Source organism: Camellia sinensis, chromosome 3 (genome assembly GCF_055761805.1).
Source record: "Camellia sinensis isolate YWXY chromosome 3, ASM5576180v1, whole genome shotgun sequence".
In the NCBI taxonomy this organism is placed as follows: domain Eukaryota; kingdom Viridiplantae; phylum Streptophyta; class Magnoliopsida; order Ericales; family Theaceae; genus Camellia; species Camellia sinensis.
The window spans coordinates 69,889,263-70,033,441 of NC_138963.1; the positions used below are offsets into that span (position 1 = coordinate 69,889,263).

Genomic DNA, 144,179 nt, shown 5'->3' on the forward strand with positions numbered 1-144,179 from the left:
GTGCAATATATTAAAAAATCAATAGTCGAAATTGTTTAATTCATTAATATCTAACTCCATTCGGTTTATACATTTCGGATGTACAAAACCAAATGGGTTCAAATCGGTTGGTAGTTGTATTTCTACCGAAGTTATTAGGTTTGAATGTTGATTGCTGAATAAAACCAATTGGTTTGAAAAATCATTACCGAATAGGTTATTTCTGTTTCTATAATAACCATAAAATGGGCTGGTAAAAATTACTAACATCCGATAATGCAATGGAGCTCAATGTAGGTTTTCAATGAGTTGAAGAATTGTTAAAAATGTGCTGAAGGATTCCTAGATATGCCGGAGCTATGGGTGTGAGGTGTGTAAATGTGTTTTGTGTGTATAAATTATGGGTTAGGGGTTTATTTAGAGCATTTGGTGTATGAAATGAGAAAAATATAATTTAACTAAATTAATAAGTGTGTGAACTAAGAAATGATGTGCACAAAGTATAATGATGTGTGGAAATATAATTACCTCCCATCCTTTGGCCTCCATCCCTTCCCCTCTCTTTGATGATTTTTTTTCCTCTATGGAAGTGGCACCTTGAAACTCCTTACACCATTACCCATCTACCCCTTCAACTTTATTAATTATTTAAGAGAGTTGTAAATGTGATTTAGTGAGATTTAGGGTGAGATTTGTGGGCTTGGTGAAGAACACTATTATATTTTTGAGTTTGGTGGTTTGATCTCCATATTATTTCAAGAGTAATTTCATGTATTTCCATTTTGTTAGATTTCTATGATTGAAATGCTCATTTTGTTCTTTGTTTAAGGGAAGAAAAGCATGTTTAAAGATTATTTCATGGTATGAAAAAAATGTTTGTATTAAAATGGTTGTTTGCTTTCAAACCCTAAAAAGTATTTGTTTTCATGAGATTTGAAAACCAATGATATACATATTGTTATAAATTTATATATTATTAAAGAAAGTCAATTTTAAAATTTATATTTTATCTATAAATATATATATACTTTCGCACTCAAATGAAAAAAAATTGTTTAACTTTATAACAAAAATTCCTTTCATTTATAACTAATTTTACGGTTATGCACACTCAATATTCACTACACGTACCTGTAATTTATAACTACTTTATAATTTTTTACACACTATATACACTACACTCATAAACCTCTGATGATGATATGATAGATACTACATAGGGGTATAAATTCGGCCTAGCCCACCTGGGCTAGAGCCGGCTCGTCGACAAGCCTCAATGGCTCCCACTAAATTTTACGTCAAGTCGGCCCACATGGCAAAATTCGTGGCCAGGCCCTAGCCTAAGCCCACTCAAAATTGGGCCTCGGGCTGGGCTGCGAGCCTGGCGAGGTTTTTTTTTCTTTTTTGAGAAAAAAATGATAAATATATATTATTTATGAGGGAAAAAGGAAAATTATGCTATAGTTATGTCATTATCTTCTTTACTTATGACTAATTTTCCTCTTTAGTTATAACATTATTTTAGTTATGATTCATGAAATATTTGGTTATGCCTCATGTAGTGTTTAGTTATGACTTAAAAAGTATGAAATTATGCCATTTTCTTCTTTAGTTATAAGGTGCATACACAATCTTTCTCAAAAAAAAAGAAAAAAAGAAAAAGAAATGAAATAAATAATTTCATATATATCAAAATGAAACGATATATTATAATCATTGAATTGAAAAGATAACATTTAAAGAATAATTTTTATTTCAAAATGAAATAAAATATTACAAAAATTTATATCATTAAATCAAATAAATATATATTTTAGATAGATTATTAATGAAGATAGAGGCAATGCAAGATTGGGCACAACCTAAGAATGCCTTTAAAACCCGTAGTTTTCTGGGGATGACCGGGTATTATTAGAGATTTGTGAAGGATTTCTGCAAATTAACCTCACCTTTGACTAGGTTGACAAGGAAAGGAGTTAAATTTGTATGGAGTGAGACTTGTGAAAAGTCGTTCCAAGAGCTTAAGGTTAGACTCACCACTGCTCCAGTCTTGATTATTCTGGAGAGGGGTTTGAGTTATTCAGTATACTGTGATGCTTCACAAGAAGGTTTTGGTTGTGTATTGATGCAAGAGGAGAAAGTAGTAGCTTATGGCTCACAGCAGTTGAAAACGCACGAGAGGAACTACCCTGCTCACGACTTAGAGTTAGCAGCGGTGATTTTTGGCTTAAAGATTTTGAGGCACTATCTATATGGTGAGAAATTTGAGGTGTTTTCTGATCATAAGAGTCTGAAGTATCTGTTTACACAGAAGGACTTGAATTTGAGACAGAGAAGGTAGATAAAGTTCATAGAGGATTATGATTTTGAGTTGTGTTACCATCTGGGGAAGGCTAATGTTGTGGCTGAAGCCTTGAGTAGGAAGTTAATTAGCAGTGTAGCTTGTATCGCCATTTGGAAATGGGAAATGTTGGGTGCTCTTGGTGAGTTTGACTTGCGTCTGGGGGATTCTGTTGAGTCTGCAGCCTTATTTTCAGTAGTTGCACAACCTACACTTGTGAACCGAGTGTTAGAAGCGTAGAAAGGTGACCTTGAGGTAGAATCCCTTTGGGAGAAGATCTCCAGTGGGAAGGTAGAGAAGGGCTTGACTGTGTATCCCGACCTAAGTGTGAGACACCGTGACGGCTTGTTTGTGCCGGAGTCTTGCCAAGAGGAAGTACTCTGAGAGTTTCACCATTCACGCCTTGCGGTGCATCCGGGAGGCACAAAGATGTATCATGACCTGAGTCGCTAGTTTTGGTGGAGGGGTATGAAGAAGGATGTAGCCGTGTTTGTATCGAAATGCCTTACTTGTCAACAAGTGAAGGCTGAACATTAGAGGCCAGCGGGTTTGTTGCAACCTTTGTCTATAGCCGAGTGGAAGTGGGAGCATGTCACGATGGATTTTGTTGTGGGCCTTCCGAGGACTTAATGGGGTAGTGATGCCATTTGGGTAGTAGTGGACTGGTTGACCAAGTCTGCGCACTTTATACCTATGCACATGAGTGATTCGGTAGATTATCTAGTCGACCTGTATATTAGGGACATAGTGAGGTTGCACGGAGTCCCTGTGACGATTGTTTCAGATAGAGATCCACGTTTCACAGCTCAGTTGTAGCAGAGTTTGTAGAGTGCCTTAGGCACCAAATTAACCTTTAGCACTGCATACCATCCTTAGACTGAAGGCCAGTCCGAGTGTACTATTCAGATCCTTGAGGATATGCTTCGAGGTTGTGTCCTTGATTTTAAGGGGTCGTGGGAGAGACACTTACCCTTAGTGGAGTTTGTCTATAACAATTGTTTCTAGTCGAGTATCGGCATGGCACCATTTGAGGCCTTGTATGGTCGACCGTGTAGATCCCCAGTGTGTTGGGCCGTGGTGGGTGATGCACCTTTGTTGGGTCCTGAGTTGATTCGGGAAACGTTGGAGAAAGTTGCACTTATCCGTAAGAGGTTAGTTACAACCCAGAGTCGCCAGAAAAGTTACGCCAACCGTAGAAGGAGACCCTTATCATTTGAGGTGGGTGATCACGTCTTTTTGAAAATATCACCTAGATAGGGTTTGATGAGATTTGGTAAAAGTGAGAAGTAGTTTATTGGACCTTTTGAGATCCTTGAGCGGATTGGGGAGGTAGCTTACTGTTTGGCGTTGCCGCTACAACTTTTCGAAGTGCATGACGTGTTTCATATTAGTGTGCTTCGGAAGTATGAGCCGGATCCATCACACGTGTTGGATTGGTCCAACTTAGAGATAGATGAGGATGCCTCGTACGAGGAGAGACCAGTGAGAGTCCTGGATAAATGGGACCAAGTCTTGCGAGGCAAGACAATCCCCTTGGTCAAAGTATTGTGGAAACATCACCGGGTTGAGAAAGCAACTTGGGAGCGTGAATTGGAAATCCGTGAGAAATATCCGGACTTATTTATTGATGTTTGAGTATATGTTGAGATTTTAGTTTTGTTCATAAACTATAAAGACATTGTATATGTTTTGAATTATGAGAACATTGTATATGTTGGATATCTTTCGGAAACGCAAGCTTAATATGAACATTGTATATGTTGTTTAAGTCTTGGAAATGTGAACTTATCAAAAACATTGAATATGTTTTAGAAATATGAAATGTACGTATTGAAATTGTTTAAGACTACGAGAGATGCATATTGGTAATTATATGTTGAATTGTATATCATAAATTTGTTCATCATATGATGGGATTAAATGACCGGGAGGTGAGTCATGGTATTGTGAATTGATGTGTAATCATTTTGTAATCAACTAAACAAAGTAATGAAACATGATTTATAATTTTGGTGACAAAATTCTTTAAGGGGGAAAGATTATAGCGATCTTGATTTTGACCTGACTATTGTTGCATTCCGGACCCGGGTTTCATGGTTTGAATATTGTTATCCATGTCTTTTCTTCCTTCTATCCTTTGAGTTTGAGTATTGCAATGTTTTGGGCGTATTTGGGGCAGGTTGGTTGTTAGTTAGACTAGATTGTTGCTGTCTAGATTTTGGTCCCTTCACTCGAGCGAAGCTTCTTGCGCTCGAGTGAGGACATCCTTTTGTGTCTGATCGCTCGAGCAATAGCTCCTGCGCTCGAGCGAGATTTGTGATCTCCCAGTTTTTGGTTCAGACCTGCAAAAGTTTTGGGAGGGTGTAGTTGTTCGCTCGAGCGAGAACTCTTGCACTCGAGCGACGGGTTGTCATGTTGTTATTTGCTCGAGCAAGGACTCGTGCACTCGAGCGACTATCTTCTGTCTGCAAAACTTCTGGGGATTTGTATTCTACGCTCAAGCGACATCACTTGTTGTGTTTGGTCGCTCAAGCGACAACTCCTTCGCTCGAGCGAGCCTCGCGTATATCAGTTCGTAGCAGCATATTTTTATATCACTTTTTGATGCCTTTTCACTCCAAAACTCTAATCTGACTCTCTCTCTCTCTCTCTCTCTTTAAAATCCACACTCTCTCTACATTTTGACCAAGATTCTTTGATCTTTTCACCCTAGTGTCTTTGGAAGAAGGATAAAGCATCTTGAGAACTCCATTTTCATCCGATTGGAAGTTGATTTCGTCACTTTCGAAGTTTCTCCTCTTCTCCTTTGGGCTTCTACACTTGAGGTAGGAATATTCTACACCTTAATATGGTTTTTAACCTAAATATTTGTTGTTATGTATAAATGATGAGTTTTGGATGTGATTTAGGTAAAGTTAGGGTTTGGGTTCAAATTGAAAGAGGGTTTTCTATGTTGGGTTCTATAAGTGAACATGGGGTTTTAAATATGAGGTTACCATGGGTTAGAATGGTGAAATATAGCCTAGGGATTGATATTTGGAAAATAGAGAAATTTGCCCTAATTTATATTGAATAATTATTTTGTATAAATAATGGAATTGGTATGGAAAATGTGAAATTGGGAGGATATATGAATGAATGGTGCAGTTGGATTTGTTAAATCACTCACCTATGAAAATTTGATGAATTATCTGTTATAAAGATTGTATATCTGTTTAGAAATAACAGTATTGGGCCATCGGTGGAGGATGGTTATCATTGTTGTAGAAATTGCATAAGGATTAGGTAAATTCAATGTCAGTCAACATGTCCAGGTAAGCAACGAGTACTCGGGAGCAAGTAAGCTTTGGCTGCGTATAGCTTCACGGATTGACCACGAAATTGAACTAATTCTGCGAATGCATCATTCACTGGCAGTCCCAAAGTAGAACTCACTAGTTCAGCTGCCTCGTATCTTGTTAACTTAGGAAATGACAAAGCTCTGTCAGTGACTAGAATGCCAAGTATGGTCCGCACATCATCCAACGTGATAGCCATCTCACCATCTGGCATGTGAAATATATTAGTCTTTAGATGCCACCTTTCCACGAAGGCAGATATTATCACTTTATTGCCATGCTGATATGTGTGATCAACAAGGACACTAAGACTAGACTGCTCAACCAAATGCCTCCACCTAGCATTTTCGACTATTGGTGACATCCATGGCCACTCGTCAAGCTTTCGAGAACAATTCAAACATTTAAGAGGTCCCTATTCTTGTATTTTACATAAAACATATAAATAATTTGAAGCATATAGTACATATGATTAGTTTATTACTGAGAAATTCAAAAAATACATTTTTTTTCCAAACAGTGGCAGAAACATGGTTACGAAAGCTAATTAGCAAAGAAAGATCCTCTGGAGCACCCGAAACTGGTTTTGTGTTGTCATCATCTACACCAACATCGTCCTCTATGAGGTTAGCCTCTACACTAATATCATTATCGACATCGCCATCCTTCACACCAACATTATTGTCGACATAATCATTATTCACATCGACATGGTCATCCTCCTCCATAGGGACATTCACTTCCAATGCTTCAGGTTCTGTTTGCCTAGCACGTCTTCTGTTGGATGCCGTTGGCCTCTTATGTGAGACATCACTAACCATTTCTATTTAAAAAAAATAAAATAAATCCAATATCAACAAAAACTCAACAATATTAAATGATTGATGTAAACAATATCAACAAAGAAACCTGAATTTCATAGATAAAATGCAATTTAAAAAAAAAAAATGGATGTGCAAATGTATAGAAAAGAGAAAAAAAAATCTAATTATATGTATGCACTTTGCTTCCCTGGCCAAAATGTTGTCATCATTATTAGATCATTAAAAGTACACAAAAACAAGACAATAAATATATTTGATTCAGATACATATGACATATGTGCATGGATAGATGAGATTTGTGGTTAAAGAGTAACTGTACAATATTTTGCAAAGGAGAGCATTATTCATTCCATACAAATTAGTGTAACTACTCTTATCTTGTCACCAAGATTATGTATGAAAGGACTGAAAAACCAGCAAAAACAAATTAACTAACTCCAAGTTGCATAAATGTCCATAAACCAACTTCGCAAGCCATAAATTTGGTGTACATCAAAAGTTTTAATAGATTAGAAGCATGGTTAGTTTGAGCTGTCTTTTTTTTAAGTTCTTATATTATCACTCTAGATTGCCCATTTTCATATTTAGAGTTAAGAATCAAAGAACAAAGATGAGTCCTCTTCCTTCGGTCCAAGATTTTTTTGTTATTCATTGCTTAATCATCTGGCTTCATAGTTTTGTCATTCATGTTAAATATTCCATTAGTATTCATCATTTTCTTTTGATTATGTCAGAGGTAGTTTGCCGTTAATCTTCTGTTCATATGTTAGTTTTTGAACTCACTGCTACATCCTATGATAGGGATGCATTTTGCCTATATGATGAATTACTGGATAATTAATGACAATATTATTGTCCTGTTTTGCAACAACAATCCTTAAAATTCATAAAGAAGAGTTTGTGATTCAAAAATCTAGGATTTGAATTAATGTCCTTTCATTGATTCCTCCTAAAATTGCATTGATTTATCCTAAAGATTTCATTTTAGTTGGAATTTGCCTGAAATGGCTTCTGAAGTTCGTTTCTAAAGCCATAGCAGAAATACACAAAAAAGAGGTTCAGTTAGTAGGACAATTGCATTGTGGTTATGAGAGAGGAGGGTGTTCATATACAACTATATAATAAAAGCTAAAAGAACTAAAATAAATGCAAAAGACATGACATTAGTTTTCAATACGTATTGACTAATGAATTACTGATAAACAAATAAAAGAGATTAAGTGTTATGTGAATTAAAACATGAAACAAATCCAATGTAATTATACAAAACTTGGGAGGTTATTGTATTTTTTCTAAACTTTATGAGAGGTAAGTGTAATTTACCTAATTAAGAACTACCACCACCACTACAAACATCAGTAACTACATTTGGTTAAAGATGAGAAAATGATATATATATATATATATATAAACAGAGGACTATCAATAACATAAATATCTAGCAATTCCACTAGTATTTCAAAGCTGGATGCAAAGGCCATCTTCAATGCCAAGTTGTACTATTCAAGATTAAATGTTAACACCTTCTAAAAGCTACTTATGGTCTTAGGTAAAAAATTCCCAAATCAAAATACTTGATTTGGGAATAATTAGAAAAAAATTCTTCATATTTAGCATCACATAGAACTAAGATGACTCCTAATCCCAAAAAATACAAATGGGATTCCAATATATAGAAGAAGCAAACTTCAATGAGCAAATACTAGATGGATGTAAAGTGAGCATAAATTTTGAAATCACATAAAACCTTGAAGATTAGCTATTTCATGATAAATTGATAAGCAAATATTCCAACAAGTTCAACCAAAATCAACAGTTTACAAGTGTCATGCTTCCTTAAAAGTGGCAAAACGCTATTCACTCATGAATTGATTAGCCAATATACACGAGGACACAAAATAACCAAATATTCAAAAGAAGAAAAAAAAACCAACAAAACTGTGTTGGGAATGTATTATTCTTTGTTTATTTAGAAAAAATTATGATATAGATGATATACATACACATATAGATACATATATATGTCTGTCAATATAGAGAGAGAAAGAAGAGTTTTTCACTTACCTTTGGCGAATGAGAAGAATGAATTCAATTGTTTTGGCCAGTAACACAGACCACAACCCCGTTCGAACCCCTTCTCGTTGTCTGAACCACTCATTTGCTTTGCGTCTGAACCCCTCATCTTCCCTGATTTCTCTTTTCGTTTGCTGCTTCACTCTTTTCCCTCAAAAAATTTGTGTCATAAAGAGATGAAATAGTTAATTTGGGGTTACTTTTGGTAATATATTGGGGGTGTAATGAGAAGTACATTTTTTCTAGTGGTGTAATGAGATAGAAGGTGTAAAGAGGTAAAATAGTAGTGTAAGTAGAACCACTCATGAGAAATTAGTGAGGAGGGGCACAAATTAATGACAATATTACTTTTTTTCCCCCATAATAAATAACAATGAGATATTACTAAACTTAAATATTAAGAGTCCATTTGGATAAATGTGAATTTTAAATTAAAGAATTTGAGATTAAATTTTATACAAATATTGGGGAGTAACTATTTTAGATGGATTGAAAAATTAAAAAAGAAGATAAATTGAGATAGAAATGGTATATTTTAGTAGCGAAATTTTGTAAAACACACTGCAAAAAAAGTATCTATCATATGCCATAGTTATGATCTTTGTGGTCTTTAGTTATGACACATTCTAATGTTGGATATAACTTAGTTATAACTTCTTGTGATTGTTATTTTAGTTATGACTAAAAAGATCTTTGGTTATGCATCAAGTAATGGTTAGTTATGACTCATTCTGATATTAGTCATAACCTATTGTGATTATTTTATTTTATTTTATTTATTTATTGTTATGATTTAAGATGTGTTGCTTAGTTGTAATTTATATAATGGTCATTTTAATTATGAATGAAAATAATTTGGTTATGACACTTTATAATATCAATACCACAATGTCATAACTTGTATATGGTACATCCCTTTTGGAAATATATAATAGAATGACCCATTTTAGTAGGTTCCTTGTAATTAGAAAGAAAATTTATAATAGACAGGCACTATTACAATTTTAAGAATGGATACTATTATAATTTTATAGAAGATATATATGATATAATCTATACATAGAGGTACTAATATAATTATCAAAACTTCAAGGGCACATGCTCCTCGTCCCATGATGGCTTCATCCTTGATTTCAAATATATAAATTTCTTTGTCCTTATTATACATAAAAGGGAGTATATTTTGAACAAATTGGAGTGATAATAGTAATTATGTATAATAAGAACAAAAAAGAGAATGTATTTAAAGTAAAGTAAAATAAAAATAGCGACTCCCTTCTATTTTTAGTTTTTATTTTTTTGGTTTTTGTGTGTGGATATCAACCATCATGTTGGTGGTTGAACTTTTAGTTGACATTCTACGAGGTCTAAAAGGAACACAAATTATTGATCTAACTCTTTATTATATTCTTTATCTCATATTTATTCTATATTGTCCTATTACTAAAATTACTAATTACAAAAATATGGAACAAATGATTCTAAGCCATTTGAAGAGTACTTTATTGTCAAACAATTTGGAGTTCATAGGACACAAGATTCTTGTTTAAGAATGTTTCCAAAAGTGAAGTTTATATATAATTATATATGCAAACCACATATGGTGTGGGGGGTTTAAGTTTTAAAATCATTCACATTACTTTTCTGTGAAAAATCTATTAAAAAATTGTATTATTGTAAGACTGCTAGAGAAGTAATTATGCTTATTAGCACTAAAAATTCAAATAGGCAATGAAAACTTTCATAGAAGATGTAGGGATAAATTTTTAGGGATATTCAAAAAATTCAAATAGGCAATGAAAACTTTCATAGAAGATGTGGAGACATATTTTTAGGGTTGTTCATGTGGTGTAAATTGTTAGTTAAGGTGTCACATAGGGAATCTAGGGATGTCAAGATATAATGCAATCATATCAGAATCCAAGATATTCGGATAGAGGATAAGAGTTTTAGATGATGTTAGACTACTTATTTGGGTAAAATTTAACTCTTAAGAGAGTTGATTCTAATCTAAATAAGAGGAGTCTTGGATAAGTGATATCCTTGTAAAGGATAGAGTCCTATGAAGTGATACTTCTAGAGGATGAGGGCACTGCTAACCATAAAAGTAAGACACTCCTGTAGGTCTAAGGTATGCTTTTCTTGTGAAGTGTTTACTTGAGTTGATATCTTGTGAGATAAGTCACTAATTTGATCGTTGGAGTACCCCCGGGTGGATGAGTCACCGTGGTGTTTGTTGACTTCTTGTGTACAGGCGTTAGACTCTTTTATTCTTCTGTGTGCTCTACAGCTAAGTTCCTAGGATTTCGGTGAAGAGATCTAGTTTGGTTGCGAGGTCAAAAATCAACAAGCACAATTGGCGCCGTCTGTGGGAACTTAGTAAGAATAGATGACCAACATTGGACAAGGAGATTGAGTTGGAGACAATATAATCAATGAGAAGGTGACACGTCATAATGTTGGTATGACGATTGAATTTGTTTTGAGACTACAAATTTCGAATCTTAATGTTCTTGAATTAGCAAGTCACGATCTCGCCTAGTAGTACGAACTCGGTTGGGATTTTGAACTTGGATGAGAAAGAACATTTTAGTTCTTGGTTTTTGACGAGTGGACATATGCAAGTCCTTGTTTCATGAAGCCAACGAGTCAAGATCTCGGTTGGAGGAATTCCTTTCATTATGTTGTTTAGCCGAAATGTTAGGAGGTCAGATGATGTAAGTTTCATCATCTCAGGTTGTCGAGGTAATAGAACCTAAAGGGCAGTTGTGGGGACATATTTTTAGGGTTATTCATGTGATCTAGGTTGTTAGTTGAGGTGGCACATGGGGAATCTAGGGATGCCAAGATATGAATCATATCAGAATCTAAGATATTCGGATAGAAGACAAGAGTCCTAAATGATGTTAGACTACTTATTTGGGTAAGGTTGGACTTTTAAGAGAGTTGATCCTAATCTAAATAAGATGAGTCTTGGATAAGTAATATCCTTGTAAAGGATAGAGTCTTATAAAGTGATAGTTCTAGAGGATGAGGGCACAACTAACTATAAAAGTAAGATATCCGCGTAGGTCTAAAGTATGCTTTTTCTTATGAAATGTTTACTTGAGTTGATAACTTGTGAGATAAGTCACTGACTTGGTCAGAGTGCCCCTGAGTGGACAAGCCACCGTGGTGTTTGTTGTCTTTTTGTGTGCAGGTGTTGGCCTCTTCTATTCTTCTGTTTGCTCTATAGCTAAGTTCTTAGGATCTCAGGGAAAAGATCTAATTTAGTTGTGAAGTCAAAAATCAATACCCACAGAAGAATTCTATATGCCCCTAATTACTAACTTGTGAGGTTTTTTATTATGATTTATTAGGTATTAATTATGACTTGGTTATTTATATTATGGTATTATAGTTGTGATTCATTGTGATGTTGGTTATGACATTATTTTAGTTATGATTCAAAAAGTCTTTAGACCTTATATGGTGTTTAGTTATAACTTTTTATATTTATTACTGAATAAGAATTTAGTTATGACCACTACAACATATAAGAGTTTCATAGACCAATTTTTTTAGTCTCTAAAAGTGAAAATTTTGTTATAAAAGACATTTAGAAACCAATTTCTATCGTCATGGGAGTCGTCGCTAAAAGGTCGTCCCGAAAAGTCAAAAATAAGACTTTTAACTACAACATTTTGAAAATGTCACTAATAAATAGACTTTTCGGGACAAAATAATTTGGACTCAAATAGTTTATTTTTTGAGACAAAAAATTTAGTCCCAAAATAATAATAATTCATCACTAATGTCCAATTTTTGTTGTTAAAAATATAATAACGACACTTTTTGTAACAAAAATATTTGATTGCTAAAAAATAGTTTTGTTCCTAAATTTTGATTTCTAAAACCTTAATTTTTTGTAGTGGACATTTGTGATAAATAATGACATGGGTAAGCCCATAAAGGATATAGCCCACCAACTTAGGGCCCAATACATAATTCAAATACTAAAACCCAATGTTGCTGAAGCTCAACGTGGCATTAAGAACCAATGACATGTAAACACGTGGCAAGAGAAGGACAAGCCACATAAGCAGACAAAGACCCTGCAAAGTTATTGCACTGCACATCAGCCATTAATGGAGTTCCTTACAACATTTATTGCGATAACCCCTTCCCGTCAGGACAGAACGGCCTCACCATGAACAAGTTAAGCTAGAGCATAGACTTTCGGTCAAGGTGACAGGTTAGAAGGGACAACGAAATAATTAGCAGAGGATATAAGCAAGCATCAAAGACAAGAGAAAGGTTAAGCTTTTCTATCACTAATCTACCTCTGCATTCCATCTCTCTTTCTAACTTGCTCATTGGAGGGTTCGCTGGGGGACTCCCCGTTCCCCGTTGAACTCTTGTGCAGGTCTCTCTGTGGGCTTTGTACCGCGGGCACCAGTTTGGGAAGCGTGGATCAATCCGACCCGTTCCATCTGGAACATGCTGCATCATCAGTTGGCGCCGTCTGTGGGAATCCTTTTGCTCCGCGCGCCAGTTATGCTCATTGTCGCCGGAGACCCCTTCCCAATAACCCCTTCCTGCCACCCACCAAGGTGGATGGTCACAACTAGATCCATGGCTTCTCACCATAATGCTGCTGACCGCCAAGTCGACCCTCCCAATCCAAACAACCCACCGCAGTACTTCACAGAACTTACCAACAGCATCAACCGCTTAGCAGAGCAAAACAAAGCCCTGATCAATGCTTTGCTTCAAAGAGACCTTCCCATCCCTCCTCCTCCACCTCAAGATATCCCACCCAACCAAGAACGAGCCCCGAGCCATCCTATCCAACAGCCCTACCCACCCAACTTGGAAGGCTTGCGACCCCCTCCCCCAGATATGAACCAGCCACCCCGGGCTCCACATCCATCGGTCCAGGCACCCACTCCCGAGGGAGAGGCCAGTAGTGTCCAGCCTCTACTGCATTCCAGTGGTCACAACGTTCCTCTCTGGGATGCAGAACTCCGAGCCATGAAGCTCCAGCTCCAAGGAGTCATGCAGAACATACAGAGTAAACCATCTACCACAGCCAACTCACCGTTCGTTGCCTCCATCAGGGACAAACCCTTACCTCCTAAGTTCAAAATGTCCTCGCTCGACTCTTTCGACGGCACAACGGACCCGGTCGACCATTTGGAAACTTATAGGACCCTCATGGTCCTCCATGCATTCCCTGACGAGATCATGTGTCGGGCTTTCCCCGTAACACTTAAGGGGTCGGCTCGACTCTGGTTTAGTCAACTGCCAACAGACTTTGTCTCCACTTTCCAGCACTTCTGTGACTCTTTTCTCATCCATTTCATTGGTGCCCAGCGCCAGCGGCGTCCAGCAACCCAGCTCCTCAACATCTGTCAGACCGAGGGGGAGTCGCTGTGCAGCTTCGTCACCTACTTCAACACCGAAGCCTTACAGGTAGTGGAAAATGACGACAAGGTCATCCTCACGGCTTTCATGGCCGGTCTACGATCATCTGATTTACTTTTTTCCCTCTTCAAAAATCCCCCGACCTCCATGGCAACCCTACTTTCCAAAGCCCAAAAATACATGAACACCGAAGATTCCTTAGCTGTCCAACAAGATCCTAGAGCCAAAAACCCGACCCCCAGAGAGAAGAGAAAGGACTCCGAAACCAGAAACACCCAGTACACTCACCAAACACCTCAGTATACCGACTGACTAGCTCGAGCCGACCGGTCAACGCCAACCCAATCGCCCGGCCGGTTCGAACGATACACACCCCTCAATTCCCCTATGGAACAAGTCCTGAACCAGATCCAACGAGATTATCTCCTAAAATGGCCCCAACCATCACGGTCTCCTTCCAACCGGCGAGACCAGTCCAAATACTGCCGCTTTCATCAAGACCACGACCATAATACGGAGGAGTGTGTAAACCTCAAAGACCAGGTCGAGGGCTTCATACGTCAGGGACGTCTCAGTCGGTTCACGGCAGCCTGCCCTCAGCAAAGGCAAAGGACTGAACCTATCAGAAACAACCACCAGTGCACCCCTCCTCAACAACCTAACCAAGGTCATGATAGGCCTCTACAGCAACCACGGGCACAAGGCAACCCTGCCTCCCCTGTTGGAGAGATCAGAGTTATTGCTGGCGGGCTTGCTTATGGAGGACCATCCCACTCGGCTTAGCGTGCAGAACTTAGAAAAATAAGGCATGGCTCAGATAAAGAAGTTACCACATTGGACCGCCATTCCAAACAGCCCAAGCAGTGGATGGAGCCCATTACCTTTACGGAGGGTGACTGCACAGGAATCCGTTACCCCCATGACGACCCCCTCGTCATCTCTACCCTCTTCTCCAACTACAAAGTCAGACGAGTTCTCGTCGACAACGGCAGTTCTTCAGACATTATCTTCCTAAATGCCTTTCGCCAGCTCAAGGTCGGGGAAGAAAGTTTGTCCCTCTCCAAACCCCATTGGTCGGTTTTACTGGAGATCAGGTGACCTCCATGGGCTCCATCGATCTTTCCATCACAATCGGAGAGTACCCGCGGTAAACCACAAAGTTGCTCACTTTTCTCGCCGTCGACTGTCCCTCTGCTTACAACATTATGCCGCACCGCCCTAAATGCTTTCCAAGCTGTCACATCCACTTTCCATCTTGCTGTCAAATTCCCCACCGACCTTGGGGTCGGTACGGTGAGGGGAGAGCAGACCGTGGCCAGAGAATGTTACGTCGCTTCACTTAAAGAGGTCAAGCTAAAGGAGGCCATGATCATTGAAGGACTTGACGTTAGAGACGAGGACAAGCTAGTTAGAAGGGAACCAGTGGAAGAGCTTATCGAGGTCCTCATCGATCTCACCAACTCGACAAAAACAGCCAAGATCGGCAGCCAACTATCCCCTCAAGCCAAGGCCGATCTTACAACCCTCCTGACTGAACACAATGATGTGTTTGCCTGGACCCATTCCGACATACCGGGTATCGATCCTTCCTTCATCACTCATCGTTTGAGTATCGAACCCCATTTTCAACCCTTCCGCCAAAAATAACGCATCTTTCACCTAGAACGCAATGCTCTTATTGCCTCTGAGGTAGATAAGCTGCTAAGGCACAATTTGTCAAGAACGTGGACTACCCCAGGTGGCTGTCAAATGTGATCTTGATCCGTAAAAACAATATTAAATGACGACTCTGCGTCGATTACTCCGACCTCAATCGAGCTTGCCCCAAAGATAATTATCCCCTTCTTCGCATAGATCTGCTTATTGATGCCACGGCTGGTCATCAAATGCTCAGCTTCATGGATGCCTTCTCTGGGTACAACCAAATTCTGATGCACCTGTCTGACCATGAACACACCTCCTTCATCACCAACTGGGAAACCTACTATTATCGTGTCATGCCATTTGGGTTGAAAAATGCCGGGGCAACTTACCAACGGTTGGTCAACGCCGTCTTTCATCATCAGATAGGCCGAAACATGGAAGTATACGTCGAAGACATGCTAGTCAAGAGCAAACTCTCCACTGATCATCTGGCCGACCTGCGAGAGACCTTTGGCACCCTACGAAAGTACCAAATGAAGCTCAATCTGGAGAAATACGCCTTCGGCGTAAGATCTAGAAAATTCTTGGGTTTCATGGTCAGTCAGCGGGGCATCGAGGCTAACCCTGAAAAGATCAAGGCCTTGATAGAAATGCAGTCACCCAGAACGGTTAAGGAGGTTCAGAGGCTTACTAGCAGAGTCGCCGCCCTCAACCACATCATTTCCTGCGTGACGGACAAGTGTCTTCCTTTCTTCAAAGTTCTTTGGCAGGCTTTCGAGTGGACGACCGAATCCGAAGAGGCTTTCCAACAATTGAAGAAATGCATGGACAACCTCCCCTTACTCTCTCAGGAGCTCACGGGTGAGCCCCTTTTTCTCTATTTAGCCGTATTGGGCACCGCAGTCAGTGCGGCCCTCATCAGGGAGGACGGTTCAGTACAACGCCTAGTTTATTACATTAGCTGGGCTCTCAGGGGCGCAGAACAAAACTACTCATTGCTAGAAAAAATGTCATTGGCCTTGGTCACCGCCTCAAGACGACTCCGTCCTTACTTCCAAGCCCACTCCATAGTGGTCCTCACTGACCAACCTTTGAAGAAGATAATGCAACAACCAGAGCTGTCTGACAGACTTATGCAATGGTTAGTCGAGCTCAGCCAATTTGACATCTCCTACCGATCTCGAACGGCAATCAAAGGGCAGGCTATTGCCGACTTTATCTTGAAATTCACCAATCCCACTCCAACCACGCCCCTCCCGGTGCCCTCGCAATCCCACATTGAGGCAGAAGACCCCCACTCTTAGACCCTCAACGTCGACGGATCATCCCGCAAAGAAGGCAGTGGGGCTGGTCTCATCCTCACCGCCCCCGAGGGTGGCTATTTCAAGTGTGCTCTCCGTTTATTGTTCGACGCCAGCAATAATGAGACTGAATATGAGGCGTTGATAGCAGGTCTCTGCCTAGCCAGAGACATTGGTGTCAGCCATATCCAGGTGTTCAGCGATTCCCAGCTCATTGTCGGACAAATTACGAGGGAATTCGATGCCAAGGAAGACACAATGCGGGCTTACAGGGATATTGCACTCCCCCTTGCTCGCCTCTTCAACACTTTCCACATCAAGCACATCCCTCGGACGAAAAACTCCAAGGCAAATGAAATGGCTCAATTAGCTTCTATCGACCAGTCAGACCTCAGCCATGGTATCAACCTTGAATACCTAGCCCACCTTGCCATTTCCCCACAATAGCAGCAAGTCCACTTCCTCCAAAATGAACCTATTCCATGAGCGGCAGATATCCTGCTATTTTTGACAAATGGGGAATGGCCTGTCGACAAACACCAGGCCGCCAAAGTCAGGGCCCGGTCGTCTAACTACATTCTTATCAGCGGCCTCTTATATAAACGTGGCTTTTCACGCCTACACCTGAGATGCCTCAATCCTGCTCAAGCGACCTACGTGATGAGGGAAGTCCACGAGGGTGTATGTGGTAATCATTCGGGCGCCAGGTCACTAGCCCACAAAATACTTCGCACCGGTTACTTCTGGCCTACTCTCAATCAAGATGCCACTGAATTCGTGCTTAAATGTGATAAGTGCCAACGCTTTGCCAACATCCCTCATGCTCCTCCTACCGAACTGATCACACTTTGCAGTCCTTACCCATTCGCCAAATGGGGGATCAGCTGAGTCAGCCCATTGCCCATTGGCCGAGGCCAAACCAAATTCGCAATCGTCACCATTGATTACTTCACTAAATGGGTGGAGGCGGAACCCCTTGCTACAATTATCGAGCGGAACACAACCAGATTCATCTGGCAGTCGATCGTGTGCCGATTTGGCATCCCTCAAGCCATCGTCTCCGACAACAGCAAACAATTCGACAATGCCAAGTTCAGGAAATTCTGTGCAAAACTTCAAATCCAGCCATGTTTCTCTTCCCCAAGTCATCCCCAAGCCAATGGCCAAGTTGAGGTTACCAACCGTTCTCTTCTGAAGATCATCAAAACTAAGTTGGAAGCTGCTAAGGGACTTTGGGCTGAGGAATTACCAAATGTACTCTGAGCCTACCGCAGTACCGCCTGAACCCCCACTGGGGAGACCCCCTTTCGCTTAACATACGGCGCTAAGGCGGTTATCCCAGTGGAAATCGGTCTACCTACCCCGAGGGTTCTGCATCTGAGTCCAGAACTAAATGAAGAACTGTGTTGGGTAGACTTAGACTTAATTGAAAAGCTCCGAGAGACCACTACTGTTAGGCGAGCCTCAGATCAACAAAAAATGAGAACACACTACAACCGCAAAGTCCGACCAAGGGAGTTCACCATGGGGACCTTGTTTTGCGCGAAGCAACTCTTGCCCCCAAAAATTCGGTTGAGGGCAAGCTGGCAGCCAAGTGGGAGGGACCTTACGTTGTTAAGGCCAGACCTCGTCCGAGCACTTACCGACTTCAGGACATGTGTAGACACCCCATTTTTGACCGACCTTAAGACTCAGACGTCATCGATTGAGCGCTCGGTGATGACACATGTTGTGCTCGTTCTGAGGTTACGGAGTCTCGGCTGAGAGCTTTGTCTCCGAACTTCGGGACTCTTTTGTGCTTTGCCTCGGTTTGCGAACCAGGTTCTGTTTTCTATTCCCGAAGGAAGGGAGAGGTCTCGTAGACCATCTCTTAGTGGCCGTAGGCTACTTTTCATGGTCGTAGACCACTGTTCCTGTTTGGAGACCAGTTTTTGATTTTCGGAGCCGTCGGCCGTATGCCTCGGTTCGGGACCGCTTAACTTTCTCCGTTTGCTCCGATTTTTGGTACACACCTTGTTTCCTCTCTCTAGAGGGACACTGTGGCCCGGGAGACCACCTTTGTGGTCGCATTCCACTTTCGATGCTTAATAGTCAGTTTTCGGGGCCTCCGGCCGTGCGTTTTGGCCCCCGAACCCTCGTTTTGCATCCGTCTTGGTTCATTTTTGGCATGGATCCTATTTTCGTTGTTTGGAAGGTGGTACTAGGGTGGGAGACCACTTCCCCGGTCGGCCGATTTTCTTGTCAGGTAGCTGGTCTCCCTCACTTTTGGGCCATAATTGCTGGTCTCACACCACACCACTAGTTTGCACTCACTTGGGAGACCACCAATCAGGGCTACCGACCACTTTTTGCTCACTTGAACCTTTTGAACTGGTCGGCCGACCGGGGGGAGTGGTCTGCCGACCTCCTGAACTGGTCGGCCAGCTTCCCCCTTTTCTGTCACTGTGAGTGTGTGCCAGTTGGAAGGCACAGACTGCATCCTCCATACACGTGTATGGAGGATTAACAACCTTGTTTTGGCTTTTTAAAGAAGCTTGGCCCTTTGCTCTAAGCTTCCAAGAGAAGCTTGAACCTTTTTTAGCTTCTTGAAGAAGCTTGACCTTTTGGCTCTAGCTTCCTCAAGAAGCTTGACCCCTTTTGCTCTAGCTTCCTCAAGAAGCTTGGACCTTTGCACAAGTTTCTTGAGGAAGCTTGGACCTTTGTCCCTCTATAAGAGAGACCCTCTCCCTCATTGGCAAAGGTTCATAAAATTTGGTTAAGGCATATACATACACCCATCTCTATCTCTCTATTTCAAGCTCTAAAGTCCCTTGTTCTTGCACCTTTACATACCACCTCCTAGCCTAACCCCTCCACCATCACTCTAAGGTTCTTGGAGCTTGTTTTCAGAGGCTAAGGAGTTAAATTTTTTGGTCCAGAAGCTGCTGGAGTTCTTGGCTACAAGGGTAACACCCTATTCCCCCTTTTGGTCTTTATTTTGCTTCATATCTTAGCTCTATTTTCAATCATATTTGGGATTTGTCATGGATTAAAAAAAATTCTTATTTTGAGGTCCTTAACATGTTTGTTTAAGATTATTTTTCTGTTGGGGGTCATCTACCCCCTTTCATGCTTCATTTCATCTTGTTTTGAGCCATGCATTAAGGCCTTTGCTTTGATCTTTATTTGGCCTTTTGACCACTAAAATTTCAGTAGTTATTATGTTGTTTTGAGCACCAAAATCAGAGAGGGGTGACCCTCTCACCCCTTGTCTTGTTTACTAGCGTATTTGGCCTAACAAAGGAGCCCTTATTTGCATGCTTCCAAGCCATGTTTCAGGCCATTTTTGGTGGGTTTTAGGACCTGCATAGGCTCTGTCCAGAGCCCATTTTTTCGTTTTGGGTGTCCATCTTGCATGTGTAGAACAACCCTCTTTATAGCCTATCAAAGGAGCCTATCATTCTTGCATGCATAGACTATGTTTCAGTGGATTTTTGGGCTTTATTTGGCATGTCATACCTCTGACTTTTGCTGGTTTGGTGGCCTCTTGAATGCTTCATATACTTGTAGTGTAAACCCTCTTCACTAGCTTGTGTTGCATGCTATTTTGGCCTTTGATCCTAGCACTTTTTGGCCATGCCTTAAACTGATTTTGTGCATGTTTTGAACTTCTTTAGCTCTATATTTATGCCTCATAGTCGAATGATGCTTGCTATGCATGGTTGTAATTCAATACCCTTGCCTAGTTTTGAGTTTTGGAGCCTATTACATGCTTATGTTGAGGTGTTTCCATGTTTTGGGGCCATTGTGCATCATATTTCAGAGCTTACATGTATGTCATATTCCCATGTTTTCCACTCTTTAAATGCGTTTGAGAGTCGTGCTTGTATGCCTCGTTTTTGGACCATTGCATGAGCCCCATTTCTTTGCATTTTGAGCCATCATTTTAGACCATTTTCCCACTGTTTAGAACCTGCATAAGGACTGTTTGGGGCTGGTTTGGTCATTTGTGCATTGCTTTGCATACCTCTAGTGTAATGCACTTCACTAGTTTCGGTATCCGGGCCATCTAGTATGCATTGTGTGAGGTATTTGCATGATTTGGAGCCACTCTGTATGACATTTCAGAGCTGGAAAATGTGTGATTGTATGCCATATTTAATCCCTTGCCATGCCTTAGTAGAGTTGCACTTTGTGCCTTAGGTTTGGTCCCTCGCATCGTGCATGTTTGCATAAGTGTTGTTGCCTTAATTTCATCATGTATGGCCACTGATTTGAGTGTGGTTGAGGCCCATTCATTTTAGTTTAAGTCCATCTTGCATTGTGTATGCCATGTCCATGTTGTCGCATGCTTGATCGTCGCAGTGTGTATGCCTTGATTATGCCTTTGTGTATGTCCATCGTCATATGTGCGTTGTGTATGCCATATAGCATCATGTGCATTGAGTATGCCATTTGTAGTTCATAGCATTGCGTATGCTGGTTGCACTTTTACGTGTCATTCATTGCATGTTTGCATGTCTTGGTTGCGTTTCGTTTAGGATTGCATACTAGTTGTTGCATTGTGTTTGCATGCCATGCCATTCTAGTTGTTGCATAGTGTTTGGAGTAGGAGTTAGTCCAAACACGGGAAACGAGAAACGTTTCATACTCCGAGTGATGAAACGTGCCACAATTCCCAGTCGTTGACACTCTTGACCATCCATGATGGAGTTGTTGGTTTTAGTTGCTTATGTGTGCATTCATGTCCCATTGAGTCGTGCAATTCGATTCCTCGGCCATCATGCATCGGGATGCGTGATTGGTGGCCCAAGGATCGAGGCCTACACTCCTTAGAGCTTACGCTATGATAGGGAGAGTGGTCATGCACGCATGTGTTGCGAATACCTTGCTTTCTCTCTCTCTTGCCTTTGTTGCAGAAAATCCAGAAACTAGAGGCAGAAACTGGTCGGCCGACCAGCTTTTCTGGCAGGCCGACCACCCCTTTTGGTTTCTCCCACAGAAGGTGGTCGGCAGGTGGTCTCCCATGCCCATGAGCTGGTCGGCAGCCTTTCTACAGATTCCCAGGGTGGAGTTTCAGCCTTCTGGAGCTTTGTGCAAGTTTCTGAGATCAATTGCAAACAAAGGCGAGTCGAGGCATCGCGATGAATTTTTCGGCAAGGCGACTCGAGCATGCATGCATTCCTTGTCATTCAAGACCAAGCTGAGGTAGTCCATTTCATATGTTTTTCATGCTAACTTATTTATTCTAGTTAATTTGTTAATTAATTAGGGTTGTGTAATAATTAACTGTAATTCGTTATTCATTCGGTTGTGTATTATTTATTCGGACCCTCCAAGGAGGGCAATGTTGTAATAAGTGTGCGTGTGTGTGATGTATGTCTTCCAACCCCACGTCTTTCTCTCTTTTATTTACCAGCTTATGATGGTTAGTTTTAGGGCACATTTAAATTAGCATTCTTATGCTCGTATGTTTGCATCCATTCATCTGTTTTGCATGCACCGGGCTCGACGCATCATGCTAACTGCATTGTATTTCAATTTCAAGTTGAATACATGTATCGATTGTTGCATCTCATATGCCATCTTAGAATAGTCGAGCCTATCGTAGTTGCATTTTTACATGTGTTGCATTAGGCATTCTTAGTATAGTTAGGATTCATGCATGTTTTCTAATTAGTTTCTTTCTTTGGCTTGGAGTACTCAGTAAGTGTGTATGCTTTAGCATCCTTGCATGTGTGTGAGTGACTGCCATGATAGCATGTTTACCATGAGGCTATTTGCTTATGTGATATAACTACCTGAATGCCTGTGGGTGAAGGTTGGGTTACTTGAATTGGAATAATTCGTCGAAACCCGTGTTTTAGCCTACTTGCGAGTAGCAAACTTCAAACCATTTTCCAAAAAAACGGATATGCAATGCTTTGTTCCAAATTAGGCGATCTAGTCTATACTTGTATGCTGTGTGCATCACGTAGTAATTCTAGGCTAATAAATCGGAATAAGAGCACATATGTTTTCAAAAACAAAATATCATGTTTAGTAGTGGCCGATCTTTGATCGGGCGAGCGGGGGTGCTCATGAAATGACCTTTCCCAATCATACCCAAGTTCCCGAGCCAAGACAACTTTGGTGATGACGGACACGTGGCCTTAGGCACGAGTCAGGGTTTCCTAAATTCCCCCAAAACAAAATATTTAGGTGGCGGCTCTATATCTGGCAAAGCAGTTCATGTTTGGCACTTCTTTCTAAAAAATCTATTTTTCAAAACAATTTGTCGGATTTGGACTCTTTGGTGATTTATCAATCTCGTATTGCACTTTGCGAGATCAAATTAAGAACCGTGACATTTGAGACAGAACTGTAGTAAGCCCAAATGAACAAAACGGGATTCCCTCTCGGGACGTTCGGGGACGTCTACAACATGGAAGGTCGAGATCTTCCCCATCCATGGAACGCCGAGTACTTGAAGCGTTATTTTCAATAATGCCCCATTTTTGTATTGATCAATTGTTGTATGTTCTTTTTGACAATCTACACACTGGGATGTTTTTGTCCTTTTCTCACATGGTGTAAATTTGTGATCAATGGGCTACGCTTTAAATGACAACGATCTTATATCTTAGTTATCTGCGTGGTATTTCAACTAACACCCTGCTTGCAGCCTCAGTCAGACTGAGTTACTTAAAGCCTCAGTCAGACTGAGCATGAAGGGCTCAGCCAAACTGAGTTACTTGAAGCCTCAGGCAGATTGAGCACGAAGGGCTCAGCCAGACTGAGTTACTTAAAACCACAGCCAGACTGAGTTAAATGTGGCTCAAGCCAAACTGAGCACGAATAAAGAGTTCGGCCAAGGCCATTCTTGCAACTTCATGATTGTAGCATAGTTGTCATACTTAGTTAAAATCCAGGTCCATGCTTTTACACTTTAATACCTTTATATTTCAACGTTTTTATTGTTAACATTCTTTGCGTCATGGTTTTCTCACAAGTTAGATTGGCTCCCTATTTCTTAACTTTTACTACGATTTATACACAAACCTTATTTAAATGCCCATTCTCATTCTTTTCAGCTCTGCAAGAAATAAAGACAACAGCATGAAAAAGCATAACTCATTATTTTATTTACAAACTTACACATAAATTCACTACAGAAATTACACGACCAAAAAAAAAAAAAAACAACAACAACAAAAATTTTATTTACATCAATCATTCATCCTCGCTCGAGGCAAGGTCTTCTTCGTCAACCCCCTCGTCTAGGGGGGTCTGGGCCACATCGTCTTCATCTATTCTCACATTGTTGAAGTCCAAGTCTGGGAACAACTCTTCTGCTTTACGCTTACAAGTCTTCCAGCCGTTGTCCCAGAACTCAGCCATCTCATGCTTGTAGAAGTTAGACCGCTGGAAGCTCTGGATCACTTCCTCTTCACTCCTACTTCCAGCGGTCGCTCCCGACGAGCCAGTCCCCCTATCCCTCTCTCTCGCCAAGCTGCTGGCGATAGCGGCATCAATGGCCATCTGGAAGTCGGTGGACCCCTTGGACTGCTCTACTGCTGCAACACATAGGTCGGGGTACGCCGACCTCTCAGATGCCAACTTGGCCCTCTTCTCTTTCAAGGTCTTCTCCAACCCTGCCTTCTCAGCCACTGACTTAGCCCGTTCATTCGCCAGTGCCCTCTCCAACTCAGCAATCTTCTGATTGGCTTCTTCCTTTTCTTTGATCGACTGAGCGCACAGATCTTCATTACAGACCATGGCCTTATCTCACCTTTCGTTGGTGACGGTGCAAGCTTTCTGGGCCTCTTCTAGCTTCTTCTGCTCGCCAGTCAACTGGAACTCGAGCCATCTTGCGGCGTTCCCTCTCCAGCTCTAACTTGGCCGCGAGTAGCTCAGCATTAGCACGGTCTGCTAAATAGCCCTGCACCATCGCCAACACCTCCATCTTCTTGGCTTTTTGGGCCTCTTCCAACCCCCTAACATACGCACTCCATGCGGCTTTCCTCCAGCCCCCGGTCTCCCTCCTTAAACTTTCAAGCTGGGCCTCCACCTCCTCCAGCATTGCCTTCAGTGGCCTAACTTCGCCTTTTGCGCACGCCGCTTTGTTCAGTAAGGCTCCTACTAAGGCCGTCGCCTCCATCTGGGCTGAGCACAACCCCCTTAGTAATTCAGCCTCTGTGAAACTTGCCATCGAACGCACGGCTGCGTCCTCTACTACTCTCAAGAGCCGATCTGCAACAGTCCTGGCTTCACCTCCTTCTCCCTCCAGTCGCCCGGACACTGCTGGAGCGTGGTAAATGGCGATCTTCAACTTGGCCCTCCCTCCTTCTCCTTGAGGCACAGGACCCCCCTTGGGCTGTTGCTCTGTCCCTTGCTTAAGGTCAGTTGGCCCACCTTACACTTGTGTTTCGGGGCCCAAGGCACTCTCTATCCCCTTCACTGTTCCCCCCAACTCCGCTTCAGGGGTCCCCTCTGCCATCCCCTCATTCATCCTCTTCAAGGCTGGCCCCTCCTCCCTTTCCCTTACACTCTTCTTCTTCTTCAGCACAGCCTCCACCTCCTTTTTGCTCTTTTCCTTCAGAGGATCCACTGAAGGTGGTCGTGGCTCAAAACCGCTCTGGTCCTTCTCCCCCAACGGCTTGGGGAGCCGTCGGACTCGTTCCCTCACGATCGATTTGGGCGGGCGGCCTAACTTTGCCTCTTTATACTGATCGGCCTTGGTGAAGGTGGTTCTGTCCTCTGCCTCTTGCTTCCTTCTCCTCACTTCTAGTTCTGCCAGTGCAAAATCCTCACCGCTCGGCTGAGGGCCCAGCTTTGAGGAAAACAAGGCTGAGGGCTGAACGAGGTCGTCCCACTTGGCGCCCTCCTTCTCCCTCCATGCCTCACCTTTTTCACCCTCTCCTCTTCCACCGCCTCTAACCTTGGCTCAACCGACTTGGTTGGCACCTTCCACACCATGCGCACTCCTATCCCCCCGTTGGCGGACACATAGAACCACCACGGCCTCCACCCCTTCACTGACGACGGCAACCCCGCCACCAGACCCTTCCCTGCCGCCGCTTGTAAAGTGACCCAAGTCTCTTGCTGGCCTGAAGCCTTGTAACATGTAAAAAACGCGTCCACCGTCATTACAGCCCCCTCGTTTGCCCGCGGCCATGCGCTTGCACAGGCCAATACATTCTTCCACGCATTGGGCGTCAGTTGGCCCGGAGCCACCTCCAGGCGATTCAACACGTCCATTACTATCCGGGGAAGCAGCAACCTCAACCCCCTCTTTAATGCCTCTTCGTAAAAGGCAAACTCCCCCGGTCGAGCATCCGATGGCCTCTCCTTTGATGTCGGCAGTTTTAACTCTATTTCTGCGGGAATCTGATACTTCTCGCGTGTGTCCTCCAACTCCTCCGTGGTAAAGGTCGATTTGTCGGCCTTCGTGTGCCAGTGATCTGGCTCTACCTTCCTGATCGGCTTTGTAGCCGCTATCAGCATGGACGAGCGAGGTCGCCTCACCGGTTCCCCCTCACTCCCTACTCATTTTTCCGTCCTGTATTGCTCTGCCAGGTCCACCGCATCGTCGTCCTCCAACGCATCTAGTCTCATGGTGGGCACTTTCTCTTGAGCCATCTCTCTGGTATGCCTGCGTCTAGCTTCAGACGCTCGTACCAGGTAGTTCACAAAGTATTGCAAAGGTGTATCACTCGACACAAAAGTGTTTACTTCTGGAACGTTTTGATTTTTTACAAAAAGATAGGTAAAGCGGGTAACACCAAAAGCCCAAGGTTTGCCTGTATTCCAAGGGTCACGATTAAATTTCGCTAGTTTGAAAATTTTCAAAAATCTGCCAAAATCGCCTTTTCAACACCCTATGTCAACCTACCCCTTCGTTTCTTGCCCAACGACTAACCTCCCCTATTACAGGATTCCTCCACGAGTACGACAACGATCCACTGCCCCTTTCCCTTCCCTATCTATTCTACTTCGCTTCACCACGTGCCCCGCCGTCCCTCGAGCCCCGCGTACTGCCACTCACCCTTTGCGGTTGGCTCTCCTCACGGTCGGTCCCTCCCCTCAGTTACCCTTCGCGGTCGGCCCTCCTCACGGTCGGTCCCTCTCCTCGGTCACCCTTCGCGGTCGGCCCTCCTCACGGTCGATCCCTCCCATCGGTCACCCTTCGCGGTCGGCCCTCCTCACGGTCGGCCCTCCCCTCGGTCACCCTTCACAGTCGGCCCTCCTCCCAGTCGGTCCGTCCGCTCGGTCACCCCTCTGCTGTCGGGCCACCTTCTGGTCGATCTTCGCCCTGTCGATCTCTCACAGCTACTGTTTTCCTCTTTATTTCCTTCGTTGGACTAAAGCTAGACTTGGGAATAAGGGACAACTTACACGGGTAAACCCATAAAGCATATAGCCCACTAACTTAGGGCCAATACATAATTCAAATAGTAAAGCCCAACGTTGCTGGAGCTCAACGTGGCATTAAGAACCAATGACATGTAAACACGTGGCAAGAGAAAGACAAGCCACATAAGCAGACAAAGATCCTGCAAAGTTATTGCACTGCACATCAGCCATTAATGGAGTTCCTTACAGCATTTATTGCGATAACTCCCTCCCTGTCGGGACAGAACGGCCTCACCATGAACAAGGTAAGCTAGAGTATAGACTTTCGGCCAAGGTGATAGGTCGGAAGGGACAACGAAATGATTAGCAGAGGATATAAGCAGGCATCAAAGACAAGAGAAATGTTAAACTTTTCTATCACTAATCTACCTCTACATTCCATCTCTCTTTCTAACTTGCTCGTCGGAGGGTTCGCTTGGGGACTCCCCGTTTCCCGTTGAACTATTGTGCAAGTATCTTTGTGGGCTTGGTACCTCGGGCACCGGTTTGAGAAGGGTGGATCAATCCGACCCGTTCCATCTGGAACACGCTGCATCATCAAATAACATTACAAATGTCATAACACCCTTTTTTTAATCAGGGGAAAAAAAAATATTGATGGATCACAAAGTAAAGAATAATGCTATTCTTCTACAATTTTGATATAAATTTTTTTTTATCAAAATAAAATAATGATAATATGTTTGTAATTAAAAATTTCTTAAGGAAATGATAAGTGGACGACAATGTCACTGTTATAGTGGAGGACAATGAAGAGGACAATGAGGCAAAATTATCGATGTTATGGTGAGTGAACGACAATGAAGCAATTCAATTACAACAAAGAAGAAGTGAACATGGGCCACTAATGTCAATGTTATAGTGGTGGAGCGTCAATCTCCAATGATGATGTTTAGAATATTTCTTATTGACCTCAAAGTTTTAACGAAAAGTATATGACTGAATTTGGCTCAGAGAGCAATTAATTTTAATTTTGTGATATTAAAACATAAATGTTATGGATTTGTTAGTAAAATTTTTGTTAGACTAAAATTGATAGAGTTTTAATTAAAATTTCATTAAACAATATATGATTAAGCAATTGTGTTGAAGTTTTCTTCCTTGAAAGTTTAAGAACTTCCTTAGAGTAAAAATAATGGAAATACATATAAGAAAAAGAGAAAGAGAGAAGAATAAGATGATGATGTAAATGATTGAATGAACAATCAAATTACAATTAAAGTAAATTAGTTCTACTCCTATCTATGTTTGAACTACTCCTTTGTAAATTAGATCTACTCCTTGAATAGAAAAGAAATGAAAATTAAATATATTGATTTGTTGGTTCTCTTACAATAGAGTCATTAATGGCAATTTATAGAAAAAATCAAGGAAAAAACTTGCATCAACCACCACCAAAATAATTACTTTCAACTTCTTAAATCTTATATCTTCTTCCTTACAATGCCACGTGTCTTTCATTCCTTAATCTTCAAAACTTGTCTTAACTTCTTCTAACCTCCCAGATTTTCTTGTTTAATAATAATAATAATAATAATAATAATAATAATAATAATAAGGAATAGAAAATTAAAACCTAACCATAATCAATGGAAAATTTATTTATAGTGCAACCATGATCATATAAAAATATTTCAAAATTTATTTTGAATTGAGTTGTTTTGTAGATCTAAAATTAGTGTGATGTTAGTCTCATCTAAAATGATTATAATCCATAGATTTTTTTTTAAAGATACTTTTCTAAATATTTTTTCTGGATTCATAGTATTACTCATATTAAAAAGAGCATTGGCATATACAAATCAAAAAGTTATAGAGAATTTTCATATATAATAATATTTTTCAAGTTAAAATAAATATTCTATAAAAATGAGTTTATTTACAAGAATAACATTATCATATCATTTTTGTTTTTTTGTTTTTTTTTTGTATAATTTTTATGTATGAATAAACTTTTCATATTTAAACGAATAATGTTAGGAATTATGAAAAAAAATATTATGAAATGCATCATGAAGATTTTTTATCCTTTAATTAGTGTGTGGTGTTTTATTCTATATATAATTCAATGGTGAAGAATCTTTCATAATAATTTTCATGATATTTTTTTCATAATTCCTAACATTACTCTATTTAAACACCCTCTGTTTGGCACTTAATGAGTGCTCCAAATGTTTCCCCAAATCAATACAATGCCTTTATCAAAAGTTGTCACAATTCATTAAGAAAAATTATTAGATATTTTTGAAGTATTACGTATTTATATTCCTTCACAAATTATTATTTATTATATTTTTTTATATTTTCAATCACTCAATACTAAATCATAATATTTCACCTTTACTGCTAATCATAATATCAAAGAATATCATATAACCGTACTTCCAAAATACCTTCAATTAATTAACAATCTATATATATATATATAGTGACACAAAATATAAAATGTATTTTATAGATTTTATTAACCGTTGTTAACAAACTAAAACTAATATATCATTTGTAAAACTTCGTGTCGTAAAGAGTCTATACTATTTTAAATTTTAATAATTTACGCTTTCAATCTTTGTGATTTAATGTAAATTTTATTTTGATTTTTATTATTTTCAATTTAACCGTTTAATTTTTACACTCTTATTTTAGTTTTACTTTAGCCAATTCATTTAAATTGAAGGTTAGAATTAATAATGAAAGTGAAATTTAAATATGAAGTTATAATTGTTCAAATTGAAAAACACCACTTACGAAATTAGATGTACAAAATTAAAATTCAAAAGAAACTATAGAATACCCCAACATTGCAACAAAATTAAAAACATGAAGTTTAAATTATTTAAATTAAAATTATAAAAATTAAATTGACACTTCCCTTAAACTATAGGGACTAATAATGTAATTTGTTATAAAATATTAATTTTATTGAAATAAATGGATAGATTCACAATTTTATATGAAATCAATTCATTCTTAATGTATGATCTATAAATTTAAACCAATTAAATTTATATTTTTTGTACTCTCATTTGGCATAAGCTAAAATGAGGTTTTTTTTATAGCTAAAATAGTTATAAAAAGACAAAATAAATTAAAAAACTAATAAGATAAAATATTATATTCAAACGGTAATCATTTTCTTTTTTATTTTACAAAAGTCAAAAAAATTAAAAAATCTCAACTCAAACGAAATTTTTTAACCCAAAATTAAAATAATTAAAAAACTAAAAAACCAACCACACGTAGCTTCCTCTTTGGGTGTCAAGAAAATGAAAGAAGAGTCTTTCAACAGGGAAAGGGGATATGTGGAAGTGTAATGGAATCTTTTTAAAGTCTCCTTTGACAATCTTCTGTTTTAGTTAAAAAGTTAAAAAATTATTATAAATTGTCACATCATTCTATTTATTTTTTTACGTATATTTTCGTAGAAATTTAAAAAATTATTAAATAATTTGTTCCCACACTAGACCTAAATATGTGATCTATAAATTTAAACCAATTAAATTCTATTTTTTTGTGGTCCCATTGTCACTCTGGCTTCCTGTTTAGGTGTCAAGAAAATGAAAGAAAAGTCTTTCAACAGGTAAATGGGATTTTATGTGGAAGTGTAATGTAATCTTTGTATGATCTATAAATTTAATTAAATTATATTGTTTGTGTTCAAATAGTCACTCTGACTTCCTCTCCGGGTGTCAAAGAAAATGAAAGAAAAGTCTTCCAACACGGAAATGGGATTTTTAATCGTTAGTTTATTAAGTCCTGATTTGGTTATTATTTTGGGATTAAAAAAATATAAAATGATAAAATAAGTTAAATAAATTAATAAGATAAAATATAATATTTAATTCATAATTATTACATTTTTTTTTCCACAAAAATCAAAAAAATTAAAAAATCCAAACCAAACGAGATTAAAAAAGTCTCAGCACAAAAAAATTAACTATATTAATTCATGCGGACGAGGCTTAAATTTTTGACTTTTTTTTAAGTCATTTCCTCTTTTATTTTTATTTTTGTATGTTTTTCTTTAAAAATTAAATAATTAAATTTTAACTTACCTTTTAAAATAGGTCTTTGTTCAGTTGGTGAGGATGACAGGGACACCCTTACTTTTTTAAATATCTTTTTCCAAATATCTTCGTCTGGAAGCAACTAAAGAACAAAGAGACGTAGGGACTCAATTGAAAAATGTGTTGATTAATGGATGGATAGGAGAACAAAAAGGACAGAAAATCTCAGGCGTAGGGACCACTTAGAAGATGAATGGATAAGAGAACAAAGATGGGTGTTATTGGGTGTTCTTGAATTACATAATATTTTAAAATATTATAATTAATAGAGAATGTAAAATTTATAATTTTATATTAGATGATTAAAAAATATAAAAAAATATAGTGGGGTATTTTGAGAAGTTGATAAAAAGTTAATTTTTTAACTTTTTGATCTTTATTTAGCAAAAAAGTTGGCTTCTTTGACTAAGGTCAAGTTTGACTACAAAGAAAAAAGTGCACTTATTTCATCTTTTTATCTTTTTTGGGTCACATCAATCGACATCTCCTCTCTACTTTTTCTACACATAATACAAAAAAAGTCAAAAAATACATTTATTTAGTCTTCCCAAACTAGGCCTAAAACAGTTGACTTTTCTGGCTAAGAAAATTAGAAGCTAAAAAACTGACCTTTTTAATCTCTTCTCATAGTGCCCCAGTATATAATGATTAATTTTGAAGTATAAATATATAATGCTTTAGGAATATTGAATAATTTTTCAGAAAGATGATAAAAAATGCTAAGAGTAGGGATCCACTTGCAAAATTGTGTTCATGAATCCGTAAGAGAATGCAGTCCACAAGTTTCAGCCGGTACACCACCGGCTATTAGCAGTCAACTGTCAAGCCGTGTGTTGATAAACGTAACCATCCTTGTCATCAAGAGAAAAATTATGTGGTGATGTTGAGGCATACGGTGTTTCAATTTTATATTTATTGATTAAAATTGTAAACTTTAATATTTTTTATTAAAATTTTGAGAAATAATTTGTCAAGTATTCTTTTGTCTGATATTGTTAATCTTTTTTACTATTTTAGGATGTTCTAAAATATTAGTCCTATTTGAAAAGTCTTTTAGTAAAATGTTAACTTTTAGTAAAAAATATTTAATTTTTCAAAGTTACTATTTAAATAACTAAAAATATATTAAAAATTAAAAAGTGACACGAATTATTGAAATAAGAACTCTAAATTTGAAGGGTAAATAACAGGGCAGTTGAGCATTTAAAAAACAATTACAACTTAATGAAAAAGTTTATTCATTTTACTAATTAAAATACAATACTTCTTTTTTTTATGATTTTGTAATTTTTTTGCTGTCCCATTCTGCAGCTATTTTTTTAAATTTAAATTTAAATGTAATAATTACATATCTCCTAAAGAAGTTAGAATTTTCAAAATTGACTATCAAAATGGGATGGAGGGAGTAATAAATAGTCTAGAGTAATATTTTAATATCATTAAATAATAAGAAAATTACATTTAAGTAGAGCAATGGTAAAAAAAATTACATTTTATAATGGTGCAATTCTCCCATCGACATAGTGTAAATTTATTTTTATGTTTGGTGCAACTCTTCTTATATGTCAAAATTGTACTAAAAAAATTCTCATTTATACACTTAGGCCTATTTTGAGATGATAGCTAAAAAAGTAATTTTTTAATTTTTTTATTTTTTTTAAAAAAAATATTTGAAAAATATGAGAGATAATTTAATTCAAAATAAATAAAAAATTGACATTTAACTTTTTTTTAACTTTTTCCAAAAGAGCCCTTATTTATAATTTCTCCTTAAATAGTGTCAAAAGTTCTTAAAAAAGGAACTATCTTATGTTTCCACAAATGACTATAATTTGTTAGCTTCTTTGTCCGTACTTCTTTTGCAAATTCCTAGGATCATTCAGAGTGCTGAATTGGTGGTCGCCCATTATCGTATAGGATCTGGAGATCCTGTTGTGCCTAAAGGCACAGCAGCCTACTGTTCTCTTGTGAAGTATCATCTCGAATCTCTTTTGATAATGTGAACCGTTCATATTATAATGTAAGTTGAATAGATTATCCATGCAAAAAATTAAGTTGATTGGATGTCTACAGCCCTATAACCAAAGCACATTTGTTTTTATAAAACTTAACGGTTAACATAACTTTCATAAATATTTAAAAACAATTAAGACCTAATCATGAGATTATAAATATCTGATTTATTTAGTTTTTTACATTAATAACATTCTTGACAAGCTCTACAATATGAACAGTTTAGATTATCGAAAAACATTTGAAATGAACTCCCATAAAGAGGCACAATAGGCTATTATGCCTCGAAGGCACAACAACACCCCAAGTCCCGTCGTATAATACTCCATTGCTTGGCCTTTTTTATTTTTTGAAAAATTATAAATGCACCTTAAATTTATTTAAAATATAAATTATTTTTTATGATTTTAAAAATTATATTTCATCTCTCAAAATTTTAAATTTCATAATAAATAGTTCATTTTATTAATAAATTAAAAAGTTAATTAATAATTTTTAATGATATCATAAATTTATTTTAATTAATAATTTAAATAATTTTATTATTGTATAAAAAAACAATTATGAATTTTATTTTTTCAATTAATTCTGTTAATTAAAATTTTTTGACAATAAAATATTTATAATTTTTTAAACTATAGGAGACAATTCTTATTTTAAGCAAACTTTAGAGATATATTTATAATTTATCCTTTTTTATTGAAAGATAAATAAAAATATTATATTTTTTATCCCTATAGTTTGATTTTACTTTACTCTTTATAATTTCAGTTGAAGTAGTTTTTTTTTTTTTTTTTTTTTTTTAAAACTCAGTTTAAATAGTTTAGTCTATATACTTTAAAACTAGTTCAAATTTGATCAATTCATCTAAATTGAAAGTTTAAATTTAATAATTTTAAAACACTTATCAAATTTCTAACCTTTTAATAAGTCAAAATGATATTATTAAAAAAAGGAAATAAGACATCGAAGCAACGCAACTTTGGTATAATCGACGGGAACTCGTCCCTTGAACACATGGACAGAATTCCCAATGGAGCAACGTTTGACTCCGACGTCAACAGTCTTCGTATACATGAAAAATCAGGAGATGTGTTACGAAGGAGTTATTTAGTGAAAAAATTTATGATTTTTAAATATTACTATTTATTATTTCTTTAAAGTATTTTTTTTTTTTTCCTAATAATCATTAATGTGTAATTCTCCCTTTCTTATAAAACTCAACGTAAAATTGGTAAACCTCATTATTTCAATCAATAAATAATAAATTAGAATATGGTATAAATTTGTTCTTAAACATTTTAAAAAATTATCAAATATTTACATATAAATATTATATAAAATATTTGATAATTTATTTAATATCCCAAACGTGCTCTGCAATATTTCTGCGTGAGGGGTGTATTTGGAGAAGGTAGTTTTCTCAGATGAATGACTTACTTACCAGTACCAGTAATATCATCAAAATAAAAAAAATAATAATAATAATGCCAAGGCAAAAGAATAAGATATTAATCCCCACTTGCTCCCAAAACCACGTGTTATACATATAACCTATCCACACACACAGACACACAACACATCCTCTCCTCTCCTCTCCTCACCACAAACCAGCTGTTCTCTCTCTCTATTCCGAAGTTATGGCACGTCACGTGACCTAATAATGTTATAATGGGTGACAGGAATGAAATTTATGAATTTATATTGGATGATTGAAAAATATAAGAAGACTGGTGCCGCAATAATTTTTCCACTCTCTCCCTCTTTCTTCCTTCCAGCTCACTGCAGCTGTCCAGCTTGGCTACTCGTCAATTGCCACGCTCACGTATGCGCTTATTTTATCTATATAAAGTCACTCCACTTCCCATATTAAATAAACTCCACTTTGCTGCTTCAAATATATCTGATCCACACATTTTGTGCCCCAAAAGCAAATTTAACTGCTTCTCATCACTCCACTCCAACTCTCATCCAAACACTTGAAACTATCATACTACAACTACTAGTACATAACCACTGATATTATTGTAGTATATGGATTTCAACAAAGAAACGAATGTGATTTCTTACTATTCTGACCCACTTCCTAGTGAGTCAGTTTTCTCGTCCAAAGCCGTCGGGGAATGTTCATCGGCGTCAGATATCGGCAGCAGTGGTGCTCGGCCAGCTTCTGTATCTGACGGCAGCAGTGGTGCTCGGCCAGCTTCTATCTGTTCTGACGACGAGGTTTTGTTGGCTTCAAGACATCCGAAGAAGAAAGGAGGGAGGAAGAAAGTGAGGGAGACTCGGCACCCAGTGTACCGAGGTGTGAGGTGGAGGAACTCCCACACGTGGGTCTGCGAAGTGCGCGAGCCCAATAAGAAGACGAGGATATGGCTTGGTACATTTCCAACGGCGGAAATGGCTGCGAGAGCTCACGACGTTGCGGCCATTGCTTTGAGAGGTCGGACGGCATGTGTGAATTTCGCTGACTCGGTTTGGAGGCTGCCCATTCCGGCTTCATTGGATCCCAAGGATATTCAGAAAGCAGCAGCGGAGGGTGCAGAAGCGTTTCGGCCAGCGTTGGAGGAGGACAACGATGTCTCGGGTGACGTGGCAAAGCCAGATGAGGAGGAGGAGGCGTCGGCGAATGCAACGACAATGCCGGAGAAAATGTTTTACATGGACGAGGAGGCGGTTTTCGGGATGCCGGGACTGCTTGCAAGCATGGCAGAAGGGTTGATGCTACCTCCTCCACCACACTCTGGGGGTGGAGATGGTGATGACGTGGAAGTTGATGCTGACGTGTCACTCTGGAGCTACTCAATTTAATATCTAACTTTGTTTTGGTTTTTCACCGGTCAGAGTGTGAGATATTTTTTCAAACTAGATATTTCTTAAAACAGTACTATTAATTTTCTGCAAGTAGGGAAATTATAAGTATATGAAAAAAAATATAAAGAAATGGGGAAAAGACAAAAACAGAGAGAGAGAGAGAGAGATTCTTTATAAGGCTACTTTTAATTTTTTTGTTGCAAGTACGGAAATGGCAAGTATATTGGGAAACAAATCGAAAAAGACAAAAAAAAGATGTGTGCTCTGATATAGTAAGTATAATATCATCCACAGAGATCTATGAGCGCAGTGTGTAGTGTGTAAAAGTAGTAAATAAATAAAATAGATATTTGTTATCATAAAGTGGAAGTGGTGGTTAAACAAACTTTTCGTCAGCACGAATGCCCAATTGGTCAATGCTCCAGTTAGGTAGTTGTCTTTGTCAAGTGAAGCTTGTTATATACATGCATATATATATATATATATATATATAAATTTAAAAACTTTCTTTTTTTTTCTTTAATCATTGTAAGCTATAAGGATTTTAATTTCTCATTCAACTCCCAAATGATTATGTGTCTCAATATACTCAAATCGTCAAATAATATAATAAAAATATCCACACATAATTATATGATTAGAATAAAAGAGTTTGCATGCACTTATCACAATAGCTCCACGTAAAAATCTCAAAATACAAAACTAAGACTACATTGGGTCAAGAACTCAAAGACAAATTTAAACTCAAATGGTCTTGTAACCTTTGCAATAGAGCCAGCATTAAAGTCCCACTCGAAATTGATCAAATTCCTTCCAAGTACAACACTAGATGTTTTTGGAATAAGACACCTATAACAGTTAACTACATTCTAGAAAGATACAAATTGCATTTATCTTTTTAACATTGTGAAATGTCCGAGCAAAACTTACCTGTCCACAAGTACGTCCGTCAAGAGCATTTTTGTATTTTGAACAGTAATACTGTGTTTGGTTGGAGAATTTGAGAAAAGATTTGAAAAGAAAAATAAAAAAGATAAGTAAAATGTGAATAAAATATACCTATATTTCACTTAGTTTCATATCCTTTTTCTTTCTCTTTCCAAATCTTCCAACCAAACAAAGCATAGGAGAATCGGTATCGACTATAATTCATATTTATGGGTGGAAGTTTGAAGCATTACAAAAACATTATTCTAATAAATTTCATAACAGTGGTCTCCACACTGCAATGTTACTTACTTAGCCCATGAATTATAATATGAAAGCGTGAGGTTCAATTTTCATTTTCTGATGCTTCAGTGGTCTCCGCATTGCAATGTTACTTAGCCCATGATATGTAATATAGAAGTGTGAGGTTCAATTATCATTTTCTGATGCTTCTGCTGCAACCTCCCGTTCAAGAATCTGGCTAGCTTGTTCAAAAGACAAGTTTTTGCATGAATGTGGAAAGCTTTGCAACATTCTCTTCACGAATATGAGGTGCAACCTTCTCTCAGTAGCCAGAAGCATCCATCATCTTTGTTAGGCTGTCCCTTCGTCTGTAAAAATACAAACTCAATTATACCATCACATGAATAGAGATAGAGAAGACAAGCCTATGAAAGTAACATCTATGCTTCAAAATTGTAGTATTTCAACATATGGTATAATCAAACAATAAATCCCTTCAAAGTTCAAAATATGCCCCAACATTGACCAAATATGAGCTTGAGCCCCTCTAAAGCTCAATACATTCACATTCACGTTTTGGCAGACTGGAGTGAAAGGTGCAGGATGAATAATCATGTATTTGAAGAAAACAAAAGGTCAAGGTTAATCCAATCCAAAATTACATATGTAAAATAAGTTATGATGTATGTATATATACATACCAGTTTTTGCATGTAAATATATATATATGTATTATATTTTTTAAGCAAAATAAAAAATATCTTACATCTTTAGATCAAAATAATTTTCAAGTAAAATGAATAGGGAATATATATATATATATATATATATATTTCACAATTCAAACGCAAAAGATTTATATTTTTAGCTTTTTAATATCAAGAAAAAAAAAAAAAAAAAAAAAAAAAAAAAAAAAAAAGACCCAGAGAAAGTCATATAACAAATATAAATATAAATAAATGAATAAATAAAAAGAGAAGAAAATCAGAGAAAGAAATTTCCAAGTGTTGCATCCAATGTGGAAAAAGCAAGGGACAGGTTCCTCTCTAGTCTGCAATCAGAATACATAGCCAACAAAGTTTCTAAACCTGTTCCATGGGTGGATATAAATTTTTTGTTCCAACCATAACCACCCCAACAAACACACATATCCAACCCATTCTAACCCGCATATTATGCAGGTTAATTTGAGCAAGCCAATTACAACCCAATAAAAAAATTTGACTTGTTTGGGTGGGTTCAACAAAATTATTAATGCGCGGTTCAAGGGTACGGGTTAGCATTGCCACCTCTACTTAAGACTTGCATGGATTTTGCAAATAATGCAAGTTGGTTGGCATCCATTTCTCACAAGTGCCTCCACTATAAGAAAAACCACTTGTGTCGGCGTTTATATACCAACATTTTTTAAAGCGCCACACATAAAGCGTCATGTTTTTTGACAAAAATTGTATAGATGGACCTTCAGCAACATTTAGCAAAGCACCACATGTTAAGTTGATGTCAGTGCCCCATCACATTGACTAGAGCGAACACGTGGAGTTGGTGAGAGATGTACCCATTGGCCTTGTTGACATGTGGTTTAAGGCATTATAAAGTTTAAAAAAAAAAAAAAAAGAAGTCATATACTTAATAACGCCCTCCCCAAATCTCTAACAGAATTCTCTTTCAGCCCAGCACCTAGGGTTTTGCAGAGTGATTGAAAATGGCAAACGATCTCTTATCACCACCAAACAAACTTTCCTTCAAGTCCTCTCTCTCTCTCTCTCTCTCTCTCTCTCTCCATCAATCGTCACAATCACCACCGACTTCTACCACTTCTCTCCTGAGCGAATACTACACAATGCTGCATAATTCGCCAAATTTGACCATTAATTGGTCCAATTGAGGGAAAACCTTGCTTGATGGTTGTGATTTCGAGCTTGTGATGGAGACGTTGAGGGATCTATAGATGAGAGATAATCGATAGTTACATCAAAACCCTAGCCACGATTGCCGGGAGGTTTGATTTCAATTTCTTTTTTTTCTCAGTTACTTGAATTCTAAAATTTCCTATTGATGTAGAGCGGAAAGGAAAGAGAAGAAATTTATCCATAATATGTTCTTTGATATCTAGCTCGCCATAAAAGCTTTGCTTTGTACTGGAAAGCAAGGAAAATATGGAAATGATAGTGTGCCTTGTGGTACGAAAAATGTAGATTTGATTTCTGTAACATGAAGAATGGGTGCCTATTTACAATCGGGTATTCAGCTAAGAATGCCATACATTTGTATTGATGTAGACACCTTATCATTAAAAAAATGAAAATATTGATGGTTGAGAATTCCATCCAAACCTTTACTTATTCCTTGGATGACAAGAAGCTTCTTTATCATTTCTGTTTTTCTACAAAGTGTTTTACAAATTTTCACCACTACCGATTTTGTCTGATATTTTCCATTCCATCTTGTTTTCCAGTGTAAGCAAGGCAGGAAGGAAGCTGAATTGTAATATGACTCTTATAGTAGTTACTTTTCTATGGTGATTTGCTTTAGTTTGCCGTGTTGGAGATTTAAACAAGCCATTCAAAACAACCTTAAGGTGTGTTTTTATTTAATCATAGTGTAGAAGTTTTGCCTTTGCTCAAATTAGCTGAGAGATGTCTTTCCTATATTGGATTAGTTAAGAACTTTGTCAATCAATTAAACACCTTGCTATTTTAAGCATGTTCCATGCCTTGCACCACATTATACCAGTTCCTGCCACAAAAGAGGAGGTAATGCCTTTTGGAGCCATGATATTATTCTAATTGCATTGAAGTACATCATGTTCTATCAAATCAAGATGCCCGTTAAAAATTATCTTAGATAGGGTGGTTTTGACTTCAATGGGGGTGCTTGTGGGGTGCTGGAATGTTATTTCCATTAACTTAAGCTTGTGCTATCTATGTATGTAATTGCTTAATAATATACCGTGAATCACTATATTGCAAATCTACATGAAAAATCAGTATGAGGGTCTGTTTGGACCAAAAATAACCGCCCTATCAGATGATGCCATGTGACACTGGTCATGCAAATAAATGGATGTACATGGTAGGGTAAGTAAATTTCTAGATTTGAAAAGTTTGATAAAACTACCTCTACAGAATTTTTTCAAGAAAAACCACCCAATAGCAGGCTGCCACATGGCAGTAGACTGAGTTACAGTGGGTAACATTATCAAGCCAAGAGGCCATTAGTAATTATCCCTACCTTTTAGAGGCATGAGGCTAGTGATGGTAGAATCATTTCCCAAGTCAAATGAGATCCCTAAAACATAGGGATAGTTTCCCTATAATGTATATCCTAAGAAGCACGGATATTTGTACGAAGGAACCGTGACATCTCCAACATCCATGTGACACGACTCTTTGGACACTCCAAAAAGCGTGTCCTACACTTCTTCAACGTGTCTTCACTCAAAAATCAAATTCATAACATCGGACACTTTAACGACACTTCACGGACACTTTGAAGACACTTCTTAAACCCTCCATACGTCCTATATGATGATTTGGTGGTGTTCTGGCAGTGCCTAGGTTTCATGATTGAAACTTCTTCATCTTTGAATATACATCTCTACAGGTTTGACACATTTTAAGGCAGATGAAACTTCAGAGCTTCATTTTTTCATGACTTGTCACACAAGTAAACAACCAAATCCAAGGGTTTCAGGTATTTCTTTGATGGTTGAGTCTATTTTCCCTCACTGGTGCACTACATTTTTTTCTTTTTAATCAGAAGTGAACAGTTGAAAATGCAATTGAACACCTTGCTATTTTAATGGTCCAACTTAAGAACAAGAAAAAAAGAAAGACGGACAAATTATATCTGCAATATTTGTAATTTATCCTTGATTTCAGTCCAAAGCTAATTGAAAAATAAAAAATATATAAAATGCTTTTGATATGGGTGTGTATTATGAGTGCAGAAAATGCTTGTTTGCTTCTCATCCCTAGTTACTACTCGCATAATGTTGAATTGAGAATTCTCAGTGTCATATTGGACCCTTCATGCTGTTGGCGGATCAATTGAGCTTTAAATATTACATTAAGATGATATATATTGCAATGAGGTTTAACAGTCTGCCCTGCTTGAGCATGGTGTATAGATTTAGTTATTTCCCACTTCACGTCCTCATTTATGCATTAAGTTTCTGGCAGCTAATGCTTTCACATGTTCTCACCACCACTGTTTTATTCACCTATATATATACTGCTGTATTACATCAGATAGCTATTAGGTAGATATAACAAATCCTCTCGTCTTATCACCTTATCAACACTGTTTGAAATTCAAAATTCTGTTGGTTAACAAACTCTTTAGTTATTAGGGTAAATTACACTGTCACCCCCTAAGATTTCTGTTTAATACAGATTTATCCCACGTTTGAAAAATTACATTCCTCTTCCTGAGGTTTGTAATCTCATTACAAATTGCTCTTTAGATTGCTGATGTCATGCTCTAAAATTTTTTAAGGGACCATTTTGCTCTTTTTCCTACAATTTCTTCTTCCTATCATCATGACTACATTCTACAACTTTTCATCATTAAATTCTACCTGAAAATATTCTTATTGAGTGATGATATATAAACATTAATTTTATATAAAATTTTCAAACACGATGATATAACTTAATAGTGATCTTTCACTTTAAAACAAAACACCCATAAACATGATTTATATTTACCAAAATCACTATTACAACATTTTAATGATTTTTTTTGTATAAATTTTTATATATGAATTGAATATTTCATTTTTATTCCCACCACCATCATTTTTCTTTCTTGTCTATTCACCCACATTTATTATAGTATTACCAAAAATCGTCATTCACATTTATAACAATATTACTGAATCTTTGTATTTTTGGATTTTTTTTTTTTTTTTGAGTGTATTTGGTGAATTTAAAAAAATTACAAAATATTATACTTCTTAAGCATATCTAGTTTAAGTGTATATAAAAAATAAAAAAATTGTTTAAAATATTAAAAAAATTCAGTAAAAATAAAAAGACACGAAAAATACAAAAAATAATTTAATTTTTTGTGGGTTAAACTAAAGAAAATGATTATTATTTTTCTTGAAATGACATACCAAAATATCAGCATTATTTTATTATTTTATATGTATAAATAGGGTTGCAAATGAACCGAACTGTTCGTGAACAAGCTCAGCTCAGTTCGTTACTCGAGTTCGCATAAGCTCAGCTCGTTTATCTTTATTTAAATTATATAACAAATATATTATTTATATATTAAATATATATATATAATAGTATAAATACATTATTTATATATTAAATAATATAAATAATATTTTTTATTTAAATAATATTTTAAAAAAATTATTGTGCCGAGTCGAGCCGAGCTCAAGTTTCATTAATATTAATGAGCCGAGTCGAGCTCAACCTCAATAAACAAGCTCGATAAATAAACGAGCCGAACTCAAGCTCAACAAAGCTCGGCTCGATTCGATTTGTTTGCAGCCCTATGTATAAAGGCTAAAGGGCAAATATGTCATTTTAATTTGACAAGGGGCTAAGTGTAATTTTTCAAACGTGAAGGGAGATCTGTATTAAACAGAAACCTCAGAGGGGTGTCAATGTAATTTACCCTAGTTATTATGTGTATAGTCTCCACCTGATACTTTTGCTTTGGAAAACATACATTCTTGAATGCAGATTACTTTTTTCTTTCATATCAACTAATGTAAATTATTCAGTACATGATGTTTGTGGACCCAATTGTAATGTTTGGAGTAATTTCAAACATTTGAATTGCCATTGCATTTAATTTTTTAGTAATCTTCAATTATTTATTGGGGCCTTATTCGGAATTGTAACAGTTATGTTTTAGCTTGATTTCTTTTATTTTCTTTTGGGCAGAGTTTTGCTTTCCTTTAATATCTCATAAGTATTTGCTCTAAGCAGTTTTTCCCTTTACTATCAACATGTGTAGGTTAAAGAATGGTTATCCAAATGATAACCAATATACCACCTTAATGGCTTGACAGTGGTTACCATTATCCATGTTTGCCCTATTTTTTCATCATAAAAATCATAATTTACTATCTTTTTTTAAATATCCTTAACTCTGTTGGTCTTTGTTTTAAACTGTTGCTTTGGCCTTCACGGACTAACTCATGTTGGGAGTGGAGTCTTTGTTTAAAGAATGCTTTGAGTTTGTGAGCAAAATTTATTATTAGGAAGTCCTTTCAGGAAAGTTTGGCACCTTCTTTGCATCATTGTACTTGCTGCCAAATAGGGTGTCTTTTATGCGATTAGTGGTGGGTGTCCATGGCATCATGACCAAACCATTTAACATCATGTTTCTTGATGTATAATAATGTACTTTCTCAGGAAATAAATTAACATTTTTCGTGTGTTTGGAATTCTATGTTTGCTATGGCTGGGGTCCTTACAGAGGAGAGAGAACAAGGATCAAAAAGTGCAATAGTTTTCTCTGGCGGCCTATTGCCACAAGTTTTATTTGTTACTTTGAATGTTTACTAATTGTTTTTTAATTACTGTTTATAATGTGTTATTAGCCAAATTTGAACTTTTCTATTATATTTATGGCTTTTATTTTTTATTTATTTATTTATTTTTATTTTTTTAAATAAGGTTAGATTGTATGGTTTTGGCTGTGAATTTACTTTTGATGGTTGGTAAATTGCTGAAATTTTTATGTTGTTAGAATGCTACAATTTGGTTATGAGTAGAATTTAAATAAACAATTTGTTGAATGAATTTAAAATGCAAATTTGTTTTAGGAAATTTGTATGAATTTTAAGATTATTTGAAAACTAATGTAGTGATGTGTGTGGGATGCTGCCCCGGGGTAAACCCTTGGGCCCAACAGTTCACCCTCTCGTCTTGTTTACAAATGTGCAATGTGAACGAATTGAGGATCCAAGTTCAACAATAACATAGAAAACCCACTATTCTAACAAAACGCCAAACAAAAACCGTATCACTAGACCTGAAGTTGCCACCTAATCGTTTTGGAAAAACTAGAAACCCTGACTTCGAACAATATAGGCCCTGGCTTAGCTAGAAAACTAGTATGGAAGTTTAGGTATGAGAAGAAAATCATGAATTGAGCACCTCCAGCTCACCCGATCTATAGCGATCCCGGTTTCCCTTTTCTTTAATTGTTGTATCCGGACTTAGGTTCCGTGGAGTTGGTTGTTGTGTATAGCTTATTCACATCCTTTCTTACTTTGTATCTGAGTTATAGGATGTGTTGGGCAGGTTTGTTACAGGTTGGTTAAGGTTTAGAAACCAAAACTAGTTGCCTAGATTTTGACCTGTCCGCTCGAGCGGGAAGTTTGACGCTCGAGCGGGGATCCTTTTGTTGCTTGTCCGCTCGGGCGGGGGTTTTGGCGCTCGAGCGGGAAAAACACCCATCCAGTATCTCCTCTGTAGTGTTGTACGCTCGAGCGGCGGTTGTGACGCTCGAGCGGGAGTGTGTGAGTGCCGCTCGAGCAGGGAGTTGGACGCTCGAGCGGGAGACCTGTTTGCAAAAGTGCTGGGACTGTGCATCCACCGCTCGAGCAGGAGTTTGACTGCTCGAGCGGGAGTCTGTGAGTGACGCTCGAGCGGGAGTTTGGCCGCTCGAGCGGGGCAACTGGGTTAAAGCTCTGTGTTTTGACTTTTTAAATCACTTTTTTTCACTTCCCTTCTCTCTCTTACTTTTCCAAAAACACCATTGTTGAGCTCCTCACTCTAGAGCTCTACCTTATCTCTAGGTATTGATCTAGTATGAGTGATTTCCTCACCTTTGGCCTTTACAAAAAAAGTTGTTGATCGTCGAGGGCTATCTTTTGATCCGAAAAGTTCGTGGTTTGGAGCATTTTCGTTTCTATCATCTTCTTGGTTGGGTGTCATTCTTTGAGGTAGGGATAACCTACTCCTCACTATGGGTTTTGTCTTTAAATTTTAGCATTTTGAGATGTTGGGGTTGGGTTGGTAATGTTGTGAAAGTTTGAGGCTTTTGTGTAAATTTACAAAAGTTGGGGTTTTAGCTATATAAAACCTAGATGCATGTTTGGCATGAAAAAGTGAAATTAATGTTAAAACATTAATGAAAATGAAGCCTAAGGATTGTAATGTTAATTATGAAAAATGCCCTAATTACATTGGTTAATTAATTCGCATAATTAATTATGAGGAATGAGAAATTGATTTGGAAATGTATGGAATTAAAGGGTGTAGTTGGATTATTTATCACTCACCTGGTTGAAATGTTGATTATATATCCATTGTTGCATTTATTTTCTGTATAGAAATAACTACTTTGGGCTATCGGTGGAGGATAGTCTTGATTGTTGTAGACAATGCATGATGATTAAGCAAACTGAAAATAATCACTGAAATGTGTCATTGAGTATGACGGTTGAAAGAATACATTAAATTTATGTGTTGTGTGATGATGTGTATAATTATTGCTTATATGCATTGTGTCGTGTTGGAGGAGATAGGGGATGTACTCCACGGTTTAGGGGATGATAGGGGATGGACCTCTAAACCGGATGTTGTTGGGAGAAGATAAGGGATGGACTCCATAGATAGAGCTCATATGCTTATCTATTAATGTGTTGACATAGCTCATATGCTTGTCTTTGGAAGTGTGATAGTGCTCTTATGCATATCTATGGTAGTGATGATATAGTTTGTATGCTTATCTGTTGATGTGTTGATATAGCTAGTACGCTTATCTAATATGAATTGGGAAGAAGTTTAATATGAGTTACTGTCTCATATAAGTTGTTTGGTCAGGTTCTGAGCCATGGTTATAAATTGAGAATTGAAAAGAATTGGAAAATGGATTGTAACATGCACTTGTATGTCATGAAACCGTAAAGTGTGATAAGGGAAAGTATCAGTATTGGCCATCTATCAACTGCTAATCTTTTAGTCATTGTTCATATTTGGTTTAGTGTATTTCTACTGGGCTGTGGCTCACCCTATATGGGAATATCATTTTCAGGTACAGGTAGCATGCCACCTCCAAGGACGTAGCTTGGGAGGCTAGAGGCGGGCAGACTTTTGTTGTTTAGTTTCTTTGATGTATTATATGTATATTCAAGCCAAGAGCTTAATATGTAAATGAGTTAGCACTCTTTTGTTGTAACAAAGTATTAACTTGGAAAACTGTGAGCCTTTAGGGCATTTGCTTTTGTCGTTAACATGTAATACTTTTTGGCAATAGAACTCTGATGAATAGAAGAATGTGGAGCTTTTATATATCAATGCATGTCTATATTGATGGGTTTAATGATATTATTTTGAGGGCGTTACACGATCCAAAGATCAGCATCTACTAATTCTTGATATGAGACTCATTGCCAAAATATGTTCATAGTCAGATTTAAAACTAACTTCAATATGCGAGGCAAACAACAAGTCGTTCCAACTTCAATTGAGTTGAAAGAGTTTGTTTTGAAAATGAGAAAAAGATAACACTCTCAACATAAAGTACGAAAGCAATCTCAATTTAGTCAAAACAACTTTCAAACAAGAGGCAAAGATGTAGATATATCATGTAAGCACGTGGTCTCATGATAGTATGCTATCTACAAAGAAATTAAAGGAAAAACATGCAAGATTCAAAGGGAAGAGATCACACCAAAGCATTCCTTAGCACCAAGCCAAAAGAAAAAGGATTAGAAATAGAAAAAGATGCATGATACTAGATGCGTAAATCGAGTAATGCAAGAAAACTCATAATATGAAAGTCTATAGGCCCGGTCAACGTTTTCAAAGGCATTCCTAGGGCACGCATCAAGACGCGCATTAGTGTGATGCGTTCCAAAAACGCATCGAGGCATGCTTTTTTGAGCGCAACACCAACAAGGCGTAAGCATCTCTCGATGAAGCATAAGCATCAATCAATGCGCATACTACACTTTTCTCGCATAATCATCAAACGCATACACTTTTTGTAATGAGATTAAAATAATAGTAATAATAATTTTAATCTTACCTCTCTCGTACGCAACTCTAAGTAATATAGAAATAGGAAACCCAGCCAAACCAAATCAAATCATATCATATAAGTTGAACAAAGGCAAAGATGATTGAGCTTCTCTCTTCAAACGACTTTGAAAGAGACGACCAATCTTCTTCGCTTTACCTTCGATTGAAACTGAAACGACTAAGGTTCTCCGACGCCGACTTCAACTAAGAAACATTTGACATTCAGGTTTGGCCTCTGGTTTCTCTCGTTCTCTCTCTGGTTCTCTTTTTCTTTTTCTTTTTTTTTTTGTTTTTTTTTTTACTGACGAAAGTCAGTTATTAGTTGTTAGATTAGAAGCCATGGGAGTAAACCTCCCCACCCCAGCAAAGCATCAAGTGCTTGTCTCCTAATTCAACTCCCCCTAAAGTCTCTCTCTAGTTCTCTATTTCTGGTTTTTTGCTCTCATTCTCTGTTTCAATCGATTTTCTCTCTCTATATTGATTGGTCTCTCTATGAGTGTCTTTGACTGCCTCTTCATTTTCTGCTGGTGATGAGCATCTCCAAAAGAAATTATTAAATGACTTTTATTGGTTTTTTTTAAGATGATGTAGAAGCATTAATTAAATGAAGAGGGCGTATTATTAAATGACTTCTCTATTCATTTTGATGGATCAATCTAGAAGCATTACTTAAATGGCTTTTATTATTTTTTTACATGAACTTCTCTATCTGTTTTCGTGGAGCTGTCCAGAAGTACTTATTAATAAGTATTTATTGATTTTTTATTTGAAGTTGTCTCTATTTTGGTGGGTCTCTCTAACGCCCTCTCTTTGTTGACCATGTAACCTTCAATCATCTAGATAACAAAATAGAGCAAGACACATTTGTCCTACGAGGACATTTCAACGGTAGAGATGATTTCAAAGGACAAGATCCTACAGCCTTACAAGGAAGTGGGGGTTTTGAATTCTAAATAGGCATTTGTTCTATATGGCGTATTGTTTGGACAATTAAGATGATGTAGTTTTAACAAAATAGAGGGCTGAGATGATCTAGGGCACATCTATTATGTTTTCAAATGCCTCTTTCAAAATTTGAATCTGCTTTCCCTTCTCTAAACCTTTCAATTTGTTGTATGTATTTTCATCTATCTTCTTCTTCTTCTTCTTCCTCTTCTTCTTCTTCTTCTTTCTATTTATTTAATTTTTTGTGAAGGAATGGTGCTAGTGCTATGAAGGTTTGATCGCAAACCCTAATTTATCTCTCTATGGGCTTTCAACAAACACCTAGAGTGCCTCAATAGGAAAATGTCACAAATCAAACAAAACCCACAAATAAAAAATTAGAGATGAGTGAAGGGATCAAATCTAAAAAAATTAAATAACCAAAATCCCAGGAAAAAACAAAAACAAAAAACTTAGAGGAGGATGGAAAGGAGGGTGGAGAGATAATGGGGTGGGTAGAGACAGAGAAGTGGATCTCATAATGTCTAGGAACTTACTTCGCTGCTTCCCTCCCCGACGACAATGGTTGTTGCTTCCCTCACCATTGTCGACCACCAATGATTCCTCCCATGGAAGAGACTAAAAGCCATAGAAGTTCAAGTAACCAAGCTTTCTCTCTCTAAAAGTTTATTCGAACATATCCACTATCACGACAGCACCGCTGAGAGGGGGACAATGCTAATTTCTGCCATCAGGCTTTTGTGCCCTCCTCTAGCTCTAATCTACACGGCTCTGAGGTGGATGGCTAAATCCTCACCTTTTTTTTCCCTTTTGTTATTGTTCCATAATTTTTGCATGTTTACCATGTTGGGTTTGTTTTTTGGGGAAGAGGGTGTGAGAATGAAAAAAAAAAATAAATAAATAAATAAATAAAAGAAGGAATTGAAGCCCCTACTCTGCAACCTCTCAGCAGATTTCAAATCCTTTGCATGATTTCTACCAGTTGACTTTGTACATCAAATCAGATCACCAAATTAATTTTTAATTTTTTAGAAAAACTTTCTCAAACAAGTTTCTCAAAACCAAACCAAACCAAACATGGCCTAGGATTTATTTGGGTTTTGATATGATAATATATCGGTGTAAATGTGATATGATCTGATGTACATATATATAATCTGAAAAGGATTTGAAGTTCCAAAGCCCCTCCTCCACAACAAAGCATAGTACTTTATAAAGAAACCCAGGAAATATTTTCTTTTTTTTTTCTTTTTTTTTTTTAAAATCACCGCACGAACTATTCTTTGGTTACCATAGTTTAATCTAAATAATTTTTATTAGATGTAGTTTCTACAAAATTATTCTATAGACTATTTACTAAAATATTCTTTGGCTATTTACTTTAAAATAAAACATCCACAAAGATGACATTTGTTTACCAAAATGGCATCGTCACATTATTTCTATGATAAAAATAAAATAAATATTAAAAAAAAAAAACGATAGTGGGTTTCTTTAATTTCTATGATTTTATTGATTCTATTATGCTATTTTGATTTACTTTGGTTCTTAGCACCCAATGGTTTTTTGTTGGTTTCATATACTTTGTGTGAATTACTGAACCTCAGACAAATCTAATTGTTTGGAATTTATATCAAGATTAGATTTTAGATACAATGTGGAAAAAATTATAAATTGATCACATCAAATCAAAGTAAAAAATTTAAATACTTGAAAAAAGTGAGGGACAAACCCCCTAACCTATTGGGCAAGAGTCTTTGTATATCTCATTAGAAGATTATAAGTATGATTCTCTTCACTTACTAATTGGTTGTTTATTATTATATTTATTTGGGGTTTTCCTTATTGCGTCATTGTTGGGTTTGTACTATGTAATATATTTGTAACAATGTGTTCACAACCCACCTGTAAGAAATTCAATGTATAAAAAAAAAAGTAGTGAATTGTATTATTGATTGATATAATGTTATTTCTATTACAATGATTCATGATTCCTATATATAGAAGAGGGTGAGTGTGTAGTAGGTAAGGAGTAGGTGAAGTGGAGGTGGTAGTGGTGTAGTGGGTTAGGTTTAGTGGAGTAGGTGAGGTGGTAGTGGTGTAGTGGGTTAGGTTTAGTGGAGTAGGTTTAAGTGGGTGAAGTAGGTGGAGAGTAGGTGGATTTTAACAGCCCCCCGCAAACTCAAGGGGGATAGGAACTAACCAACTTGAGTTTGGAGTGAGTAACAAAACAAGAAAATACATAAAAATAAAAGAGGATAGGAGACACTGTATGGTCGTGTCAGACCGATGGTGAAGACACTGTATGGTGGTGTCATAACGTTGTAGAGGACACTGTATGGGGGTGTCATAACGTTGTAGAGGACACTGTATGGTGGTGTCATAACGGTGTAGAGGACACTGGATGGCGGTGTCAGACCGATGTAGAAGACAGTTTATGGGGTCATGTCGGACCGTTGTAGCAGACAATGTTCTGGCAGTTGTTGTGACAGTTTACGGAGTCTTGCTGGACCCTTGTAGAAACTAACCGGAATCAATGTCGGGACAGTTTACAGAGTCTTGTCGGACCCATGAAGGAGCTAACCGGAATTATTGTCGGGACAGTTTATAGAGTCTTATCGGACCCTTAAAAAATACACTGTATGATGGTGTATATAGGCTGCCCAAATATATATATATATGGATATATATAGTGAGCCCTCAAAAGTCGCGCCCTCAAAAGGCGCGCCCACTTCATCAAAAGGCGTGCCCGACAGAAAGCGTCGAGCCATCAAAAGGTGAGCCGGAGACGCGGCGAGGCACGTGAGCGACAGAGCGGCGTGTCGGCCGCGTCGTCAGTGTCAATATAAACCAATGCGGAGGCGGAGGAAACCAAACCAGACTGAAACCTCTGAACTTGTTATTCTGAAACAATCTGTAAATACTCTGTATCCAACCCTTCTCGGAAACACTCAGCAACCCAAAAAACATGGCCTCTTCTTCCCGTTCAGCTACCCAGAATATGGCCTCTTCATCCCGTGGTCTACTCACTCTCTTTCCCGACCTCAATGAGTCAACAAGAGAGAGAACTGGTGCGGTGGCCAGTGAATCTCAACTAAACACCTCTGTGTTTGCTCCGTTGAACTTTCCGATGCGGTCGGTGGAGCAAAAAATGGCGGTGCAAACTGATATTGAGGCCAATCAGTATACTCTGAAGTCATGTGTGGAAACCATGACTGCGGTCACAAACTTGTCGCACCGGCTGCAGAGCAGGACAAATGAGGTGCAACAGTTAAACTCCCAGCTGGCTCTGCTCCAACGCATGTATAAGGATGCGCGAGCAGAGATAAGTGTGCTAAAGGCAGAAAACAAGGAGCTGAAGCGGAAGGCCACCGTTATGTTCCGATTTGGAGGTCCGCCATATGCTGCAGTGGAGGAGCAGGGAGTAGTGATCGTGCCCGGTGGAGTGGGAAGTATGGAGGCAGCGCCGGTAAGGGACACCCAAGAGAAAAGCAAGAAGAAGAGACAAGCGGCAGAGTAGAGAAGAAAAATCCCACCTGTGGATGTGGTTGTTTGTTGTTTTGTTTTGTGGTTTTTTTTTTTTTTTTTTTTTGTGTGTGTGTGTGTAAAATGTGATCGGGGTTGATCCCGGAGATGAATAAAATATGAGTGTTGTGCAAATTTGTAAATGGTTGTTGTTGTTGTTGTTTTTTTTTTTTTTTTTTTTTTTTTTTTTTAAAGATGGGGGAACACGCCCATGTGATAATAATAAAAATAATAAGAATGATAATGAGAATTTGCTCATTGTCCAGCAAAGTGATGGGAGATAGGAGGAGAGAGAGTGTGTTTGAGTAATATATTATAATAAAAAAAAGATATATATAGATATATATGGGGCAGTGGAGAAGATGGGTTTTAAAAAATAAAAAAGGGGCATGGTGGGTATGTGAAAGATGTTGGTTTGGTGGGAGAGATGATTATGTTTTTAAAAAAGACACTACCATCGTAGTGGAGCATCTCTGCTGTGCTACCCATCATCAGTCTCACACAACAAAGGATGAGAGAGAAAGAGCAGAAAGCTGTGCTGGAGGAGCAGAAAAACTATCTGGCTGGGCCTGAGTTGAAGGTGCAGATGATGCAGTTGAGGCCGCACCTGATGCCCCACCTGATGCCTTGTTCTTAGATAACATGATGACAACAAAACTATTTTTCAGCAACTTTGTTTTCCTCCAATGTTGGCGAATCCTTGAGAACTTTACCCTGATGGATAAGCATCTGCTGTGCATTTTAGAGGTGGACAATGGAATTCTGGAGGGAAATGTGACAGTGGATCAGAGCCAATCAAGAATGCAACATATCTTTCTGAATATCCACAGAAAATGAGAGTGTTGGAGGGGTTGATGAAAGGGATGAAGACACCAGTCTTCTATCTGAACATCACAAGAATGTCAGATTATCGCAAGGATGCACACCCATCAATTTACAGGAAGCTGAACTTCACGGAGGAGGAGAGACGATCACCATTGAGATTCCAAGATTGCAGCCATTGGTGCCTTCCTGGTGTACCTGACACGTGGAATGAACTCCTATATGTTCAACTCTGGACAAGATATATTAAGGAGCAACAACAACAACAACAACACTGAGAACAGCAGCAGAAAAGATTGTCAAGTGGGAAGGTCCCTAGAGGGGGCCATGAATATATTGATGTAGTCAATTACAAAGGTACTGGAAGCTCTGAGCGTTTGATCATTCTGAAACACGTTTGAAGAAGCTGTCATGGAAGAAGAAATTAGGAAATTTGGGTTTGTCCGGCGGGCGGCCAAGGCGAGATTGCTGCCCGCCGGTGAAACGAAATTGCTAGGTTCTTAACCTAGCTCTGATACCATGTAAGAAATTCAATGTATAAAAAAAGAAGTAGTGAATTGTATTATTGATTGATATAATGTTATTTCTATTACAATGATTCATGATTCCTATATATAGAAGAGGGTGAGTGTGTAGTAGGTAAGGAGTAGGTGAAGTGGAGGTGGTAGTGGTGTAGTGGGTTAGGTTTAGTGGAGTAGGTGAGGTGGTAGTGGTGTAGTGGGTTAGGTTTAGTGGAGTAGGTTTAAGTGGGTGAAGTAGGTGGAGAGTAGGTGGATTTTAACACCACCATTAATCTTATAGATTTAAATGAGTATCTAAATAAAGTTTGGTCCTGTGTAATATAGAATCTATGTTGTGACATTAATGTTTAGATCATAGATGTTGTAATCACGTCTTTATAAAGAATAATTTTTTTTTATGGGATACGATAAATGATCATCTCTAATCTAATTGCCTTCATTGTTCTTTGTTTTGCTATTTTATACAGGACTTCTTTGGCATTCTATTCAAGATTTTGCTTAGGTTGGAAAAATGAGGCACAAGAACTTGAGGTGCGGAAAAAGTGGTGCTGGGTATGAGGTGAGGAAAAGCCGTAAATTTCATGTAATGATTTTTTAAAATGGTTTAGATTTTAGAAACCCATCTTCATGTAATGATTTTTCTGAAATGGGTGAGATTTAAATGTGTTTATGAATGGTTTTGATTTCTAAAAAAAATATTAAAATGATAAATGAACCAGCACAATTATTGAAATGAGTTCCTGAATGGGTTTCTAAAACCAATCTTCATATCTTCATTTTGTTTAATTCAATTTCTCTATTTAACTGCTTTGTTTATATCATTTAGAGCATTATTATGTTTTTCTCACTCTTCGTTAAATTGTTTTGTTTCTGTACTTAATTATGTTTAATTCAGTTTCATTTTCTTTCGTGTTTTTGTTGTGGTAAGTATCTTTTATAAGCATTTGGTTGTAATCTTTGTTTTAAAAAAAAAAAATAGTCTAGTTAATTTTATTTAATGAACCTTGGGTTTAAATTTAGTTAGATTTGCCCATTAACATTGATTTCAAGTTTCATTCTTTTTATGTTGCCTACTAATTGTTAGACATAATGTTTCAACTAGAAAATGAGGTGTGCATTATCACAGGGGTGGGAACCCAAAGAAGCATGATCATCCAAAAATAGATACTCCACCACCTAAGGTACGCTTTAATTGTTTTAGATTTCATATTACTACTTATTTAGAAATTTGAATTTAATTTTGTTTGGTTTTACAATCTTCACAAATTCTTCTTCATTATAACAGAACTCTCTTAGTATCAATGGCAAGAGGAGGTAGTGCAAGGGTGATAGAGAGACCTTCAAAAACTTCCTCTCAAGCCTTCACTGGAGATCTTGATCCTTCCAAACTTGGCCTCAAATGCTGTGTAGAGAGGATTAGTCTTTTAGAAGTATTTTAGCACAATTTTGGCACTATGAGAGAGAAAATTCTTGGATCCCTTTTCTCAAAGGCTTAGGGGGGGATATATAGGCTTAGAGAGGGAGGGTATGAGTCATCAGATGCTGCTGGGGGTACCACTGTGAAAACAGCTGTCAGTCGAAAAATACCTACAGCCGCACAAATCAACCTACGGCCGCAAGTATCAACTTGCATCCGCAAGTCCCTGGAGAATCGGGAGCTTGTGGCCGTTGGTGCTAACATGTGGCCACAAGTTCTACTAGGCTAGTAGTCTGTTTGTACATATAATCCTTCCTTCTTCACAATTAGACCCAGTCTTTAGTGTTGTTTTTGAAAAAAACTAGATTTCTTGATTTGTAGAGGAAAACTTGGATTCGTCAGATATGTGAAGCAGCAGTTTTTTAAAACACTTTCTTTTTTTTTAATTAGGTTTTTGGGTCAAGAAAATGTTTGGGCTAAAAGAAGGGTTTGGGTTCAAGATCTCACCACTTTAACAGAGGCTTTGAGAAGGTATGATCATCCATTTTTTTTTTCATAATTGTGGGTATCTATATTATGCTTGGCACGTGGCGAGCCCTACGGGCATCACGCCATCACCATCACACATCCACGTGGCAGACCCTTGAGGCGCCATGATGAGTTAGAGTCCTAAGCGAGAGCATGCACACCACCAAGTATGAAAACAAAGCCACAACTCACTTTGATAGAGCTGGCTCACCTAGAGCTCTCCATGGCCCTTCATAACCCAAGAAATATATTCTCTACCCACCCACCCACCCACCCAGCTCCATAGCAACATAGTTGGACTCTTGGCTCACCTATGTTCAGTTCACCTATATTTACTTAGCTGCTCAGGATAAGCCCTTGGCTCACCCATGCACTCACCCTCCTGGCTACCTAGGTTGGAAGCAAGACCTAGGCACTCCCGCTTGGGATCATTAGAGGATTGTGGATTGGAGGCTAAGACCTTCAAATCGTCAAGGTCGTGTACATGTCTCCCTGCAGTGACATCTCTCCCTTTGACCTGGCTTAAAGAAAGGGACATTGACCTTACACTTACGTTTGATGCACATATGATACGTCTCTCAAGATATCACACCTACAGATGCAACTCCTATAATGCAACCTTCTTAATGACCTGAATCAAAGGACACAGCTAGTAGGGCTGATATCACCCTCTTGTCGGGTCAAGGAGAACTCGCCACCTGTTTTAAGGTTGCTTAGGCTCCTATACTCCTCCTGGAGTCTATATAACGACATCATAAGTGCAGTCACAATAACACAACAAGAGCAACAAGAATTCACATAACATACACCAAGCGTTCAAGGTCTCTCACTGCCACCCCTTTTCTCTCTAAGCTCGCCTTGGTCTTCTCCTCTTCCACCTCCAGTGATCTCAAGCTACTGAAATGCCTACCATCTTCCCAAAGGTCAACGACCGATCACCTCTAATCTCTATCACCCACATTATACTCCACTGGGGAAGAGTGGTGCCCACTTCACATGGCACCCAAAAAGAACACCAGAACCGACACGACGACATCCCAAGGTGGCGGTAGGGAGACTCTGGTGGAGACCTCAAAACAAAACCTCGATAGCTTTCTGGACGAACAATCCTCTCAACCGGCCATAGTGGAACAACTTTGTGCATTGGTTGAGAGCGTCACCTCTCTCCAACAGAACTAACTCTTGATGGATGCCTTACTAGCCTTACAAAGGGCACCCACTCTTATATCATCATCTAACCCCTTTCATCATCACAGAATGGCGTTCAGCCATTAGCTCAAAATAGCTCAGAGGCTAACCCCGCTCCTCAAAACAACTTGCAAAACCAAGCAGGAGGATAGACAACAACTCCACACCCTCCATCGGCTCCAAGCCAAGCACCCTCGCCACAAGTCGGTTTGGCTGGCAGAATTTCTGCCGCAGTGGCTTCAACTTGCTCTCCGGCTCTCCCTCTAAACCAAGTTCCTTCAATCTAACCCTTGACATTGGACGTAGTGAAAGAACACATACACAACCTACTTCAGACAAACAAATGTCATATCCCTACCTCTCCAGAACTGGACCTCCGTCCCCCTTACCCTATTCATATCGCAAGTCTCCTATATTCGGCAGGGTACACTGTACCAAAGTATGTCTGTTTTGACGAACGAAAAGGGAATGCTAGGGAACACATTTCACACTTTCTCGACACCCTTGGTGCACACCGAGAAGATCAAAACCTCCACATGAGAGAGTTCTCCAAGTCTTTCATAGATCGGGCGTTCTCATGGTGTGCTAACCTCATTGCTGGCTCTATCTCTTCATGGGAGGACTTGGTAAAAAAGTTCTATATCAAGTTCTTTTATATCAAAGAAAGGCTAACCACCCTTTATCTTATGAGGGAAACACGAATTGGGGAGGACATCATTGTTTATGTTTGCCACTTCAGGGAAAAACAATGGACATTCAAGACCTGTTGGAAGAACATCAACTGGTGTCAATGTGCATCGAAGGAATGCTTACGACTTACAAGCTCCACTTGGTAAACCACCACTTCCCTGACTTTTCTACCTTATGCGTTGCAGCTCGAAACACAAGTGAAATAGTAAGATCGGGGGTGCGAAGGGAAGCTCCACAACCTCCTTCATGGCGAGCAACGGCACCTCCACCTTCCTCGTGGAGGCCTAACCGATGCAACCACGCCGTATATGCAACGGAAGGTTCCTCTGGAGGAAGAACAAATCTCCAAGGTGCCGTTTGGTAACACTTACGTTTTCAGTTTTCTGTTTATATTTACAAAAATTTAAAAAACTCAAATAAAAACTTGTTTGGTAAATTTTTAATTTACAAATCAGTGGTCTCAGTTTATAAATTTAGCTAAAAAATGTAAACTCAAAAAATGTGTTTCCGTTTTGAGTTTTGAGTTTTTTTTTTTTTACCACCCAACACTAACCACCACCCACCACTATTTTCCACCACCGTCTTCCTCCGCCACCACCTACAACCCATCCCCCACGACCCACCTGCCACCCACTCGCCACCATCACCATCACCACCACCACCACCACCCACCACCCACCACCCACTTGCCATCTACCTGCCGCCACCCACCACTACCATCCACCGTCCACCGCCACCACCCGCCACCTACCCGCCACCACCACTCACCACCCACCTGCCACCACCATCCACCACCCGCCGCTACTAGCCATCCACCACCACTAGCCACCTGCCACCTACCCGCTGCCACCACCACCACTACCACCACCACCACTCACCCACCCGCCACCCACCTGCCACCGCCACCCACCTGCCACCACCACCCACTCGCTACCACCCACCACCCGCCACCATTACCCACGCACCCACCCACCACCATCACCACCCGCCACCTACCCGCCACCACCACCACCACCCGCCATCCGCCACCCACCACCCGCCGCCACCACCACCACCACCCACTCGCTACCACCCACCACCCACCATCACCACTCGCCACCGTCACCCACCCACCCACCATCACCACCCGCCACCACCACCCGCTACCCGCCACTCCACCTGCCACCACCACCCACCACCCACTACCACCACCATCAGCACCACCACCCACTCGCTACCACCCACCACCGTCACCCATCCACCCGCCACCACCCACCATCACTTGCCATCCGCCACCCACCTACTACCACCACCCATCACCCGCTGCCACCACCACCACCACTACCAACTCGCTACCACCCGCCACTGTCACCCACCCACCCACCACCACCACCACTACCACCCGCTATCCACCACCCACCGTCAGCACTTTCCACCACCGTCTTCCGCCGCCACTTGCCACCACTTGCCATTTCTCACTATTTTTTATATTTTTAAATTTTTTAAAACATTTTGTCAATTACCAAACGCGTTTGTAGTTTATGTTTTCCTAAAAATAAACAAAAACCAGTTTATAAAATATTTGTAAATATAAACTGAAAACGTAAACGTTACCAAACAGACTCCAAGCAAAAAAGAGAAAATTTGATCAAGTTCCCCCACCGCTGCTTGTTCCAGTAGACGAGGCACACGCACTCTTCAACGCTTGGGTAGAAAATGGAAAAGATCACCTCCATGAGCCAAGGACACCTGTCACCAAAAAGGATCAAGCGCGAGCAGATCACTGAATGTTGAGTGCTCAGATCCCTAGTTCGAAAGATGATGGCTAACGATGCTTTGGAGCTACCTCGTCGCCAGACAGAGGATGTCTTGAAAGATCCTCTCCCCTGTCACAAAGACAACGGTAAGATAGTTATGATGCTTTCACATTATGACGAGATAAAATAACCAATGGTGTGTGAGTTCTCTAAGCTCGCAGCTCCCACTTGTTCAGACTTCAGGACTAGGCGTACGATAGCGCTCAAGAAATCGGCAAAGTTCAAGTGGTTCTTCGACCAATTCAGCTTGTCTAAAGCAACACGTGTCGAAGCTACCAGAGCCTTTTTAAGACTTGCGGATCAAAATGGTGAAGCATGCATGAGTGTAAGTGGATCGATTAGGAAAGTGTTTCGAGATAACTCCTTGGCAATAACCTTTATCGAGGCAGACAAGCAAGTATCGCTCCCATATAACCGTCCCCTCTATGTCCCAGTGTTCATCAATGAGATGGAGTTTCAAAGAGAATTTATAGATGGAGGGGCTTCACTCAATGTAATGCACTATTCTACTTTCTAGGCAGCTGGGATCTCACAAAAACACCCAGTCAAACAACCCATTTCCATCACTGGTTTTGAAAATCAAAAAATTAAAACCATAAGGCATGCCCAGTTAGACTTAGCAATAGGGCCAATCCGCTCCACCACCAAGTTCCATGTCATAAAAGCTGAGACGACCTATCAAGCTCTCTTAAGGAGAACTTGGCTCCACAGATATGCCGCGATCCCCTTTATCTACCATCAATGTGTGAAAGCAATTTACATCAATGAGGTAGTAGCCATAACTGGCTCTCAAAAACCCTTTCGGGTAGATGAAGCTCACACGGTGGACGCAGTGTCTTACAATCACGTTGACGAGAACAAACCCCCATCGCCGCTTCGAGGAACTCCCATACCAAACTGGGATGATCTCTCTGAAGAAGATGCATCACCACCTCGTAGGAAGACGTTCGCTAAGTCAAAGCCCTTAAAAAAGCTCCCTAAGGTGACCAGGCTTCAAACAAAGGATGGCAGAGTGGTATACTGTTTATGACGGTCCTTGGGGTTGGCAAATACCGCCAATGCCAACCCCCCCCAAACGAAATAGCAATTGCTTGTCACGAACCAAATGAAAAAGATCACCTTTGCTGCGCTCTATCTACACTAGCCCAATGCCCTCCAAGGGCGAAGAATAAAAAAAGCAAGGACGAGAAACAGAAAGGAAAAGAAAGTCATGGCTTCTTCAGTAATACAAAAACATTTTGACAAATCCAATGGTCCTCCAACAAGTCACTTGGATAGAGCTAAAGGCTCAAATGTTGAATCCCTCACTAAGGCAATCACTTCATCCCCGGATCAAGCCCCTACCAGTTTGGTTGTAATCCCAAAGAAAGATGGATTACAAGAGGTTAGGCCTGCTCCAGAGTGCTTACAAGACGGCCCTCGGCCCCAAAAGCAAGAACTGTATGAAATCAACATAGCCCCTGAAGGAAAACCTAGGTGTCATATCTTCATTTGCAAAGATTTGCAAGAAGAACAAAAAAGGGCCCTCGTCGAGTTAATTAAGAAGTATTCGAACCTTTTTGCACGGACATGAAGAAATGCCAGGCCTAGACAAAGACGTTACCATGCACCGATTGAACGTCATCCCCTTGGCTCACCCAGTCAAGTAAGGTATATGATTTTATAAGCCTGAGGTAGAGCTTAACATCAAGGACGAGGTGGTAAAGCTGCTTGGGGGCGGGATTCATCAAACCTACCTAGCACCCTACATGGCTCTCTAACATCATCCCAGTCATAAAAAAGAATGGATAAATTCGAGTGTGCGTCGACTTAAAAAACCTAAACAAATCTTGCCCCAAAGATGGGTTCCCACTCCTAAACATAGACACCTTGATTGATTCAGTGGCTGGGCACTATATGTTCTCAATTATGGATGGTTTCAGTGGCTACAACCAGATTAAGACGGCTCCAGAGAATGGTCCCAAGACGGCATTTCGCACTCCCATAGGTAACTTTTTCTATACCGTAATGCCCAATGAAGCACGAACACCTCTCCGGAGGCAGCGTATGGGTGTCAAAAACACGTAGGACACGGACACACGTTGGATACGTGGTGGACACGTGTTCGACACTCGACCTAACATGTCCCTGTTTTTTTTTTTTTTTTTTTTGAATTTTTGCAGGCGGACACTCTTGGACACGTGTACACATCGAAAACAGAGAAACCTTAACTAGGAGACAGAGAGAAATCCTAAACCATTGAAAGAGAGAGAGAAAGAGAAAGAGAAAGAGAAGAGAAAAGGAAAGAACCTGTTGAAGCCTAGATCGAGGCTAGCTCTGTTTGTCTTCGTTTCTAATCGAGGCTAGCTCTATTCGTCTCCATCTATGATCGATGCTAGCTCTGTTCGTCTTTGTCTGTGATTGAGGTATGTTTTTCGTTTCTTTCGTGTCTCTCTGTTCGTCTCCTCTCTCTTTGTTCGTCTTCGTCTCCTCTCTCTTTGTTCATCTTTATTCGTTGCCTCTCTCTGTGTTCATCTCTCTTGTTTGCTCTCTCCTTTTTTGTTTGACTCTTTCTCTCCCCTCTCTTCCTTACCGTCTCTTTTATTCTTTTATTCTTCTTTTTTTTTTTTACCTTTTTTGTAAATAAATAATATAAATAAATAAAAATAATATACATCTATCTTTTAATTTTACATATAATAAATAAAATAAATAAATAAGTATATTTAATAAAAAAATTATATATATTGAGTGTGTCTCTAGCATGTCGTGTCCCCTATTTTTTAAAAATTTACGTATCCACGTGTCCATGTCGTGTCTGTGTCGTGTCCCCGTGTCCATGTCCGTACTTCATAAGTAATGCCTTTTGGATTAAAAAATGCGGGAGAAACTTACCAAAGAGGTATGACAGCCATCTTTCACGATATATTGCACAAAACCTTAGAGTGTTACATTAATGATTTGGTGGTAAAATCCAAAGAAGAAACTAGTCACCTCAAAGACCTCCAAAAAGTCTTTGAACGTTGCAAGAAATACAGACTTCGAATGAACCCACTTAAGTGCGTATTTGGAGTCACTGCTGGCAAGTTCCTTGGCTGCATTGTTCACCGCCACGGGATAGACCCCAATCCAACAAAGGTCGTCACCATCAGAAATATGCCACGACCAACAAATATAGACAAACTGAGAACCTTCCTTGGTCAGGCATCTTATTTGAGACGGTTAATCCCTACTATGGCTGAAATAACACAACCCTTCAACTCATTGCTGAAAATGGACGTCGGGTTCATGTGGAATGAGGAGCACCAACTAGCGTTCGAAGGGGTGAAGTCAGCTTAAGCTTCCCCTCTCTCTATGACTCCTCAACCGGTGAGGCCTTTACTCCTCTACATCACTTCCACGCCGAAGTTAGTCGGAGCTCTACTCGCCCACGAAATCAACGGACTAGAATGACCTGTATACTACATAAGCAGAGTTATCTAAGGGGATGAAGTCCGATATTCCCCCATCGAGCGGCATTGCCTCGCCCTAGTCTTCGCCACCAAAAAGCTCCGACATTACCTCCTCTCTTACCCCATCCATCTCATGACCAGGAGTGATCCCATCCGATTCCTCCTCACTAGACCAACTCTCTCTGGCAAGCCGACTCGTTGGCTCCTCTCGTTAGTAGAATATGATATCACTTATAAAGCCCCCAAGGCCATTAAGAGCCAAGTGCTACCCGACCTCCTGGCTCACTTCCCCAGCGGAGAACATGAGCCACCCTCGAATGAACTCCCAAGAGATGAGTTCCAAGCCGCTAAAGTAAACACCGAAGGAGAATAGAGTTTGAGTTTCGATGAATCATCCACCTCCTATGAAGCATGGACACGCCAAAATAGAAGCTCTGGCAGTGTCAGATACGGGAACATGCCGGGGACACGTAAGGGACATGCCAAATGGCGTGTCCCCTTAATTTAATTTATTTTTTTGCAAGGGACATGGCCGGGGCGCGCGTGTCCAAATTTGGACACACCATGGGACACGGTCGGCGAGAAGAGTAAACGAAAGAGAAAAGAAGTACAAACCTGGTCGGCGACTTCAATTTGGACGACTTCCACAGTAAGCCTTGCTCTCTCTTTCTCTTACTCTCTCATAACTTCGATCTCGAGGCAATCGACCTCCATTCAGTCTATTTCGACTAGCGATAACCCTTCAACTTCGACGATCTAGTCCACTTCGACTAGCTATAGCCCCCTTCGACTTCTCAGAGCTCTCTCTCTCGCCTTCTCTCTCACTTCTGTCTCCCCTTCTCTCTCTGTCGTCTTGTCTTTATCTTCTTCATTCATATATATATATATATATATATATAACTATTGTTATCATATATTATATAATAGTCATTATATAACATATAATATACTTATGAGATAATATATAATACATATTATAAGATAATATATACTTATACATATTAATAATATAAATAAATAAACACATGTAAAATAAAATAAAAAAATTAATTGGAAAACATTATTTAAAAAATAAAATAATTAATGCGTATTAAAATAAAAATATTTATAAAAAAATTAAAAAATTTGTCGCGCCCCTTGCCATGTCCGTGTCCCCATTTTTTAGAAATTGTCATGTCTCGTGTCCGTATCCGTGTTCGTATGCGTGTCCATGTCTGTGCTTCATAGTCCATCTCCAGAGGGGGAGGAGCTAGAATAGTTTTTACTTCCCCAAACCAAACCGAAGTCAATTTGTCATATAAACTAGATTTTAGATGTTCTAACAATGAGGCAGAGTATGAAGCCCTAATAATAGGGCTTATAGCGACACTCCATCTAGGTGTAAGTCTCCTATGTATCAAAGGCGACTCTAATCTGGTGGTCAAGCAAACCAATGGATACTATGCTATCAAAGACCCCCCTCTGGCTTCATGCAGAACCATCGTCCAAAGGTTATTAGACAAATTCGACACGGTAAAGATAAAACACGCTCTCCGCTCCACCAATCGACACCCGGACGCCCTCGTTACCTTGGCCTCTAAGGTAGAATTCTTAGAAGAATCAACCAAGATAGAAGTCCTGAAACACTCCGTGCCGTGCTCAGTGACAACCATCTTTCCTGAAAAAGAACCCGTCGACTAAAGAGCCCTAATCATTGACGAGCTCCCTGCCCCCTCAGGTAAACTACCCTTGAGTGAGACCAAACACTTCACAATTTACCAAGGAGTTCTTTACTACAGAGGGCCCGAGGTATGCATTGACCTCACCGAAGCCAAGTCCAAGTTAGAAGGGGTTCACAACCGCTCTTGCGGGACAGGAGATGTGAGCCTCTATAGGAGGCTACAACGACAAGGACATTATTAGCCTACCATGGCCAATGAAGCAAATGACCTTCAAGGGAAGTGCACCAAATGTCAAGAATTCCCTTCAAACGTCGAATGCAACTTCACAGAAATCACCTCCGACTAGCGTGAGGTAGATATAGATTACCTTAGCAGCCGCAATAATCAAGAAGCAGGCTCCAAAATTCTTTATGCAAGAAGGGAAACTTTTTAGGCACGGCTTCGATGGGAGGCCATTACATTGCCTATCAGGAGCAGAAATCCATAAGGTTTTGGAACTTGCTCACGAATCGGAGCACTAAGGTAGAGCCAAGCTATTTCAACATCTCTTACATATAGGCTATTATTGGCCTACCATAGAGACAGATGCCAAAATGTATGCCAAACGCAGCAAATCTTGCCAACTCTATGGAAATCTCATTCACGTACCAGCCACCGATCTGCACAGTTCAAGCTCACCATGGCCCTTCACACATGGGCTATAGATCTTAATGGCCCTATCTTCCCAGCATCAAAAGGACACATATGGATTGTGACGGCCACAGAGACTTACACTAAGTGGGTAGAAGCCATCCCCTAAAGAAGGCAATAGGAACTGCTGTCTTCAATTTCATCCGAGAATTCATTATATGTCGTTTTGGTATACCCAGAGTAATCCTTTCAGAGAATGGGACCCCTTTTGTCAACCGCCAAGTCAGACAACTCCTGGTCTTCCTACAACATCACACACCATAAATCAACGCCATACTATCTCTAAGGGAATGGGCAAGTTAAAGCAACCAACAAAACACTCATTAAAATCCTTTCAATGACTCTCAAGGATTATCAAAGGGATTGGGCGCACATGCTCCCAACAGCGCTCTAGGCTTATAGAACATCCAAAAGAAGGCCAATTCAAATGACCCCATTCTCGTTGGTATACGGCACAAAAGCAGTTCTTCCGATGGAAATTGCCATACCCCCAGCTCCCATGACTCTCCAAAGTGGAGCTACTTCAGACTCCAGACCCTCGGAACTGGAGATCCTTGATGAAAGAAAGGATAAGGCCCAAGCTAACCTCAAAGTTCACCAGAATCGCATAGCTCAAGCCTATGACACTCTGGTACGCTCCAGACAATTCCAAGAATGAGACTTGGTACTTCGTCCTACACCTCATGTCATGAGGGGAACCTCTACCCACAAGTTCACCCCCAAATGGCAAGGACTTTACATAGTAAGAGAGGTTAATGAGAATGATTATTATAGAATTTCTGAACCAAACTCACAAGCTCTCTTGAGCCCTATCAACGTCAAGTGGCTAAAGGCCTATTTTCCTTAGGATAAAAGTGAGGAATCACCCTTGGAAAATTTCCTATAACCAATGTAATCAAAATGGCGATGTAAGGCATCGACTCATGCTTATGATAAATAAAACAAATCATTTGCTATCTCCAATCTCATTACACTTTATGCAACTACTAACAATCATTTTAAAAATTATATATATTTATATAAAGTAATTGAGGTTTTTTTTTTTTTTTAAATTACAAAAATGTTAGCTCAACTCTCCATAACTTGAACCCTCAGCTCTCCAACACATAAAACCCCTCAGCTCGCCTAACTTGGACCTATTTGGCTACCTAAGTCAAAAACCTCCCCCTCTACACTGACAAGTTGAGCCTCTACAACGGCTCTCCTCTCTCAAACTCAAAATCGCCGAGTCCACATTCGCCAGCACCTTAGTCACCCACTCTAACTCCACTACGACCTTCTCCCTAGCCGACGCCAACTCCATCAAAAGCTTATCCATTTCTGCTAGCTCGGTTTCGAGCCAGCGATTCTTCACTAGAGCTTCAATGCGCGACAAACTCTCTATAAGCCAACTCACCTCAAACTCATGCAGCTGAAACTCTGCCACAGCAAACCGAAATGATTGAAAAGTGTCAACAGAAGTCTTCGAAGTAAAGCCACAAAACCCTCTGAGCATATCGCAGAATGCCTTTAACAAATACCGTCGTAAGAACACAGCTTCCAAACGCATGAAGGTGCTTAGCCTATGATCAAAAATAAAGTTCAGCCTAGGCAGATACTCGCCTCGTACGCAAGCAAATAGTACCTTGGGATCAAGAACTCGCTCCTTGCTGTCAGGCCCTGCCAAGGATATACAACCATCATCAAGACGAGTCACAGTAAACTCATCATCCACGGAAGGTAAACTCGCTTGAACGCCATAGCCAATGCTAAGAGCAATAGTCTCATCATGAACACAACTACCACTCTCACCAAGTGGCAAATTGGTAGCAACTCCCGACGAAGTAGGCAAAGTCCCAAGCTAAATATCCACTAAAGGAAGGTTAACCTCAGCACCAATTGAAGGCAAACTGGGACGAGCATCAATCGATGACAAACTACAACTCCAACCAAATAAAGAGACGGTAAGGACTCCACCAGAAGGCAGGCAAGATTGAACATCAGCCAAAGTCAACCAACCAATTGGATCGTCACCATCGTCTTTTTCCCAAGACCAACTGAATGTGCCACCAGGTGACCTAACTACAACAGAAGAGGCGCAAAGGTCACTCTATCTTTAACATATGGCGCAGCACCTCGAGATCTCATCCCATCAATAGGAACATCTGCTGTAACCTTAGCAACATCACCATCCCTTGCACTCAGATTAGTCTCTAAGCTATCCCCATCATCACCCTCACTTTCAGAATCACTATCATAGTTAGCCTTAGTTTGTCCCCACAACCAACAACGCAAAATCAAATCATCAACAGAGTTCTCCTCTTCAAAAGGTGCACATGCCGCCCTAGGCACACCAGAAATATCATGAAGGATGGCTAACCTCTGTACCTGAAAAAACAAAACGTTCAACTCCAAAAAACAAAAACAAAAAAACAAAATCCCTCTGTACAATATGTAAAAAGAAGAGACGTGGAAAGCAACCAAAAAAAAAAATGTGACAACACTACTCTGTGTTATGCTAATTAATCTTAATTAAGCCTATCATTATATGCTTGATATGATTGAGTGCTAATTATATGATTATATGTGTTTTTTAATTTTGATCTGTTCGATTTTTTGTTATAAAATCTAAATTGAAGGTCGTTTTGAATGCAAAAGCGAATGTGAACATGATCATGGATCACGAGTGCACAAATGTGAATATTGATTGGTTGGACCTAAGGTCGTTTTACATGAATCGGATCCAAGGTTGTCTTACATATGATAGACCCAAGGTCATATCGCATATATTGGACCAAAGGTCGTTTTGCCTATGAATTGGACCTAAGGTCATTCTGCATATAAAGGACCAAAAGTCAATTAGCAAATACGAGTTAGACCCGAGGTCATTTGGTATATGAATATGAATATGATACATGATATGTTGGACCTAAGGTCGTTTTGGGTTGATATCGATCAACAAATTTAGTTTATAACTTATGATTTAACGAATCTCATTCATGAACTCCTTTCCTTTGATACTATTCACTGGGCGTTGGCTCACTCCTTATTTATGTGTATATAGGTGAGCAGCGGGATGTCCAGCCCCAACCCTAATGAGCAATGAGAAACCGAGTTTTGAAGAGTCAACTAAGGTCGCCTCATGCAAGAGACCTTACTTTTATTTTGTTTTTCCTTTTGTTCTTTTGTGGTCACGTATGACCAATGTATGACCAAATCTGTGCATAACCTTGGTTTTGTTAATACTGACTTTTGAATGATCCTGGATTTATGTAATACATACATAATATGGATGTTTGTATAGTATAAGTTATTACATATATGAGAATGTTTTGATTGAGCTATGTATGCATTTCTCATTGGACAATCTTCGTGAATTTTGCTTCTGCAATTTGACCCCCTGTTATTAAATATGATTTGATTTCTGACTGAAACCGAAGGTAATCTCATGATTACTGGCTGGTTATGACTAATCCATAGGGGCAGGTTCGGGTCATGACAACAAAGCTCCTATCTGATCTAAAGTTAAAATTAAAAAATAAAAAAAAATAAAAAATAAAAAACTATGTACAATAGGTAAAAGGAGAAGATGAAGGAAGTGACCGGAATACATAAAGCTCCGGTCAAATTCAAAATACACAATAAATATTTCTGTAAAAACGCAAGCTCCCTATTCGAACGGGTTCAAACTATACCCAGAATAATAATAATAATATATATATATATACACACAGATTGAGGTTGTACCTTTCCAAGGTAGAATCCTTAAATCAATCAAAAACTCTACATGTTCGGTGGAAAAATTAAAAATAGATGTGACCGCTCATGGCTCATCAGTGTAAAAACCTTAAACTCTCAAAAAAGTCACTTTACTGCAACTACTAACAGCTACAAAAGTTATCAGAAGCTACCATGAGTAGCTCCAAATCAGCAACTATTAATGGTCCGCTCTAAACCAATAGCTACGACTTCAATTGGTGAGTTGTCATCTCCATGGATTGCTCATTCCCAATGTCTTCATAAAGCTGCAAAAGTTAGTAAACTCACCTTATCCCTTCCTGGTGCAATCTCTTTATAAGAGAGCAAACATAAAATACAACAACAAAAAAAAGAAAAAAAAACTCAAACAAATTCCTATTCAATTGCTAACACTCCTCTTAACTTCAAGAACCCATTCTCTCTAACAATGGCTTCTGGAGGAGAGGACCACCGAGACAATATCGTTTGGCGGCCAGTGAACAACAAGGCTCCAAACTGGAGAGGTTCAAACTACATAGCTTCAAACTCCAACTCTAGAGCTTCAAGCTCCACTCTCACTCACCGCCGGCCAGTGAACAACAAGGCTCAAAACTAGAGACGTTCAAACTATATAGTTTCAAACTCCAACTCTAGAGCTTCGAGCTCCACTCCCACTCACCATCGCTACTTGGTGTACGAGTTCTTTCGAAGAATGCTCTCCATGCCTCTGTGGCAATTCCAAGGTCCACTATTCAAATCCCCTTGGGTCCAGCACCTAACGTCCCCATATACAGTTGTAGAGCGGAAGAATTTTGGTGTAAAATAAGGGGACGGCACAAGGTATTAACGCTCCCAACTCTCTACACAATACCACCATCCTACACTTAGTTCTTTCCAAACCAAGAAGGCAACCTCACCCTCCAAGGATCCACCTGCTAGATAATGCAAGTGTCGATCCCATATTTTGAGAGGATCCAAATCAACATCCTCTCACAAAGACCGACAGAGAGGGATCTGGACCACCAAATCTCCATCATGTCAGCACCGTTGGAAAACCCAAATGAAGATTTGGGTCTCAGATAGGACATAGAGAACTTCGCAGTCCTTAACTTGGGAAAGAGAGCATTCTTCGTAACGCTCCGCCAAGCATTCCCCACAACACTCCGCTCAACATCCTCTTCTTCAACACTAAGGGCGCCGCTCGCCCTAACTTCCTCCAACACTACATGCACCTATACTCTTATGGACGCTTCCATCTCGTTATCATTACAAACACGAAAAAAAGAGAAAGCGAAGCCCAATTTATGAATCAAATCATGGGCTACTCCAACACCAAAACCATGAACCCGCCTCTCAACAACATGGAAAGAGTGACAGGCGGGATTTGGTGCCTATAGAATGAAGCTGAAATCTCGTGTAAAGTAGTAGAGATCCTACGGAATGAGGTCATCGTCCAACAAGCCCACATTTTCGTCCGGTCTGTTCGTGCCAGATGAAATTAAAATGTGAATTCTCCATGGGCAATAAAAATAAAATAAAATAAAATAAACAACCTCCCTTTGATTCAAAAGAAATCAAATTTTATTAATTGCATGACTAATATTTTCGACATCTTTGTCATACATGTACAGAAACTCTCATGAGAATATCTGTACAGGGGGGCATCAATGTGGGTTTCTATATTATGCTTGGCACGTAGAGAGCCCTACGGGCGTTACGTCATCACTATCACACATCCATGTGGCAAACCCCTAAGGCACCACGATGAGTTGGGGTTGTATACCTAGCCTAAGCGGGGGCATACACACCACTAAGTATGAAAACAAGGCCACAGCTCACTTTGATAGAGTTGGCTCACCTAGAGCTCTCTATGGCCCTTCATAACTCAGGAAATATTTTCTCTACCCACTCACCCCAGCTCCATAGCAACATAGTTAGACTCTTGGCTCACCTATGTTCGGCTCACCTATGTTTACTTAGCTACTCAAGATGAGCCCTTGGCTCATGCACTCACCCCCTTGGCTGCCTAGGTTGGAAGCAGGACCTAGGCACTCCCATTTTGGATCATTGGAGGATTGTGGATTGAAGGCTAAGACCTCAGGATCAAAAAGGTCATGTAGCTGTCCCTGCAGTGACAGCTCCCCTTTTGATCTGGCTTAGAGAAAGGGACGTTAACCTTACACTTACATCTGATACAATACACATATGATACACCTCTCAAGATATCATACCTACAGCTGCCGCACTTATGATGCAACCTTTCCAAGGACCTGAATCATAGGGACACAGCTAGTAGGGCTGATATCACCCTCTTGTCGAGTCGAGGATAACTCACCACCCGTCTTGAGGTTGCTTGGGCTCCAATACTCCTAGAGTCTATATAACAGCATCATAAGTCCAGCCACATTAACACAAGGGCAACAAGAATTCACATGACATACACTAAGTGTTCAAGGTCTCTTACTGCCACTCCTTTCCTCTCTAAGCTTTCTTTGGTCTTCTCCTCTTCCACCTCTGGTGATCTCAGGCCATTGAAGTGTCTACTATCTTCCCAGAGGTCAACGACCGATCGCCTCTAATCTCTATCACCCACAATAATCGAGTAGCTTTGAAAGCGCCCAAATCTTAGGGCTGATCAAAAATAGGGTGTCTACAATGTACGAAAACAATAAACATGGCTAAATATACTAAGAGGAGAAATTAGTGGTGCTTTCATGAAGCGTTGTTTCATCATCGAGGAGCTTTGAAAGCATCCAAATCTTAGGGCCGGTCAAAAATGGGTTGTCAAAAATGTGCAAAAACAATAAACATGGCTAAATGCACTAAGAAGAGAAATTAGTGTTGTTTTTATGAAGCGCCACTAATAGAAAGATAGTCATCAAAGTTTCCAGCTCAGAAGTTTAGATGGTGTTTCAATTAAATGTTGGTAAAAGTTTTTGTGGCATTTCTAAAACAACGCTAACCTAAGGCGGCGGCCTCATAGTCGATGCAAGTTTAGAAATGTTGTATTAACTTTTGCTGGCATTTTTACCATTGTTAGCAGCATTATAAAAATGGCACTAAAGGTCAAATTTGCTGTAGTGCTTCTTTATGAAATATCCCTACTTTAAGCAAATAAAAAAGGAAATGGTCCTTTCTATTGAGATTCTTCAATTAAATAAATCAGAAGCTCATATGGGCATAAGTGAAGAAGGAATTACAAGTTGACTCTGAGTTTTTATAATAATGATCTCACAGCATAGCATTGCATTCCAATTTCCATATGCCAGTCATCATCAAGAACCCTAGAAACAAGCAGCTCAATCAGACAATTCAAAAATGATAAGTCATATCTTAATTACTCCAGAGTGAGGGGTGAAAAAATCAGCAGAAATTTCAGTCATAAACCAAACATCTCATTGTGTATACACCTCAATTTAGGGGGATTATCAATCAGTCAAGCAGCAAGAACCCTAGAAACAAGCAGCTCAATCAGACAATTCAAAAATGATAAGTCATATCTTAATTACTCCAGAGTGAGGAGGAAAAAAATCACCAGAAATTTCAGTCATAAACCAAACATCTCATTGTGTATACACCTCAATTTATTATCCATACATTTTATTGCCTGGATGTGTTGGGACCTATTTTTAGCAAGATTTCCCTCTTTGCTAATTCAAGATTTTTTTTCCTGATATGACTGAGCCCATAAAGCCTTGATACAAGTAATCATCATTTTCCATGATTAATTGAAATCTAAGTTTTGTTTATGTGTCAAAGCTAACCAACACTTTGTGTTACTCAAACTCATACTACTGTTACTATTGAGCTCCACAATCTCCCTTTTCTAGATCACCGAAGTTTACGTCAAAACAAAACTTAATGCAATTTTTTTCATTTTTTTTGTGCTCAGTTTTTTAAGATGGTTGCACACGCAATCTGCATGAGGAATTGACCACAACCTCCAACAACAGACAATCCTTCGTTTGCAACTGCAATAGAGCTAGGGTGTCCAATATCATGAAAAGGGTAATAAAAGTTGTATTTGTATATGGAGCTTCAGTTGAGAAAAGACACTTACTTTTGTATGTCCTCCATCTTTTTCTGAAGCTTTTCAAGCTTTGCTTATGCATTAAAGTTCCTCAAATCTTGAGATAAACATAAAGGGATTCATTAACAACAGATACAGCACATCCACCTGGAGCATCAGCATTTTCACTTAGAACCTGAAAATAGATCGTTTTGAGGGTTAGAAAGATAAGGAGAACAAACAGAAATGCCGCCCTGGTCTATAACAAATTACATCCTTTTTGTTTTTTGGAAATTACAGCTTGTTAAAAAAAAAAAAAAAATTAAAAATCTTTCAGTAGCTTATAGATAGAAAAGGAATTTATCATGGCCCACACCCTAGAAATCTAGTGTACGGTACACAACAATGCGGGGAACTATAATTTATGTAAATATATATTTGTATACATTGCAAAAAACAAAAACTAAAAATGAACAAAGTGCACATCCAACTTGATCTGTAAGCATGGTTTCCAATAGAAGTAAAAAAAACTAGGGGCACTTGCTGGTCGTTCCTATTAACCAAACTTATTTACCTACAAGTCCTGACTGATAAATTTATCACTGTATATTTATTCATTAATATCCACCATCCTTACGTATATTCACTCATTCACTTACAAGAATCCATCATCCTCTTCCACATACACAAAAGAACAAGCGAGATTGATAAGTTTATCACTGAAAAATAAATCTGAATCTGAAACAAAGGAGATGGTGGTGATATGGAGGTTGTGTAGATTGGCGACAGTGGAGCATAGATCTACGACGTTAAAGTGTAGATCGATGATAGTAGAGTATAGATCTGCAATGATGGTGAAGATAGTTGGTGAACGGTGGAGGCATCCAAATAATGGTGGTGGTGGTGGTGGTGGTGGTGGTGGGTGGATGATGACGACAGTGGTAGTGGTGGTGGTGGTGGGTAGACAGCGATGGTGGTAGACAATAGTGGTGTGAAGCTTTTGGAAAAATGGTAAAGAGAGAGAGAGAGGAGAAGAGAAGAGAAGAGAAGAGAAGATGATGGGTGGATGACAACGACAGTGGTGATGGTGGCAGCGGCGGTAGACAATGGTGGTGTGAAGCTTTTGGGAAAATGGTGAAGAGAGAGAGAGAGAGAGAAGATGAAAGAACTTGATAGGTATAAGTATTGCAAGACTTATTGGTGCATTCAAACAGTCAATAAGACTTAATGGTATTTAAGTCTACTTAATAGGACTGGTTGGTAATTACCCCAAAAAACTATTAGTGTATAAGAAATTACATATATCCAATCACGGTGTCACTTTGACCCTCTAAGAAAACGATAAGAAAGGATTAACAATAATGAAGATTCGAGACACACATCCAGGAGTGATTACAAGCAAAACCAAGCTGAGTAAGAAGGTATTCAAGGCCAGCTCAACTTATTGAAATCATTAATTAAGCTTGTCTGAAGTCTGATGAATTTTTTCTCCCTCCCATTTGGGCTCAGCTTGGTGAGCAGGCATGACTGCATGAGTGCCGGAGATGGCTCAGCTTGATTTGCTTTCTCTAAAAGATGCTATGGCAAACTAGACTATAAAGGCAACACTCAAAAGTACAACAGTGACAGTATTTTAGCTTGATACTTCAGTTAAGACTTTACTTTTTAGGTATAGGAAAGCTTTCAAAACTTCGCTATTATGAAGTAAAAAAAGTAGAAATATGAACCAGATATTTTACAGCAGGATCAGGTCTTGTCCAAAACTTTAGCAAATTAAAAAAATAAAACCAAGGAAATTTGTTGAAATTCCACAAGTAATGTTTCAATAACCATATTTATATACCACATTTGATTTACCATGTGATGTGCCATTACTGTATTGATAGCAAACATGAGTGGTGGGACCCATTCAACTATTGCATTAATGTGGTATATAAACATGGTCATTGTAGCATTACTCATTGCACATTACCTGTATATATGGATCTATTAAATGGCAATTTTTACAAAAATAATAGCACTTGCAAGCCACATCAAGCTGAGTATGGAGATGATTGAGGTTTGTTCATCCATTTACTAACCTTGAATTTTAGAATCAAGCTCGACCCATGAATACTATACCAAGCTTTGCTCTAAGCAAGCCAAACTCAAGAAGTTGGATTCATTTTTAATCTTAAGCATACCATTTACAAACATCGAACAAACCCTGCATAACAACAGATACTGTGTACATACCTTCAGAGATGATAAAGTGGCAAGAGTAGAAGTCTCAAGTTCATGGATTTTAACAATCTCTGCAACTGCATCGGTTCAGCAGAGTGCAAAAGCAGCTCGCCTGAAAATAGAATAGCAGTTTGCCACTATTATTACAATATTCTAAAATAGATTTTTGAACAATTTGAATCAATTCTTAACTAAAGCTAGAAATTTAAATAATCGGTTCTTGGTATCCTAATTCCTACCCATTCTCCCCAAACCATATGACTTGGTATTTGAATCTCAAAAAACCTGAACCAACTCTACTATTTAAATTTTAGAGGAAATGAAGATACATAACATATACAAGAATCATTTGTTACTCTACTAAAATCGTTGCAGCATACTGATAAAAGCATTGGCATAGCATCCAACAGGGTGGGTGGGGGTTAAGGATTCAATTCATGTTACACCAACCTCTTAAGAAAAAGGGTTTTAACCAAAAAAAAAGAAGATAAATTACACCATTAGTTCCTATAGTTTAACTGAGTATCACTTCAGTCCCCAAAATTTCAATTTGAACAATTCGATCCCTACACTTTCAATTTTGTTGCCATGTGGTCAATCCATCACTTACCATTAGAATTTTGAATGGAAAAAAATCATGTGCAAAACTAGAGGGACTAAAGTGAAATTCAAAATAAATTATGTAAAGTGGAATTCAAAACAAACTATATTAGTGATCCCCATAGTTTGTATTAGTGATCCCCATAGTTTGTTTTGAATTCCACTTTAGTCCCCTAGTTTTGCACATGATTTTTTTTCCATTCAATATGATTACACCACCACATGGAGGGACTACATTGCAATAAAATTAAAAGCGTAAAAACCAAATTATTCAAATTAAAACTACAAAGACCAAAGTGAAATTTTGCTCAAAATGGTGTAATTCACCCAAAAAATAATAAATTCACACCATCATAACCAACAACCGAAAAATAGTACAAATCAATAGTATTTAATTTTATTCAGTTTTTTCTCCAGATTTCACATAGAACAAACCAAACTCATGAATACTTGTATGCATATTATGCATATCAGTTGTTGTCATGCCTCAAATTTTAAGAAGTTAATTAGGCATAAACTAATTAACTTAAAGCGCGATCTTTAATTTAAAAAGGTCCAATTTCTATCTTCATTCACTTAATTCCATCATTAATGTCAAAATCCAGTCATTTAACTTATTCAAAATTTCTGAATTTACCTCATAAAATGTGCCACTTTAATGAAAACATTAAAGTCCTAAATTTAAGTACATAAACGATTTATAAAACTTGTTTTCACTTGTTTCGAGAAAATTAATCATTTTACTATTTCTTTTCCTTAACTGGGAAAAAAAAAAGAAATAAGAAAAAAAGAGGTCACTCATATGCTACTCACAAGTACACATTTCCCAACAAAATGAATTGACATAGATGTAGAATGATTTTATAGATCATAGTTCCATCAAATGAAGTACAACAAAATACGGGCACATAAGCCCAAATACACAATGATCTAAATATTGCAATCCACAAAGCAAGGAATCTGGCCCTCAAGCTTGAACAAATCCACTGATAACTGTATGGTAAGGGGTGAGCAACAGACTAATTCACCATAATAATTCTCTTCACAATTATAACAACCAACATGCAGGTGAGGTGATAATATACATAATGCAAATGCAATGTTCAATTCTCGCATTCAATTACTTAACTCCACTAAATCTTTTTCATTTAATTGGCTCACACCGAGTAAACTAAAATAAATAAAGAAACTCAAAATCAATAACCGGCAACAGGGCATCAATAACCTACGAACAGGGCAACAACTCGGCCTCACCAAAACATACTATGTCCAAGTCGTAGTATACCACTAATTTTTTTAAACAAAGAATCGCAGTATACTACTGGGTCCTACCCTAATCACGCCGAGGCTCACTCCAAGCTGTGTGTCAGACAAAAACTTCATCATCATACCACCGGAGGCTACTATTGCTCAAAACTGCACAATGTTTGGGGGTCTAATCTATAGATAGTGGTAACACTATCTCCATCAAGGTTATTGAAACACAAAACCAGCTATAACGCCTATAACCCAGGCCAAGCCTGTAAAATCAACACCATCGGGACTTGCACAAAAATTAACTAAGTATTGTAAATACCAACATTTATTTTTTAATACTTATTAGGTTACTACATTCCGTACTTTTCAACACTTCGTCATTTTCTCAACAAATTCTCTTTCTAGCTAATTTTACCAAGTTGCTCTTAAGGCTACAATTGTACATATATTCTAAAGTGTGAAATGACCAATTTGTCCCTAAGGACCACATTACCAATTTCCCTTCATAAGCCCTAAATTCATTAAATATTCTAAATAGGATATTAGCATAACTTCAATCACAAAATAATCATTCAAAATACCTATTTTAATCAAACTAATAAGGAAACTAAATCTGAAAATTATGGTAAAAATACTAAATCAATCTCAAGTCAAACCATGTTTTAAACTAAGTTAAATTAACCCATGATTAATCTAACTAGTCAATTTTCCCCAAATTCTCAACACTTAAAAAAAATACTAATTTTTCAAGGTTAACTAATCAATATGCTATTTACATATATAAAAAAAAAATTAAAAAAAAAAAATCATCAAATGTAACAAGAATAACATTTTTTTTGGATTTCAAGCACAAAATCCAAAATCTTATATTTTTCAATTTTGCAAAAATGAACAAAATATACAATATGTATATTATTGGTTTTCAAATCTCATGAAAACAACATTTTTTGGGGCTTGAAAGCAAATAAACATTTTAATACAAACATCTATTTCATACAATGAAATAATCTTAATAACATGCTTTTCTACCCTTAAACAAAGAACAATAATGAGCATTTCAACCATCGAAATCTAAAATAGAAATACATGAAATTACCCTTAAAATCATAAAATACTCATGTAAAGCATGCTATTTTCTGAAAATAAACCCTACCTCTTGAGAAGCTTTAACAAATAGTTGCAAGAAGAGATGGATAATCAAACCACCAAACTCTAAGATCTTCAAAATATATACAAGTATTCTTCACCAAGCCCACAAATCTCACCCTAAATCACACTAAAAACTCCCTCAAATAATTAAAAAAGCTGAACGGGTTTTGGGGTAATGGTTTAGGGAGTTTCGAGCTTCCACTTCCATGAAGAAAAAATGAAGCCTCTTTTGCTTTCGTCTTCTCGCTCTCTCTCTCTCTCTCTCTCTCTCTCTCTCATGCAAAATAGGGTAAGGATGAGAGAATAGGAGAAGTTATTGGTTGGTCCACGGGCGTGCTCCACATGGTTTACGATTTTATATTAAAAAATGATAGAAATCTAAAAAATTATACTAAAAATTTTACTAAATGTCTCGTGGGTCCCATATTCATATAAAAGATTTAGTAAAATTTTTAGGATCTTTAGAATTACTCTTTTATATTTGATGATGCTACTCACTAATTAATATATTAATTAATTTTATGACACCTATTATAAAAATTCAATTTTATGACACTTATTATAAAAATTCAAAATTTATAAAATTTTGTCACATAATTTATTAATATATTAATACATATAATATTATACTTTAAATGATTAAAAAATATAAAAAAAAAATACATTTAATATTATACGTTAAATGATTAAAAAATATAAATAAAAAAAAATACAATAGTTGATAGTTTGTGATTAATAGGGCATTAACGTCCCCGCACCAACTAATAATTTTTCAGAAGATAATGGTCTCCACTGAGCCAAGGAACAAAAGGAAAGGGGTTGCCAACCCCACACAAACGGGCTCGTTTGGGAATAAGTTAATTTAGTAATTTTTTAATTATTTAGTTAAAATATGGCTTTAAAAAAATAATAGGTATGTTTGGTTTGTGTTTTAGAGATGTATTTTAGAGATAAAAAATATAAAAAGTTGTTTGGTTTGGTTTTTTTCAAAAGATGTTTTGAAAAATTATTTTGAGAGAGAGTTTTGGAAAAAGTGATTGATTTGATGTGTGTGAGAGAGAGATTTGTTTGGAAAACTTGTTTGGTTTACAAGTTTTGAGAAATTTTTTTGGGAAAATTTGTTTGGTTTGATTACTTTTAAAAACTTATTTGTAGAGAAAATTTCTCAAAATTTTTTCAGAAATACAAACCAAACGAAGTTTGGGATGATTTTTTAACTTTTTACGAAAAGATGTGTAAAAAGTAGAGAAAAAAAAATCTTTGACTTTTTTATATGGATTATTAGCTTTTTGGTTAATTTAGGCCTCGTTTGGATACCTTTATTTTTAGCCAAAAAGTCAAAAAATTACTAAATTAGCAAAAAATTCAACAACTCATACCAAAAAGTCAAAGATTTTCTTTTCTCTCTACTTTTTGCACATCTTTTCGTAAAAAGCCAAAAAATCATCCTAAACATACTAGTTTTTTTTAACTCATATTTTAACCAAATAGCCAAAAAGTTATTAAATTAACCTATTCTCAAACGAGACCTTAATAACTTTTTGACTTTTTAACTAAAATGAAAGGTTCCCAAACGAGGCCACAGAAAACAAGATTCCATAATTTTATTCACTGTGGCTCGGCCTATGGGTGGGGTTGAATTGGTCAATAAAAAAAATAATAAATTAATTTAGTTAATAAGATAAAATTTCATATTTAAATTATAATTATTTTTTTTTCTTCTAACCATTAAATTAATTATAAAAAAATTACAAATTTATTTTAAATAAATTTTTTTAACTAAATTAAAATAATTAAAAAATAAAAAGACAGGTTAAAAAAAAATTATCCCAAGCAAAGTTTTTCACCAACAATTAGGTCATTATTATGGGTTATGGGCCTTGATTCATTCATTGGCCGAACATGGCCCGAAGATATATCAAACTAAGCCCAATAAAAGTTATCTCAAGTCATGGGCACCCAAACCCGATACAAAATTGAAAATCTAAAACACAAAATTCTCCTTTAATAGTTAATTAAGCCACCGGTCAGTCCATCAATGCTATAAAATTAATTTCTCATCATTTCAATCTCAAAATTTTACCCAATATAGCAAACTCATATAGGAACATACAAAATTTTTAAAATTTTTTAAGATGTGTAACTATTTATTAAAAATATAAAAAAAGAAGTCATGTCACACAAAATTTTGCACAACGGTCAATCCAAGTACCACTTGATTTAAAATTTTAATTTGAAGGGCCTTTGATATGAAACTTTTACCAAATATACTACACTTATATATTTACATAATATAAAAATTTTACAAATTTTTTGAGTAGTTAAACTAATTTTTAAAACACATTGAAAAGGGATATATAAATCAAAATGACATTTTATTCATGTTATTTGTTCTTGTTAAACGCAGGTTCACATATCAATGAAAGGAAAGAAGAAGAAGTAGTGGATAGAACAAACTTAATGAAAGAAGGCCGTTGGAGTCTACTGAATTCCAGGTTAGAACTATACCTAATCTTATGTTCTACAAATTATTATTGAGTTTCTCATTTCAAGTATGTTTTTTTTTTTTTTTTTTTTTGAACAAGTAGGAAACTACAAGCAGAGAATTAAAGATGAGCAGGAACATCAAGGGAAAGAACAGAAGCAAAGTCCTGTGGCACACATGTGACCCAACTAGCAGGAAGTGTTGATATATAGTGAGCAGTAGCCACCTAGTGAGCAGCAGAATTGTTTGTCCTTCGGGTCCACATGAACTTCCAAGCTCTATCCCTTGCAAAACTTCGAATATCGGCCACAACTGCCATGATCTCCCATGGAGGGACTGTTTCAGACACACACAGGTGGATGAGTTCTTGGTTGTCATTCTCGATGTCGGCCAAGGAAAGCCCATGCATCTGGGCCAAACAGCATACTAGACACACCGCAACAGCTTCAACTTGCAGGGCTGATGCTGAAAAGAAGGAGGTGACAATCCCATCAATAAACTGGCCCTTCGAATTCCTCATGATAGCTGCTGCAGAAGCTTTGGCCGAAGACCCGTGGAAAGAGGCATCACAATTTACTTTAGCAGTCCCCACCCGAGGGGGAGTCCATCCAGAGGCAGTGCCAACGGCCATGGAGTTATCAGCCAGTGGTACTATAGTCTCTTCCCCACCCTGTAGAAAATATTCATTCCAATCATGGTGTATTCTTTGGAGTGTGTCAGATGGGCTAACAGGCACTGAGTTGAAAATGAAGTCATTGCGAGCCTTCCATATATACCAGTCAATCAAAGCAATTCGGCTGAGAGTTTCCTTTCCGGAGTCTGTAAACACCCCGTTTTCCCTCCATGAAGTTGTCCATTGCGCCACATTTGTGATAGATCCAGGTTCCAGCCGAAAATTCAACATACTTCCAAACCAGATTGCCTTGGTCCATGCACAATCAAAAAGCATATGTTCCACTGTTTCCACATCTTTATGGCAGATTGGACAAAGATTGGAGGTTGCACACCGACGTCTAGCCAAATTTGCCTTAGTTGCCAAAACATTTTTACAGGATCGCCACCAAAAGTGTCGGATTTTGGGGGGAATTTGCAGGTTCCAAATTTGTTTCCAAAAACCTCGAGGGAGAAGGAAGGAGGATGAAGGTTGCCTTGAGAGATGATTATCCGAAGACTGGCGAGCCAAGTGATACCCAGACTTAACAGAGTATGTTCCCGACTTGGTGTGGTGCCAAATGAGAGAATCCGCCTTATCGATAAAAGGCACTGGAATGGACCGAATGGCTTGCAATTCCTCACATGAAACAAGTGTGCATAGGACCGCAACTTTCCATAGTTTAGATGTAGGGTCTATGGCATCCGAAACAATCACAATACCACTTCCTGGGGGTTGAAGGGATAAGACCTTAAAATTGGTGAGAGTTGGTATCCAGCGATCATCCCAAAAACGCACAGAATGCCCATTGTGAATCTACCAGCGACACCCTTTTAAAAGTAACTCCCGGCCTTTCAACAAACTTGACCATGCCCAAGAAGCTCTAGCCCCTCTAGCTGCTTGTAAAAAATCCGAATGAGGGTAATAAAGCCCTTTGAACATCCTAGCCCAGAAAGAGTTGGGAGAGTTTATTAGTCGCTAGCCTTGTCACGCAAGAAGTGCTTGATTGAAATGAGAAAAGTTTCGAAATCCCATGCCACCTTCGTGTTTGGATATGCACATAGCTGTCCACTTTTCCCAATGGATGCCGCGCTCACCTGGGTCTCCTTTCCACCAGTAATTACGAATAAACGCGTCCATCTTCTGACAAAAATTCTGAGGGAAGAAAAAGCACGCCATTGCATAAGAAGGGATAGCTTGCACAATTGCTGTAATGAGGACCTCTCTCCCGGTATGTGATAAAAGATGATTCTTCCACCCTTGCATCTTAGCAACCATTTTTTCAAGCAAATAACCATAAGCCGCAGCCTTAGATCGACCCCACACTGAAGGTAAACCCAGATATTTAACATTTGGTCTCGCTCGATTGATACCCATAGTTCTACATACTCGCTTTCTTGCAACTTCATCCGCATTTGCAGAGAAAATCAACTCAAATTTTTCAAAGTTGAGGAGTTGACCCGAGGCCCTACTGTAAACATGAAGGATCTGGAGCATGTTCTGGCACTCGAGGTTACTAGCTCGGAAAAACAGAATAGCATCATCGGCAAAAAACAAATGGGAGAGATGCGGACAGAACCTACTCATTTGGATTCCTGATATGGTCTCAGAGTGAATGTCGCGAGTGATTAGTTTGGACAGCACATCCGCCTCGATCAGAAAAAGGTAGGGGGATAGGGGATCCCCTTATCTGATCCCACAGGTTGGATTAAAGGTCGCTCGCTTTGCACCGTTAACCATAATTGAGAAGCTGACGGTCGTAACACACTCCATAACCCACTGAATCCACTGTGCATTGAACCCCAATTTTCGGAGCACGGCTTCTAGAAAATCCCATTGAATCCTGTCATAGGCTTTACTAAAGTCCAGTTTCAGAGCTAAGTCCACTTGTCAACCCCTCTTTTTATGTCTTAAGAAATGGAAAGCTTCATGCGCCACAAGAATGTTGTCTTGGATCAATCGCCCCGGCACAAAGGCTGATTGAGCTGGTGTGATTAGCTGGGGGAGCACTTTCTTAAGCCTATTCGCTAAAACCTTTGTGATGATTTTCATCTTGAAATTACATAAGTTGATAGGTCTAAACTGGTGCAAAGTTTCTGGGGCGGTCACCTTCAAAATGAGAACAATATTCGTATGGTTCCAATCTCTCAAAACAAGCCCTCCATCAAAAAAACTGTGAATGGCAGCACATAGAGATCGTCCAATTATAGACCAGTGCTTTTGATAGAAAATACCTAGGTAGCCATCCGGTCTCGGGGCTTTGAGTGGACCCAATTGAAAAGCTGCTGCCTTGATTTCATCATCAGTAAAAGGTGTAGTCAGAGCCAAATTCATTGTTTCAGAGACCTCACACTCCACAACTGCTAGGGCTTCCGACAAATCTCTACCCTCGGTGGCTCGGAACAAATTCTGAAAGTGAGATAGGAGCTGGTCATTGATAGTAGCTTCCGTCTCGCACCATTTCCCCGAATCAGTTTTTAACTTGACCAGTTGGTTCCGTTGCCGTCGTTGGATAACTGTAGCATGAAAGAAAGCTGTGTTTTTGTCACCATACTGTAGCCAATTGATTCTAGACCTTTGATGCTGGAACATTTCCTCTCGGGCCCACACTGCGGCAAGATCCTATTGAAGCCTCTGAATTTGCACATGAGTATCATCAGAGAAAGGTTGGGCTTGAAGTTCTTGGATTAAGTTTGTTAGAGCAGCAACGCGGATGCGATTATCCCCAAATTTGGCCTTACTCCACCTGGATAGACCTTTGCTACATCTCTGGAGCTTCTGGGAGAAATGAAGCATGGTTGAATCAGCCCGGTCCTCACCCCAATTTGATTGGATAATCTCTGAGTATTCAGGGCTAGTAGTCCACATAGATTCAAATTTGAATAGACGAGCTATCTTTGTAGGTGGGATATGACAATGTAACAGAAGAGGGCAATGATCGGACCCTATCAATGCCTCATGGTGTACTTGTGCATAAGGGAATTTCTGGCGCCAACTCATTGTTGCAAAAGCTTTACCCAATCTTTCTCGCACATTATGAATACTCTGCTGGTTGTTTGTCCAAGTATATGGGGCCCCTTTAAATTCTAGATCTATAAGTTCATAATGTGATATAACTCTTGAAAACTTTGCATCCGAGCTCTACTACATCGTCTTGACCCCTGCTTCTCCCACGACCAACCAATTTCATTTAAGTCCCCCAAACACACCCAAGGATAGGTATTTCCTGCAATCAGATTTTTTAGAGATTGCCAAAAAACTCTCCTGTCAGTCCAACGGAATGGGGCATACACAAAGGTGGCAAGCCAATGAGACGATGTTGTTCCCCTACCCATGAAACGTTTAAAAATGTTGGCCGACTTATAGCTAACATGCAGGTCCACTTCGTCTGTCCACCAAAGAGCTAAACCACCTGACAGCCCAATAGGATCAACATAACTTTTATGTGGGAAATGGAGCCGCCTTCTCAAACGTTCTAGCACCGGTTGCTTATTTTTGGTTTCCATGAGGAAAATTATTGAGGGGCGATGGGTTATGCATAACCCTCGTAAGATCTGGAAAGTCAGGGGTCGCCCCATCCCTTGACAGTTCCAGCTGATCATCAGCATGACCCCTGTGGCGCTTTAGGGCTCGCCACCACAGCCCATTTGCTGTCAGATAAGTTCCCAGTATGACATGGAATTGACTCTTTGGAAAGAGATTCATCAAATATATTGTAGCTGGTATGAACGCTTACCGGATAGGTTACCTCAGCGGTTGGAGTTGCCTCTGCCGCAGCAATGTGCACATCTATCAAGCCTCGGTTTGTCGAAATACTTTTACGAACACGATGGCTGCCGCTTTTGCCACCCCTAGCTTTTCCCCAGTTCACTGGTGGCTTGTGGAGCTCAATATTAGGTGGAGGTAGAGCAATTTGGAGCACCCGCTGCATAGGATGAACTTGACCTTCTTTCCGCAAACACTTCGCCTGGGGCAAATATGGGCTATCAACATCAACCTCCTTCCTCTTTAGAGATAACTGAGTCAGTGCCGTAGAGAGGAGCCCATCTAACAGATATGGGGGTTGGGTGGGTGAAGGAGAAGAAATTGGGCTTTTCAGGGTCAGTTGTTGTATCACCTCTGTATTGGCCACACTACCCGCAAATTGGGCTGGCCCACTAATTGGGCTATCTGGAGGTTCAGTCACATAATAGCGGGGTTGATCCAGGGGTTCTAAAGGGCCCTTACCCGTTGAGGCCTGTGTGGAGACAAGGCCCAGATTCTGATCCGACCCATGTGCTTTAGCCCTCTTCGAATGCGCATGACTATTCTGTGGCCCCAATTCTAGGGTAGTGGCCTGCGGTGTAAGAAGGACAGGAGGTGGGTTAGAGGGAGCTCCACCTGGCATCTCCCCACTAGCAGGTCGTTGGAAAGACAGAGGAGCAGTGCACGACTCAGTACGGGATAGTGGAATTGAGGGGTTCAGTCGTTGGGGAGGGAGGAGCTCAGTGCTAGGATGATCACGCGCCGTCGGAGACGCAGGCGAGTAAGGGGTTGGATTGATGTTCTTCAGACCGGAAATTACTTGTCGTTCCAGCTCATCAACTTTCCGGCGATAATGCTCAACTGGAAGGCCAGTAGGGGGGGCTATGCCGGTTCTCAGGTGGGGACCATAACTAGAAGAAGCTCCTTGTTTCTTGGAGACGAATTTACAAGCATTGCTTTCATGCCCTAAACGGCCACAATCATAGCAATAATCAGAAAGTTTCTCATATTTGAAAGTAAGCCAGGAGTCACATCCCTCCTTAGACCGCTGAAGCCAGAGGCCTTGTGGTAGAGGCTGTTGAGTATCAATCTCAACCCGAATACGTAAGAAATTTCGAGAGAGTAACAACCCTTCTGTATGTGCTTCAACTCGCACAAGACGGCCAATTCTATTACCCAGAAGTTCTTCATTTTGTTGAGTAAGATTGTTTAGGGGCAGACCATGAACTTGGACCCAGAACGGGCACCACCGAAACTCTATTTCTTCCACTGTGTGGCCCATTTGCAGTGGCTGGAGAGCTAATAACTTTCCCATAACCGACCACGGGCTGTCGCTAAGAACTTTATCCCGATCATCGCAATCACTAAACTGGAAAAGATAGACATTATCATTCCACGGAGAAATAGAAAGCTCACCCCTGATTTTCCATGCCCCTCAGATTATATTAGAAACCGCTGTATGGTTCAGGATTTTGGACCCTAAAATTTTCCCAATCAAGCACAGATGAGAGGTATCTTCGTTCTCTCCACTTCCTTCATCCAGCGAAATGCCCTCATGAGGAGAGGGTGGGTTCGAAGTGGACGTCATAGGAAGCTCACAATATAACAGAGAACTGGGTTGGGCGTTGAGGATAGAACCAGAAGCTAGGCGGCTAGTGAGTATATGGCCGGAGAGAAAAAGCAGAGGAGGAAAAAAAGAACGAAGGAAAGAACCAAGATGAAAGCTAGGTAGCCAGCTTCAGCAAAAGCCCTAAGGCAGAAACTCTCAATTAGATTTGATGCATCTTTTTTTTGGATTCTGTTTATTAGACTCGTACTCTGTTTTGTTTTCCTGGGAATTATTGAATCTAATATAAGCTGTGAATTGATGTTTATTCTTTAAGCTGAATGAAAGTTGAAGTGACATGTGTTAAATTTTCCCAAGCTTCACAATAAAAAAGATCTTTGTTTTAAGCAATTGAAATCATAGAATCTATTTTCCTAAAGACTATTCATATGAATACTTGAGGATTTCCTTATTTTGAATGCATAATAGTTTTTTTGGGGTGCTAATTCCCTAAAATTATAACTTTCGTGTATTTGAAATGGGCCATGGAGCTTAGAGGGCTAATGCAGTAGCATATACTCTAATCTGAGTCATTTGCTCTAGTAATTATAGTATTCACCAGCTGAACTTATGAAGCAAGTTTCAGACTTTTGGGTCGTGCCATACTTATTAGAAGAATTTGCTTAATTTTAGCATTTTTATTTGCTCTCGTGCTTAAATGTCTATGGTGCTTTTGTCTACAGTCAATCATCTCTATTTCGATATCTAGAGTTAATCAAGTTGACGCATAGCAACTCAACATTGAAATGTCAGCCATGTTAAAAGAACAGTTGGTTAAGGTCTTTTCTTTAATGAAGGTATATAGCGCATCTTCTGGCTTATTTGGGTTACTTGTTTGAAGAGATTAATTGCATAGATAATATTGGATTTAATTTCTTCTTCTATTTCTTTGGGATTAGCTAGGATTGTTATTTTATTTTATTCTTTTTGTTTTGTTTTTTTTTTTTTTTTGGATTCTCATTTCAAGTATGTTTCCCATTAATTTATTAGACTCCTGCTTTGTTTTGTTTCTTGAAACCACATTTTTCTATTTTTGCCGATAATGATGTGTTTACTGTTTGATTTAGGGGTCTCCATTTTCTATGGTGATTTGGGTAATTTGTGGTGTTTCTTGTTTGGAAAGCTGGATACTCATGATAATGTCATTGGCAAGATGTAACCAAATTATTGATGCAGGGATTGATGGAGTTGGATGATGGTTTTATAAAGATGTACTTTGATGATAGTTTTTGTATGAATGATTGAGAGAATTTTTTACATAAACGAGTTGAATACTTTTATACACTATTTCCCCATCTTCATATAATGTTTTATGATGTGTTGATTGCAATGTATTGGATATGTAAAAATTGTGACATAAAAGTTAAATTCTTTGGTCCTGTGTGTATGCTATATTTCAGAACAAAGAAGGGGGAGAGAGAGAGAGAGAATGGTGGTTTTTGAAAAACGTCACAAAATGATGTCATGTACAACATTAAAAAACGCTACTAAATTGTAATACCCCTGTTCTGTAGTATGCTAATTGGTCCTTAATACGAGTATGATGATGTGTTTAATATGATTTTATGTGCCATTTTGTGAATATATGTGATTTTGAAGTTCTATCTGTTCACCGTAGGAATATCTGTTTGAATAATCTGCTTTGGAAATTAAATTGGAGGCTTTATCGGCCACAAAACCCGAAATCGATTACGCCATTGTGATTGGCATAATTTTTAGAACCTACGGTGAAATTAAATTAAAAATTGATTCGGGTCAGATTAAATCGATTAAATTGATGAATTAAATACCCAATTATTTTATATTGAAATAATATGTTGAGTGAGGTTAAATAGGGACCTTATTATAGTCAATTCTCCTTCCTTATATCATTTTGGCTGATGCTGACTCAAGAGTGAGAAGAGAGGGTCGGCCTTAGGAAGAGAGAGGGAGAGAATTGCATAATTTGACTTAAAGCTTGGAAATTTGGAGATTTAGCTCAAGAGTTGACTAGAGCTTAGAAGATCAAAGCTTCTAGGTGAGTAATTCTTGGATTATAGTTTGTAATTTTATGTGTTCAAGCTAATTTGGTGATCAAGTGTAAGATTGAAACGAATTTGTGTTGGATTTGTTGAATTGGAGCTAAATATGTGCATACATGTAAGAACTTACTTTGAAATTGCATGTTTGAACACAATTGTGTATAATCCATGTGAAATGTTAAAGGAAACCCATGTTTTGATCACCATTTGTGTTATCTAAGTTGGGAATGTGGCTAATTCATCACATGCATGTACAATTTGAGAAGATTGAATGCATGAGTTTGTTATGTTGGTGTTGAGTTTGACATATTTTGGGACATGCATGTAGATAAATCAAGAAATTGAGCTTCATAATGTTATAATCTTGCATTGGCGCCATGTTAGTATAATTATATTTGAGATTTGAGCCATTGCATGCAAGAAATGTTAGCTTGAAGGTCGAATTGAGCTCAAGAAGATAATTTGGGAAACCCAGAATTTTGATGTCCGCTCGAGCGGGGTAATGGATGCTCGAGCGGGAAAAACGTGCTCCCAGTACTTTTTGCAGACTTGGTGTCTACTCGAGCGGGTTAGTTCACGCTCGAGCGAGGGAGCTACGTAGACAGACCTTCTGCTCGAGCTCCCTAACTCACGCTCGAGCGTAATTTTGAAGTAACCAGTACTTTGCAGGCCTCTTGGGTTCGCTCGAGCGGGGTAATGGACGCTCGAGTGGGGACCCTGTTCTCTGAAAATTTTGTATGCTCGTTCTATGTTTCGTTTTCCGTTCTCTTTCATTCGTAAGCACTCTTAGGCATATGTTAAGCATTGTAAATGAGTTAATGAGATAAGAATAAAGCCTAAAGAGGAATATGTGAATCAAAGAACGGATTGAACTGTTAGTGACCCCTTGTGTGTTCATGAAATATGTAGGGTCAAGCTCCAAGGCAAATCCACAAGCCGATCACTGTGAGTAATATTGATATTTGAAAGCTTGTCAATGTCCAATTGTTTATTTCCCTTATAAGCTTTATGAGTTGTTAATTGGGATTGTGGACAAAAGTTTGACATGATAGAAATGAATGAATCAAAGGTCGTTTTGATAGAAATGAATGGACCGAAGGTTGTTTTGACATGAATGAGTGGGCCAAAGGCCGTTTTGACATAAATGAATGGACCTAAGGTCGTTTTGACACGAATGTATGGGCCGAAAGCCGTTTTGACGTAAATGAATGGGCCGAAGGCCGTTTTGACATAAATGAGTGGGCCGAAGGCCATTTTGACACGAATGTATGGGCCGAAGGCCATTTTGACGTGAACGAATGGACTGAAGGTCGTTTTGATAGAAATGAATGGACCGAAGGTCGTTTTGATAGAAATGAGTGGACCGAAGGTCGTTTGGACATGTATGAATGGACCTAAGGTTGTTTTGACATGAATGAGTGGGCCGAAGGCCGTTTTGACATAAATGAATGGGCCGAAAGCCGTTTTGACATGAATGGAAATCTGAATGGGCCAAAGGGCAGAATGTTTGGAACTACAGTCACTTGATTTGAATTTCGTAAGTTATATATCTGTTAAATAGAAATATGAATTGGGCCCAAGGCCATTTGGAACATGTTTTTCTACATTGTTATGTAACTTCTGTATTTGATTTGATATTATTCACTGGGCTTTCACTCACGCTCATTCATATGTTTGTAGGTGAGCCAAGAGAAGTCCAGACCCAGCCTCAGTGAAGTCTGTATGGAACAACTAAGGTTTTGAGAGAGTCAGCCCTTGTGTCTCACGCACGAAACCCGTCTTCGCCCTTTTGTTATGTATTTACATTTTGTCAGGTTGGCGAAGCTTTGAATACGTCTGTATATAGTTTTCATGGGTTGACTTAGAATAGATGATCCTGTCTGTATAGAATCTTATGTCATTACACTTTCTGTTGTGAGTTATTAACATATGTACATATGGAATGTTATGGTGTGCATATAAGCACGGCTCTATGGACAAAGTTTTAAATTTGCTTCCGTTTGGCCCTTTTTACTCTGATGAGTCTTGTCTTATTTGGTTTAAGGCCGTAGGTAATCTCATGATTGCTAGTCGGTTATGGCCTTAACCCATAGGGGCGGGTTCGGGTCGTGACATAAATGATGTCATCATGAAGTCATACGTTATTTGTGACAGAAACATAAGCGGACGTCAAAGTTTTTGCGGCTAATATTTCTAGCAACATTTTTGAAATGTTGTAAAGCAATTGCAGCAGCCATATTAATGATGAAAATATTAAATGTCGCTGTAATTTATGACGGCATTATTTAGAAGTGTTCAGATTTTATTCAATCTCTAAATGACATCAAGCCCATTTAATTTATTCTTACACTTTAATTTAAAATCAATGGAATTTAAATAACATGCTAGATTAAATAAAATATTTTTTCCAGGTCATTACAACTGCCAATGCATAAAAATCAAAAAAGATTTTCTAGGGTAACTAACAAAAAATTGTAGCTCAAAGAAAAAGAATCCAAAATTGGTATTGCTTCTAACACAGCCTTGCATAGACCAATATGCCATGGCACCCCACTTCTCTATCTAGAAATAACCTAAAAAAAAACTCAGAAATCTCACCAAAACAATGCCAGAAACAATGATATGGACACATATCTTACAGTTTACAACACATAAATGACTAGGTAGCAGCTATCTAATCAGTCAATAAAAATGAAAATAAAGAACTGAGCACTTGTCCCCATTTCACTACCGACAATGCTAGGTAGCTCAAATTTTTGTGGCTCAAATGGCTCAAATCTGTCAAAACGACGTCGTTTTGACAGATTTTGAGTGTAAAACGACGTCATTTTGACAGATTTGAGCCATTTGAGCCACAAAAATTTGAGCTACCAAACATTTTCCTTTCACTACCAAAAAGTTCTTCATCGGTAACTCATTCAGCTGACCCATAATATTTCATTCTGCAAGAAGATCAAGCTAAAGATGCATCTTTAGGATCTATCAAACAAAAAGTTAAAACAAATTTCTAGTATTTTTATGATTACAGGTATCTATAGTCATAATTTGTGCATCACCACTCATGATGTCTTGCTATATATTATTATCCATTGGATAATACAAACTGACATTAAGAATTAATCTAATGTATTGTACTATCATCTAGTCCTTGAGATAACTTGTCTGGTGCATTCACTTTCTCTTAAATTAGTCCATCACAATAGGTAAATCATCAACACAACTATGTATCTCAAGTATGGATCAATTATTATTTAGGAAAAAATTCAAATAAGTGGTACTTCCATAAAATATTTACAAATTAATAAAAACATTTATAACTTTAATTATTAAAATTGATAATCTTTGCCACTGATTTGTAATTATTTTTGAAAACTTGCACTGAAGTGCAATCTATCCTATTATTTATAGATTCAATAGGAGAAAGAGAAGGAAGGGGGAAAATTGAGAGAGAGTGAGAGAGACTAGAAGGGAGAAAATCAATTAGCACATTTTCCCATTAATATTTGAGTATATTGTACCTTGTGCATAATTTGTCACACCTAACTTCAAATTTAAACTTTCCTCCAAATCCTCTAATATTTACAAAGATTCTCCATAAGAAAGAGAGGAAAACAAAATTTAAAAATCAAATCAAATTGGTGCCTATTCCTTTTTTTCTCCGTCTAAATCAACAAGCATGAGAGAATAAGATAAATTTAGGCTGTGTTTGGTACAACTCTGGAACTAACGTTCCAGAGCTTAATTTGAACACGGCATTTGTTTACGAATTTCAAAACTTAATTCAACGCTTACTTTTGAAAACGCGGTCGAAAATGGGAAAATTTGGATTAACCGGACGTTTCACCGGTCGTCCGGCCGGTTGACCAGAACAGTGCAATTATTTATCTTATATTTTTTGTAATTGACATATGTTAATTTTTATATATTCGAAAAAAATAATTTCTGAATTTTTACAAAAAATTTATGTGTTTTAATAGAATTTTGAGTTGTATGTTTGGTTATGAGTTGTAAGTTTTTGTATCAAATATTATATGTCACATCAAAAATTCTCCACTCAATTGAAAACTCTTTTCAAAACTCTTTCACCAAACAAATTTTCCACACTCAAATCATAATTCTAAAACTCACAAACTCAAAATATAACTCCTACTCTCAAATCATAGTTAGAAAGCTCTACCAAACGTAATCTTAAGCATTTCTCTTCTCTTTCCTTCCCTTATTTTGTCACCCGCTAAAACATAACACTTAACTCCATCGTTATTATTCATTATTCTACTACTTTGACTCTTCAACTATGAATAAAATCTTATCTCTACTACTGGCGGATACTGGCATACCATCGTTGGTTATTTCCTTGTACAATCACTTGATGAAGGGGAAGGCTGCCACAATTCTTCAGTAACAGAAGGCATAAATAGATGAAACAACCATAGCCCATTCTCTAGGAAAAATTATTCAATGCTCCAGGAGCAGTAACACTTTGTCTCTTAAAACTCTAACACAAAAGTGGTGAGTTTCATAATTTAGACCAATATTTCACTACTGATTTAGAACACCACCTAAACTTGCTACAGGAGCATTGAATAATTTCTCCATTATCTGGACACACCCACAAGTTGTCCCGTGCAAAACTCCTCACAGATGCAAATGTTGAATCATCATTGGCAAAGGAAAGGTTTGACTAAACATGTTACACAATTAAAACTACCACCATGAAATACACTGCACTAGCAGCATCAGAAAACTCATATGAGTAAAGTGACGACACAGTTTTGGATATGGCCTTGTTCAATATGGAGAAAATCCACTGGCAGCTAAATGGCATGATGTTTGAAACTATATTCGTTGGTGGGCTGTAATCATCTCCAAGTTTGCTCATGGCAAATCGCACCACATTCCACAGTTTATTACACCATTGTCGATACCCAACAACCTTTTGGACATCCAGATTAATTTTATCAGATTAGAAGGACAAAATGAGAGGTCACTAAATTGACCAAAGAAATAAAGTATGGTGTAAAATAAAGTGCAGTGCTATTTACTCCTACCTTTTACTTAGAACCTTACATCTTTTTCTTTTTTTTTTAACTTCAATTTTGTCCAAACATGAAGTTGCATTTTTACCATTGTCCCTAACCTTCTAACCCTAATTTTGAAAACCCTAACCCTATCAGTCATTCCATCACCTCCGATTGCTGCATTCTTCCTCCGACGATCTTCAACCCCTATGTTGCACCGTTACTGCTGTCGCCGCCGCTCCTCCTCCACCGTTGTCGTCGCTACATTTCTAATCAGAATCTACCGTAACCACCAAAAAAAGAAAACAAAGAAGAGAGAAGAAGAGTTTTGGATTTGCGGCGATGGCGAGCGAGGTGTCGACGGCAACGCTGAAATCATTGATCTGCTCACTCTTTCTCACTGTCTCTCTGCCTCTAGGGTTCTCTATCTCGCGCTCGATATCTCCCCATCATCATCTTCATCTTCAAACCCCGCAACTCCTCGTTTCAATTTGCATCAAGCCCTAGAACTCACAAACTCAAATCTAACTCAGATTTCTCTCCATCGTCATCTTTATTTTATTTGCGACTCTCTCTTTCTCTCTCTGTCTTCCAGTGATGGTGAGTTGAGAGAGGGGTCGTGAGATCTAGGATTAGGGTTTTTGCAGTGATGACAACATCAAAACGATAGAGCGAAGCAAGAGGGAAAAGGGAGATGGAAGAGAAAGGAAAGAAGAATAAAAAGAAATAAAGAAGAGAAAGAGGAAGAAAATCGTCAGAATGACACTGCCGACGGTGGAAAAGAGTAGAAGAGTTGGGGACTACAGAACACGGTATATTTGGTATTAAGGTAGGTGTTCAAAGAGAATATAAGATGGTTTCAATTATACGGGTGGGGGTAAAAAGAATTGGGCGTTCATAGATAAAGGCATTTAGCAGCCCTAAAATAAAATCTCAAGAAAATTCAATGGGCTTGTTTGGTAACGTTTACGTTTTCAGTTTATATTTACAAAAATTTTATAAACTGGTTTTTATTTATTTTTAGAAAAACATAAACTACAAACTCGTTTGGTTTAAACAAAATGTTTAAAAAAATTAAAAATATAAAAAAGAGTGAGAAATGGCAAGTGGTGGTGGGTGATGGTGGTGGTGAATGGTGGTGGCAGGAGGGTGGCGGGTGGGTGATGGTGGTGATGGTGGGTGATGATGGGTGGTGGTGGTGGTGGTGGTAGTGGCGGGTGGTGGTGGCAGGTAGGTGATGGTGGTAGTGGTGGCGGGTGGGTGGCAAGAGGGTGGGTGGGTGGTGTTGGCGGGTGGGTGGCAGATGGGTGGTGGGTGGTGTTGGCGGGTGGGTGGCAGGTAGGTGGTGGGTGGTGGGTGGTGGGTGGTGGTGGTGGCGGCAGGGGGTGGGTGGTGGTGGCGAGTGGGTGGCAGGTAGGTGGTGGCTGGTGGCTGGTGGTGGTGGTAGTGGTGGTGGTGGTGGGTGGTGGTGGCAGTTGGGTGGTGAGTGGTGGTGGCAGGTGGTGGCGAGGGGTGGGTGGTGGTGGGTGGTGGTGGCGGAAAATGGTGGCGGGTGGTGGCTAGTGTTAGGTGGTAAAAAAAAAAAAACTAAAAACTCAAAACGGAAACACATTTTTTGGTCAAATTTATAAACTGAGACCACTGATTTATAAATCAAAAATTTACCAAACAAGTTTTTATTGGAGTTTTTAAAATTTTTGTAAATATAAACTGAAAACTAAAAACGTAACTGTTACCAAACGACACCAATGTAATTATTAAAAGATGAATTTAGCCCTATTAGACCACTAGTATGCGCGCCCTATAAACAAAAATGGAAAAATTACAAAACAAGTTTAGTTTTAAAAAAATAATTATATATTTATAAAAAAATTATGACTTCAATAATTAAAATTTTTAAATTTTATGATGAACATGAATTTAATTTTTTTTTTAATCAATATTGATTATAGTACGGTTACATTTACATAATTTTTATAACTTAAACATACACAATTAAAATTCTTACTAACAAGAATCTCATTTGGAGAAATACAAAATTAAAATTCTTACTAACAAGTATCTCATTTGGAGAAATACAATCGAATAAAATTGTGTTGATTATTTCCCCCAACAAAAGAAGGTCATCCTAGTAAATTGGCATTGATATTTGCGGCAGCAGCTAAGCTAGATAGATTCTCAGAGTAGTCACCGATGACACACGTTTCAAGAACCTCACATCAATGAGAGAGAGAGAGAGTCGAATGTTTCTTTCTACTATTGTTTTTCGTTGTCTTCGTCTTTCACTGCTGTTTATTCCAAAAAATAAAATAAAATAAAAAATTTGCGGTGCAGTGCAGTGGTGACACAAAATCACGGACTTTGCAAGAACTAACTTTATCATCATTGAATTCTCTACTAACAATTAGGATTTCTGATCAGAACTTCACTTTCAATCTCACCACAACAGTGTTGAATTCCTTCGATAACCCCCTCTTCATTGTTATTTCAGATTTAATGTTTCCCTCCCACTTGTTTGGTGGAAAAGGTAAAATCCCAACCTTCTTTTAGACTTGATATTTCTTTTCCCCTCAAGCAAGCAAAATTTTAATTTTCTTTTCTCCCTATTTCTTGGCAACCAAACACAACAACTACTGAAACCCTTGCCCAATTTGTTTCTGCGGATTCAAAATCCCGACAAATGGCTTCTGCCCACGAATTTCCTGCTCTCACCAACATGGGAATTACCTATACAAGTTTGCCCCAACGGTATCATCTTCTCCTTTCTCAATTTCATTGGAAACTTACTGTTCAATCTTGTTCTTGGGTTTCAGTTACAATCCACAACATCCAAAACCCTAGGTTTGTTGTTCCTATATAGAGTAAAGTTCGAGATTTTAGGTTGTTCAAGTCGGTGGAGTTGGATAGGTTTTTAACTAGTGATGATGAAGACGAAATGAGTGAGGGTTTTTTCGAACCAATTGAGGAATTAGAGAGAATGACGAGGGAGCCCTCGGGCATTCTTGAATAAATGAATGGCCGGCTCTCTGCCCACGAATTGCAACGTGTATTGGTATAATTAGTGGGGGAGTCAAAAAAATTAAGTTAGATGTGCGCACTTATTAATTATAATTTTTTATTTAAAAAAAAATTATGATCAATATTAAGATAATAATAATTTTATAAGCTGAATTTAAGTATAAGAAATTAAAAATCATTATTAATAGAAATAAATCAAAATTCTATAATAGTGTGTAATAGCTCGGTGCAGGATGGTGAAGTAAGGTTGTAATTTTAGCACCAAAAATTATGGATCAAAATTCCTAATTTTAGAAAATAAAAACACATCATTTATAGCACAAATTATTATAAAATCTCTTTAATTTTTAATTGATAAAAAATATTAAAGAGATTATATTACTTATAAATGATGTGCTTTGAATGGAAATTATTAGTTTTAGAGTACCATATGATGTTGCCTATGTGATGCTCAAAGTATGAGAAATCACAAATCACACTAAATAGTTTGTTAATTACCTGAAAATAATGAGTTAATTATATTCAATTCCTAAGATTTTCCACTACACTATTTGTTTAAACCACTACATAAATAATATCACATAGTACTCCCAAAGTATCAAATAACTATTTATTGTGAACAATACAAGAAATCTTTAGCCAAAGAAAATATTAAGAAAAAAAATAATCACTTTGCTTGGTTCCCATTTTTTAAAAACAATTTTCAGAAAATTCTACACTCTTATTTTTCTTGTTTTTTTGTTTTTACTGAATTTTTTAAATATTTTATGCAATTGTTTTACTTTTTAGACACACCTAACATAAACACACCTAAAAAGTAAAAAAATTGTAAAAAAAATCTTTCAAAAATTCACTAAATACCAAAAATACAAAAAAATACAAGAATTTAGTACATTTTTTGTATTTTTATGTATTTCTTAATTTTTAAAAATATTTTTTCACAATTGTTTTACTTTTTAAACACATCTAAGTAAGGTGCATCTAAAAAAGTAAAAAAAATGTTTAAAATTTTAAAAATATTCACTAAAAACAAAAAAACACGAAAATCAAAAAATTCAATTTTTAAAAAACTTAATCCAGAAAACTCAAACCAAACACAGTGAATATATTTTGTATATGATCGCAAAAATTGAGGGGGGGGGCGTTCTTTGGATCCGCCCTTGGGTGAACTTCTCTGAAAAGGGGAGAGACTCTTGGTATGCAGTGGAGGTGTTTGAGTGGCTTCGTAAGGAAAATCGTGTCGTAATGAGACTATGGAGCTTATGGTTTCGCTAATGTGTGCGTGGTTGAAGAAGTTGATTAAAAGCAAGCATGATGTTGTTGATGTGGTTGACCTTCTTTTGGATATGAATTGTGTTGGTTTGAAGCCAAATTTTAGTATGATTGAGAAGGTGATATCTTTGTATTGGGACATGGGGAAGAATGAGAGGACGGTTTTGTTTGTGAAAGAGGTTCTCAGACGGGAGATTGCTTACCGAGAGGATGGCATGGAAGGGCATAAGGGAGGACCCACTGGTTATCTTGCTTGGAAGATGATGGTGAGGTTCTTTTAATCATATTTCTCAATATCATCATGTTGTTATTTTATTTTGTTATCTGATTTAGTTTGCCTATTGTTTGATAGGTTTGCTAACTGAACATGCTTTTCAGATTTGTACTACGAACTTTTGTTTCATGCCAAGTATATGTTGTCATGTTTCTATGCTCTACATTTTTATTGGAGGAAGTCGTCTTAGTTATTGTGTTGATTTTGATGTACATTTTTCATATGTGGGATGCCATTTCATCTTGCTGTGGATTATGGAATAATGAACTTGTTGTATGACATATTAGGACAATGAATTTTTGTATATATATATATTTGATGTTACTTTACTTAATATTGTTATGCTGGATTTTTTACTTTAATGTTTTCTTTCTCTGAAAACTATATGGCATATGCACATGTACGTACATATTTTTGTGATTCATTTATTTATAAATCTCGCGGGTATAACATGGGTATAGCTCAAGTATGACATGGGCATGTGTTGGGAACTTTTGTGGGTACATCGAGGCATAAATGTAAATTTTTTTAAAAATATAAGAGTACTTAAATAAACATATTATTGTGTCTGTTTTAAAACTCCAAAAATAAGGAGTTTTTTTTGCAAATATCACAAAGTTTAGAGAACACTTAGGATTCTCTTCTGCCTTTACCATGATTTTAAATAATGGTATTGTAATATATATCAGTATCAACGATACGGTCTACAATTCCAATACGATACATAATGGCTATTATTTAAAACCTTAGTCTTTGTAGAATGAGCAATTGTATCTCTCTTTTTCAATTCAGCTACTCTCTCTCTCTCTCTCTCTCTCTCAATTGAGATACTCTCTCCTCTTTCTCTCTCTCTTGATTGGCATTTAAGTTTAACTCTAGTTTGTACCTTGCTTTAACTACTTGTTGCATTTGATTGCTAATTGTTATATATCATGCATTACTACAATTAAAAATAAATAAATTAAATTAATGAACATCAATTATACTCATGTTGTATTTTTTTTTTTTTCAGTGGTCCTCCATTAATATTCGTACATGTATCTATGCTTCATAACTTGTGAATGACAGCATAAATGCTTATGAGTACTATGCTAGTTATCTTCTCGAAGTTATCTTTCATGAAATCTGGCAGCCATTGATTGCATTTCCAGACTATCTTAATTGATTTCTTGTACTTTGCCTCTAATTGGGTCTATCACTACCTTCCTACAAGTATAATCTTATTTAATTTGGTTTTTTCTTTTATCTTACCATTCATCCATCTGGACATCATTATCTTAATCAGGCTGCTTTTGTTGACAATTTAGAAATGTTACATGAAGAAAATGTTGCATAAAGTATCTAATTCCAATGTGCTTTGGCATGCTTGCGGTAGGAGACATACAAGACAAGCCCGTTATCAGAGTAAATCCATCCATAATGTCTTACAAAGAGGCATACTTTCTTAGTTCTTTGCAAGTTTCCATGCATCATTTCTCAATCATTTCAGTTCAGCATGGATATTTCAGAATGAATGAAACACCCATTTTGTGAATCTTATGAATGAAACACCCATGTTGTTTTTGCTGTTAGGCTGGGCTGCTGAGATTGTGATTTTTTGGTTGCTTTTGTTTGTTTTGTTTTTGTTTTGCTCTGCATGTTGGTTTCTCACCAACTTGGAGTTTGGAGTTTGTGCTAGCAGATGAATTGGTGTGCATCTGGGTGCCAACTTAATTGGAATCTGAATGTTTCACTGTGATGCTTTTGCACCCTCCTCTTTTTTTATGTGCGTTATCATACTCTGTATGTTTCTTTCCATCAATAAAGCTTTCTTTTTTGCTGATAAAAAAAAAAAAAAAGTTACACGGACCCTTAATTTTTAGTAACATAAAAAGTATCATCAGAGAGTTTGACAATCAACTCCATCCTAAGATTTGAAATTTGTTATGAAATTGGAGGTAGTTCAAGAACGAACTTAACTATATGCCCCTAAAATACAAAAATAATCTGGGGAAAAATGTTAGAATAACTGTTGTTATTAACTTTTTTTTCCTTAGCTTTCTTACATGTTGAATTTTCTTTGTTTGGTTAAGGATTAAAGTGTGTTTGCTTAGAACCCAATTTGCGAGTAATTATCCAGTTTATTATTGTACGTTTTTAGTTTTTAACTTTTTATATATCAAAGTATGGTGACTCTAGTTAAATCCAAATTATTTAGCTGCTAAAATCCACACGCATTTCAAATATAAAATACAAATATCTTATTATATTACAGAAGCACATGTAGGTGCCTTCTTTATGTAGCACTCTAAAAGATCTTTAGGTATTGCCTGGAAAACCATTTTACCAGGTTAATTGGTTTTTGGTTCATAATCTTGTCAGATCTCGGTGGTTCGTAATCTAGCTCATACATGAAAATATGATGACATTTCATGCATGAAAATGTGTTATGCATCACATATTATTGTGTGCAGATAGAGTTAGGCCAAGTTTGGCTATCCTAAATAAGTACACACTTTTTATCTTTTTTCCATCACATCATTTCTCTATTTTTCTGCACATCTTTTCGTAAAAAGACAAAAAATACACTTATTTAGGTCATCCCAAACAACCCCTTATTCTGTAGAATGGTTTTCAGAAGGCAACCAAGATGAAATGAAAAAAAAAAATGATCCCCTTATGCTCAACTCAAGCTGAGGATGCTAAAAGTTCTTTTAGCCTAGCTCTAGCTCATGATTTTAAATTTGAATAGTAAGGCTAAGTTTGGCATATCCAAAATAATTCATCTTTTTATCTTTTTATCTTTTTTCCATCACAGTACTTCTCTACTTTTCTGCACATTTTTTTATAAAAAGACAAAAAGTACACTTATTTAGGTCATTCCAAACAACCCCTAAATAATAAACTCAGGCTTGAATTATGACATGCTGAGTTAGCTTTACTTCATTGGTTAATGTAGCTTGATAGGCACATCAATTTTTGGCTTATGTTGCAGTTATGACATGCTGAGTTAGCTTTACTTCATTGGTTAACTGTAGACACCTCATTTTTGACCGCCCTTAAGACTTGGGCACTACTGATGGTTTGCTCGGTGTTGAGAGATGTGCAGGGCAAAGAATCAGTTTCTTCAGCAAGGAGAGAGGCAAATCCTTCAAAATACTTTGTTTAGGGGTTTGGAGTTGAAGAAGAGAGGAAAGGAGAGGAGAAAACTAATTTGGGAGAAGTTCGGCATGAATCCAGGTAGAAGCGAGTCGAGCAGCCCTTGCTGAATCGGGCTTATCTGTCTGTACGCTTGGAGTTTAGCTATGGGGCCACCACCGTCGGAAAGCTTACTTCTGGGGCTTCATTTTGCACTCAAGAATCTCCTAGAGCCAAGTCCGGGTGGGGGAGATATGGTCAGTTGAAGTCGGGCATCATCCCGGTTGGATCGAATCTGCGCGGCTTCACGAAAAAGGGCATAACTTTTTGCATAGAATGAATTTTAATGCAAGGTTTGCGCCATTGGAAAGCTAACTTCCGGGGCTTTAATTTGCATACCCACCGGCCGTTTTTTGACATTGGAATCATCTATCGGCAATCTATTTTTCCGACCGGAAAAATATTATGCCGACCGACACTTTATTTTGGCCGACGACCAAATTTTCTGGCCGGTTTGCACCATTTGCACTCTCCAAGCCTGGTGCATCCCAGCTGTGCCAGTTGGAATGCACCAGCACACTCCCCCGTGCATATATGTTGCTATTTTGAACCCTTGACCACCTTTGGACCCCTCTTTTGCACCCTTTGCTCAAGGCTTCTTGAGGAAGCCTTGACCCCTTATCTTAGCTTCCTCAAGAAGCCTACCAGCTGTCCAAGCTTCTCCAATAAGCCTTGACCTCCCCTTTAAACCCCTTTGACCCTTTGAAGCTTGTCTTAGAAGCTTAGTATTGCCTATATAAGGGGCCTCTCTTCCTCCATTGTTGAGGTTGGATTTTTGGAACAAAAAACCAGAGATATATAGATATATCTGATATATACATATATATATCCATTCATCTCTCACTATATCTCTCCCATTCAACCATCAAACACCCTTGTTCTTGGGCCATTTCTTCATCAACTCATAGCACAAGGCATCCAACGCCCATTCCAGCAGCTTGAGGCTGTTCTCCAGAGCTTAGGAGCACCTAAACTTGGTCCAAGAGGTGCTGGTTTGCTGGTCTTCAAGGGTGAGTCCTCCTCTTCCCTTTTCTAGTCTTTTCTTGCTTCATATCTAAGCCATAGTTGCTTGCATTTTTGGGCTCCGACCTAAACTGTAAATTATCATATTTTGAGGTCCTCTTCATGTTTGATTGAGGACCTCTTGCTGTTTGAGGACAGTAGCTTGCACTTGCTTCAATATCCTCCTTGAATGCCATAATCTTGCATAGAATTTTGGCTTGCGTGTGATCTTTTTTAGAGCCTGATGTAAACTGAAAATAGGCTTATTTTGAGCCTCTCTTCAACATTGAAGAAGGGCTCAACACTGTTTGGGACCTCCATGCTATACTTACCTTTATACTCTCTTTTGGTCCCCATTTTTGCATGCTTTGGCAGCCCATTGTGCTTCCGTTGTTGATCTTTTTACAGGCCTAGAAAAGGTCTTATTTTGACCTTCTTAACATGTTTTATTAAGGGTCTTTGGCTGTTTGTTGAATATTTTGCACACTTTGTGTTATAGCCTCTTTTTGAGCCTCATTTTGCATTGCATTTCTAGCATGTTTGTATACTGTTTTTGGGTTTTTACAGTTCTGTAAAGTGGCTTATTTTGGGCCCCTCTTCAATGTTGTTGAAGGGCCCTAACATGTTTGGGGTCAGCAGCTGTGAGTTGCTTCATAATCTCATGTTTAGGGCCGTTTTTGTATGCCATTTTAGCCCTATCTTTGCTTGCTGTTTGGCCATGTCATAAACTGTAAAAATGCTTGTCTCAGAGCTGTCTTGCTTCTGCCTTCATGCTCCATGTCCATATTGTGCATGCTTTGTATAGCTGTAAGCCATTTCGGGTGCCAAAAGTCCATGTTTCGGGACTATTCCATGCATCGGGTGTGTTTTCGCCTCATTTTGGGGCTGTTTTCCCCCGCATTTCAGTGCTGAAATCCCATTGGCATGTTTGCATATCATTTTCCATGCCATTGCATTACATATGCCATTGCCTAGGTTTGCGTGCCCGTGTGCACGCATTTCGAGGCACTTCATTTTCATCCATCGGCCTCTTATGTTAGTGTGGCTGAGGCTCTCTCATGTTAGTATAAGTCCATGTTGCATTCTATATGCCATTTTATCCATTGCATTGCATATGCCATTGCCTCGGTTTGCGTGCCCGCGTGCACGCATTTCGAGGCACTTCATTTTCATCTTATGGCCACTGATGTGGGTGCGGCTGAGGTTCACTCACATTGGTGTAAGTCCATCTTGCATTGTGTATGCCATGTTTCAATACGTTGCGCATGTTATGTTGTTAGCATTGTGTATGCCATGTAGTTGCATAGCATGCTTGTATTCTTGTTTGCATACCTAGGTTGCATTGCATTGGCATGCACGCATTGCCTCTTGATCATGTGATAGAGGTTGGGCTTTATGTGTTTGTTTGGTTTGCATGACATTTGAAATCAAAGCGCATACTTGGTTTCTTGGACCATCACGCATCGAAATGCGCAATTGGCGGTCCGAGAATCAAGGAACATCCCCCTTTGAGTCAAAAGCATGATAAGGGATGTGTTGGTGCACACACTTGCTTGAAATTCCATGCCATACACTGTTTGTTCTTGTTGCTGTCAAAAACTGTCTTCTGCAGGGAGTTTCTGCCGACCGGCATCATTTAGTGCCGACCGGCAATTGGTGGCTGGCCGATAATTACATCATCTGCCGATGGAAATTATGCACTGCCGGTGGGCATTTCCCCCAGCCGGTGGCACTCTGCAGTGTGCAACAAGCCTGTCCCAGTACTTTGGCACTGTTCAGAGAAGCAGGGCAGTGTAAACCGAGGCGGCAGTGGTATGGTACGGACTTTCCGGGCGAGACGGGTTCAAGCTTGCATCGTTCGCGCATCCCGAGGCGAGGGCTGTGGCCACCTTTCTTCTTTTTGCATTCATTTTGTTCAGTAATTAGAAATTCTGTAATAATTAATGTGGTTAGTTATTTATTCGGACTGTAATATTTATTTGGACCCTCCGAGTGAGGGCAATTGTGTAATAAGTGTGCGTGAGTGTGTGTATGTCTTCCAACCCCACGTCTTTCTTCCCTTTTATTTACCCGCTTATGATGGTAGACTAGGGCATATTTAAATTAGCATACCTTATGCTATGCATGCGTGCATTCATACATTTGCCTTGCATGCACCGGGCTCGGCGCATCATTCTAACTGCATTTGTATTTCAATTCCAAATTGAATACGTGTTAGTTGAAGCATTTCACATGTCATTGTAGATTAGCCGAGCCTATCTTAGTTGCATCTTGCATGTGTTGCATTAGCCATCTTAACATGAACTAGGATCATGCATATGATTATTAACTAGTTTCTGTTTTGGCTCGGAGTACTAGGTAAGCTTTTATGCTTTAGCATATCGCATGCGTGTGAGTGTTGCCATGACAGTATGATTACCATGAGGCTAGCTGCTTATGTGATATAACTGCTTGAATGCCTGTGGATGGAGGTTGAATTACCTAAATTGGAATAATGCATTAAAACTGTGAGTTTTAAGCCCACTAGATAGTGGCAAAATCATCTTCTCTAAAAGCCCACTTGAGGGTGGCAAAATCTGCATTTTAGCCTACTTGCGAGTAGCAAACCATTTTCAAAACAAACATGGAATGTTTTGTTCCAATTTGGGCGATTTGGTCTATACTTGTTTGCTGCGCGCATAACATAGTAATTCTAGGCTAACAATTGGTTTAAGAACACATAAAGTTTTCAAAAACGGATATCACGGTTAGTAGAGGCCGGTCTTCGGACCGGGCGAAAGGGGGTGCTCATAGCTGACCTTCCCCGATCGTACCCAAACTCCCGAGCCGAGACAACTCCGGTGATGACGGACATGTGGCCTTCGGCACCGAGTCAGGGTTTCCTAAATTCTCCCATAAAAAAATATTTAGGTGGCGACTCTGTATCTAGCAAAGCAGTCCATGTTTGGCACTACTTTTTCAAAAATCTGTTTCTCAAAACGATTTGCCAGATTTGGACTCTTTGGTTCAGATTTAGAACCGTGACACAAATCGAGTCCGAACTGTAGCATGAGGCCCACGAGCGCGTCTACATTAACATAGCTTGATAGGCACATCAATTTTTGGCTTATGTTGCAGTCAATCTTACATTTATGTTTAGAGAGTGTTTTTTTTCTTAATCTAATAATAACTGTGAAAAATGTGTTGTGTCAGGCAAACGGTAAATATTGGGATGGAGCCTGAAAAATCTAGAAATCCGTTAGATATTGATTTGTGATTATGTATCAATTTAAAGTAATAAAACAATCCCAATCAAACAATCAAGACAAATCGATACAACTATTTTAACGTGGAAAAACCACAATTGGAGCACCTCCAATTGTGATAAAAAACCACGGGCAACAGCCACAAAACAATCCATTAAGAAGATATAAAGGAATTACACAGGTATACTCTCAATTACCTAGCGAATTCACGCCCAAATTGAACCAACCCATATGTGCCTCTTCCAGCCCGTCTTCACCTCAGAATTGTCTTAACGATGAGCCACTCCAGAATCCACCAAAGCTTCAGGCTCAAATTCTTCAGAATCCACCGAAGAACAACTCTCTCTTTTGTATACAATGAACAAACAAACCTTTGATGTATTCTTCTTAACCCATGAGTTGAATACTCAATTAAACATCAAAGAAAACTAGCAAAATATCCCCATATATAAACCTTAATATCCAAAAAGAAGATCTGAAGAAATAATCCTAAAATCTGACAGAAACACGTACTTATAGAAATCTGGGACTGCGAAGCTCGCTCGAGCGAATACTCTCTCGCTCGAGCGAGAAACCAAAAATGTGTGTTTTCCATAAGTGGCTTCGTTCGAGCCAAACAACCTGCTCACGAGCGTAAAATCATCCTTCTTAGGTTTTTTACAGACGCAGCCTTCGCTCGAGCGAGCAAGGGCGGACAGGCAACTTCGAAAGCAATTTTGCATTTTGCTTTGGGGGCGCTGCCCCTCGATCCCGCCTGGGCGTTGCCTCGGACTCGCTAAGGGGCGTTGTCCCCTCGACCCCTGCGAGCTGACAGGGAAGCTCGATCCCCGTCATAGTCAACGAAGTGGCAATCTTGAAAGCATTAATATCACAAACTTCTATGTAAGGTATAATTCGGGTTGGATTCGCATCTAAAAACTCATAGCCTCACTGAAATAAAAAGTGCGAAAATAAGTACAACTGAAAGGAGTTTTGTCAAACGGAATTGCCAAGAATAAAAACCTAACACAACCAACTTAGTGATTGACCTTAGAGAATCTGGGTTGAGGCCAGAGATCTACTGCTACGTAATGGCTATGATAACCGTGGTGAAAGAGCTGAACGAATTGGAAAAAGCCTTGTGCAACTTAAAAGGTTTTAGAAGTCTGGTTTGATTGCTCAATTGGATTCAGAAAACGTAGAGCGTATTGAGGAGTATCAATCAGATCTTCTATCTGATGGAGTACGCTTATCCAATTGGGTGATTCAAGAAGGAGGCTCATTGCTTTACAGATGGTTCACGAAAGGCTTCTTGCCATGTACATTTGCGCTGGTCGTGGACTTGAGGCCGAAAGACAGTTGTGGGGAATGAAGCTTGTGGGTAAGGAGGCTGATGGGGATCTTTATGACATTGTTTTAGCCATTTGTGCTTCCCAAAAGGAGGCCGGTTCTATTGCACAATTGATGTCTAGAATGGGGGTCGTGAGTTCTGAGCATTAGAAGAAAACATTATCGTAGTTGTTGAGAGGGTACATCAAAGGTGGTCATTTCGACGATGCTGCAAGAACAATGATTAAAATGCTGGACTGTGGTTTATGTCCTGAGTTTTTGGACAGGGAAACTTTGTTGCTGGGACTAAGAAAAACGATTCGACAGTCAGGACATTTGAAGACTTATCTCAAGCTATGCAAGTGCCTTTCTGATGAAAATCTAACTGGGCCTTGTCTCATTTATCTGCACTTGACGAATTATAAGCTTTGGATAATTAAAATGCTTTGAATGAACCTTTTATCTACATGAAGAAGTCTAGATATTATGGCAATTCTGTTCTCTGTAACAATTTTTTGTACATATGTTATGTTGTGTATAGTTTTGGGTGGCTCTAAGAGCAGTACAATAATGTTGGTGGAGCAATTCTTTGTGGCAAACTTAACTGTGAAGTTAAGTCTGCGAAGTTCAGAAATGCATTTCGGGTATTTTGCTCTCAAAGTTCAAATAATTGTATATATGATGGATGCTGTAAACATAATCAATAACTTTTCACACAACGAAATAAAGAGGATGTGTATATGCGTGCTACAGGTACATTCTTACTGTTTTCTTATTCCTTTTTGTGTTGGATTTTTATTTTGTTTAAATGTATATTCTCGAGCTCATTCATCAGTTGTTTATCAATCTTTTAAATCAACTTTAGGTGTGATTTCGTGTGTATTGCTAGTATGGTATTTCTTATATTGAGAAATCCCAATTTAAGCCTAGATTGATAAAAACCAGATAAGGGGGTGAGAAAGGTATTTTTAATTTTCAGTTGAATTGACCCTTGATTGCATCTAGTGTTACCAATTTGTTTTCTTCAATACATTGAGTATGATGATACAGTTACTACACAACGGGTCCTGGGTGGAATGGGTAGGACTGATCCACGCTTCTTCAACCGGTAACTGAGTGTTCAATCCCACCAGAAAACCTGTACAAGAGTTCAATGGGGAACGGGGAGTTCCTCAGCGAACCCTCCGACGAGCAAGTTAGAGAGAGAGAGAAGTGAAATGTAGAGAGAAATCCTCGTCAGTGGTGTCTTGTACAAACGCGGTTTTTCACACCCGTATCTTCGATGCCTCAGTCCAGCTCAAGCAACCTATGTGATGCGAGAAATCCATGAGGGTATCTACGGTAATCATTCAGGCGCCCGGTCCCTAGCCCACAATATCCTTCGCACTGGATATTTCTAGCCTACCCTCAACCAAGATGCGACCGACTTCGTACTCAAGTGCGATAAATGTCAACGCTTCGCCAACAACTCCTATGCTCCTCCCACCGAGTTGATCACACTTTTCAGTCCTTATCCGTTCGCCAAATGGGGGATCGATTTAGTTGGCCCACTTCCTACCGGCCAAGGCCAGACCAAGTTCGCGATTGTCGCCATTGATTACTTCACCAAGTGGGTAGAAGCAGAACCCCTTGCCACCATTACCGAACGGAACACAACCAAATTCATCTGGCAATCGATCGTATGCAGGTTTGGCATCCCTGATCCAGAACTAACCGAAGAGCTCCGTCGGGCAGACCTAGACGTAATCGAAGAGCTCAGAGAGACCAGCGCTGTCAGATTGGCCATATCCCAACAGAAAATGAGAACACACTACAATCGCAAAGTCCGATCAAGGGAGTTCGCTGTAGGGGACCTTGTCTCGAGAGAAGTAACTCTTGCTACCAAAAATCCGACTGAGGGTAAACTGGCAACCAAATGGGAGGAACCTTACGTTGTGAAAGCCCGACCACGTTTGGGCATTTACCGACTTCAGGACATGGAAGGTCGAGACCTCCCCCACCCATGGAATGCTAAACGCTTGAAACGCTATTTTCAATAAACTCCTATCTTCTTTATTGCTCAGTTATTGTATTTTCTTTTTGACAAATCTACACACATGAACATATTTGTTCTCCCCAGGCATAATGTAAATTTTGATCAAATGGATCGCACTTTCCACGACAACAATTTTATATCTCAGCTATCTGTGTGTTGTCTCAATAACATGTTTGTTGCAGCACTTATTAAAAAGAAACGGCCAGACCGAGCACTGACAGCCTCAGCCAGACTGAGCACCAAAAGCCTCGGCTAGACCGAGCGCCGACAGCCTCAGCCAGACTGAGCACAAAAAGCCTCAGCCAGACTGAGCATGAAAAGCTCGACCAGACCGAGTCACAAAAAGCCTCAGCCAGACTGAGCATGAAGAGCGCTGCCAGACTGCTCTGTATTGAATTTTTCTTACAAGTTAAAATTCACTCTACATTGAGTTCAAATTAAAATTCACTCTACATTGAATTTTCTCACTCTCACTTTGCATTGAATTTTTCTTACAAGTTAAAATTCACTCTGCATTGAGTTCAAATTAAAATTCACTCTACATTGAATTTTCTCACTTTCACTCTGCATTGAATTTTTCTTACAAGTTAAAATTCACTCTGCATTGAGTTCTCTCACATTCACTCTGCATTGAATTCTCTCACTCTGCATTGAATTTTTTCTTACAAGTTAAAATTCACTATGTATTGAGTTCTCTCATATTCACTCTACATGGAATTTTTTCTTACAAGTTAAAATTCACTCTGCATTGAGTTCTCTCACATTCACTCTGTATTGAATTCTCTCACTCTGCATTGAATTTTTTCTTACAAGTTAAAATTCACTCTGCATTGAGTTCTCTCACATTCACTTTGTATGGAATTTTTTCTTACAAGTTAAAATTCACTCTGCATTGAGTTCTCTCACATTCACTCTGCATGGAATTTTTTCTTACAAATTAAAATTCACTCTGCATTGAATTTTCTCACTCACTCTGCGTTAAATTTTCCTTACAAATTAAAATTCACTTTACATTGAGTTTTCCTTACATTTTACATTTTCACAATAATTTATACATTCCAGATGCACAAGCAAAAACAATGAACTTAAAACACAACTCAAATTTCATTTATTCACCAACTGGTACATAAGTTCATTGCAACATTTCAAAAAAAAAAAAAAAAAAACTCTATGTGCAAGGTCTTTTCCTTCTTCTTCAATTATTCCTCCTCACTGGAAACGAGGTCTTCTTCTTCAATCCCCTCATCTAGGGGGGTCTGGGCCATATCGTCTTCGTCAATTTTTACACTACTGAGGTCTAAGCTTGGGAACAACTCTTCAGCATTACGCTTGAACATTTTCCAGCCACTGTCCCAGAACTCAACCATTTCGTGCTTATAGAAGTCTGACTGCTGGAAGCTCTCAATAACTTCTGCCTCAGTCCTGCCCCCAGCGGTCATTCTCGATGGGCCCGCGCCCCCCAGACTCCTTTTTCTCCAAGTTGCTGGCGACCGCGGCATCAACTGCCATCTGAAATTCAGCAGATCCCTTGAACTGATCCACTGCTGTAACACACAGATCGGGGTATGCCGTCCTTTCAGAGGCTGCCTTGGCCCTCTCCTCCTCCAACTCCTTCTGCAGGGTCGCCCTTTCAGAGGCTGCCTTAGCCCTCTCTTCCTCCAACTCCCTCTGCAGGGTCGCCCTTTCAGCAGCCGCCTTGGCCCTCTCTTCTTGCAACTCCTTTTGCAGGCCCTCCCTCACCTCCACTGCCTTAACACGCTCATCTTCCAGCTCCTTCTGTAGCCCAGAAATCTCCAGGTCTGCGTCTTCTTTTTTCTTGATCTGCTGGGCACGCAGATTTTCATTGCTGGTTATAGCCTCTTCAAATCGTTCGATGGCAACCGCGCAGTCCTTTGAGCATCTCCCAGCTTCTTCTGCTCGCCTGCCAGTTGGAACTCGAGCGACACAACCTGGCGGCGTTCGTTCTCCAGCTCCAACTTGACCGCTCGCAGCTCGGCATGGGCACTCTCCCAGCCTGCATGCTCCTCCTTCAAACTTGCAAGTTGAGCTTGGGCCTTGTCTGCCTTCATCTTTGCAGCCGCCGCCTTTCTCAGTAGAGCTCCTGCTAAGGTGGTTACCTCCATTTGAGCAGAGCATAACCCCTTCAGCAACTCACCCTCATTGAATCTGGCTGCTGAGCGTACAGCTGCCTCATCCACGATCCCCACAAGGCGATCTACACCAGCCCTGACTGGGCCTTCTTCTCCCTCCAGCTGCCCAGCCACTGCACGAGCGTGGTAGATCTCCCTCCTTGGGGCGCAGGACCCCCTTGGGGCTGTTCTCCTCCCTTTGGCTCAGGGCCAGTTGCCCCACCTTCTACTTGCACTTCGGGGGCGACCTTCGCTACCTCTGAGGCGATCTCCACCATTATTGGGACGACCTCCACTCTCTCCGAGGCGATCTCCACCACTTCTAGGACGACCATCCCTCCTGGGGTCTCCTCCATTCCCCCCTTCTCTGCCTCCTTGGCTACGCCAGTTTCTTCTGCCATCACTTCTCTTCTCTTCTTCAAGGCAGGCTCCCCCTCACCCCTCCTCACCTTTCTTTTCTTCTCCCCCACACTGCCTATCTCATTGGCCCTCTGTTTTAAAGAATCAATCGGGGGCGGTCGTGGCTCAGACTCACCCAAGTCTTTTGCCTCCAGCGATTTTGGGCGCAGTCGGATCCTCTCCTGCGTGATCGGCTTATGCGGTCGGTCATCTTGCGCCTCCTTGAACTTACTGGCTTTGGCAAGGATGGCCATATCCTCAGCCTCTTGCGCTTTCCGCCTCACCTCTAGTTCAGCCCGTCCTAGATCTCCAACGCTCGGCTGAGGGCCCAATCCCGCCGCAAACAAGGTTGAAGGTTGAATGAGCTCGTCCCACCTGACCCCCTCCTTCTCCTGCCATGCCTTCACCTTCTTTATTCTCTCCTCTGCCGTCGCTCCCAGTCTTGGCTCTACAGATTTGGTGGGCACTCTCCACACTGTGCGCACCCCAGCCCCCCCATTCGTAGACACATAGAACCATCTCGGCCTCCAACCTTTAATTGATGACGGCAGCCCCGCCACCAGACCCCTCCTTGCCGCCGCCTGAAACGTCACCCAAGTCTCTTGTTGTCCTGAGGCCTTATAACATGCGAAGAATTCGTCTACTGTCATGGCCGCCCCTTCGTTCGCCTTCGGCCACGCGCTCGCACAGGCCAGTATAATCTTCCACACGTTGGGCATTAGTTGGCCCGGTGCCGCTTCCAAATGGTTCAGGACATCTACCACCACTTGCAGCAGTGGCAGCCTCAGTCCTCCCTTCAATGCTTCCTCGTAAAGGGCAAACTCCCCCGGCCTTGTGTCGGATGGCCTCTTCGTTGACGTCGGCAACAATAACTCTATTTCAGCCGGCACCTGGTATTTTTCGCGAATAGCCTCCAACTCCGCCGCGGTAACAGTCGATTTGTCAGCCTTCGTGTGCTAGTGATCTGGTTCCACCTGGCTGATTGGCTTCGGAGCTGCTATCATGGTGGAAGCATGAGATCATACCACTGGTTCCCCCACCCTCTCCATTTGCCTCTCCGTCCTATACTGCTCTGCTAACTCCACTGCGTCGTCATCACCAAGTGGATCCACCCTGACATTCACAGCTTCTTCTTGAGCCATTTCTATGGTATGTCTTCGAATCGCTTCGGATGCAGGTGCAAGGAAATTGAAAAAATGTCGCAGAGGTGTATCGTCAGCAACAAAGGAGTTAACACTTGGGATGTTTTGATTTTTCGCAAAGAAGTAAGTAAATCGAATAATGCCAAAAGCCTAAGGCTTGCCCGTATTCCAAGGGTCGCAATTAATTTGCGCCAGTTTGAAAACTTTTCAAAACATTCGCCAAAATTGTCTTTTCCACACCCATAATGACCTATCGTTTCATTTCTGATCCAACGCCTAATCTCTCCCCCCACAAGATGTTGCCACGTGTACGACCACGATCCACTGTCTCCTCCCCTTACCCTGTCTTTTCCACTTCAAATCACCACGTGACACGCCGCCTCTTGAGCCTCGCGCCCCTCCACCTTACCCTTTGCAGTCGGCCCTCCTCATGGTCGGCCCTCCTACTCGGCCAACCTTCGCGGTCGGTCCTCCTCGTGATCGGCCCTTCCACTCTGCCACGATTCGCGGTCGGTCCACCTCATGGTCCACCTCACGGTCGGTCCACCTCATGGTCATCCCTTCCACTCGATCCACCTCACGGTCGGCCCACCTCGCGGTCGGTCCATCCACTCGGTCGCCCCTGCCGGTCGACCTCCATCCTGCCAATCACTAACACCCTCATCCTCTTCATTAGTATTCCCTTTGTTGGACTAAAGCTGTACTCGGGAATGGGGGACTACTGACGTGGGTAAGCCCATAAAGGCCATAGCCCACTATGAACAACCCAAGCCCATTACTTGGAGCCCAATACATAACCCAGCTGGTGAAGTCCAGAACAGCTGGAATCCAACGTAGCATAAAGAGCTAATGACATTCAGACATACGACAGGTAAAGGACAAGCCATATCAGCAGACAAAGATCTGCAAAGTTATTGCCACTGCACATCACCGTTAATGCAGCCCATCACAGCATTTACTACGGCAACATCTCTTCGTCGGAACAGCACCCTCTTACCCTGAACAAGGTAAGCTACAGCATAGACTTTCGGCCAAGATGGCAGGTCGGAAGGGACAAGGAAATGATGACCAAAGGATATAAGCAAACGTTGAAGACAAAAAGAAGGTTAAGGTTTTTTATTTCCAATTCATCTCTCTACATTTCACTTCTCTCTCTCTCTAACTTGCTTGTCGGAGGGTTCGCTGGGGGACTCCCCGTTCCCCATTGAACTCCTGTACAGGTTTTCTGGTGGGCTTGAACACCCAGTTACCGGTTAAAGAAGCCTGGATCAGTCCTACCCATTCCACCTGGGACCCGTTGTGTAGTAACTGTATCATCAGAGTACTAGATGAAAAAACCATACGATTCTAAAACTGCGTGAACTTGTCAATCATAGAACCACTGTGATCCAAAAAAATCCTGAAAAGTACAAGATCAATGTTGTTATTGACTCGATATAGGAAATATTAGTATCAGAGCTTTGAGTGTGCCGATAACTGGATAGAAATAACTTTTTGTCTGTGAACTCAAAAACAACTTGGATCTAGGATTGGTTGTTTTTATCTTCTAGTTTATTTTGTATGGCACATGCAAGTACCAAAACACAGGGGTGTACATGGATTGGCTTGGTCCGGTTTTAGAGTAATTTAGGAACCGAACCATTTTTTACGGTTCTAGAAGGTTAGAACAGTAACCAAATAGTTAACTTATGGAACCGGAATCGGACCAGAACTAGAACCAAACCACAGAAACTGGTTCGGTTCGGTTTGATTTACGGTTTGTGAAATTTTATATAACGATAAATGTAATATGTATTTTACGTTAGTAAACAAATTAATAATAATTAATTTAGTTAAATTGGTAAGAGTTTATCAATTTCGCACTGATGGCTAGTATAACAATAAATAAATATGTCATGGTCTAATCCGGTTCGGAATCATGACCAAAGCCTTAGAACCGAATTGATTTGAACAATTTTATCATTTTTAAAACCAGAATCAAAACCAGAGTTAAAATTAGATTAAACTAATAATTTAAATTGAATTAAATCGATTTACTGACCTGTTTTTGTTTTTTTTTTAATTATTGAACACCCCTACCAAAACTAGTTGGACAACTAGTTGTCTGAATGTTGGGGCCACTCAATCTGGTCAGATTTGATATGCATTATTATGTCCTTACATATTTTGTTTTGTTTTGTTTTGTAATTTTTTTTTTTGGGGGGGGGGGGGGTTGGGCATAGAAGGTGAAGTTTGATGGTCTTAATTCTGATCCACATTTATTTTCAAGCTAAGTTTATTTTGGACTATTTTAAGAATATGGTTAAGAATCATTTTTTAGTTTTTAATTTATTTTGAGTCACATTATTTTTTATATTTTTTACACTTTTTTTAAAATAAGTTTAAAAAAATTAAAAAATTAAAAAATTAATTTTTAACCATCTTTTCAAAATAACCCTTATTGACTTCGCCCTATGATTACATGGATTTTGGAACTAGTGACAGATGCGAGTTGCATATTTGAACATCAAATTCATTAAATTTCAAATTTAAAGGTAAGAAAATTTGGCAAAAAGGCTCATATTTTTTTTTTTGTTTTTTAATATATTATGTGATAAAATATTGTTAGATGCTAAGATTTATCAATATATATATATATATATTGTTAGATGCCAAGAAGTAAGGACAAGGACATGAAATGGACACGTCAATACAAATATTTTAAAAAAATGCAAAGCATGACATGTGAACGACTCGTACAAAATATATAATTTTATATATTTATTATGTTATATATATGAATATATCATTCAAAAATAATAAAAAAATGCGACATAATATTATCTTTTGTAAATTCACATTTTTTTAAAACCTTTGTACCTAAGATTTTTTTTGTTCAAACTTAATAGTTAGTTTCATGTGTGCCTCCCCGAGTGTCTAACATGTGTTAGGAAGTGTCTAAAAAATGTTAGTGTCTGTACACAAACATGACACGAATATGTCACAATTTTAGAAGTGTCCGTACTTTATAAATTTCATGTAATGTAATATAAAAATTCAAAAGGCATTTTTACTTATTTTATAATAATTATACAACAATATAAAATATTAAATACAATATATAAAAAATATATGATGAACAGCAGACACATATTCCACACTCGACGTAGGTTTTTTAATTTATTTTGAAATGTACATGAAGGATTATTGGCTGCACCAATGAATTGGGCAAATTTAATGTTGAGGTTAGGCCATAGCAGGCCCAATAATGTTCGGTACCTATTTATAGTTTGGGGGATTTTGTTTGCACTTAAAAAATCATCAAATGCCTCTAATTTTTTAATACATTTTATTAAATTATTTAGAGTTATAATTTATTTTAAATACACATTATATTTTTTTTCTTAAATTACTTTTCAAGGTACATTGAAATAATCAACAAATCAAAAACCCGTGTTACACCACTTTAAAAAACCTTTTAAAAAATTCTTAAACAAATTTCTCATTACATATTCCTTTTGTTCATATACAAACAATGACGGCACTGGCGAAGAAAAATCACAAAACACATGTCTCTTTTTATCTCTACCTCCTCGTTCTCTTCTAATATGATAATATTAATATATATTAATAATATGAAATAAATATATATACACATTCATAGATATGATATATAAACTATTTAAATCATTGTTGTTTTGATAGTTTTTTTCAAAAATAACCCCATTAATGACCGATGTATATAAAATCAATCATGTACATGACCGTCATATTTGAACATATTAAGCAAGGGTGCATAGAAAAGAAAAAAAAGGTAAGAGAGAGAAAAAAGAAAGAAAACCAGAGGCATAAAGATATTTACAAGATTGGCTTTATGAAAAATTAAGGGGCTTTCAATGAAAATACAGCGGTACATATTGTATTTTTGTTTTCTTTATAAGTAATAACACAATAAAAAATAATAATATTGATAATAATAGTAAATTTTGATGGAGTAGGTTAGGGTTTTGGAGTGAAAAAAAGATAAAATAATTAAAACTTGTATAAGTTATTTGGGTGTACTATGATATATATATATATATATATATATTTTAGGATTTAATGTGTATTGTCCTCATTAGAATTAGAATTAAAATATTTATATACATTAAAATATAATTAGAATTAAAATTTTAAAATTTTATTTGAACATACTAAATTATAATTTGAGTACAAATAGAATCACCCTTATAGCTTTGGTACCCTTTGCTGCAAATATTCTCATCAGGAGGCCAACTGTTCAAAATAGGTCTTATTTAATTTTTTGTTTTTATAACAAGAAATAAGTATTATTTAATTGCTTGTCCTTTTTGTTTTGAGCAAACTATGACAGCAGTCCATATATTTTATTTATTGTATCATTTTAGTCTCTGTATTTTTAATTGTCTCAATTTTAATTATGGATTATAATTTTTAGTATTTTTTATGAAAAATATACACATAAGTGCGCGTGTCATACTTTTTAGAACAAAATTATAAACTTACTTAATTTAGTTAGTTAATCTTAACCAATTTAGTAATAATTTTTCTTAAAAAATATTAACGATATTATTAATTGAATTAAATTAAAATAAAATTTAAAATCAAACTAATTAAAAATATAATGACTAAAATAATATAAACAATAAAATATTGGAGCCGTCAATTTAATTTACCCTTTTGTTTTTTTGACATCAGAAAGTTAAGCCCTGATATGGTCCATACAACGAAGCCACTTGTGGACTGTATTGTTCAAAAAACAAAAAAAAAAAAAAAAATTGGTACAACCAATAAACTGTTTTGTATTGGTCCAAATCACGTGGTTTGATTTGATTTTTTTAGAGAGAAAATGTATCAGAATGCATATGATGTGCTCCTTATTATAAATTGATATAATTTTGTTATAAAATTTTATAATATTAATTATAAAATGCATAATTTATTATAAATTGACGTAATAAAATATATCGTCACTAAATCATAAATTTTTATTATATGAACCAAAAAATTTTGAATATTTTGTTACGCTAATTTATAGCGATATTAAATTGATATTATAAAATTTTATGATAAAATTATATTATTTGTAATAAGTGACATGGGATTTCCCTTTTTGGGAAGACGGTCAGGTTTCAATTCCAATAATTAAGAACCTTATTTATAGATCATTTGCAGATTGAAGCTCAAAAACCGAATTAAGATTCAAAAAAATTGTTCCTTATTTTTTTCATTGGCTTCCTCGAGCCCTAAACTTATCCCAGCGGTTATGTGTTCATGTTTAAGTTTTTCACAATTCATATAATTTTCACATTTCTTCTATTATTGATGGTTATATTAAAAACTTGTGCCTTTACATATTTCATTAAAGAAAATTATATACAAGTTCATAATGTGAATCTATTTTCTAAATTCAATGATATATAAATGATATGATTAGTTGATAAATAGAAAAGATATGAGAGCGAGTGTTACATAGAGAGGTGGTGAATTATATTAGTTCATGTCACATGTGTTAAAGATATGTGTTAAAGATATGAGTTCATGTCACATCATTGAACTTGAAAATTGAATTAATTTTTAGTTTTAAATAGTAATGCTCGTATTAAAGCTATTTTGGATTATATTATGAAAGTTTGAAATATTCTTTTTGATTTTTTTTTGGATTAGATAGTTTGGAAATAACCATCGAGAGGTGGTAGCTTGATGGTGAAGTGTGACAACCCTCACCACTGTTTACTGATAATATCACTGATTACTGCTAAACTGTGACTGAATATGATTAAGTAACTGATTTGACTGATATCCTGAACTGTTTGATTGAGTGTATTAGTTTAAACGCATTTCTATCTGTTTGACTGTTAATTGATCTGTTCATGTTTTAAGTGTCGAACTGTGAATTGAAGGCCTTATTGGCGACCGAATCTGAAATTGATTAGTGTTTCATGTTAATTAGAATTTATGTGATTTTATGGTATGTTTAATTGAAATTTGATTTGGAATGATCAAATTTGATTAAATAATGTTGAATTACATTAAATGAGTTTATTACCAAAATGCCATCTAGTGGGCCACTTTTATTAACATCTTGAGGCTTGAACTACACACTTAGACACAACATTTCTTCAGCCCTTTTCTTGAGCCTAAACCGTGTGAGAGGAAGAGTGAGAGAAATTGGTTTCAACTAGGAATTCTTGCTTGAACTTGGGAGAATTGAAAGTGAATTGGCAAATTGAGCTTGTATACCTTGAATTCAAGACATAAGGTAGGAGAATCACCTTCTTGAACTTGTATTTAAGTTGTATCTTGCATGTTTCATGGAAGTTTGGTGATTAGAGTCTAGAATTGGTTCAAAATGTTGAATTGAAGCTTAAATCATGCATGCATGTACATGTTCTAGCATTTTGAGGTTGTTTTCATAGAAATTACTACATGTATGTTCATATCTTGATTATAGTTCATGAATTCATCATGTTTTTGGAAGTTTTGACTCATTTGATTACGTATTGGCAGCTTTGATTTCGATTGAACACATGCATGTTACATACACTTTATGTTCTTGAAGCTTATTTGAAATTGTGTTTAATTGACTCACATTTAGGCTTTGATTTTACAAATTGATCTTCAAAACATGTTATATTATGGATTTAAAGTGTTTTTCTAGAAAATGGGCCCAAGAGGTTGAGTTTTGATGTGTTGAATGCTTGGTTTGAGCTTGGGAGACAAATCTAGAAATTCCATATTTTGGCTTCAACGTTTGAGCGAAGGATTCCACGTTCGAGCGACCGTCTTTTGTTCAAAGCTCCGCTCGAGCGTAAATTACAGGCTCTCAGGTTTTTGGTGCATGCAGATGCACGCTCGAGCGAGGGAACCTACGCTCGAGCGAGGACTGTGTCTTACGCTCGAGCGAGCGTCGAACGAGCATCGAGCGGGGATTTTCAACATCCAGCACTTTTTGCATTTTTACAGACTGCTCGAGCGAGGAAGTCCACGCTCGAGCGACCCCACTGTTTTGACAAGCTCGCTCGAGCGAAGAAAGCCATGCTCGAGCGAGACCCCTATTTTCTGAAAATTCTGAAAAGTGTTTTAAAGTGCATCTTTGCATCCTCATTCCATCCTAGGCATTCCTAGGCCATGTTTAAGGCATCTTAATGAGGATATTGATGTAGAACCACACTGAGTCAAGATAGGGACTAAGTCATTGATTCCCAAGTGTATAACTTAGTGTGTGTTCATTCTCTAACTATGTAGGGTTGGCATCCGGGGACGCTCATTAGCTGCTTATAGCCCAGAGTTCTGTGAGTAACGATATTATAAAGATATGTTCAATCATGAATGTTTTCTGAATGATCAATTGTACTGCTTTCTGAAATGATATTTCTTACTGAATGAATGTTTGTCCTATTTGAGAACTATATTCGTGGCATCCATAGCAATTTACTATTACTGTACTGTTACTGCTACTGTCATAGAGATCTCTGTCGGTTCCTATGTTTGGAACCACTACTGTTTACTGTTATGATCGCCATCAACTGACTATTCGGTCTATTAATACCTACTGTACTGTTTTGCTATTGGATGTACCACATATAACTGCTATGGTTTCTAAATGACTGATATGATTGTTTAATGACTGAAAGGACATTCATTCTTAACCTCTTTACATAACTGTTATTCACTGGGTTTTAGTTCACTGTTTATATATATATGTAGGTGTCCAGGCACCCGATCGGAGCTAGAAACGTTGGTTTTAACTCCCTTTTTGTCAAGCCAACCACTGTGCCTCACTGAGAGGTTCCAAGTCCTTCAAGCTAGGGCTCTTTGAGGTGTTTTAGATTCATCCTTTCTGTCTCTGTTTTTGTATAGACTGACTGTACCTGTACTGTACTGTTCTAATAGGGATTAGGTCCCTATCCTGGATGACTGTATATGTATGTATATACTGTTTTGGTTTTGAATGTGAATATGTATGAAAGGTCTTTTTTTTGCATACAGATTGTCACAACTCATTGGACATCCTTTATTACTGTTTTGACTTCCGCTAGCCCCTGTACTCTGTATTACTGTTATTACTGTTAAGCAGGCTTTCGGTAATCACGGATTACTGGCTGGTTACGGTGCTAAATCCATAAAGGCGGGTTTGGGTCGTGACATGAAGGCAGCTCATTTCTTAGAAGTGAGTCAAGTTTGACTTTTGGGGGTGCGAATATGCTGGATTATCTAGTTAACTCTATGCGAAAATCTCGTACTGTACTCCGATCGACACCTAATCTCTTCTGGGACGTGTGATTGAGCTCCATTGGTGTCTTGGTGGTGGATCTCTTCCTATGGGTTAGATTAAATCAGGTCGGCAACCGGTTATCCCGAACCTGGGCCTATACATGCAATAATAACATCTCAAAACATCATTTTTCTCATTAAAAAAAAAAAAGGGAAAAAAATAGAAGAAGATAGTATGGATATAGTATACAACTTTCTAGCCCAAAATCATTTTGCCATTTGGTTTTATAGTTTATCGTTGGATTTGATTCTTAAATTTTTGGAATGGTAAGTACAAATTTGGTTCTTGATTAATCTCGGAAACAATTAAACTAATTAAACTGGTTTATGCAGTGAAATAAAGTTTCATTGAGATCACAGCTATTAGATGAAATCTCATTGAGCATGTTTGATTGGAAGGATTAGAGCATGGAATTGGGATTATTAATCCGCGGGCCCAATTATCCTATGTTTGTTTTGACATTTTGTTTTAGGATTATCAATGCAATAGATAATTAATCCAACAAATTTGTAGGATTATTTGTAATGGGGTAGGGGTGGGATTGTGAATACCACACTAATTTAATTGGATTATTAATACCTCACTATTAGTCTTATGAAATCAAACATGGGCATTGGGTATTGGCTGTCTCGGGCCTGCTATTATTGGAATATAATAAAATGTTTTTATTTTTTTTATTTTTGTAAATGATTACATTGGCCAGTTGTCCAATTACTAATTTATTATTTTTTAGTTAAAGATCCATTTTGGTTGTCTTTGATATTATATTATTCTATATCACCACAATGATTCATAATCTTTTCATATAGGGATTTGTTGGAATAGAAAATTGGTAATAAATCTAATTTAGAGAATATATAAGGTATTAGGTTTATAGTATTTTTTTTTTATTAGTAAAAGGTTCATCATTTGTGAAATAATTTGGTAAGAGGTTCTTTTACTTATTTTGAAGAACATTTTATTTTCAATTTTGCCCATTGACTTTTTTATCTGTTTGACTTTTCATTGACTATTTATCGAAATTATTTTTATCTGTACAAATTTATATCTATCTGTTGAAATTTATTTTTTACTTCTTAATTTATCTGTTGACTTTTGTTGACTATCTGTTCAAATTTATATCTATATGCTCAAATGATTTTCTATCTGTTCAAATTTATATCTATTTATTTAAATTTTTTGACTATCTATACAATTTTTTGTTCTTTTTAATTCAAAATTTGTTCCTATATGTCAAACCAACTCTTTTTGTTGTCAAAATCTTTTCTATCTGTTGAAGTTTTGTATCTATCTGTTGAATCTACTCTTATCTAGATAGAGAAATAATTGTTAAAAAAAATTTAACAAACAATCTTCAATTTTTATATGTTTCTATCTGTAAAAATTAGCTGTTCAAAATTTCTATATGTTGCAATCATTTTTTCTATCTATTAAAGGTATAATCTGTTTAATATAGATCTGTTGAAATTCACACAGATCTTATCTATTTATTTTATCTGTGCATCAACAACAATAACAACAAGAATAACAAGTCACTAAAAAAAGTCCAGAAATTCTATGAATCCTATTTATTCAAAATTCTAGAAAGTCTTCATCATAATCAAGAATACTTTCCAAATCTAAGCCTTCAACAACATCAGCAGATAGAAGAAGAAAATTTGACCTCAACAATACATATTTTCAAATTTTCGCATATAGAAAGAGGAAAGAGAAAGTAACAACATATATTTTCAGATAATTTCAGTTTCTCTTCTTCTAACCTTATAGTCCAAATCAAACTAAATTAACAAAGTATATATTTATATATAGAACACGAAATGACATGAAATGAGAAAAAAAAAATGATATCAAACAAATTTTGACATAAAGTGAAGAGCAACGTTGATAAACGAAATCTAGAAAATGTAAAAATCAATTATATGTAACACATGTAAAGATTTGAAAATACACACACTCACGCATACACATGTATATTAGTAATTCAAACACATACATACATACACACACATACACACAAAACACATGTAAAGATATGAAAATACACACAGATCTCAGACACACATGTACACAGATCTCAGATTTGAGATTTAGTGCGAGTTTCTTCGCCGGATTTTGAGAGAACGAGAGAGAGATATGAATCTATAACATTGCAACTCTGAAACAGGTATTACCAGCAACGACGCCAGTTCTCTAGCTTCCAAACGTGATCTCCGCCGGAGATGAAGGTTTCGACCTTGAATCGAACTGGATTGTCTTTAAGTAGTGGTTCTAGTGGTGAAATAGACGACGGAGATACGGTGTCGATGGAGGTGCCGAAGAATGAGATGGCAGAGAAGAAGGTTAGGATTTAGAGAGTGAGACAAAAAGAGAGAAGAGAGAGACAGAGACAGAGAGAGAGAGAGAGAATGAGTTAGGGTTTGGAGAGGAAGAAGAAGAAGAAAAAGAGAGAGAGAGAGAGAGAGAGAGAGAGAAAGAGGCTGGCTGTGTTTATAACTGTGTATATGGAAAAATTCATTTTCACACACCTATTTACCTCTATGCACACACATAATGATTTTATTACAATTTTGTCCTAAAATAAATTTACTAGAGTGTCCACATCTTCTCCACCAAAACCTTAGTTTTTTAGCCCTAACCCTAGCTACCATCCACCGCTATTGTCGCTGCTGCCATCAAGTCTGCTACAACTTCTTGGCCACAAAACCGCCGTCCCCTCTCTCTCTCTCTTTCTCTCTCTCAAGTCTTTTTCTTTCATCATCTAGGAGGAGCATTCGAGAACCAAATTCTAGACCAGTCCAAAACCTAATCCAATCGTGTTCATCTTTTCCCCAATTTTTTTTTCCAATAAAGTTTATGGGTTACTTTACAGATTGTTAAAGTATGATCAAAGTCACAATTGTCATCAGATCCAAAATATCTAAATTCTTCAACTACTCTCTCTCTCTCTATATATAGACGCAGAGATATATAGCTATATGCGAATTGGGTTTGTGTAGTTATGGCGCAGAATATACTTGCGACTAGTGGTGTTGGGTATATTAGAACCCACACGGTGCTTCAGTTGCTTTTGGGTGGGTATAAGGCGGTGGTGATCGACAATCTCGACAACTCCTCCGTTGTTGCAAACAAGCAGGTTTGGGAACTCGCCGGAAAGTATGGCCCAAATCTTACAACGGAAGGGGGCTGGAAAGGGATGACTCAAAGCTGCCGCCATCGCCGATGCATGGTCCTAAACAGCGACAGGCGACGGGTGTTGGTTTAGGGTTTCAATGTTAAAGAGAGGAATATTTTTGGCAAAAAGGTTTGTGCATTAAGTAAAATTACAAAATTCAAAATTAGTTGGTGTGTGTATTGAGAGAGGATGTGGAGTGAGAGATTTTGGTGTTTGGAAATAGAATTACCCGTGTATATGATATATATATATATATATATAAATAAGTAGGGATATTTTGATCATTTTGTCTCAATTTGTCCTTATGGACAGAATAAATTCCCGCCTGGACCTGTGAACAAGAAAAATCCAAAATTGGAATGTTAGCCTAGCGCCTTTGTTTTAAACAGTCAATGGCCCCATCTAACCTTCTTCGAAGGATGTAAATAAGATGACACAATTTTGAATATAAGCAAAGTTTGCGGGTTAGAGTCAAGTATTTTTTAAAACAAACATGTATGATAACATAAATATTAAATAGATTAAGATAGTATTGAATCTGTAAAATACAAAGCTGATATGAATAATTTGTTTAATGAATAATTAAAGTTGACATAGATAACACCACACGATAATGTTTAATGAAAAATAATTATATATTTTAGTATTATTTTAAAAAAAATATTAAAATCAATCTTTAGGGTTGTTGTTAGTGTTGAAAAAGTGACGAGCGTATGAAAATGTTTTGCTTTTATTTTGAAAACTAGCATGCTGCTTGTACTATGCATGAGATTATATAATGATTGATAAATTTATTTTTAAATTAATTAAAAATAATTTTAAAAAACAATACTAAGTAATTTTAACTTTCAATTTAGCTTTTTAAGTGGCTATTTAGGTTTTTAAGAGATAACAAAAAAGTTGATATATTTATTAATGAATTTTTTAGTTGTATGAAAAAATATAAATATTTTTGTTTGTTACTTAAATTTTCTGTTTTACCCTTCCAAATGTGTAAATATCTATGCACGCACTCATAAGAATTATTTGGTCTTTTGAAATTGGTATAAAGACTTTCACTCCTTTTTTTTTTTTTTGAGTTAATTACAAAAAAAAAAAAAAAAAAATCTAAAGTTTCACGTGTTTTTCACTTTAAATCCCAGTGTTTTAATTTTGACAAATTAAAACCTGGAGTTCCATCCGTGCTTCAATTTGCCTCATCTGTCCATCTCCGTCTGTGTAAAGTAACGGAAGAGGTTTAAAGTGAAAAATGAGTAAAATCTTGGAATTTTTTTATGTAATTAACCATATTTTTTAAATTAACATTACTAAAAATAAAAAAGGGTTAATTACAAAATAAACCCCAAGGTTTCACGTGTTTTTTCACTTGAAACCCTAGTAGTTTTCACTTTAAACCCCCTCCGTTACTTTACACAGACGGAGATGGACGGAGAGGGCAAATTAAAACATGGATGGAACTCCAGGATTTAATTTGTCAAAATTGAAACATTGGGGTTTAAGGTGAAAAACACATGAAACCTTGGTTTTTTTTTTGGCCAAACACATTTTAGCACTCTTTAATTTTTTGACTTTTTAATAATAATAATAATAAGGATAACATCCCAAACATGGCATGAGTTATACAATATTTATTTAATTTTATTTAATTTTTGCTATAGTATTATATAATAAATAGATATATAATAATTCGATTTGTAACACCCCAAAATAAATAGACATTTTAATCCATTATAATATTGCTAACATGCGGAACACAACAACAATATGATTATGCAACATCGGTTCCAACACATGCCTCAGTGCATTCTTTTAGTTCTATAACATGAATTTTATCCACGATGAATAAAAACTAAATTATTACAAGTTAATACCTTAAAGGCTACAAAATTTCAAGGCTTTGTCCGGTTACAGCAAATGAGTCACAACTCAATACAAAGAAGCCTGTGGCATAAATTACAACAGATAACCAAGGAAAATAATAAATACGAGCCTCAAGCTCCAAGATCCTCCCAAGTCATCACCTTGGCAGAGGCACACCAATTCACCTGAAAGTGGTTTCCCTCATAGGGTGAGTATAAAGCCTAATAGAAATAAATTTAATGATATATATGAAGCTTAACAATGTTATAAGATGAATGCACTTGAAATGATGTGATAAAACATGCATTTTCTCTCTTTCAGACAATATAATGCAAGATTTCAAAACATCTTTCCAAATCAACAATATTTTTTCAAAACAATCAAGTGGTAAATATAATGAATAAATCTCTAGAGTTAGTGTTCATAATAGTAATTATACAAGTCATTATGTCATTTTTACCGGTACTAACCGAAAGGTTCGGCATCGTCCGCGCGGATTTTAGGTCTTACACATTGGACACATAGGCCAACTTAATTTTGTTTTAACACCCTCTTATAGCTTCATCATTTTATTTACCCTTTCAATAATACAATACATGCATTTCAAAATAACAGTATGTTTTACGAAACATTGAAATCCTCAGTTACAAATTTATAATATGCACAATGCGATGTATGATTTGTAAACATTTCCATTCCCTAATCCACATGCAGTTTCTACAACAATCAATACAACCCCCACCGGTTGCCAAAAACAATTATCTCTAATTAAAAGACAACAACAATAATATTATTCCAAAATCATAACCAAATTGGAATCCCAATGATTTATACAAAATCTCATGATTTTCACTCCTCATGAGTCTTGTGAATCTCAACCGAAAATATACAATTTTTCCAAATTTGTTGATATCATTTCCAACGAAACCACTCGGTATTTTTCCAATAATTCAAACATTTCTCAATCAAATCTTATTTCAATTAAAATCCTCCAACCATTCCAATTTCTTTTTTCTCCATAAAAAGAACACCCAAAACCCTAGTTTTTGATTAACTTTTGAGAAACCCTTTAAAACCCAATTTTCTTCGAAAACTCATAACACAACAACCACTAGGTTACCAATCTCAAATCATAACCGAAAACAAGTCTTTTTTCCCAAATTTGTACGTCAATAAATATATATCCAAAACTACTTTTTCAAAAACCCATAACTAACAAGAGTAACAGATAACAAAGTTAAACAACATGCATACCGTTAAGAAAATTCCCACCTCAACTTCGGAAGAGGAGAAAGCCCAAAACTCCCAAAATTCAATGTCAATGAAAACACAAACTTTTTCGATTAGAATGAAGCCCTCGACGAACTCTATCTTTTCTCCAAAGGACAAAGGCGTAGAGATCAAAGGGTAAGGGTGTATTTGAGGTTTAAAGGTGAGTTTTAGAGAGAGGGAGGGTAGATCTAGGTTTTTGAAATGTTCAGAGAGAGAGAGAGAGAGATGAAAAAACGATCCAAAAAGTGAATTTTACAGACTGATATATGCGCAGACCGCTCGAGCACACAATAACACCCTTCCAGAAGTTTTACAGACAGAGGCTAACCGCTCGAGCACAATAAGGACCGCTTGAGTGCAAGAAAGTTTGCCCGAGCTAAAAACAGTACACTTCCAGAAGTTTTGCAGACCTGCAAAATTACTGAGAGCTCGCGAAGACAGCTTGAGTGCAAGAAAGTTCGCTCAAGCGAACAAGCAGAATTTTGGGCAATAACTCCTTTGAAAAACGAATTCCCAACCTATTTCAAATGCAACCGTAATACTCAAACAATCCAATTTAACAAGGAATAAGATGAACAAGGACATGAACAACAACCAAGACAAAGAATCCTGGATCCAAAAAAAAAAAAAGGGTTGGGTCTAAACTAGAATTGTTATACAATTGGTAAAATTAAAACAAATGAATTTTCTAATATTACAAAAATTATACTTTCAGTCAAGTATAATTACATTATCAACAAATTCATAATTATAATTCATCCTACCACAGTTTGTCAAGTGATATAACAATCTTATCTTTTTTCTCTCTTACTCTCTCCTACTTATCTTCCATCTCTCTTTATTTTTAAGGTGATATGGAAAAAAAATTGCAATGAAATATTTAAATTTTTATATTTGTTTCAGTAAGCACATTAGGAAAAATATTCTCGTTGGTTTGTCAATTGAGAGAGTATGACAAATTTAAAATGACCGTAAAATGTAAGGATATTTTTAAAATTTTATGAGATGATCGAGGTACCTAAGCCATGTTAGATTTATGTCAATCAACACAAATTGAAAAGTCACTTGACCAATTTGTTTATGTAAATATTTTTTAAATTGGTAAACATACATCATTAGTAATTTTTTTCATAATAAAATGTACATATTTATGCATATTTAATAGCTTTGAAAAAATAGATTAAATGCAATTTTTTTTTATAGTGTTTTAATTATGGCCGTAACTTCACTTTATTAAAACAACTGTAGATATTTTTATAATATTTTTAAACAAAATTAAATAAAAATCAATTCAAACAAAATATCATTTCAATTCAAACAAAATTAACTACGGATAAAAATATTAAAGTGAGGTCATAAAAATATTAAGGAAAAAATTATTAGGCACTTTTGAAGTAATGCTCTACACCACTTGTCAATTAACATATATCATGATGTCACAAATATTAAAAGTAAAAAAATAAAAAAAGAGCAGTGATATACAAACATAAAATCAATACAAAAAAAAAAAAAATACTAATAATGATTTGGTTGGATTTTGATCTATCACTTTACAATAAAGAGTCCATTGACAATTTTTTTTTTATTATACAAATGACACTATCATATCATTTTCTGATAAAATTTTGCAAAAAAATTCTAGTGAAAATAATATTTTTCAACAAAAAAAATGGTTATAAGAAAAAAAACAAATAATGGTTAGTAGAGAGTAGGGACAAATGATACGTAAAATATGAAATGTAAAAATAAAAAATGGTCAGAAGTATAAAAAAAAAAAAGGAAAAAGAAAAAGAAAAAAGAAAAAAAAAAAAAAGAGTGTACGTAAAAGATGAAAGAGTCTGCTTAAAGAATGTAAGAGACTATATATTCACTAACCTCTAATTATTTCATAAAGATAGAGAAAAAATATTTATAGGATAAGGAGGATGTGAATGACTTGGAGAAGGTATAATGTATGACAGCTAGGGTTTGGAAATAGGAGAAAGAATTAGTTAGAAAAAGAGTACACAAGAATTATCTTCTTCATTTTATTTTTCTAAATCATAAATCATGAAATTTTTTTATTTTTAAATTATTTTTTAAACTTCAAAATTCACAAATTTAGTATGGAAAGAACCAAATCAGTTTATTTAATTTATTCATAAGGAAACAATTTGTTTATAGGGAAACAACCAAATCCAAATTAATTATAAGGAAACAAAATCAATCAAACAAAACAATTTAAACATATTTGAATTGATTTTGTTTAATTTGTTTTAAGGAATGAAGGATTTTAGGTAGAGATTTTAGAAATTGGACAAATAAATTCAAAGGTCAACAGATTGTATTTCTATATTTGATTTTAGGAAATGATTATCTTTTAGGTAATGATCTTAGGAGATAAACTTGAAGATTTTTTATTTATTTATTTTTTTAATTCAAAAAATTTGCGAGACATATGAATAGTTTATTATTTTTTTAAATTAGAAAAATAAGAAATTGAGGTTCGACATGTGAAGGCCTTAGATGCTTTCTCATTAAAAATCTCATTTTGTTTATATAATATATAGATGTATGAAAATGTTTTGGAATGTGAAGAGTGTATTCAAATTATATATATATATATATATATATTTTTGACATTCGTTAGGGCAAGACTCTATTTCTATTAAGGGTTGTCATGATATCCACACTAATTAAAAAGCATGTAAAATAATATTTTAAGGCAAATGTATGTTTTTAAATTGAAGATAAATGTATTTTTTTATCTACTGTATTTTTTGTCTGCTATTATAGAGTTAATATAATAATAGGATATAATTTTTGTAAATTAGAAAAATAAAATTGAGTTAAAAATCTAATATTCTTACGAAAATTATGTTTAGTATAGATTAATTTCATGATAATTTGATTTGTACACTTGATATTTTTAGTTAAAAGTAAAAAAATAAAAAAATAAAAAAATAAAAAAAAAATAAAAATTATATGACATACTAAGCATTCATTTGGAAAGTGGCTAGGGGCTAAAATAGTCCCCCAAAAAAGATAAAATAGGTTAAAGTCAATAACACAAAATCTCACATCTAAATCATAATTATTTCATTTTTCTCTTACAATAATAAAAAAAGGTCAAAAAGTCCATTTCAAATAAGACTTTTTAGCTCCAAACTAAAATAGTCAAAAAGTCAAAAAAAGTCAACCTAAATTCCATACGAACCCTAACACAATATTAGCCGACACTTTCACACATTTCAATACACTTTTTTTTTAACAATGACAACCCTTAGAGTTGTTTTAAATATTTTTCTTATTTAAATATGAAGTTAATTTAAAGAGAAACTATAAAGTGAGAAGTTGATAAAAGAACTACAATATATATAGGGTAAAATGTACTTTTCACCACTATTATTTGATCTAAAATTTTCTTTAATTCTTATTATTTTAATTTGAACAACTTGGTTTTTATAATTTAAATCCAATTTCAATTTGATCTTTCTGTTGAATTTTTTGTAATTTTTTCAAAGTGTATTTCAGGAGATTTACAAGTATTCTAAAATTATTAATTTTAGTCTGTAATTTAAACAGAAAGGCTAAACTAAAACTAAATTTAAAAAGTAAGAACTAAATTGTTTAATTTAAAATAATAAAGATCAAGTAAAATTTAAGTGAAAATATAAAAATTAAAAGTGTACTTAACTCAAAAGTATATGAAGGTGCAACTAATTTGATCATTAATTAAAAATGAAATCATATAATGGGGGTAGAGACAAAAAAAAATTATTGATTAGTTCAGTGGTATCACATAGTTATATTTTTGGCCAATTACAAAATTTCATTCTTGTCATGTTTTTCAATTATTTAATATAAAATCATAAGTTATATTTTTTTTACCAATTAAAATACATATAAAACACGGCATTCAGACCAACCAATAACTTCTTATAGGGACAGGTAAACAACATCATTATGAGACAAGATCTATTTTCTACGAGAAAGAAGAATAATGCAATTATTGGGTTTATATGTATGCGGATGGATGGATCATAATAAATTGAAAACGAGGTGGGGCTGATGAGTGCAAGCAGTGGATGAGCATAAACAGACTGACAAAAGAGGTGCTTCCTTTTAAAAGAAGACGCTTAAAGGGGTGAAGTTATTTGGTGCTATAAGAGTATTGATTCCCGCTATCTATATCTATTCTATATACTATATATTAAGTAAAAAAAAAATTTTAATTCCCAAAATTTGCGGAAGTTTTAATATTTCAATCTGAATTTTTTAAATTTTTTATTTTCTATTTAAAAAAAAACTTAACATTTATTAATTTGGTCAAAATCTCCTGATCAGTATTTATTAAATTTTTTCAATTCACATATCTTTTCACATGCTTACATTTATTGATTTGGTCAAAATTTCCTGATCAGCATTTAAAATTCCCTCATACAAATAATTATAGATACAATCCGTGTATAGTTGCTGCAGTATCCTTTTTAGCTTCTCTCATACACTATGGTTAGTGATAAGATTGTTAAATTATTTTTATAAAAAATCTTAAAAAACATAATTGATATATTAAAAAAAAATTTATGTATTAAAAAAAATCTAAAACAATTATAAATATTTGTAATTATCCCGTGCATAGCACGGGTGATCGGCTAGTTATATATTAAGTAAAAGGGGGGGTTTTTACACCAAGGATCCTCTAGAGTTTTTTTTCCCTAAAGTTTCCTAAAGTGGTGTGTTGTATGGATAAGATTTAATGCTAAAAAATTGATGTGACTTGTCATTAAATCTCAATCATACAACACACCACTCTAGAAAACTTTAGGAAAAAAAAAAACTCTAGAGGATCCTTGCTCGGGTTTTTAACCCTAAGGCCTATGAGAGTTTCAATATCTCAATCTGAATTTTTTAAATTTCTTATTAAAAAAAAAACTCAGCATTTATTGATTTGGTCAAAATCTTCTGATTAACATTTATTAACTTTTTTCAATCCACATGCCCGCATTTATTGATTTAGTCAAAATCCCCTGATCAACATTTAAAATCCCCTTATACAAATAATTATAGATATAATCTGTGTATAGTTATTGCAGTACCATTTTCAACTTCTCCAATGCACTATAGTTAGTGATAAGATTGTTAAATTATTTTTATAAAAAATCTTAAAAAACATAATTTATATATTAAAAAAAATGTAAAACAAATATAGATATCTATAATTATCCCGTGCATAGCACTGGTGATAGGCTAGTTTATGTTTAAATAAATGTCCAATTATTCTCTTCAAATGAGGCAAACAAATAGTAAAACCAATTGTTTCAACTAATAATATTTCCATAAAATTAAAACTAACTGTTTAAACCAATAATATTTCGGTTGGAGTAGCACTTAAATTTATTCCTGGGCAATAAATAATTTCTCTGCTTAAACAGCTCACATGGATTTCTAGGCGTAGTGTGATCTTACTTTCTTGGCTCTTTCCTCCTGGAAGACTTTGGGTTCTTTTCTATTTTATATAAGGGAATATCATGTGGTTGAATGAACATGGGACTTTGGGTGATGGTTGTATAAGGATGCAATAGTCACGGTTGTGCCTTAAATGAGATCTATTTTGGATTTTATTTTAATAATTTAAATTATTCATTTTTTAAAATCTATCAAGTAGTATATTTTTATAAAAAAAAAATTAAGTTAATTCGATATCGATAATTTTTTTGTTCAGAACATATTTATATCTAAAGAAAAATGAGTGACAGTTGTGATCGTGTCAACTTGAATACAAATATGATCTGATTGAAAGGCTACTAATGTTCAATCAACTTAATTTTTTGCATGAATATATTACTCGACGAACTCTAAATAGTAAACAACTTAGATTATCTAGTTGGAAAATGATATGCCAGTATACTTAGTAGATTCACATTCTAGACATAATAATGTGTAAATGAGATGATTGGTGGATACATGGCTGGTCCTGAGAGTAGGTGACCAAGGTTGCCTTGCGCCCTCAAATTTTGTTTGAAAATTAGGACCCCAAATATTTTAAGGCTTAAGTAGTGTTTGCTTTATTGTAATGAAAAAATGATAGTTTTATTCATAATATCCATTATCATGTTTGGTTCACTAAAAAATAAAAAATACAAATACAAATTGAATCATTATTCACCATTGTAAGTGAGTGATCATTTCATGTAGAGTAGTAGGAATGAGCATATAGCGTTTCTGGTTTAGACTCGACCCATTGTATGTTTCGGATCTGGATTTCATTGTCCTATACAGTTGTTCACATATTATTTTCCCTTATCTCTCTTTGAGTTTGGCCTTTGGGACGTGTTGTTTACGTTTGGAACAAGTTGGTAGCTTGTTTTTCAAATTGTTAATGTGTAGAATTTTGTTCCTTCGCTCAAGCACCACTTCTTGCGCTCGAGTGATCTTTATGAACCTCCAGTACTTTTGCAGGTCTGTAAAATTATTGGGAGTTTGCATTCTTCGCTCGAGCGAAGCTTCATACACTCGAGCGACGATCTTCTGTTTGTAAAACTACTAGGATTTCGTATTCTCCGCTCGAGCTAGGTTTCTTGCTCTCGAACGGTACAACTTATTGTGTCTGGTCACTAGCGCGACACATCTTGCGTTTGAGCGAATTGTACATATATCAGTTCGTAAACAGCCACTTTTGATTCACTTTTTCATCTCTCTCTCTCTCTCTAAACATTTCAAAACCCTAATATCTCTCACTCTCTTTCTAAAACTCATCTATTTCCCTTAAATACACCTAGATTCGTTGATTTTTTTCACTCGTGTGCCTTTATTAAAAAGGTAGAGGTTGACGAGGGCTTCGTTCTAATTAGAACGAAGTTGAATTTTGACGTCTTTGAGTTTCCATCTCTCTTTCATTCATCTTCTAAGCTTGAGGTAGGGATACTATCCACACTTTAGATGAGTTTTAACTTAGTTATTTGTTATTTCTAAACAATATTGAGATTTTTGGAAGATTTGGAATAATCTAGAGTTTTGGGTAAATTCAAAAGAGAAGTTTTTCAAATGGATCATTGAAAATGATTTTGATATAGAAGATAATGTTAAGTTGGGAATAAATTGTTGATTTTGGATTGATTTTTTGAAAGAAAAAAGATTTTTCCCTAAATGTCTCAAATGTTGATTTTATATAAATTATGAGATTGATATTGAAATTGTGAAATTGGATTGAGGTTGATGAAGATGGTGGAGTTAGATATGTATTATCACCGACTTCTTGAAAATTTGAAGAGTTTATCTTTATTGATAATTGTTTATCGGTTTAGAAATATCTATTTTTGGGCTATCGGTAGAGGATAACACTAGTGTTGTAGAAATTGCATGTGAATCAGGAGAATTGAAACTGCTGTCTCATTAGCATTACCTCACACTTATACATTGGAAATATTACTATTGTGAGAAAATTGGTGAATCTAGGAAGAAATTGTTGTTATATCAAATAAGTTGGCCTGTGTGTTCAGAGTGAAAGTCCCGAAAATAGTGCGTATATACCGGTGCCGATTTCGCGGATGAAATTTCTGTGAAATGACAATAGTAGTGCTTGTATAGCATAAGTTTACATGGGTCCCAATTTACGGTTTCCTCCGGACGAAATTTTCGGGAAAGCTCGTATTGTTTTGAAATTCCCAGGATGTGATTTACTGTCCTATTTTCTTTTGTAAAGGAAATGATTTATGAACCATGATATTAACTTGGCATTGCATGGTTTTGGAAAGAGACGTAAAATGTTTTGACATCATTATTACATATGCATTCACCTTATAGCTTTGTTAAGATTCATATACTGTGTTGGATTATTTCTACTAGGCTTTGGTTTATCCTTGTGAGAAAAACATTTCAGGTGCCGATGATATGCTTCCGCCAAGGCAATAGCTTGGGAGGACTTAGAGTGAGAGCTTCTTTTGTGTATTTACTGTATTTACTTTTGTACAAGCCAAGGGCTTTAATTGTATTGAACTTAAGTCCACTTTTGTTGTAACCAAATATCTTCTTGGAAAGATGTAAGCCTTTAGGGCATTTCTTTTTTATCTAACTTTTATCTTGTCTTTCAATTATACAACTCTTTTATAAAGCTTAATTGTAAATCAATGAAAGATAAAACACTTTATCATTGTGATCACTTTTTGATGTTGAATATGCGTTATAGTAATTATTTTGGTTCGTGACAAAGCATTTCATTCCATTTCACTTTCATTTATAGAAAATAAAACATAAAATTATTGTATCAATAGTTAAAATATAAAATTTTATCAAAACAATTAAAAAAAAACACCTGAAGTGGTGAATAATTTAAAAGTAATGAGTGATTATTTGTCAAATGCATTTATTGTTTATATAAATATTGTTGACTTTGTCAACTACAATTGCCTATGAAAAAATAAAATTTTTAAAGTTGAAGTTGATCAAATTTTATATTCACTCAATCATATCATAAGAATTATTGAATAAATTAGCTATCAAAGTAAAAATTGAATAAATTAATTATGTCATCTATTGAAAAATATGTAGTACATGAGTTAGATTAAGCAAATTCAATTAGTAATTTTACATTTAAAAATGTGGGAAGAGTAATATTTAAGTGATATTTTGATTTAATTTTTATTTCATATTATAGTTTTAAATTCTTTTTGAAGTTTTCTATTCTTAAAAAATTGAAAACAAGACCACATATATATATATATATATATATATATATCTTTTTGAGTTCTAAAGTAACAAAATCATTTTTTTTTGACTTGTAATGATATGTTTTTATCTTAATCTATATAAGTAAATTTTAATATATATATATATATATATATGAAAACAAACTTTGTGTGAATATTAACAAATAAAAAAAATATGCACACATACCTGTAGACACCCCATTTTTGCCTGCCAGCAAGGCTCGAGCGCTTTGCCTAGTACACTCAATGATGAAAGTGGTGTTGTGTGTAGTTCAAGGCTTCAACGAAGGGGCCATGTTTAAGCTCTGAAACAATACCAAACCTCCCATATTCCCATTGATTATAAATCCATTTTTACACATTGTGCCACCCTATGCTGAGTCTGAAGCAGAAAAACAGGGGAACACATTGAGGCCCGGCCGTGGCCGTTGAAGGCCGGCCGTGCCTTAGTAGCGAGAAACACTGTTTTAGGCAGGAGCCCGCCAGCTGTTCATTTTTAAAGATATTTATCACCCCTCTTGCTCAAATTCTATAAAAACCACCATATATCTCTCTTTTGAGAGATTGAAGAATTTCTAAAAACCTCTACACCTTCTTGAGAGCTCATTCTTCTTGTGCAAGCAACACTTTGAGCAAACCTATCACTTTGACTTTATATCCATACGCTATATACACCTTTACACCTTAGCCTAGGAACCTTGGTGGAGCCTTGAACGCCATAATTCAAGCTTGAGAGTGTGTTGGGACTTAGTTTGATTCATAAGCAAAAGCTCACTTCTTTGAGAGGTATAAGCTTGTCATCCTCTCTTTTACTTCTTATTCTTTCATTTACTATCTAGTTCTTGCAGTTTTATGTTGTTTTGATTCTCTTCCAAGTGTTTAAGTTTAGTTTTGGAGAGCTACCAAAATGGTAGAGAGAGTTTACACTCTTTCTACACCTTTACCTATAGCTCAAACCCTTACTTTTACACTCTTTTTCTTTGCTCCCTAACTGATTTTCAGAGTTAAAAAAAGGCTAAAAATCATGCTTGAATGTCTCAAAAGTGGAGGGGTTAGCCATCCCTCTTTGTTCTTGTTTACTAGCTTTGTTTTCTCTCTTTGTTGATTAGCTTGTTAGGCTCTTTTCATGCACTTTGAGCCATTTTTTTTCATCTCTTGAGGACTGTTTTAAGGCTGTTCTAAGTTGCTTAAATAGTTCATACCTTGATTAGCTTGATTGTTGTCTCATAAGTTTGCATACATAGCTTGTTTTATATTGTTATAAGCTTTTCCTTGTCTAATTTCCATGTTTAAAAACCTCATTTTAATAATCAACTTGCCATTCATCTCTTTCATTTGAGAACTATTTTAACCGGTTGACGGTTATTCAAAACGTCAATTAGCGATTTATGCTTAATGGTTTAATCTCTACGGAGGTTCATTGCCAACGGTGTAGTCTCTTTTTCATGTTGAGAATCGCCTCTCGTTTGACATATTTCTCACTTAGTGGACGTAATCTCTAGTGGACGTAACAATCACCTTGGACTTAATGGATTAAAGGATGGTAAAGACTGATGAATTGGCTTAAAATGAACCAACTCACATAGAAAAAATGAGTTACATTGCTAGGGGTTCGGCCAGACGTTATGCTGAGTCCATTGTGTCAAGGGTTGTTTTACATCAATTCATGATGTTTTGATAAACCTTGAAGCGTCTCTACCTCCCTCTTTGAGTTCACTTTATGATAGGAGGGAGGGGTGGTTATAGTTCATTTCATTTATTGATTTTTGTCCAAATTGTACCCAAAATCATCAAGTAATCAACTTGCTCATTGATGGTTTTGGAAACGATTCCAACATTCTCTCGAGGCGTTCCTATGACAGAGAAGTGTGAGAGGGACAAACAGAGTCCAAAATACTCTATCTACACTGTTTTCACTTCAGAGCACAAAACAGAATTTTGCATGAAATTGAGGCACGACCAGCCTTCTTTAGGCCCGGCCGGGCTTCATTGAGGGGCGGCCGATCATCAATGTTTGGTCAACAGTGTACTTTGTAGAAAATAGAGGGCAGTGGCTGAAGGTGAAACGGAGCAAGCTTAAGCAGACAGAGCTATTCTTGGACACTATGCATGTAACCCTTGCGCATCCTTGTTTACATCATTATTAGCGTTGCAATTTATTTATTATTGTTGTTATAATTAGTCTTGTTAATTATTAGTGTTGTAATTATCATTATTGTTTATTTGTGATTGTTATTAGCTAATTAACTTAGATAGTTAGTTTACTTCTCATGGTTATTCTTGTTGTAATAAAGTAGTTAGATAGTTAATTCTTTGCTCATTTATTCATTCGATTTTGTAATAATTAGTTTAATTTGAACTTTTGGACTTTGATTCACACCCTTTTGCACGAGGGCAATTATGTAATAAGTTGTATGTCTTCTAACCCCATGTCTTTCTCCTTTTTACTTACTTGCTTATGATGGTTATCATTTTTTCAAATAAGCATTCTTATGCTTTGCATCCATTGTCTTGCATGCATCCAAGGTTTGGCTCATCATACTAACTCAATGTTCAAATTCATTACTTGAATACGTGCTTTATCGTATGTCTTGAATGGAATCATATGCCATGATCATAGCCGAGCCTGTAAAATACATAATGTGTGCATTGTATTTAGTCATATTGCATTAATTATGAACATGCATATTTTTCTAATTATTTTTCTTTGTTTTGGCTCGGAGTACTAGGTGAGTAATTTTGTGTTTTAGCATCTTGCATTGAATGTTTGTGTTGCCATGCTGTCACGACCCAAACCCGGCCCTATGGGTTTAGCGCCGTAACCGGCCAGTAATTCGAGATTACCGAAGGCCTGCAGAACAGTAATACAGTAAAATAGAGTACAGGGCCTGGCGGAAGCCAATACAGTAAATAAATAATGTCCATTGAGCTGTGACAGTCTATATGAAAAAGACTTTCATACGTGTATATATAACCAGTACAGAACAGTATGTACAATATTTACAATCATTCAGACTAGGGACTCAACCCTATATGACAGTACGGTAAACATTCAGTCTATACAAAACAGTGGGACGGTACAGAAGGGGGAATTGCAAAACACCCCTAAGCCTTAACACGATAGGCACGGAACCTCGCAGTGAGGCACAGTAGTTGGCTTGACAAAACTGGAGTTACCCTGACACTCCTAGCCGCGGTCTGGTGCCTGTACACCTACATATATATATGAGCAGTGAGCTAAAGCCCAGTGAATAACATAATGCGTAAAGAGGTTAAAGAATGAATGTCCTTACAGTATGAAAACAATCCATTTAAACAGTATTCAGTCATTCAGTCGGTACAGTCATATGTGGTACACCCATTAGCATAACAGTACAGTAAACAGTAGGTCTTAAAAGACCGAACAGTAATGATGGCCATCAGTCAGTAAACAGTAGTGGTTCCAACAAGGGAACCGACAGAGAATTCTGTCGCAGTAACAGTAAACAGTGGATGCTAAGGATGCCACAATACAGTTCAGAATATAGGACATACATTCATTCAGTTAACAGTAATCAGTTCAGAAAACAGTACAGTTCAGTTGTTCAAAAGATAATCATTTGTGAACATATCTTTACATAATCGTTACTCACAGAGTTTGGGCTACAGTATGCTAGAGCGTCTCCTCAGTCGCCAACCCTACACAGTTAACAGATTGAACACACTAAGCTATATAGCTGGAAAAGATAATAACTTAATCCCTAATGCCTCGGTGTGTTCTACATCTATATCCTCATTAAGATGTCTTAAACTAGGCCTAAGAATGCCTAGAATGGGATGAGGATGCCAAGATGTGATCAGAAAATAGTTTCAGAATTTTCAGAAAAACAGAGTCCCGCTCGAGCGCAGGTTTCCCCGCTCGAGCGGTAATGCAACAAAGGTACACGCTCGAGCGTAAACTTTCCCGCTCGAGCGTACTGTAAAAGTACTGGATGAGTGAAATCTCCGCTCGACGCCCGCTCGAGCTTGAGACATGACTCCGCTCGAGCGCCCAATCCTCCTCTCGAGCGGACTGTAAAACAGTGCAAAGAGATGCTGGATGCTCGGATTCCACGCTCGAGCGCCACTTTCCCCGCTCGAGCGTAAGTGCAAAATCTGGGAATTCCAGATTGCATCTTCAAGCTCAAACTCACATTCAAATGCATCAAAACCAATCCTCTTGGGCCCATTTTCTGGAAAACATTTATAAACACATAGAATAACATGGTTCAAAGCTCAATTTGAGAAATCAAGCCCAAGGGTGTTTAATTCAAACTCAATTTCATACCATTGTTCAAGAATATGAAGAACATGCAAACATGCATGAATTCAAACCAATTCAAAGCTTCAATTTGATGCTCTAAGGAGCCAATTGTTTCCAAAACATGATGAAATCATGGACTTGAACATAATTGTGAACATGCATGCAACATTTTGCCATGAACTCAACTCAAACTCCAACAACACTAACATGCATGCATGAATGTGCTCTAATTCAACAACAAAGAACCAATTCTAGACTTTGAATCACTAGAGGCTCAAGAATCTTGCATGAATAAGTTTAAACACAACAAAGAGGGGTTGAATTCCTTACCTAGAGCTTTAGTTACAAGGTGAGGAAGCTTAATTTGCAACCTGTGTTCCAATTCCTTCAATTACCAAGCAATTTATAAGCAAAATGAGATGAAATTCACTCCTCTAGTTCCTCTCTCTCTAATGGTCGGCAAGAGCAAGAAAAAAGGGCTAATGAAATGTTGTTCAAGTGTGTACAAGGCTCACATGTGTGTGAGATAGTGGCCACTAAGTGTGGCAAAATGGTAATTACGGCAACTGTTGCAATTTAACTCATTTTAATCTAATTTAATCATACCTAATCAGTTTTTCGATAATTATACCATAAAATCACCTTAATTATGACGATCATAAAACACCAATCGGTTTCTAATTCGACCGCCGATAAGGCCTTCAATGAGCAGTTTAAACATAAGACATGAACAGATCAAACAAACAGTCAACAGATAAAATGCAATTCAAACAGATGTATTCATTCAATTCAGTTTCAATTTCGGTCAGTCAGTTCAGTACTTTTAATCAGTTCAATTATCAGTCATGATCAGTTCAGTTTAACAGTAATCAGTGTTTATCGGTAGGCAGTGGTGAGGGTTATTACAGTCTCCCCTCCTTATAAAGAGTTTAGTCCTCTAAACTCGAGTTACCTTTATTCTGGAAGAAAACAGGATTCAGTGGAAACAGTTCAGGATATCTTTTAGCCATGTCATCTTCCCTTTCCCAGGTGGCATACACGCCACCATGGTTCTGCCAGTCAACTTTCACTAGCGGGATCTCTTTGTTCCTCAGTTTCTTGATCCGTCTATTTACAATCTGTATAGGCCGTTCCTCGTAAGTGTAGTCATCACTCAACACTACCCGAGTAGGCTCAATTACATGGAAGGGATCCCGGAGATAATCTCTTAACATCGAAATGTGGAAAACATTATGCATGTGCTCCATTTCAGGAGGGAGCGCAACTTGATACGCCACCGGATTGATTTTCTCAATAATCTCATACGGTCCGACGTATCTTGGCGCTAACTTGCCTTTGACTCCAAAACGAGTCTGGCCCTTCATTGGTGTCACTTTCACAAAAACGTGATCACCCACTTCATATTCTCTGTCTCGTCTTCTAACGTCAGCATAACTCTTCTGTCTGCTCTGTGCAGTTTTCAGTCTCTGTTGTATCAGTTTCACTTTTTCAGTCGTCTTATATACGATCTCGGGCCCAAGCAAAGGCTCGTCTCCAACTTCTGCCCAGCAAATCGGAGATCTACATTTTCTGCCATACAATGCCTCGAAAGGCGCCATACCAATACTCGAATGGTAGCTGTTGTTGTAGGCGAATTCAGCCAATGGCAGATGACTTTCCCAATCTCCTTGAAAATCAAGGACACACATTCTCAGTAAATCCTCCAGAGTTCGGATGGTCCTTTCTGACTGTCCATCTGTCTGAGGATGATAGGCACTACTCAGCCTCAATTCAGTACCCAATGCGATCTGTAGACTTTTCCAAAACCTCGATGTGAACTTCAAATCCCTGTCAGAAACAATAGACACAGGCACTCCATGCAGTCTCACAATTTCATCAATATAGATAATAGCCAGTTTGTCCGCATTATAGATTGTCTTGACAGGTAAGAAGTGAGCAAATTTGGTTAGTCTATCAACAATAACCCAAATTGAATCCATACCTTTTCTGGAGCGAGGTAACCCAACGATAAAATCCATCGTGATATGCTCCCATTTCCACTCTGGTATGGGTAGGGGTTGCAATAATCCGGCAGGTCGTTGATGTTCAGCTTTGACCTATTGGCAATGAAGACATTTGGACACAAAGTCGGCAATTTCTTTCTTCATTCCCGGCCACCAGAAATTCTGTTTCAGATCTTGGTACATTTTCGTATTCCCCGGATGGATAGAAAATCTTGAGTTGTGGCCCTCTTGCAGAACCCTTCTTTTTAGTTCAGTATCATTCGGTATACACAGTCTTTCTTGAAATTTCAGTACATTATTCTCAAATTTGAATCCCGGTCTCGGTTTAGATTCTCTTTCTTCGATGATCTTTTTCAAGAAGTCATCCAGTTGCTGTTTCTCTTTAATTTCTTCTATCAAGGCTGGTTGAGCAGAAATAGCAGCTAAGGTTCCGCCTTGTTCTCGCAAAACAATTTCAATTTCAGATTTTTCAAGGTCACAAAGAAACTCTTTCTGTCCGGTGAGTACACAGGCTAAGTTTCCAATCGATTTCCGGCTCAGTGCATCGGCAACGGTGTTGGCTTTTCCCGGGTGGTACAAGATCTGTAGGTCATAGTCCTTTATCAGTTCCAGCCATCTCCGCTGTCTCATGTTCAGTTCTTTCTGTGTGAAGAAATATTTCAAACTCTTGTGGTCGGTATATACTTCACATGTCACCCCGTACAGATAGTGACGCCAGATTTTCAGTGCAAACACCACCGCAGCAAGTTCCAGGTCATGGGTCGGGTAGTTCTTTTCATGTGGTCTCAACTGTCGGGAAGCATAAGCAATAACTCTCCCATTCTGCATTAAAACACACCCCAAACCCTTATGAGAAGCATCACTAAATACAGTATAACCATCCGTACCTGAAGGTAAAGTCAAAACCGGTGCAGTTACAAGTCGAGTTTTCAACTCCTGAAAAGCAGATTCTCTTTGGTCCGTCCAGTCAAATGATATCCCCTTCTGAGTTAGTTGAGTCAATGGTAAAGCAATTTTGGAGAAATCTTTGACAAATCTTCTGTAATATCCAGCCAATCCCAAAAAGCTTCGGACTTCAGTCACATTTGTCGGTCTCGGCCAGTTCACTACAGCTTCAATTTTCTGCGGATCAACAGAAATTCCATTTTTGCTAACAACATGCCCCAAAAACATAACATGGTCAAGCCAGAATTCACATTTAGACAATTTAGCATACAGTTTCTGTTCCCTTAAGGTTTGTAGGGCAAGTCTCAGATGTTGTTCATGTTCTTCTATACTCTTGGAGTAAATCAATATGTCATCAATAAATACAACAATAAAGTCATCAAGGTATGGTTTAAAAATTCTGTTCATGAGGTCCATAAAAGCAGCAGGGGCATTCGTGACTCCGAATGGCATAAATAAAAATTCATAATGGCCATACCTCGTTCTAAAAGCAGTTTTATCAATGTCTTCCGGTTTAACCTTCAGTTGATGATACCCTGATCTGAGATCAATCTTGGAAAACACTTGTGCACCCTGTAACTGATCAAATAAGTCGTCAATACGTGGCAATGGGTATTTATTTTTCACAGTTACCTTGTTCAATTCACGGTAATCAATGCATAGTCTCAGCGAGCCATCTTTCTTCTTTACAAACAAAACCGGTGCACCCCATGGTGAAGTACTGGGCCTGATAAACTTCTTATCCAGCAGCTCCTGCAGTTGCACTTTCAACTCCTTCAGTTCGGTTGGGGCCATTCTGTAAGGAGCTTTCGATATCGGCTGCGTACCCGGAATTACATCAACGGTAAACTCAATCTCCCTGTCAATCAAATCCCCTGGTAGATCATCTGGAAATACATCTGGGAATTCCCTGACTATAGGAATACAATTCACATCAGTCTTAACACTATCATCAGTAGACACAGTCAGCACAGAACACAGATATCCTTTACACCCCTTACTAATTAATTTAACAGCTTTCACTAACGAAATCAAATACGGAGGAGGTACTACTCCACTCCCATTAAACACAAATTCAGGCAAACCAGGTGGACGGAAAACAACTTGCTTGGTCACACAGTCAATAGTGGCATGATATTTTTGTAACCAATCCATCCCCAATATTACATCAAAATGATCAATGTTCAATGGCAGTAAATCAATAAACAGATGCATATCCCCAACAATAATTTCACATGCGGGGTACAAATAAGCACATGTCATGGATCCCCCTACGGGTGATGATACGGCTAGCAGATAGTTCATGGGTTCTAAGGGTTTATTCAATTTCCGTGAGAAAGCATGCGATACATAAGAATGTGTAGACCCCGAATCAATCAATACATATGCATTTTGTGTACAAATAGAGAGGATACCTGACACAACGGTTTCAGTATTTTGCACGTCTCCCGGTACTAGGGCGAACACTCGGCCCTGCCTCATGGGCTCTTTCCCGGTAGCTTTGGGGTTAGGCTTTGGTGCTACAGTTGATGCTGCTACGCTTGGTGCAGCTTTACTACTGGCTTGTGGGGCAGAGTGGCAGTCTTTAACCATGTGACCCACCTTGCCACACCTGTAACAGGCTCCTGATATCTTGTAA

General features: G+C 37.7%; 1 protein-coding gene, 2 long non-coding RNA genes and 1 pseudogene across 3 annotated transcripts; 3 read left to right on the plus strand and 1 right to left on the minus strand.

Annotated features, from left to right (window-relative positions):
• The first annotated feature begins 35,391 nt into the window (after positions 1-35,391).
• On the plus strand, positions 35,392-36,534 carry LOC114319247 (dehydration-responsive element-binding protein 1B). Its single transcript, XM_082919985.1, has one exon. It carries the CDS (start codon positions 35,392-35,394, stop codon positions 36,166-36,168), a length of 777 nt encoding a protein of 258 aa, XP_082776111.1. The 3' UTR covers positions 36,169-36,534.
• Positions 36,535-36,908: 374 nt separating this feature from the next.
• Positions 36,909-77,857, minus strand: LOC114319248 (uncharacterized). Its single transcript, XR_003649349.2, has 4 exons — positions 77,522-77,857; positions 74,524-74,623; positions 72,340-72,484; positions 36,909-37,709 (listed from the first exon to the last, which is right to left on the minus strand). It is a non-coding gene; the product is annotated as an uncharacterized LOC114319248 (long non-coding RNA).
• LOC145822595 (uncharacterized) lies at positions 56,601-61,608 on the plus strand. Its single transcript, XR_014364097.1, has 2 exons — positions 56,601-57,334; positions 58,593-61,608. It is a non-coding gene; the product is annotated as an uncharacterized LOC145822595 (long non-coding RNA).
• Positions 77,858-97,314: 19,457 nt separating the features above from the next.
• Positions 97,315-107,078, plus strand: LOC114307196 (pentatricopeptide repeat-containing protein At2g30100, chloroplastic pseudogene; annotated as a pseudogene).
• Positions 107,079-144,179: the final 37,101 nt, after the last annotated feature.

Excerpts from the sequence above, each read along its gene's own strand:
- LOC114319247 (XM_082919985.1), top strand. The coding sequence starts at position 35,392 with ATGGATTTCAACAAAGAAACGAATGTGATTTCTTACTATTCTGACCCA.